The following is a 132,359-nucleotide window of genomic DNA, read 5'->3' as shown; positions in this document are numbered from 1 at the left end:
CCCGGGAAGAGGCAGGAGGGAGGAAGCACGCGATGCCCATACGGCTCCTTCCAGCGGTGCGGCGACCCGCTCCTCTCCCGCGGACCCGATCCCGAGCGCTGCTCCAGCGAGGCCAGGTCCTGTGTCGCTGCAGAAGCTCGGAGGGCAAGAGGCTGCGAGGTGCAGGCAGCCCCAGCTCCGTCAGGAGGGCTCTAGAGGCACAGAGATCTTTAAGAGACGCTGGATTTGCCCCCTTCCCTCTTTCCCAGTAGAGCAGCGCAAGTACCAAGGTGTCGGAGACCGCCTTGCTCCCTCGTCCATCAAGCACGGCGAGGTCCCAGGACCGTTCTGACCTTGTTTCGCTCCACCCTAAGCCAGGGGCAATGTGGTGGTGTGTTCACCGCTGGGGGACGGGACATCTGCACCGCCCCGGCCTCTTCCGTGCACCCTTGGGGCGAGTTGCCAGCCGCGGGGCAGTTCTGCTCCAGAACGAGCCCCCGGTTCTTTGCAGAGCAGGTAGCAAGGGGTAAGAAGCCGAGGGCAGGCAGCCAGGCCCCAATAAACCCAAAGCGGCCTCGGCTGGCATTAAAGGCGGGAGGGAGCGAGCCGCTCCGAGGCAACCTGCAGTGCCGCAGCAGAGCTGCTGGCTCCCTCCAGGGGCCACCGAGAAGCCGAGGACAGCTCCGGAGGAACGCAGGTAACGGGGGAGCTGCTGGGGCAGAGCGGGCCTGGTCCCCAAAACTGGGGGGCCAAGGGGACGGAGGAAAGCCTGATCGTGCTGAGCCGGTGCCAGCTGCCCCTCCCGGACCCGACGCCTCTCCGGGTTTGCAGAGGGGCTCCTCAGCAAGCAGGACTGCCCCCGTGCCCAAACGCTGCCATTCCCCCGGGCTTCCTGCGGGTCCCCTTCTCCTTACCCCGGAGGGGATTCAAGAGGCTAAATGTGGTAACCTTAAAATCCTCTTCTGCGCACACAAAGCCCCCTCCAATGCTGCCCAAGGCTCCGCAGGAGAAGTGCCCCCAGCGTGCTCTCCGCCGTGCCCCCATGGGCTGCCGCACGCCAAAGAGGGGCTGCTTCCCACACACACACCCCCCACAGCCACGGGCCCTGGGCTCGGAGGCCGCTGTGCTGCAGCGAGCCGCTCCCGACGGCCTGAAATGGCAGGAGACGGGAGCACAAAGGCAGCAAGTGCCAGCAGCCGCAGCTGGGGACGGAGCAGGCCACGGTCTCCCTTTGCTCGTCTCCTCCTCGTGTGCTGACCCCCCTCGTTCAGGCACGCCAGGGCTCGAATGCCCGGGAGCGGGGGGGTTATTTCACAGAAGCCCACGTGCGGCCGTAAGAATGCCCCTGCCCTGCCTCATCCGTCGTGTTTTGCGCTCAGAGCTGGGATCCCGCGGTCTCAGGGATGTGGTCCCGCTCCTGTGGCAAAGGCAGCTCGGGGGCCGGGGCTGCTGGTGATCCCGCGGTGATTCCCCTGCCGGCTCGGAGGCTTGGGGGCACCTCCCACGGGGGGGGTCCCACAGCCCGCAGGCCGCTGAGACGAGAAAGGTCCCCAGAGTGACGCGGTCGGCCACGCGGCCCTGACAGCGGGTCCCCGCGGGCACCGGGCCCTCACTCGGAGGTGGATTTACCGGGGACGTGCCCCCGCGCAGCCACGGCTTTAGCCCAGTCGAGTCCGGTTTCCTGACGGAAAAGCCCTGGGGCAGAGGAGCTGCTCTTTGCTCCGCGGGGCTGGGTCAGGCCAGTACACGACAGTCGCCACCGGGCACAAACCACCGTCTTATTTCCCCTGCACGGTTCCCCCACACCCAGGACAGCCACAGTTCCCTCCCGAGGGGGAAGCACAGTGGGATGCAAGCCGGGGGTGAGAAGGAAGATTTACCTCCACCCCCCGGGCACCCCTTCCTTGCGGACGTACACAAAGCACCCGGCTCCATCCTTACCCGCAGGCCAGCTGCTCAGGGAACAGCTTTACGAGTGCCCCATCCTACACGGGTCCTGCCATCGGTCCGTAAAGACAAATTAAAACACACGCGTCTGCTCTCGGGTCGCCGCGTGGCGGAGGGACCTATCCTGCCAGCCAGGAGGTTTGGGGTACACGGACTGGGTGCAAACAGGATAAAGAGAAACAACCGCAGGCAGAGGCCCCATCTCCAGGGGAAGGTTGATGATATGGGTGGGTAAGCCTAGGAAGAAGGAGGTTAAGGGAAATAAATGAACAGTCAAGTGCCCAAAAGGCTGCCGGAAGGGGAGAGAACAACCCATTTTCCATAGCTGTGCACGTAGGGGTGGGCTCAGCCCAGCAGAAATGATTCAGGTGTTGGGAAAAGAGAGGAAGGGTCGGGGAAGCATTGAATAGCCTGGGAAGGAGGAGAAATCCCTGCCTGGGGGCGGCACTGGGGAAGGACCTGGCAGGACTTCCACGGCAGCACTGGGCCCCAGCCTTATGCAGGTGTCCCAAGCGCAGGGTGAGCGCCTGGCGGGCGTCGTGCGTCTGCTGCCCCCCCGAAGAACTAAAACCCAGCCCTCACCACGTCCTAGGCCCAAGGGGGGTTTTCTGCGCCACCGCAGAGGCCTGGAGAGGCACCGCTGCTGGAGAGGCAGTGCCGGAAGGCGGTGCCCATAAAAGCCGGGCTCGCCGTCCTGCCCAGAGCGCAGGGCTGAGGCATCCCGGCAGAAGTGGTCAGGTTCAAGGGCGCGCGGGTTTTGCCAGAAAGATCCGAGCTTGCCAGAAAGATGGGGCAGCTCCAGAGTGCTGAGCTGGGCGTACCTTCAGATCGAGCCTATGGAAATGATCCCGCTTTGGGTTATTTCCTTACCGGTTTGTCCCAAGGCAGCCGAAAACCAACCGACAGCATTACTGAGGTCTGACACCCCCAGGTGACGTCCCGGAGGGACTGCTATTTCCTTTGACCTCCTAACAGGCCCCTTTCGACGAGCTGCACACCTTCCTGGGCCTGCTTTCCCAGTGCAGGCCGTCAGAGCTTTGGCACCGGAGGGCAAAGGAACCCGTACATGCCTCCGCTAGCAAGACAGCCTCCCGCGGCACAGCTCGGCTCTCCCCGTGCTGTTTGCCCTTGGCTGTAGGACTATCGCCCCGGGGGCATCAGAGCCGGGGCCGGGGGCTGAGGCAGGGAGCAGAGGGACGGACTGCCCGGGGTTTGCTTTAGGCTCCCAGTGCTGCCGCTTGAGTGCCGCTGAGCGATTCCCCATCCCGGATCTATCCAGGCACCGAGCTACAAATTTGGCGTCAAGGCTGGGGCTCGAGTTGAATTTCTCTGGGAACCGGGGAGGCAATTCTGCCCCCTTCCTCCAGTCCCCGGTTTCTCGGAGGTGAGATCCACCTCTCTGCCTTGTCATTTCCAGAGGCAAACAGCCGCGATGCTAACCCAGGCTCTTTTCCCCTCCATCCTCCCTGTTCCCAGCCACCTTTGCCAGCTCAGCCCAGCCGAAATCCTTCGGGCCTTGGGGCTGAGCACCCTGCCTGCTGCCCATCGCCTCTTGTACCCGTGCCTGCTGCCCACCTGGCGGTGCGCAAGGGGCTGCGAGGGGCGGGGGTGGGCAGCGGGCACGGCTGCTGCTGGGCACCAAGTGGCACCAGCTCCGCACCCCCGCGAGGGGCTGCAGGATCCGCAGGCAGCGAGCTGCTGCTGCAGGATGCGAAGCAGGCGGTGGCTGGCTCCTCCGTGTCAGCAGGTAGGAGCTCCCGTGCCTTTCCTGCCTGCCCTGACCCCTCTCTGGGTACTAAAACGCCGGACGACCTGCTCGTGTGCTGCCCCTGTGTCGTACAGGCTGGGTGCCACGGCCAGCGCTTGCACGGGTGCACTGGTGTTAGCCAAGAACTCGTGTCTGAGAGCCAAGAACTCGTGTCTGAGACCCAAAATCTTGTGTCTGAGACCCAAAAACTCATGTCTGAGACCCAAAAACCCGTGTCTGAGACCCAAAAACTCATGTCTGAGACCCAGAAACTCATGTCTGAGATCCAAAATCTCGTGTCTGAGACCCAAAATCTCATGTCTGAGACCCAAAATCTCGTGTCTGAGCCCCAAAAACTCATGTCTGAGACCCAAAAACTCGTGTCTGAGACCCAAAATCTCGTGTCTGAGACCCAAAAACTCGTGCCTGAGACAAGGCTGGAAGCACGTCAGGAGGATAACCTTTCCTGCCGCTCTGCAAGTTAGCGCCGCGCTAAAACAGACCTTCCGCAGCCCTTTCCCCCCTGTAAGGGTGGAAGGTTACAACCCGCCCGGCTTCACTGAGCTCATCCGCAGCTGAGCAAGTAGCTCTGCCTCCTAGCACTCATTTACTCCCCAGCCACACGGTGCCTGTGTACAGAGCTCCCTGGCCCCCCTCCACCCGCCAGCCCCAGAGGCCGCCCGAGCTGCCCCGTGCGCAGCCGTGCCCAGGCTAACTGCGGTACCCAGCGCCAGGCTGCTCTGTGACACCCTCCTGCACTGTGGCACCCCCCAAATCACCCCCACCGCCTCATTCCAGGAAAGCTTATACTCCTTCCCGTACGGAAACGCTAGCTGATAGAGAGATGTATGTGTTTTGTACAAAAAAAAAAAACCTGCAGGGTACGCACTTCGCCATGTGCTTTGCTGGGGAGCTCTCACAGGTCCTCGGCTCACAAACCCCTTCCAGCTGAAGCTCCCCCTGCTCCCAGTGCAGCCAGCAAGCAGTGGCTAGGCAAAGCCTGAACCATACGCTGCCAAAATCCCAGTGCAAACCTCTACCTCCTTGAAGACCGTCACTTCCCGGCAAAATTCAGGTGCGGACCCCAGAGACGGGCAAGCTTTCGGCACCGTTACAGGGAAAGATGTAGAAGTGCTGCAGGAAGTCACATTCTGATTAGCTTCACGTCAACGGAGGGGTAAGCATTACAAAGCATTTAAAAGATCAAATGCAAAAGCACAGCTTGAGTAATAGGGACCGAGGTGGTTTCAGCTAGGCACGTTTGTGGTTAGCCTGATGGAGCTCTTTGAGGCTGTAACTGCTACAGCAGTCAAAGTGGAGGGCGCGGGCAGAGCACAATTAGGCTTACGGCACGCACTGGGCAAGGCTTTGCAAAAGAAGCTAATGACTGAGATGGGGAGTCCCAGAATAAGTGGCTGTGCTGCGGCTTAATGCTCTGGAAATTGCCCAGAAACAAAGATGCGAGCGGGAAGGTATTAATGGGAACCTTCGGTGTCAGGAGGGAACGATTCCCGGGATGGATCAGGACGGCCAGCTCGGCTGGAGCACAACAAAAGGCAGCAAGGTAAGACGGAGAGCTCCCGAGGGCAAGGAGCTGTAATTTGGCTCTGCACATCACGTTCCTCGATGCCTCACCCCCCAAACAACTCTCTCCTTTTTCCTGACGGAGCTGCTGCAAGCCTGCTTTTTGTATTCTCTTCCTCATTTTCCTGCTCCAGTGTTGTTGTGGTTTTTCCTACTTGTTGTCGTCTTGTCATTTGGTTGTCGTTTTGACAAAAGCAGAAGCCCCTTTGAGAACGAGCAGCTCCAGCAGCGCGTGCAGAGCCCACGGACGTGGGGCCGGAGCAGTTGCAGGGCTGCGATCACGCCGTGGGAAGCTGGAGCAAGAGCTACACCAGCCGGTGCTGGCTGGGAGCTGCACTCCCCTCGCCAGGCCCTCCGGGCGCTCCGCACGCGAACGGCAGCGGTAGGCAAGGGCTGGAAGGACCTCGCTGTGCTCCTGTGATCTTTGGGGGAGTTTGGGAAATGATGCACACGGGAAAAAATTCCAGGTGAACAGCATCTTACCTCCCAGGGCTCTGTAACCGGAAAACAAAGGCAAATCTTTGCTCCGTGTCTGCCTGAAGGAGCAGGTCGCCGCCTTCACGTCCCGAGTCGGAGCTGTGGGACGCACCGGGCTGTGCTCAGGGGAGGGAGGAATGGGATATTCATTTCTTTACCACCGATTTGGTTTTGCCGGACTCGCAGTAACTGAATCGGTGCCCAAAGCACGGGTCTGCCTGCCACCCAACGCGTGCAGTCGGGCTACAGCACGAGGCAGGGGGGTGCTGGTAGGGCAGGACAGCTGCAGGCGAGCGCACGCAGCACCACGCACCACGGGTGCTGTAAGATCTTCAGCATGTTGTTCTGTTTGTTCTTATTTCTCTGCTTGTTTAGCTTTCTCACGACTAGTCTTAGTCGTGTCAGGCTAGAGCTGAGGGTTTTAGCCGTACCCCTCAAACTCAGTGTCTGGTCGTTACCCTCCCAAGCCTCTCTGCCCTAGGTACGTTGATTTTAACGCCCTAAAAGAGGGGTTCCAGGCTTTCTGAGAGCCACGTTGTACTGGAACAGCCAAGATTTAAGTTCATAAATCTGTGAGCTACTATTACCAAGCCTGGTACAGGGTGAACTTAAAAAAAAAGTACATTTTTTGTAAGCGTGCGTTCAGCACAAGGGAAAAAGAAACCCACAGCGACCCCAGGCAGCAGGGGGCACAGGCGCACACAGGTTAACGAACCTATTTGTCAGGGAAGGACGCAGAGCTCCGTGGGAGGTCACCAAAAGACTTTGTGATGCACTCAAAAAACGCGTGGACGGGACTGTAACGGGGATAGGAACAGAGCTCAGTGACAGCCGAAGTGTCTTCGGCCAGCTGTACTACTAGAGAAAAGATAGTATCGGATTAAATCCTTCCAACCTCATCAGTGCTTTCACATTGTAAAAAGATGCGGTTTTGCAAACCCAGGACAGAAAAGGCGCCTTGCAAAATCCCATTCTCACGGGCAGGCTGCAGTCACCCACCGCTGGATGTGCTGTTACCCCACAGATACCTGAGCACCACCCCGAGCCTCTTCACCGACGGAAGTTTTCTAAAAATGTGAAAAAGGGTCTGGTTTCCTGGCTTTGTACCTCCAAAAACCACACCGTGCCTCCCAGGCCTCCTCCCTCCTCTGCGACTTTGTTTCCTTTTTAATCATTCCACATTTCTCTCTATTACCACTGCTTCCTTAGGACCGACGGCGAGGGACCTGGCTGAAAAATGCACTGCTCGTAAGCAGCAGGGTGAGGCTGCCAGCTAGTGGAAACGAGCACAGTGTCTGCGGCATTCCGACCCTGCAGCTCACACACGGCCAGAGTTACTGCCCAGAAAGAAAACACCAATATTATTATTACTGTACCTCTTTTCGAAGGATACATACATGCATACGCATTTAATGTACACGCCAATGTGCATAGAAACCACTATATTGTGGGAGGAATCTCAGTATTTATTCCAGAGTCTGATTTATTTTTTTTTTAAGGAAAAAACCAGCTTCTTATGTACAGAATTTTCTTATTCTACTGAGGAAGCAAAAGCGCCTCGTAAGGAATAAGCCTGAGAAAGCTGCAAACTAACTGCACTGCAGATGACGAAACCAGCTCACCAAGAAGATCCGTTTCGGCACACCAGGACTGTAGGGTCCCCGTCCGTAGAGCATTTGTTGCTCCCTGGATGCCTCCAGGAGCTGCGGAGAGTGGAGGCAGAGGTAAGGGGAACTTACCTACCGCTTCCCCTTGCCCGTGATGCGATGGCTCCTGTAACTAACCCTTTGAACGGACCCAACGCTCGCTGCAGTTCCCGTGCCAGATGCTTGTTGCCTCTGGACGAACCTTACCGGGCTAAGGGCACAGCTGGGGCCCTGCGAGTAATTCCAACGGCTTCGTTATCCTTGTAGCGGCACCAGCCGAGGCAACGCGTTAAAGCCACGAGCCTCTCAGCAGAACGCGCGTGGGCTCCTCACCGCCGCCGCGCCGGTGAAGCCGATGACCTTACACACTGCACGGCGCCTCCTTTCCCTCCCCTCCTGCAATCTGCCCCTTCATCCCTAACATAACCGCTCCCACACTCTGTAACCAACTGAAAATGACTGAAGAACAGTGCTTCGGAGCTACTTTCTTTCTTGTTCCTTGCCCTCTTCAACACCTCCTGCCTTCTAGGGCCCCGGGAGGAGGTGCTGAGGAGGAGCTGGGTGCCCCCCCAGGTCACCCCCCAGGTGACATTCGCAGGAGATGACACCTGCGTGTGTTTCTGGGGGTGGCAGCGCCTCCCTGACCACTCTCGTTTCACTGCGAGGCTTTGAAACTTCTCCGGAGGAGCCCCTGTGCTGTTTGTGATCTTCTGCAGGTTCACACCCCGGCTGTATTTATTACTTAAAATTAATCCAGCTCAATTAATAGTAAGCGTAAAAGAACTGTCTAAAAATCCCCCTGCCGGCCTTTTATGAACACCCTCCTCCTAATACTCATCCTCCGCTATCACACGCTCTGAAATAACCGAATTAGCAACACCCGGTGTTTTGGTACCTGGCTCATAGAACCACTCTTCTTCCCCAGCTAGCACTTTACTCACCGTGGGCAAATCACATTTCCCATAGGAGCTCATTACTGCTGCTCTTTGCTCAGCATCAGGAAATCTTTTGGAGCTCTCTTCACTCCCAGCTGCTAAAAAGGGCTTTGTGCTTCTGCTGGTGACTCGGTGCTCCCCCCGTCCCCTAACTCCCTTTCACGCACCTTCCAGATCGGAAGGGGCATTTTTAGAAAGCGCCTTTCGGATCAAAGGCAAAGCCCACCTTGAACAAACCCACCACGCTTCTAACCTTGAACACGATCCCTTTGGTATCTCCGACTCTGACGATGTCCCATAAAGGGGGTCCCTAGGGGTAACCTGTGCCTTTCCAACACCTCCCCTCCTCTGCGAGTGCCCCCCAGGCCGCTTCCCCCTTCCCCACACACCTACAGGGAAGAACACGGTGCCTCGTTTAGGGGCTGCATTGTGCAACCTTTGAGCAAAGCAGCTCCAAAACCTCCGTGACGGCAGTGCTCCGCTGCCTGCCCCAACCTGCCCCTGCCCTCGGGGCTTTGTCCGGGCTCAGAGCTGAGCAGCAGGAATGGGAAATCGCAGCTTTCCTCCATCCCAGTGCACCGGAGAGACTTCGTAGGAGGGCAGCATCAGGGGTCTAGAAAGTTTACTGGACAGTTGCACTTACGGATTTCTAATTTTTCATACCAGCTGAAGGATAAATGCCACTGACTTATTTATCACAGGCCAAAACGTTGAAGTATCTTGCCCTCCCACAGAAGTGTTTTCGGGGCTGCTGTTATTCAGCTTATCTAAAGTTGCCGACAGCCTCTGCTGACAGTTTTCAAGGTTACAAAAGCAGCAGCTTGTTACAGAGCGGTGAAGAGTTCTTCCCCCTCAAAATTAGGCTCAGTGCAGCCACATAATTGTATTCTGCCAGTACGGTACAAACTTACACGGAACAGATTTATACGAGAAAAGGATTTCCATACACATCAAAGGGATAAGATTGCCAAACAGTCTCCGTAAATCCCCGGTTCTTCTTAAATTCGAAATGTGCTTTTTAACCAGAAATCTCACCCCAGCAGGGGTGAAGAGGAAGCTGCTCTGCCCAGAGAGCCGCCTTATCCCCAGCTGGAAGGCTGACTTCAGGCGTGGCAAGTGGCCGGCTACCCGGCATGGGATTGTATGCAGCCAAAAAAATGAGCCAGTCCCCTTACCCTGCACGTGGTCTTTAATTAGAAAGTGCATCTTCAGCACGGTGTAGGCATTGATCTGCTCTATTCCTCACTAGCCTAATGACCCCCACCTCCCACTTCTAATCAGAAGCAGGCTAAACACTTTTCCAGCGGTGCACAGTTGCAAGATCGTGCTCTGTGCCTCTGCCTTCACCATGTTTTCAGCTAACTGCGCCATGTTGCTACAGGCGAGCCAACAGCAGCAAGAACACTCCCTGCATCAGTGGTTTTTAACTTCTCAAGAGGGCTTGCAGACCCCTACGTTTCAGGGAGATGCAGAGACTGAGGCATTACCACCGGGAGAATTGCCGTGTTATGATCTGTAGATCCACGAGAGGCTCCTCGCCCTGCAAGGCACGGAAATCAAAGCTCCCGTGCTGCGGGATACAGCAGTGCTGTGAAACTGGGCACAGCGATGCAGAAATTCTTCAATGGGGGGACTGGACAGATGACACACACGATGCAAAAGCCCTCTAATAATGTACATATAGATCGGCAATGTCATTTACTGGTAACACTTGATTTCTATTCTCTCATCCCACAATATACTTAGGGAGGGGAAGAATCAAGGTTGCTCGCGCTATGTATTACCGCCCAACGCATTGCATTCGTATTCTAAAAATACCTGGAGAGCGCAGCTTTGACAAAAGAAGTATTTACACCTCTTTCACGTTACCTTCGGTACTGAAGGCGCAGCAAAACACCATACCCTGCTGATGTAGCAGCAGTTGGACATTAGAAACGCATTCGGTGAAGACTTTGCCAACCGTCTGTTGTCATGGAAACTTCGCAGGTAAAAATAATTTCTTGAATAACTTATAAACAGACAGATGGCATAAAACCTCCCACACTCTCCAAATTAAAGGAGTCACTAAAAGGCAGTTTACGTGCCAGCTCTGTGAAGTTCTGCTTGTTGAAGAAACCACGTCTCCAAGGTCATCTTCACAGTGCTGGTAGCTCACCTAAGGAACTTCACAAAAGGCCAATCGGGGGCGTTACAGGAAGCATTCAGATGATAGGGAAGCCAAGTCAGCACGCTTTCATGGAGGATTTCCCAAGGGATTACAAACGTGCCCTGAAATAATGATCCTACATAAAACGGGAAATTAATCCGGCAGCATACCCGGGAACTAAAGCCTTGCTTGTAATTCCTAAAGCCCTGCCCTGCTTATTCTTTTGCTAGGAAATGAGAACTATTACCCATCACAGGAACAATCCAAGTGCAATATACAAGTCAATTTTAAAGTTGTTTGTTGTTTTTTTTTTTCCCACAGAAGTTTTCTGAAGACAGGAAAGCTGTCAGTAATATTAATACACAGTTTCATTCACCCTAGTGCCAGCGGATGTGAACTGAAGCGGTACTGCGCCACCGACGGCAGCTGCCAAACAGTCCACGGGACTGAAGCACCTGACTCAGGAAATCCAGGATCTCTCTGGCAAGTTGCACACCAAGAAGTCAACGTTTTGACTCAATTCCCTCACTTCTAAAATAGGCAAGTAAGAGCTCAAAAGAATTGTGGACGAGGCAGGCTGCTGACCAAGTGGTTATCGCAGAAAAGCCACAGCTACACTCGCGTTATTCTCGGGCAGCATCGCAAATTCAAATGAACCCCCCCCGCCTTTTTCCCAAAATAGCAAACAGCTTTCTCCTTGAAGGAGCAGATGCTGAGCACTGCTATCAGCAAAATTCAAAGATTTTTCCAAGTGAAACAGATTGTTCAACATCCTGAGTTCAGAGTAGCTGAGAGACAAGGAAAAGGAGTATCAGACCAAAACACCCCCCGCCTCCCACCCCAACGTTATTTGTGCTCTGTTTTTGCATTTATCTGCTGCATTACGTGAGCTTCCCTCACTCCTCCCAACTACTATTCTCAACAGGTGTACAAGAAAAGGGCAGTAACATCACAAAGGTTAGTTTTCCTTTGATGTAAGTTTTTTTAATGCTCATATTTACTGGAATTTTCTCTCTTCCCTGGCTGACTTTTTATTATTAACGTGGAAAAAGCAAATACAGGTCCTTTGCACAACCTGTGTTCTGTGGTCAGTCTAATGCTCAGAAATAAATACAAATGTTTTTCTCTGAGATCGCACTGACATCTTTAAGTAAATCCATTAGTATCGTTGAGCAAGTTCCCCAAACAAAAATCAAGTATTTTGTGAAGAATTGCTCCCATTCTTTAACATCAACAGTTCCTTAAAGGGCGAAAGCAAAAATTGTAGGGTTTAAATTTTATATTCCTCTATTTCATCTCCCAAGAACGAGTGAAGTAAAAACCAAACTCTGCCCTTAATTCACAAGCACGTGGTGTTGTGGCAGAGCAATCTTGAAGCTGAGTTTGTTTACTTTTGTCTGCCTGTTTCCGTCCCTGCCTCTCAGCCTAACTTTAACGGGGTCATTTTCTCTACCAGCATAACTCAGAAGCACTTTGTAGGGATCCTCACAAAGACCAAGTACTCAGTACTCTCACTTTTGGCGCGACTACCTGTAAAAAATAACTTTTTCCTAGTGATGTAACGTTCACAGCTATAGAACAGGTCCACCTCAGGGCAGCGGGACGTCAGTAGGATGTGCTGCAGTCACTGACCAGTACCCGAAGGAAAGAACTATTTCACCTATCGGTACCTGGTTCTACCAGCCGCATTTGGCTTAAAAGCGGTAGGCAGCAGGGATACCATCGCACATACACTCTAAAAACATCAAAGAAAAGTACTCATTTAAGGAGAGAATTTAAGCACAAATTCCAAAAACACAAAGGCAAATTTTTGTAAAAAAAAACACTACTTGGATTAAAGAAAGAGTAAGTCAGAACTATGACATTATTTAGAACAGACACCAGAAGAATGATTTCCTCCCCTCTCAGCATAATTTGAACACTCAGACAAAAAGTCAGGTATCTCATTAAACTGCAAGGACAGTTGATTGAAAATGAGCGCGACTAGCAGTCTGTGGCTCAGATCTCCTAGCACTGAATTTTATCCACAGTGAAATATTTTCTCCCCACTTTAAGATATTGCTGTACAACCCAGCCACAACGCTGCAGTATCTGGAAGGGAAATCTCTGCGTGCTGAAGCCGATACAAATTTTTTCTGCTAACCACAAAGCCAGACAGCAGGTTGAGACACATCACAACTTTCCTTAACAATACCGCCAAACCAGTTTGAGCTCAAGGTTCTCTCTCTGGTACAAAATATTTACACCCTCTGTATTAAATCAGAGCAAAGACATTTTTTCATATCTAATTAAAGACATAAATGAAAGTTGTGTGACTAACTTTTCTCTTCAGTGCCTAGATGGAGCTGAATATTCCTTTTAGCTCTGGAATTACCACTTGTAAACATCCTGTCTTTCACAGCAGAAACTAAAATCATACCCTTTTATTAGGCGAAAACGTGTCTATAAAATGCAGAATTCCTTCAAAAAGGCAGCTCTTTAAAAAAAAAGTCAAATAACAGAAGTTAGAGTTGGGAAATACAGCCTACTGTTGTAAAAGGAACAGTTCGGAGAGCTTTAGCTCTATTTGGAAGGTTCTTTTCTCATCCCAGTGACCCGTGTCTGCAATAACACCTCCTGAAGGCTACAGGGCAACTTCCAGTTGTTGCTTCAGCTCCTCTACCATGCAGGGAGAAAGAAAAACACAAGTAGCAAACATCGTTTGTGCACGTACTTCCTCTGAGGAACAGTAACATTCAAAGCAGCTTAGGTGTCTTCTGCAGAGTCCCAGGAAACCCTTCTGCAAATATCACGCGTGCGAACATCCGAGTTATTACGAGCAAAACACTTCTCCAATTAGATTCAATTCATGAGCTTGCATAATGGGCTGTTTTAACATAGGAAAACAACTGAAAGTAGGGAAAAAACGAAAATGACATCAAGCTTGCTAAATATGTATTGTTTATTAAGGCTTGTATTCTCCTAGAGGAAAAAGTTAATCTGATGCTGTCCATTACCCCTTACAGGCAGTAACAGTCCAGAGACAGAGTTATATGTTCTAAATACAAGTCTAAATGATACAGATTAAACTTTATTTAAATTGGAGGTCCTTTTGGAGTAAATAGTATTCAGAAGATACTTGCTTTCTAATATAGTAAAAGATCCTCTACAATAAACACGTGCAGATTCAGTGTGCTAGAGCAGCGGACATGAGCACCATTTCCATGCTTAATTGGAACTCCAGTTGGTGACAGGTTCTCCGACGGTCCCCTCACTCCACAAAAACATGACAGCAAATTCAGTTTCTTAAAACAGGTTTTTTTACTCATCCAACAGAAAAAAGTTAGACATACACACTGTCAATTTTAAACATCTGAGGCATAATCCATCATATTATCCATACTATTAGTTCCTACGTTAAAGCTCAGCATTATTGGTATAAAAACTTTAAATGGCGTTAGGACTTGGGGGGTGGGAGGGAGTAATGAAGGGAAGGATTAAAAATGATCTGCAATTAACTAATAACACCTGAAGCTGAAACAGGTTTAAACACATTGTCCAAAACCCCTGCAATGTTGATAGCATCACATTATTAATTATTAAGCTACAAAAACCATAAAGCAGAATTATGGCTGAGAGAAAGCATCTCGCTCACCCTCGGCAGGATATGGTATAACAAATGCACACTGAAGCACTGGTTAACAGAATGTGAAAGGGAAATATTTTCCAGAGAAACAGCTTCACTGACAATTTGATCTTCTACTAGACAGAAAAAAACAACAATGGCGCATTAGCAATTTTAAAAGTGTAATTGTACAGATAAATAAAGAGGCATAGCAGCTGCACAAAGTGATCTGAAATTTAGATTTTTCATTTCAAAATTCCGAAGTGCAGTATCTTAGAAGTTTTGTTTTGTTGTTTTAAATGACAAAAATCAATGCATGGTTTCTTACATCTGCCATGAAGAAACATGGTTTGGGAAGAGGATAAAGGAAGATTTGTCATGTATTCTCCATAATCTCTATATCTGGCTAGGAACATAATTTGTGCCAAAATGAAGTCTTTGGGAAGCACTGACACTTTAGTATGCTCGTGTATAGGTCCACATTAGGTTAATATAACTGTTTACCAACTTAAAAAAATAAAAAGAGACACACCTTTATTAATGATTTCTACAGAATTTTACATAGAAAAAAGATACAAATTAATGCAGATCCACTTGGGCAAAAATAAACTACAAAGATGCAACAACTTAATTTCCCCTGCACGAGAAGATATATTGGAGCTGAAAGCTTTAGTTTATCCTGATGCCACGATAAAGCACCAGAATACATAAATTTTGTTTCTCAGTCGAATTTAATATCAGTTCTAGTATATATATCAAACTGTATACGTATATTCTTATTGTTTGTTTCGATTCTGACGTTCCTGTAAAGAGAAAAAAGTTGAAAATAGTTAAAGATTTTAGTGAAATGAACAAGGAAAAGCATTCTTAGTAGTATAACAACACTGATGTGATCCCCGACAATGACATGCTTAGTCAAAAAAATTGCCACTACATTTTATATATATATATTGTATATACCTGATAAACCCAAGGATTTGGTAAGAATTTGAAGTACAGCTTCAAGTGGAACAGCTGAATACCTGTACAGTCACTTCAAGCTGACAGCAGATGAAGGTCACAGCAAGGAAGGTATGGAATAGCAACGTTCCCAACTAGAAACAGGACCTACAACGTTCTGCTTTCTGGATTAATTTAGCTACTGCAATAACAGCATGGCCAATTCGAGAACAGAAAGGAGATGGCAGATTAACGAACTCCACAGAACCAGTATAATTTTGAACCACTTAAGAGTTAAGACTAAACTTAAGAGTTTAGTCATATTCAATATCACTAGGATGTGATCTCTATAGAAATTCTGTTCCTCAGTCTTTTTACCTGTTCAACTACTCAGGGAGGCACCGTAAAATACTCGACGAATTGGGGAAAAATTCATTTTGTGGAAGAAAAGTTACATGCTTTTTGCATGGTCTGATAAAAAAACAGCACAGCTAGACAGAACCACCCAAAAACTTATGAAAACATTGTAGTACAGAAGTCAGCAGCTGTCTGAAGTCTCAAAAGTTTCTGCCAACCACAAATACAGAAAACAGATAATCTAAGGGGTATGTGCAGGAATGCCTCAATTATTCTAAGTCTTCATCTAGCTAACTTGTGTTCTCCCAGCACTAAGTAGGGAGGACAGCTTCAATAATTTCTTCAGGAGCCCCTGAAGGTGCAGAACAGCAAAATGACTGCAAGAAAAAAACAGACAGAATAAGCTGCTGTATTTTGAAGCTAGTGCATTTTTTCCAGCTAAGACACCACACAGAATGAACAGAAAAGGTGCAGTCTTACTGCTTTCTGCTTCATCCTACTGGTGTTTAAAATAGACTGCAAACTTCCAAACAAGCATGTAAAGACACTGTGTACTGTACTTTAAGACACTGATATAGCACCAAATCCTAGGCCAAGACAAACAACTGTAAAACTGCCTAAGCATAAACAAGTGTCAACTCCCGAATTTCAGATTTTACTTGTTCTGTGGAATCTTTCTGTATAAAGTTTACCTCCAAATTGCTTGTTGCAGTGTAAACATTATTTACAAGTGTGCCAGTCCTTAAGGAAGTTTTCTGATTTTTTGCTGTGACCAGCTGAGGTAGCCAATGCAATTTCTGTTACGTTTATGAATGGAATATACTGGTTTCTGCATCCAGGCAGAATAATTTTTTTTTTGAAATTGAAGTAAGTAAACTAAAATCTTGAATAAGTTCTTAACCTAAGATTTAAGACCTTAGGAAAGTTGTTTTACCAAATCAGCAAAACTGTGTAGTATGTTCTTGATGAAAAGAACTGATTGCTGCCTGCCATTTCAAACAAAAGCTGGTTGGAAAGAGAATTTAAAGCTGAACCAAATCAATGCCATTTTCAGACTTCCACGAAAGCAGTTCTATCCCACTTCCACTCTTAAGGTGGCAAATAACTTTTACTATACCTCATTGCCCTACCATACCCTGTAAACCATTCCCATTGTCATCTCTGGCAACTTTTTTTGGGTATCTATCCAGCGACTCTTATAATTCCACTTGTAAAGAAATACATCTTTCACTCTCACAATCTACTCAGACACTCAGCTCAGGCTTTATAATTTAGCAAAGAGAACTATCTATTGAGCAAATTTATTAAGCAGTTCTTCCTACCTTGCTGCTCCCTTGCTGCTCTTTTTTTTCCCCCCCTCTCAGGGGCTACTCTGAGTCTTCCTTTTTAAAAAGGTCTGAATCCATATAGATTGACAGGGAGGAGCCTGACGTAACAATTCTTCATGCTCTTGAATATGGCTGCTTTTTGGAAGATCTCTGGAAGATCTAACTCAAGTTCTCTCCTGCATTGCTATTTGGCACTACTGCAAGCAAGTACAAGCAACTTGGTAAGGTAATAAAAAAGCTTTGTTCCTTTTGGCTCCTAAGATCCATTCAGAGCCTTCGTAATTTCTCTTCTCCAGGGGAGTTCTGATATCTCACAAGGGAGCTCCTGTTGCACGCTGCTTCTCATTGGTGACATTAATACATAACGGCATCAGGCACAGGGAAGACTGGTTTTCACCAAACTTGCAGTAACTTCCATTCTGGAGACACCCACCCCGTCAAATTTCTGTTCCCTGCGCCCCAGTATAAAGTAGCTGGTAATCTTCCTGCTAAGCTGTACTTGTTCAGGTCAGCTGGATGAAAGCATTCACGATTTTTGTGTCAGGAAATAATTTGTATCAACTGTAAAACAGCCATGTTTTTAACTAGTTTCAAAGGAAGGACAATATTCCATCCTTTAAAGTTCTATGTTCAACGAACGTGTTCACAGAAAGCATACTGAAAGGAAATCTTTACAGCGCTAGAAAACAAGGAGTATTTCTGTCAGCGTGCACCAGCGTACACTTTACAGTACGTACTCACACAAAAGAAGAAACGCTAAGTTGTTGATCCAAGAACTTTCTGAGATAAAGCAACTGAGCTCTTCCACACAACACGAAGGGACAGACCTTGGACTAGCTGACTGCCGTGACACAGATCAGAGGCGAGAGCACAGCAGCCCTAGCACAATATGTGGGACCACCTAGTGAAACACATAGCGGTGAGGCCGAACGGCTGCGTTTTACACTCCATCAATCCTGTCCTACCATAAGTTGCCAGTGACTGTACAAAAATCTGCAACAAGTTTATTTTCTTTACAAGCTTTTTTACTCTGCAAGACAGTTTTGTAAAGACTATGCAAGCTTGTTTCTAGGGAGTGTTACTTAAGACTACATCATACTGGATTTTCCTTTTAAAGATTTTCTCACGTGTTGCAACATTACATTTTAAAAACATGAGCTTTGACCAGGGAAGTTGCTCCCTGGGGACACAGTCATGTTGTAGTGGCCTAGGGAACTGACTGAGAAAACAAGCAGGGGCCAGAAGAAACTTCATACCACTAGTTCTTTGGCTTCCTGGTTTCTCAGGTTCCAGATCGGACTGGGAGAAAATAGCTTATTACTACTGCAAATCAGAAGCTGGACTTAGATCTACATGATACAGCCCTTGTTCGTCAGCACGACCAGTGTTGTTTCTTTGGCACTTTAGAGATTTTCATTCAGCATTACATTACACCCAACTAATCCTCATGTGATGATTTCAAGGAACACAGGTGTTCCTAGATGAGTTAAACTCGGAGAGCACACAGCGCAGCTTTACACTGCACCCCTTATTTACTTCAGGAAACAGTGGCTAGCAACAAGCCACAAACATCAAAAAACCCAAACCCTGCAAGGCTAGCGGCTCGCATTGAATACATTACATCAAGTTTGTCTTCCCTTCTAAACATTTGTGCATAAATGAAGTAAACGTTCAAGCTCTCCATTAACAGCTTTTTAAGAATTCTAGCCTTTTGTAATCATGACAGTGGTGAAACAGAAGCACAAATGTTTATCAATTTTACTGCTAAACAGAGTACGATGAATAAAAAACACGGCGACTTGTAAACCAATTAAGACGGTACATATGCAGACAACCATTTGAAAAAGCCATTTGAGCCATAAGGGTTACCTTAACTGGCAACAAGATTCTTCAAAAAATCTCATAGGAAGGATAATTTTGGCATACTAGGGAGGATTCAACTTCAATAGCAGGAACTTCACAACAATAAGTTTAATTGTGTGTGTATCCTGCAAAGAAACTCTTCTAGTAATCAACTGGACTTCTAAAATTCATTTATTCAAGGGGGTGGAGGGCGGGGATCAACTTTCCAAGACAGTTTTTATTGTCTGGAATAAGAGACCACGCTCCGTTGTGAGAAGACAAGGGGCAACGGCTCTAAACTGAACGAGATTTAGAGGACATACAGGTTAGAAATTCTTCCCTTTCAGGGTGGTGAGGCTGTGGCCCAGGCTGCCCAAAGGGGTCCCTGCCACAGGACATGGGGTTGAAACCAGGTATCTTTGAAGGCCCCTTCCAACTCCAGCCACTCTACGATCATTTAGGATTCTCCCCCACATATGGGAACAGCTCTTCGACATACACATTGCATTGAATATTGAATTGCTAATTGTCTATGGAACAAATGAAGCGTTGAGGTAACGGCTTTCAGGTTTCAGCTTGTGGAACCCCGTGGAGAGTACTGAAGAAAAACTTCAAATCTTAAGCTCTCCTCCCCTGCTGTGTTGAAATATGCTAGGCATGTTGTATCAGATGGCTAGGAAAGGTCGAGCTGAAAGTTCTTGATACACCGATCACCTTCTCTCTCAAAATTTAAGAGTACGTTCTAAGAATACAGTTTAAAGCAATTTTATCTCCGTTTTTAAATGCCAATAAAACCTTTAAAACAGCAACTTCGTTTTCAGGCCCAGAAATACATATTCTGTTGTCGGTTTTTGCTTCAAAAAGATGTTGAAGCAAGTGAGCTGCATTAAACCAGCCTGTCAAATCCATTCTTTATTTCAAATGCCATACAAAAGAGGTGTATGAAATGCTATCAAACAACTTTAAGCACTACAAAACTAGTAACTACACAAATATTTTGTCCCAACACCGATATTTTGTCAGTGCTTTACTTCCAGACTGCCTAACTGGAGAAACGCGTTCCTGGAACTGAGGTCATAGGACAGCTGACTCTTGGGGCCATAAAAGCATATATAAAAGGTTTACCACACTTTCCCAGGTACTGCCCCAGTTTCTCATACATCCTCACTCAAGATTTCTTTTCAAGAATTAGTAGACAGATTAGACCTGGGAACCAAAAGCCTTTAATTACCCAAATAATACATGTGACTTCAGCAGCAGAAGCAACCTTTCCAGCACTACTCCAACGATTTTATGGAACTCCTTTTCCAGAGATCAACTGAACAAACAACATGAGGCTAGACTCTTCTTGCTCTCAGAGGTAATATACAAACTTCAAATGCCACATTTATCGATTTTGATAGACTGGTTCCAGCCAAACAGTGCTAAAACACCTCATATTTATAAGGCAAAAAGCTTGCGTGGCCTCCTTTGACAGAACTGCACTCTGAAACAGAAACTAGTTTCTAATCTATTAACCATTTTAAGAGAAAAATAACTAAAAACATGGACATTGACGTCCTTTACCTGCATCACTGCTTGACCTTTTGTTCTGAAACGCATTTGCTATGAAATCATGTCACAGACAAATAAGCATCAGTTTGTTTTCGGTGTTGTTAAACACAAATAAAATCACCAAGTTGAGATGTATTAAAAACATTTTGAATTCCTACTTACATTTTTTCCACCAAAGCAGCCTTCACATTTCATTTTCCCCATATCTGTGTATAAAATAAATTTTTTAATAAGTTTACCTTCCGCACCACCTCCTCCTCTTCTTGGCGCTTCTCATAATGAGAAAAGTCATCAAAGATGGAGGTCGTGTGCTTGTAAGTAGCAATAATTTTAAGCACTTGTTTTGCTTTTTCTAAGGGCACCTCCTGTGTATCACGGGAGTTTGTAACAGGTTTGTTGTCATTGTTCTCCAGCCTGATGTGTCGGAGCTGGTTGTTGGGCACATCCTTCACAAAGATCCACTTGACATCAAACTTCCCCTTCCACTTGTCCTGAGACCAGACACCTGCACTGGTGCCATAGTCCACAGGTGATTTCATCTCCGCAACTCCACAGAAGTGTCCACTACCGTTGACACTGAATAGCAAGTAGACCGGGCCCTTACTATTCATGGACCGAAAAGCACTGTCCAGCCGTTTGTTGCCGTGCTCCGTACTACACCAAATAGAATATTTAATGGAACGATGAATATCATCCTCAGAATAACTCTTTATTATGAACACACGTCCATTTTTAAGGTTCCATTCAAAATCTTTAGGGTTATAGCTGTGAGCAGCTTTCAGTTTTTCGAGAACAGGATGGGACTCACCACTCGGAACAGGGTTAGGCTGGGTGCTGCCAGCTGAGCTGCTGTCGTTACCAGTTCCTCCACTTTGGCCAAAAGCTGCATTTCTGTTGCGAGGCGCTACCCAGCGATTTTGGGGCGGCTGCTGAGGGCTCTGATACTGTGGTTGAGTCAATGGAGGAGGTTGAGCTGGAACAGGCTGAACAATTTGTTGCTGTGGCTGTGGAACAGACTGAGGAGAAGGTATCTGTTGGGGGGCAGGAACTTTTGCCACAGGACCCTTATTGTCCCAAGTACCTATGTCCATATTATGCTTTATAGGCGGAGGAGGCAATGCTCCTCCAATCACAGGTCCAGTTTTTGTTTTCATTTTAGGCTGTGGTTTTGCAGGCTTGCTAGCTATAGCAGCCCACGAGGTTGGTTTAGATACTGGCAAGTTTACATTAGATCCACCGTTACCAGAGAGAGCGCCTGTCATCCCAGCACTGTTGACAACGGAACCCACTGTTTTCACAGCAGAAGTTGTAACATCTCCACCAATCTTAAGTCCAACCATTCCCTGCTCAATGCTGTTCATTCCAGGAGCTTTATTTAACGTGTCATTATGAAATCCTGTTTGTCCGTCCACGATGGTACCACCCAGTGAACTAGGCGGGTAGCTGTAACTGCTCCCATATGCTGAACTTTGAGTCTGCTGTCCTTGGGATCCACTTGTTCCCCAAGCTGAGAAGGCAGGATTTTCAGGGAAAAAGTTAAAACGGTGTTGATAGATATTATTTCCCAGACCCCCAGGCTGTCCAAAAACAGCATCATGCATAAAATGATGATCTCCGTTACTGAGCTGTCCATAGGTGGTAAGATATGGGATTGGAGGATCTCCTCCCGTAGACCATGGTGCTTCACTGAGAGAGTAGGGAAACCCAATCGATGGTGGATAATAACTGGACAGATAAGGATCAGTCATTGATGGATAGCTACTGTTCTGTTAAAGGAAAAAAAAGGTAGCTTCAGATATCTAAAACTTCGTTTATAAATAGCCACAACACTGTACATTACCAAACAGAAGAGAACAATAGGGACAAGGTAATTAACGTCTAATTAAAGATTTCAGTTCACATTCCAAGAGTCAGTATCTGGACATTCACAATATGCTCCAGTGCTATTTTCACAGTGACGGTAGTACCTGAAATTGTATAATCTTAGTTACATTATTATGGGGTCTTTTGTGGCCTCTTCTAGAATTACTTAATCTGCCAATACTCCAAAATATTTCAAGAAACTCATGTACCAATACATTTTGTGTCTCATACCATTAAGGATATTTAGTTTATCTTGATTACCAGAAAGAGCTGCATGGGAGAAGTTTTAGATTAAATTGCTTTAATATGGCAGCACACAGAAAATACAGTCACAGTCCTTATTATGGGATTGTTTTGAAGAGCCAACGGTTCCTAACAAGCAAACCACACCTGAAGTGGATAAACACGCAAAGGCTACTTCTGACACACACAGGATCAGTGAGAGCACATTCTAAAAAGCGTGCCAAGTTTGATTTAAGTAGACCTAATGGACCTAATGACTAGAAACTGAGATTAAGACGACGTGCTAGAGACAACTACATACAGATACAGCACGTGACATATTCCAGTAAACCATCCAAAGTGTTTGTGACAAACCCTATCAAACTGCTTCTGAAAGTCTCTTACTCCCTCGGTAGTAAAGTTACAAATGTGCAAGACTGCTTCAGACTGCTCTTCCGAACAGGCCACCTTTTCCACTCTACGAAATAAAAGACTGACTTGTTATAAATGAGCAAATCCTTCTCCAAAGTTCTAGCTTCTCCTTCCTTTCTCCCTCTCAACTTTTTTATTACTAGATTCAGAAGCCTCCTCCATTTTTCCAAACATACAATTATTTCTTAGCTTATTCAGAAAATGAAGTAAGAAGACTCCTTGCTATAGATGAGCGTAATACCCAAGTGATAAATTAAAGAGTCAGTTTTATTCCTCATTTTTCATTGACTCCCTTCCATGACACCCAAAGCAATATCCTTACTTTCCATATAAAGAATGATACCATAAAATGCCACCAAGACTTACATACGCTACTGCAATCACTACTGAGATTTCAACAGCCTGAATCCAATGTTACTGATTCAAAAGACATCATTTCTCCACTGCTCATGCTCCCATTATGTGCAAATTATATCCATCATTATCCAGAGGAACACTATCTGCCTCCCCATGACAAGATCCTCTAAAAACACATTACATTCTCTAAGATTCCCAAACCAGAAGAACCAATATTTGACATATGATTTTTTTTTTCCGGGAGACTTTACATTGTGATTGACATCAATGTATTATTTCTGAAGTTATTAATATAATAAAAAAGTAAGAACATGTTGTTGGAGGGAAGGGGAGACATAAGTTGTTCTTAGGAGATACTTACCTTTTCATATTCCACAGATAAAGAACTTCTTAAGACCAGTAAGAATAAGTCTAAAGAAGGCAGGTGTTTTATCCTAAAATATTTCTGCTAAAGATTCTAAACAATTCCTCAGACTGTCACCTCCTGTAAACAGTCTGCAAAGTTTCCACAAGGATTCTAACAAGATTAAGGGAAAGTTTCAGCAGACATCTTTACAAAGCATTCGATCTACTTTGCCTGGCTTTATGCCAGAGTGTGTAAGATTCACAGATTCACAGATTCACACAGATTCACAGATTTCTCTAGGTTGGAAGAGACCTCAAGATCATCGAGTCCAACCTCCGACCTAACACTAAGTACTCCACTAAACCATATCCCTAAGCTCTACATCTAAACTTCTTTTAAAGACCTCCAGGGATGGTGACTCCACCACCTCCCTGGGCAGCCCGTTCCAATGCTTAATAACCCTTTCGGTAAAGAAGTACTTCCTAACATCCAACCTAAAACTCCCCTGTCGCAACTTTAGCCCATTCCCCCTCGTCCTGTCACTAGGCACGTGGGAGAATAGACCAACCCCCACCTCTCTACAGCCTCCTTTCAGGTAACTGTAGAGAGCGATGAGGTCGCCCCTGAGCCTCCTCTTCTCCAGGCTGAACAAGCCCAGCTCCCTCAGCCGCTCCTCGTAAGACTTGTTCTCCAGACCCCTCACAAGCTTGGTCGCCCTTCTCTGGACTCGCTCGAGCACGTCCATGTCCTTCCTGTAGCGAGGGGCCCAAAACTGAACACAGTACTCGAGGTGCGGCCTCACCAGAGCCGAGTACAGGGGCACAATCACTTCCCTCGACCTGCTGGCCACACTGCTTCTTATACAGGCCAGGATGCTGTTGGCCTTCTTGGCCACCTGAGCACACTGCTGGCTCATATTCAGCCGACTATCCACCAATACTCCCAGGTCCTTCTCGGCCAGGCAGCTTTCCAGCCACTCATCTCCCAAATGAAAAAGATCAACCCTGACAGAAATCCTTCACTGCCACAGTGGTACATGCATTCAACATTCAACATGGTACATGCATTCAACAAATTTGTCCTGGAACTTTCTGCACCCTTCTTATTATTAAAAAAAACAACCACTGAATTAATTAGGAAAGGAATCCTTCCTCCTGAAGTACTCACACTGCTAGTAATACCCTGTCACTTACAAAAAATCTTTTGGTTCTGGCTGACAGTACATGGGGGATGCCTTCCTTGCTTTGAGCATAGCTTTGTATATGAATATCAGACACTCAGTTACCTTTTCACTTAAAAGGTACTTTTAGTGTAGTTAATAACAGTTATCACACCTGGAATTTGTTCTGCATTAACTACTGCTATTTGGATACTGGACCTTTTTGTGGAAAGAAAAAAGACATCGCTAACGAGGTGCAGTTTCCAACAGAAAGATGGAGGACAATTACATTTTATTTAATTATGTAACATGCTTAGTACTCATTTTAAAGACTAATTTGTAATTTTAAAGTATTGATTTTAACACAGTATTACCAACCTACATTTGAACTTTGATGTCAAATACACATTTGTGTCAGGAGAATGTTTAACTTCTAAAGTATTTTTAAAAAATAATTCAGTTTTGAGTCTTTTTGTACATTACCTGTATTTTACAGTAATTAAAAGGGCTGAATTAGTCTGACTAAATAACTAGGTAAGACTTTGTTCAGAAACATGGCTGTCCAGCACAAAAATCTCAGCCCTATTTAATGTTACTGTCGCTTTCCAGTTAGAGCTGTAAGACCACCTACACAATCGGTTCTTGCAGCATGCCAACTTCTTGTCACAGCATAAGTACCAGTCAATGTAGCTATGCTTTAATGTATCTAGACTTTATTAGAATTATGGAAGTTCTATGTCATAGTAATTTTTCCATTTTAAACCTAATAACTGGGCTTGTTAAGAGCTAGAATAATATAGATATATATTTCCTAGAAATTAACTGTAATAGTCTTTGATTTTTTTCTATGTGGAGTTAAACACTCAGTACAGTTCATGTTACAAGACATCCTGTTTTTAAGATGAGTAAAAACTACACGCAAATGTAATGAAGAGGGATTTCAAGAAATCAGAGGAAGGATACAACCTTGATCTCTTTCAAAACTAATTTTGCACAAGAAAGTTTTACTTAATTTTTTTCCACAAATTTCATGCTTTTATACCTGCCACAGCACGAGATAATGTGCTTCATTCATTCTTCAACACAGTTCCAAAGAGAACGTGCTCCCTCTTGAACGATTTTAACTTTGTGCATGTCTGGAGCACGTGACTACGTTGCATACCAAACCTGTGTACCAGGTAGTCCACACGGTGCAGTGCTAACACAGCCCATGTTGTCCTAAATGCATTTGTCCCAACTTCCACAGTGGAGTATCTAGATTGCTTCCTGGATGGAAATGTGCTCAGGAATACCTATACTGTGCTACAGTTAGCAGCTCTCAGAAAGCTGCAAGATCTAAAACTTGTAACACAGTTTCTTCTCTGGCTGCCCTACCACAAGGCTTAATGCACCTTGAAGGTACCTGGTATGCAGCACCAGAATTGAAGTTGTTTGCTCCACTGTTCAAGATTAAATCACAATTTCCTCAAATGAAACAGAACAGCACGTTACATGTTTTCTTTCATCCTCTTCCTTTTTTTTAAGCATGTACATGAATGTTCCTTTGCCAGCAAGTTCAGTGATGTCACCAGTATAAACAGTGGCATTTATCAGCTTCAGGCTGAATTACAGATTTACTTCGTAAAGCCTACCACTTCTCTTTTCTGCCAAGAAATAATAACGTACCTCTGTCATGCCTCCCTCTTACTGAAGCAGATTTGTGTGAAAAAAACTTTTTGCATCTCCAGCTTCTAAACATTTTCTTCACTTTAAAAAGTTTGTATTTTAAGTCCAAGATTACTTGTATTAGAAGATTTTCAATTGCAATGCTATTTAAGTCCTGGATGTTGATTTAATGTACATTATAATGAGCTAAATTATATTCAGAGTTTGCATTTTAGGGCCTCATTCTTGAAACAATACATTTCTAAGTCTTAAGATATTTCAGAGGACACAAAAGAGCAATATTTGCTAAGTGTATAAAGCAAGCAGGATCTCTCTGCAATCTTTTCTCAAAAGCAATATCCAAATTTCCACTAGGGCAATCTCCAGGATTATTTAAAAAGACAAAGCAGGAGACCCTAAAAGCAGAACCTCCAGACTCTCAGATGCAACTCATCTTTCAGATAACTGCACGACTAACTAGTTTGTCACAGTTCAGCTATGTCAGTAACCTGCAATCTGAGGAGCAATCAGCAGACACTAGTTGGAGCATTAACTTCATTTTCACTTGTGGCCATCTGGATATGCAGAGTAGCATTAGTTGGGTGAGCACAAGCACTTGTATTACGAAGTAACACTATATGCCAGTCACTTCTTTTTCCATTTCTATTTAAGGAATTTGCTCCCTTAACACATCCTATGAATGGAGTGCCAACAACATGCCCAAGAAAAAAAAAAGGTTAAAAATATACTAACCTGATTTGACTGCCCAGAAAGGTAAGGTTCAAAATCGTTGTCATGAACTGTATCCTTCTGATGTAATGAACCATTTTGTACTAGGAAAAAAAAAGTTACAACACATTATAATACTGCTTAGCAGCAAGTAAACAACGCAGTAAACTGCTTCATTTCATGTTATTTTATGAAGAGACATGCTAAACTTGAGTAAGTTTAGTAACCCAAACCTTCCTACATGTAAGGGAATAGACAGCCTCTGTGAACTACCTCTGAACCAAGAAATAATCGTTCTTCACAAAAAGTTTGCGAAAAACATAGGTAACAACATCAGGTGTTCTGGTACATAATTAGAACTCTCAAACTAATTTACAGCTTTCCCAGCATGTGTTGTTTACTTCTCATTTAAGTTGGCTAAATTGAAATCAGATGAGGTTACATTTAATTATAAAATAACGACTGCTAGTGCCCTGATATTCTGACATTTTCAGGCAAAATTTAAGTCTCATCTTTTAAAGGCATAAGTTACAGATACTTGCCTTATCAAACACCTACTTATAGCGACTATTTCACAGAACAGCTAAACTAAACTAAAACTACACAAACCACAGTGTTTAGCAAGCAAGTTTGAGAATTTATAAAAATATTTCTGTAAAGTTTGCCAGGGAGAGTGGAGGCAAAAGAGTGTATACAAACATAGGAAATAGTGTCAAATTTCTTGTGAGTAGAGGCAGCTGGATTTTTAAGGCAAGTTAAGATAAATTTAAAAGCACTTATGAAGTGGAAGACATTGCTAGCTTCAAAACCTAAACGTTTACACGCTTACTAGCAATCACAGCACAAATCAGTGTATTTTCTTGAACAACTTGTTTTTGAAATTAAAATTCAAATGAAGCATAGGTATTATTATAAAAGGCTTATAATTTCCAACAGTTATTTAAGAAATTTTAAATTTTTAAAATAGTTGTTTTTTGCCTTACTTATGACATCTAGTACATACACAGTCAACTGGAGTCCAGTAACAGGACTGTATTCATATGGAACACTAAGCAAAAGTATGTAAAGTATATATATATACACATACGATCTTGAACAGGCTTACCTTCATAATTTTGCATGGAATTGGGTCATTTTAAGAAAATTAGGATCATTATTATAAACATGCTTAGTACTAACGCATTTTTTTTTTGCGTGGTAAATTCTGTAGCGTTTACTGGGATGCAAGCAAACACATATGAATAGCCGTTATGTATTTTTACAGCAAGGCCCAGCTTCCTTTGTTATCCAGAGCCTAACTGCAACACCTTCCTGCTAACCTACAGGTATGCAAATAACCCAACTCTTGCAGTAACAATTCCAACGGCAAGATCTCCTCGCGATCCTCACCTTTGTTGTCCTGTCCTTTCGGTCTCTGGAAAGCCACGGCAAATGATCGGGTACAGAAAAAAAAAAAAAAAAAGAGAGAGAGAGGGAAAGAAAAAAGTTAATTTTAGACAAACGGTTACATCGTCACTGCAAAACCCACGGCTGACGGAGGAGGGCTGAGGTGAGGGGGGCGGGCTGAGGGCCTGCTCAGGCGCTGCTGGGGTTTATCTGAGCTGGGGCTGAGGCGCCTCAGGGCCTCCCCCCGACATGGCCACCGCTCCGGGGCGGCGGCGAGGCACCGTGCCCGGGGGCGGGGGGGGGGGAACGAGGCGGCTGGAGAGCCTCTCCCGAGCCGGGCCTGAGGCTCTTACCTGAGGGTCCACGCTGGTGGCAGACATAATTCATGCACGGGGCCGCCGTGGTGCAGCGGGAGCGGGCGGGAGGCGCGGGCAGGGCCCGGCGGGGCCTCTCCCCTCAGGCGGCGGCCGCGGGCCGAGGGGGAGGGACGGGGGCCGCTGGCCCGCGCTCGGCGGTTCCTCAGGGGACGGAGGGAGCGGACGAAGGGCCGGCGGGGAGGGAGCCGTGCCTCGCCGAGCCGTGCCGTGCCTCACCGAGCCCTGCCGCGGCGGCCCCGTCCCCTCACATCCCCCCGGGCCCTGCCCCCGCCGCCCCGCTGCAGCCACGGAGCCGGAGCCGCCGACTCCAATGGCGGCGGTGACGTCAGCGCCCACAGAGCGCGGGGCACGCCGGGAGCGCTCGGCCGGGTTGGGGGGGGGGGAAGGCGCGCAGAGCGCGGCGGCACCTGTCGCGCATGCGCGGTGCGCGCAGGCCCCCGGGCACCCGCGCCCACCGCTGGGGCCGTGAGGAAATGGCGGCGGGGCCCCTGAGCGCCTCTTGGGCTGCATGGGTGTAGGGCTCCAAAGGCAGCCCCTCGTAGCCCCTCACGACCTTGTATCCCCTTCACGTAGCCCCTCACGATCACCATAGCTGCTGGTGCGGCTGGTCCCGTTCCGTTTATTTTTATCAGGTTAATGCATTTGATTTCCCTTCCAGCTATTGCTGTGCCAAACCTGAGTGAAATGTTGCCCCCGTTAGCATCGCTGATGCTGGTTTCACAGGGTTCATAAGCACGCAACTGGTTTTTGAGGGGTGTCAGCAGGCACCACCCCTGTGGGGCTTGGTAGGGAAATGAAACGGTGGCAAATAAGGCTGCTGAGTTGCAATTGCTCAGTGCTGGCTGCTGCTGAAGCTGGATTTTAGCAGTTTTCAGGGTGGCCTGGTGTTTGCTTAACAAGAAATCAGGTGAAATAAAAGCAATGTCCTTCCAGTACTTGAGTTCTGGCTCATTATCAGCTGTACTTCAGCTGCTGCTTGTGCATAGTAGTTTTTTCAGTTGCTTGCTTACTTTTTGGTTTTTTTCTTAAATGGGTGGAACATGCAATGACAACTGTTGCAACTTCTTGTTAGTTTTTAGGATCCCACTCAGAACCCTCTGGTCAATATACAATTTTTTGGTGCTGCACAGAACAAAAAGGCATCCCATGCCCTCCCCAAGGCCCTGCAGTTTGTTAGATTACTTATTATAATACAGAAACTTATATGATAATCCACTTTATATCTATTCGAGTTCTGATGAACAAATCATAAATGTTTTGTGATGAGACAGAACTCAGCACTGTCTTGCTATCTTATTGTTTATAATTTTGTAATGACCAGGGGCCTTACTGCCCTATTGACTTACAAACTTAGTAAGAGAGAGTTCAATCATTGCTTGATTGGAGTCTGCTGGACTGGGAGCCCATTAAGCCACACACGCACACACAAAAAACAAACAGAAGTTTCATCTTAGCACTTCTGCAGAACAGTGGAAACATGTTATAAGGTATTAGAGATTTGTAGGCTATAATTCTGGCTTCTTTGGAAGTTGCTGCAGTAATAAGAGTTGTAACAGAATTTTCACTGATTAACAGTATTACTGAAACTGTCCTGTAACATGTTATATAGGTGCCTGATATCTGGAGAACGGAAATAAATGTCCAGAAACCTGACTTTTTCTTGAAAGTATCAAAATACCTGCAGAGATTTAGTTTGGTAAGTCTCTTTTGCCTTTGAACATACTTCTTGTGTAGGTTTCTTCATACAAACATGCACCATATACGGTTACCAGATACACACAACATTAACATATTTAAGAGAAAAATGAATCCGAATTAGGTCCTCAACATGTGTATAATATATAGTGTACTTGTCTGAGGTAATAACTAGACCCAAGCTGGGCCTAGTACCAACTTGTACAATGCCCAGAGATAAGACTGACATACCAAACAGTAGTTCCAGAGATTACAAACCTTTCTTGTAACCTTTTCATGCTTAATTTTGGGGGTAAAATTGATAAATTTTAGTCCTCATGAATGGTACTATACAATGATACAATGCAACCATCCCTTCTTTTAGATACAGTTAAAACCAAAGTTTTCTCTGTCTTTAGAAGTTCAGGAATCGTTAGTTTGAGTTTGTATTTATTCCAATAAAATATCTGAAATGTACAGTCCACTTTTTGTCCTTTTTCTGATCAGTCATCAGAGGTAAGAAAGGATACTGTGTTAATGCTCAGCACCTGGAGATGCTTTGAATTCTTTGTCTTAGCTTGAAAGTAATAATTGGCATGTTTCATTTTAATTGTTTGCCAAATGGTATATGTTATGGACACATTTAGTAAGTGTGTGCTCTTCAGAGTCCCTAGGTGAGCTGGAAAGGCTATCCAGGGAACATTGCTTCAGAAACAAATGTGAGAAAAATCAAACAGCAGGGCATGAGTGAGGAACATCTGTCAGAAAGAAGAAAGGTTTGTCCTGGATACTAGGGTGATGGGCACTGCTGCGAAGTCCATGTGATTGTATATGTTCACTAGTCTTGATATAGCAGCTATGTGACTATGAATCATCCTAGCCATGAGTGTATGTAGGCAGAATGTTAGAACTGTATTTGTTTCAGCACCCTAAGGTACAGGGAACTAAAGCTATTAGACTATACCTGTTATTTTAGATTCAAAGTCAGAGCATGTCAAGTATATACTTATGTGTTTGTCTAAATCCATCTTTATGGGATTTTTTTTTTCTTTTGTATTAGGAAAATGTGAGTTGCTGCTTCTTCTGGGTGACTTTAAGAATGATCGTGCCTGTCCATTGAGAAGTACACAATCTTTTAGAAACAAATCAGTAAGGAGTCTCAATTGAAGCACATGGGTAAGACGCAATATTCAGAATGGTTTCAGCTAAATTGAATTTTCTCCCTTCTCAGAATACTGTTGGAGAGTAACAGTGTAACCTGTGGGCTAGCACTTTTTTTTTTGTTGTTTTGGCTTTGTTGAGACAAACACAGTGGTATGTTCTTTTCATATAAGTCATATTTAACAATACCTTTTTCTTCCTTTGTTAACACTCTGAAATCTTGGAAGAGTTGGTGTATAAATTACAGATAATTTTTTCTTAAATTGGATTTTACAGGAATCTTATGCAGCCCTTTCTGCTATGAGCAGGGAGATAAAATCAAGCATTGTCATGCTGGAATCATCTCCTTCTCTGCTACACCTCCGTGGAATGTAACCAAAGCAAGGATCCAGCTTTAATTTCCATCACTTTAGGGTAAAATAAAGGCAGTCACACAGAGAAGTACTATCTGTTCTTTCCTATTTTTCATGTCACTGGCATGCTTTGTAAAAACATGAGAAGGAAAATGATATGCAAAGAGCATGTCCTGTGAACAGATATCATCTGAGATCTTCATCACATGCTGTTCACTGCAAGACAACTTCATTGGAAAGCTGTAGCAAGGTCCTCAACTGAGCAATGACTGATCACAAGTGTCCCTCTCATTCTTTGTCATCAGCAACTCTTTGTTGCTGTTATGTAGCTTCCGTTAACTTATAAGGTCAGTCTTTGTTTACTTCTTTGAATTGTCTCACCCATTTTTCACTTCATCTTTCTGCGGTGTCTTTCACGTTGGTCTGTCATCTTTCTTCCTTATCTTTCATTCTTGCTATTGATTATTGATACAGGGCAAAGCAAACCTATTCTGAGTCAATTTGCATGGGAGAAATAGGCGATTGTTAGTGTGAATAGCTCAAGAACATACCTTTCTGCCTGTTGCCCAAGTAATAGGCAGCTAGGCACATCTCTATGCAATAAAAACATGTTCAAAACTATAGCAGAGTTTAGTCAGAAAATTAGATGTTCCATATTCCTTAATGGCTGATTTTCCACCAATTAAAAAATGTGTTCTATTAAAGTCATAACAATGTCTGACAAATCCTTCTTTAAAGGTAATTAATGGCTGAATGGTGGAACATACATTAGTCACCAGCTGATAGCAATATCTTCTGAAATGTTTTGTTAGTTTTATTAGTTAGTTTGTTAGTTTTGTGAAGAATTTGGAGTAGCAATGCCATGCAGTTTAGATGAGGCTACACATCTTTTGTTCCTATACTTCTTGCCAGGGAATGCCAGGGAATACAGCACAAGTGTGAAGCTCCTCTGTGTAAGAGTCAGAAAGAAGCAGGAAACAATAGGAGGTAGGGAGAGGCAGAAGCGGAGAGGAAGGAGAAGCACAGCCTATCTTTGGGAAAAACAGCCATATCCTACTCAGAAAGGAAGGAAGAAAAGGATTATCATTCATGCTTTCCATGCTCATCATGGAATTGTTTTTAGCCAGACAGTTCTCTCTAGAAACTAAGTTGTATTTTTAATCCCTGTGCTACTGCTCAGCCCTCTAAGCACTCTGCTTGCTCTTTGGATATGGCATTGCTCTGCTGAAAACATAAAATTGCTCATGCAGTTTGAGGCAGTGTTGAATTCTTACAAATTTTTGTAAGACTTCAGAGTGTTGTGGGAATCAAACAGAAAAAAACCTAAATGATGATGAGTGAGTTCCGGTTTTGTCCTTTTTTTTTTTTTTTTTGACCATGTTTGTATTCATTGCCAAAGACAAGCAGGAGCAGAAAACCAATTAAAAAGGAAAAAAAAGAGGAAAAGAGGTCCCTGAGAAAGCAACTTTTTTTTTCATCTCCAAAAGCCATTTAGAAATGTAAGAAAGCAATTGTTTTCTACAAATAGCTTTTGAAAAAGTGTTAAACAGCGTTCAACCCACTCTATCTTCTATAACATATTTTTGTAATAGGCTGGACACTGAAATCATGAATTTAGGAAACAGTATAAAACATAATAATGACTTGTGGCAGAAACACTGTTAGTTTGCTTTTCTTTCAAGCCACAGTACTATCAGTTCCTCAATTGATTTTTTTTGACTATCTGCTGTGCTGTGCAGATTTTTCTTTTGATATGTACTGTGTTCTGTTCCTGTGGGCTGGTATATAAATAGCGTTTGATTCTAAGCACTTTTCATGAATAGTGTTGCAAGCTACATTTGAGCTGTTCCTAACTATTACCATACATAAAGTTTTGAAGCAATCAGATGCTGTGGTAGTTAGGGCTGAAAGAAAGTATTCAGGGAGGAGATTAAAAGGTTGGAATCTTTAGGAAATCACTTAAAACATGCATCTGTTACCTGTGCATTAGTTCTGGCAGTGTAAGTTTATTGTAAGTGTATTTATAGCAATATAGCAACGTTTTTCAGCTTTCCTGAATTAATGCTTGTTAACATGGAGAAGGATTAAGCTTTTATTATGTTATTAACGTGTTAAATTTGTTTTTGATTATTGTTGAAATATCCAGTGAGGAATTAAAAATGACCAGTCATCAGGTGGAAAGCACAGCAAGGGAGACAGTGATAAGCAGAGAAGATCCCTTCAGATATATGGCACTACTCGGTTTTTGGCAAAAGAAAGGACCTTGAGCTGAATGAAGAAGCAAAGGGAGACTTTTAAGCTTTGCCCTAGGGGAATGACTTGTGTTTGTCTGTGGTGTGACTAGCCACTTTTCACTGTGCCTTGCCGTTATTCACTGAATTGGATCATGCTGCCTGTCTGCAGTGGATTCATTTTATGGATGCCTTGGAGTTTGTGTCAACAGACAGCAAGCAACCTGCTGTGGTCCCTCAGTGCTGCACTGGAAAGCAGCTGGACAGACAGGCGTCCTGAAAGGTTTTACTGGTGCAGGAAATACATTGCCAGCAGCTCTCATGAGAGCAGCAGAGTGCAGGTGTTTTGCTGCAGGATGATTCCAGCTGGCCATTCAGTGTGAAGGGAGATCAAGGATAATAGATAAGGAAGAGGCAGAAGATGAAGAGCAAGACCCTAAATGGAGAAACAGAAGAAGCAGTCACCTACTTCTATGGCAACTAATTTAGTGCCTCAGCCCAGAAAGCAGCTATATCGCAAGGTCTGAACTGAGCCCTGTTTTGTTCTGAAAAATGGGTGCTTGTCTCCATGGAGCAGTTAAGGGTGGTTCTGAATAAATGAGAACAGGAATTATGTTATAAGTTTCCTTGATATCCTGCCCCTTTACAGATCAGCTGCAATGTCAAGCAATGGCATCTCAGTTCATGTTCCCAGCCTCCTTGCTTCTTTGATAATGCCAGCTGATACACTGTTTTTCCCCATTACAAAAGCCTCCTTCCTCAGGATTTTTTGATTCACTCTTAGCTGAGCAATGAAAGCACAATAGTCTTCCTTGAGCTAAACCGTGCAGAACAGCTTTATCCCGTTACATACGTGTAGAACCTTAAGATTAGAGATACTGAACTCAGCTGGAGTTTTTCCAAGGGTTCCTGTCACTTCAGCCCTTTTGAGCTCTTTCTCATACTGTCTTCAGCTATACTCTGGCCCTTGTATTTGATTGCTTTCCTTCCAAATTAGGCTGATATTAGCAAATATATTTTTGATTAATTATGTTTACATTTATTTCTTCCTAGAGTGCTTGAAATCACTGCCTGGCATGGGCTTCCAGTTACCCCTGAAACAAGCTCAGCAGCGTAGAATTTAATGCCTTCCTCGTACAGGGGCATGGTGGTGATGCTGTTGATCATTATCACTGGTCTGTCCTGGCCTGGTTGATGCTTACTGTTTTCCACATTTGTTTGTCTTTAGCTCGTTATGCTCTTCATTTTAAGACAAGCTCAAAAACTCAGTAGGACATCTTAATCCTCTGAAAAGGAACTAAAAATATATACAGATTGCTAAAAAAGATCAGTCTTAGTTTCATACAACACGTTACTGAAGATGTTATTTGCTTTCAAAATTTTGGTGTGCTAAAATAAAACCCCATCACTTGTCCTTGAGCATGCTGGCTTATTTTTCTCTCTGCATCATACTTCCTGTCACTTCATCTTCTGCTACAGTCAGTAGTCCTTATGAGCTTTCCTTTGTTGGTGAAATGTTCCCTCCAGGATCTGTTATGTGAGTGTCCCCCAAAGAAAACTAACCTTAAACCTGTCTTGAAGCTTGCATGATGTTAAAAGAACACTATATTAACAACTACAAAAAAAAAAAAAAGATAATCACTGCTAGAATCAGTCAAATTTTGTAAATTAACTTAGAAGCTGTCTTTCAGCTCCTCTGAACTCATATACAGCTTCTCCCCCTTTAACAGGCTTGGAGGATAGGGAAAGGCCAATATAGAAAAAAAGAAGAACTTGTTCCTGACACTGCCCAAGGCACCTCATAAATCTGACAAGTTACTCAGCTCCCCTGTGTTCGGTATCACCATCTTTAAAATAGAGGCAGAGGATATCTGTGATGTATTTTGAGATAGTTGCCCTTGATGTAGGCTAAACGTGGAACCATAGCCACAGCCACCCCAGGGGCTCCCCCTAGGAGAAGTGGAATTGAACAGACCTGGCAGTTCAGTACACCTCGACAACAACACGACAGTGCTGCCCTGTGCTGTGGTCAGACTTTTTAAGCATTCCACGAAAGCATCCCTGACTTGCAAACTGCTGCTGAGGGTGGGTGCGACTGCGAAGTCAGCAGATCCAGGAGCATGCCACGTTCCCGGTACCTCCTGAGATCACATTTTAGGAGCAAGGCAGTTACAAACAGTACAAAACCAGCTCATTGCTTGTAAAATGTGTCATAAGATGAGAACTGATCATTCTTATCTATCACCAGGTAATTTGCTGTAAGCCATTAATAGTCCCCAAACAGCCTCTGTAAGAGGGACATTTTTTAACTCCGTATCTTGCATTTTTAGGATACATTCTTCAAGAACAGGATATGTGGAGCAGAAGATAATGTGCAATTACATATAAATTCATTGTGGACAAATTAAATGAACCACCTTCACGTTAAAAGATTCTGTAAATTTCATATATAAGCACTGCCCCCTACTGCTCGAGGGATTTTCATAAACGTGTATTTAATTAAAAAAAAAGTTTCAACAACAGAATGTTTAATTAAAATATTTGTATAGGCTTGCCTGTAAGAAAAGGACATGGATCTTCTTAGAAGATTCTTAGAAGAAAATTCCCAATTTATCATTTTTATGAGCATAAAACACCTGTGTTCTTATGTTAACAGAAGCAATTTGTTTTCTCAAATACATAGTTTAGAATAAGATGCATGCATCTTCTCAGGCAGGAAGTTAGTAGAGACAAACACATTTTCAAGTAACTGCACCTTTCAAAACTGACCTTAAAACCCTTCCTTCTGAATTATGACCACAGGAAAGCAAAGGAATAGAAAGATTTCAAGTTGTAAAGATGTGATGGTAGCAAAAGAATTAGTGTTTATCCCCGAAGTAAGGGCAACATAATCTATTCAAGCACTCTTGAGTAAGTTCTTGTTGCTATTATCTCTCATTTTATAGTGCATTTTCTTGGAAATTGTAAGGTGCAAAACATGTGTGTGAGTGCAAGGTGAAGAAGATAGAGTAATGCTATTACAGTCACAGCATTACTGCAAGCGTTTTGTGAGGAGCTGCTGTCATGCCCTTGTGTGACATCGCGGTGTATTTGATGTATGTCGTAACTTATTTCTGGCAGTCTCATTTTAAAATATGATTATGTTTGTCTCTGTTATATGAAATCAAAATTAAAGAAGAAATCATAATTGCACAAAACATCAGCAATTGAGGAAAATCAGTAGTCCTACTGAGAACCCTTTTACTTCCAGCAGCGATCCATGTTCCCAAGGCTCCCACGCTTTTCTGGCATGGCACAGATCAGCGTCAGCTGCTGTGGTTTGAAAGCAGCTCCCCCAGAGGATCGCAATGCACGAGTGATGCTTGCACCTGATTCAGCTGATAATAAAATTCCTGTTTCAATGTGGCTTTGGAAAACTGTATTAACATGGCTAGACATTTGCTATGGAGGTAATTTGTGTCTACTTAGACTCCATTACATTGTCAGGGTCCGAAGATTTTCAGTGGACATCAGAATCAGACTAATTAATCCTTACACCATGTTTCTGAGGTAGGAGATGCAGTAGTCCTTATTTGAGGGACAGGGAAACCGGGGCACAGTCTTTGACAGCCTGACTCTTCCAAGTCTCTAAGCAACTACTTCACTTAATTGCCTATTGGAAGGCTGCTTTAATACCTGCGAAATCAGGAGCACGCTGAGTGCAGCTGTACTTGAAATGTATGATAGAGCCATCGCAGTGCAGAACCTTTTAACACCACAGTGCCATACCCACTGCAGTTATTACCGTGTGTGTACATTTCCGTGATTATCTGTACATCTCCAGGAGTGCTAAAACACATTCTGTTTCTTCATAAGCACAAAGATTGTCTAAGTTGTAGCTGCTAACTGAAAAAAAAAGTCATGTAAAAAGGACAAAAAAAATGATTTCCCTGGGAGATGACAGAGCAGAAGGGCTGGGTGTTCTTGGGAAGCCCTGCGCCAAGGAGAAGGAACCTCACACCCTGACTGCTCAGCCTCCAGATCTAGTGGCAAAGCCACTACAGCAAAACAGGACTGCAAGCATTACGTGAAGTTAAGATGCTACAACCACTGCTATGCTAGGTTTTTTATGCTAGGTTTTAACCAGGTCACAAGACTTACTCGTTTCTTAGGCTCAAGCAGTTATTTTCTGGAAGAACCTCAGAATCAACTTCACATCTTTGCCAGGTGACTTGCATTGAGGAAATTTGAGCTATTAGGCCGATAGAGAATTTCAATACAAACCCAACCAATCGGGGAAAAAGATGCTTTAGAAATGGCCGCTGTGCCAGGTGGCATCACTTGCCTTGTGCAAGGGCTTCTGCTTTCTTGGGGAAAGGTTTCTGTGGTGTAGAGGAGAGTGTTGCCTGAAACTTGGGTTGGGAGAGCTTTAGTTATCGGAAGTGGTTTGTAATTTACTTCAGGTAAGCAAGGTGTATGTTTTTTGTGTTTTTATTTCCCTAGTTGTAGAGAATTGTTGATAATAGCTGTAACGTGGCTTCAAAGGTATGTTGCTAAGTAGGTGTAAGCAGAGGATAATGAGAAAGAATTGTCTCTTATTTGTGCTATAGCTACTTAATATATTGAGTTGGTGTGGAGAGTTATTAGCTCTTTATATGCTTTGTAGAAGATTTAAAATAGGCAAACCATAGCATTTTTTCCCCTGTAAGCCAAAACTAAATATATATCTTTTTCTCTTCTATGTCACATCTTTCTTTTAAAAAAAAAAATGATTCAACAATCTGATTCAGCTGTTAAGTTTTTGGGTGGAGTAACTCTCTTTTTCTTTTGCTGTGAAGCTTATTCTGTGCTCTGTTCTGTTGGTCATCTTCTAGGTGTCAATCAGTTCAACTGATCCCGATTCTTAATTGTGTAACTGTATGACCCTTGAAAGTGTATTTACAATCAGTATAGAAAGTACTAGAAGCAGTAGCTGAGTTGCAGTCTAGCTTTTGCAGGGAAGGGCTTTTACCTTAGGTAGGATGGGGGCTTGGATAACAGGACGTTCACTAACTTTAACTTCCCCTTGTGTAGAACTAGCACAGGCAGAAAGTGTCTTATCCTTCCTAGATTTAAGGACACCTTTCCCTAGCAACTGAACTTAATTATTTTGGACTTCTTCCTGGAGAGTACTCTGTAAGAGGGATATTCCTCTGTTATGTTTAATTGGCATAATAAGGTTACGAATAGTCTGGTACTGTGAACTGGACGTGGTCTCAATGTTTGCTTGGGTGTGGCTGTTTTCTGCTCTGTTGTCTTTTTTTAGGGGCAAAAACGCAGTCTTTTGAATGATAGCTTGAAGGCTGAGCAAAATGACTGGGGATTTATCTCACAGATCTGAGGCTGAAAGCTGGATTGGCTCAGCAAGAGGTAGCATAGGTTTTGCCCTCCCCCTCCACTCTCTGTTCCTGCAAGCGTCTCTCTGATAAACTGGCAGAGGGGATCAGAAAGTGCAGGTCTCTTCCCTTCAGGCACACCAGCAAGGACTCAGCAAAACTCTAGCAGCAAAGTACACAAGCACCGGATCTGCGATTAGGCTGCAGTTCTGAAACAAGCTCAGCTTTGTCAAGAGCACGAGTTTTCCAGAATATGCGTGGGGTTGAGCGGTGGGGATGTAGGACAAATAACGCAGGGCGAGTGCTGCCTGACCCCGGGAATCCAGCTGACTGCTCTGGATTATCTCATTCTCTTTCAGAACAAGGGCATGGCGGACACGGTACCGGCAGAGGAGGTTTGTCTCGGGACTGCTCGCTTCCAGCTCTTCAATTCCAGCATGAGGGATGAAGCAAGAAGACTGAGGACTTTTTCCCAGTGGCCAGACAGCTCACCGGTGTCTGCCTGGGATTTGGCCAAGGCTGGGTTTTTCTTTGTGGGTCCAGGAGACCATGTACAGTGCTTCTGTTGTGGTGGTATCCTGAAGGATTGGAAACCTGGCGATTGCCCGATGGTGGAGCACCTGAAGTTCTTCCCTTTCTGTAAATTCATTTACCGTGAGGCTGTTCGGAACCAGCAACTGCTTCCTCTCCAGGGAATATTTGACTGTGTGGATGGGCAGATCCTCAGCCTCCTGCAGTGGATAGACGCCGAGGAGACAGCCCTGCCCAATCAAGCAGCATACCCAGAAATGGTAACAGAGGAGATGAGACTGTCAACATTTCGGAACTGGCCGCAACGTAATGAGATGCATCCTGAGCAACTGGCTAGAGCAGGATTTTTTTACACAGGTAGGAACGCCCAAGACAGTCTCTTTCTGTCTGTGTAGTGTTGTAAAAGCATGGCTGTGTATATTTCTTCCTGGGAACCCATAGCTAAATTTTAATTTACTGTACCAAATGCTGGAGGAAATGCAAAACTAGAAATCTTGGCTAGAGAGAGGGGTTGACCGTGTTTCATGCAAGTTTTGCCTACCTGAACCATTCAGAGGAGCAAACAACATAAAGCTCTGCAGGGGCTGTAGCTGAGTACTTGAGATTGCTTGGTAACAGCACAGTGTGAATGTTCTGTCCACACTGCACGTCAACCTAACATACGGAGGAAAGCGTGCTTCTCTGAGGGCTTTAGCAGAGTAAGCGTGGTCCCCTGTAAAGCAGAATCAGTTGCATTTCCATCTTGCTGTCACACAGTATCTTCACGAAGGTGCTGCTGATTTGGGATCCTGCAGCACTTTAAAACGCCTGCCTGGCTGCTGGTGTTGCTTCCTTAGATGTTGCTCATAGTTTTATGCTGAAGTATTCACCAGTGTTTTGGTGGTGAAAGTTTTCTGGCTCTGTTCTGGTGGTATGAATATGTATGTCAGCTGATATCTTTATACCAGCTTGTAGCTCCTAGACACCAAAGGAAACTTGATGAATTAGCACCTTTTTTTTTTAGCTGAAGCACTACTTTGGAATCTGCTGCGTTTTTAAAAACTCTTATTCAAGTTAGCTTTTGAAGATGTCACTGTTTTAATGTTATTGCTTGCCCAGATACTTGCAAGTACACTTGGTATAGTTAGAAACCACATCCTTCCTTCTGCACGTGCTGTTTTATGTACTGCTTGGGCAGAATACCCTAGTATGCTGGACTCTGGTTTTGGGTATTGATGAATCCACTAGTAAGGCTGTCTTTCCCCTTACTGGCAGGAATAGAAGAATGACATGTTTAAAGCATATGTTTTACTGGAATTAATGTGTGTTGAACCTATTTATTGCTTGCACTTTTAGAAGGATTTGAAGCACTTGGCATGCCATGTTTCATGTAAGCCCAGCCTTGCACTGCAGCCTTCTCTTCTCAAAAATGCAACTCAAGGAAACTTGTAGGTAGATAACCCATTTGTGGCTCATGTCCATAGGGACACTGGACTTGTATTACCAAACTAGAAAAGATGCTTTCTTGAGCAAAATATACAGTGTTTCTTGTTACCATGTGAATATATACATATCCTCAGTTGCTCCTCCTTGCAGGCTTTGCTGAATAGGTATCAAGTCTAAGTACTGCCTCCTGGAATGGGCAGTTGGAGGAAATCCTTCTAGTATATTCATGAATGACTGTAATTAAATACTGTGGGTGGGAATCCTTTTCTTTTTGCAATCTAATGTAGTGACATTTGTGTTAGAAATGTTCCTTCTTCCATGTGATGAAGGCATCTATGGGTTTTGTATCTGCACATCAGTAACTGAGATGTGGAGGGAAGTGGCAGTCTGCATCTACAGACTAAAGTTCCCTCTTCGATGGAAAAAATCCTGGTTATCATGAATGTCTCATGCTCTTATCATTGCAGTGAAACTGAATTGCCTCTCTCCATTTGAGTTCTATTTCTTAGCAAGGCTGCCCTTTCCTTTCATCTCTAAATGTTGTGATTGCTGTACCTCAAATCTGCACCTGCGGTGTACACATAGGAAGGTCTGTCTAAATAACTGACCTGTTCTGTTTAGCTTGAGTTAAACAAGTTTGTTTGCTAATGTATTTCTACTTCTGCAAGATTTTCACTGAAGCTTTGTAACCTCAATCTTGCTGTAAATGCAGTTAAATACTGAAAATCTGCACCTGCCTGCTCAAGGCGAAGCAGTGAGGGCTAAGCAGCATGCATGCCTGTAGCAAAAGAGCATTGCCTACTTCAGCTTACCTGCCGTTGCTTCTGTCTTTATTAAGTTTTAAGGAACAGAAGAGACCAGCTTGGCCAGGAGCACAGGATAAACTGTAAAGCACTGCCTGCAGCTAAAACCTGTCTTGTGCTGGACTTGATTTATCGCTTGCAGGTCTGCTGTTTAAGAGCCCCCCACAAAGGCTCACCTGGGGACTGTCAGTAAGCAGTCTGATAGCAGTCCTCTGCTGCCACTTGAGCTGGAGAGCTGTGGAACCAAATGCTCAAAATAAGCCAAATGGTGCCCTTGTGTTTGGAAGATCACGTCTCTGACCCAAACTTGCTGAAACTTTCATCATCCTTAGGGCAGCGCATTTGTAGGCAGTTCTCAACTGCACTTGGCTTTGGTTTCTCTTCTCAGATTATGAAGAGACCCGCAGTAGCAAGGTGGGGAGCTTGGGACCATATTGCCATAAAACTTTACGCCTATGGGATAGCAGCTGTGTATGTTGTCTGCTGGTTATGGCAGATCACGGTTAGAAATAGTGTGTTTATAGGTATAACTGGTTATAGCTGTGCTCTAAATGTAGGCAAGAGGGGACTGGGCAGCTGTGTGTGCATGTGCACTAGGTGATCACATGCAGGCTGTTAGCTTGTGACCCAGCTCTGGAATCGTCTCAACCAGCTGCAGCTCTGCGATTTCTGACTGTCTTTGGATTTCCTGCCTCTAAACAACTTGTACAGTGCTGGTAAACTGTCACGTGCTCACCTGGTCTGTCCTGGAGCCTGGGATTTTGTGCTGAATCTCTCCCCAGCTTCTCATCTAGGGCTAGGGGAGCATCAGGTGGCATGAGACCTCATACACTGTTTGGTGTCTCTTTCAGGACAAGGGGATGTGGTGAGGTGTTTTTACTGTAATGGAAGTATGAGGAACTGGGCCTTCGGAGATGACCCGTGGAGGGAACATGCCAAATGGCATCCAAGGTAATTTGGTCTTGGCTGGCAAATCTTCCTTGTAGCAAGGCCAAAAGACACATTGTGTGTTGTAGTGTGTTTTTTTGTCTTCCATAAGACAGAAGTACCACCAGCTGAGGGACAAGGCAGCCAGTCACAGGTGTATGAGTAATGGGTGCTGCTCCCAGGCCCTGTTATTAGCTTAGTTTCTAGGTTTTTCTACCTAGCTAGAGCCAGGTGAGAAGCTAGTTGAGTAAGCTCCGTCGTGTTTAACTGTATAAACTGTTGCTATAGTCTGTAACCATCTGGAAATCTCTGAAACATTGAGGAGGCTCCGAATCCTTAAGGCCAAAGTTCTGTGGTAAGGGACCATCTTCAGGCTTTAGTAGTGGGCCAAGATGGAAAACTTGTTTTGAGGTCTGCCACTTAGTCTGTGCTATGCTCCTCATGTGTGGGAGAACCAAAGGTTGGCCTGCCAACCTAATCATGTCGTCTTAATTGCTGACTCCTGTTTCTCCCCTTCTGCCCACCCTAAAATGTGGCTTGTGTGTTTGGAGCCTCTCTGCATGTCTTGTCTTAGAGCCAGCTCTTCAGATGTCCTGTACTAATGTATTCAAAACTTTCTGCTTATAGGTGTGAATTTTTGTTGCGGTCAAGGGGGAGAGAATTTGTTAACAGTGTTCAGGAGTCCTTTGCCAGCACTCGACCTCCAGTGAGTCACGAATATTTTGTGTGTAGTGAATGTGAGTTTGTTAGGTGAAGTCTGATACGTGTGCTTCTCTTCTGTGACCATCTTGTGACACTTTCAGGGATATTCCAGGGATCAGACTGAACAAGATTCCTCTGCTTCCCAAGGTCGGTGCTGTAATTACATGGTGTTTTGTCTTCTGTCAAAAGTGTTGCTCTTTTTTTCCACCTCACCCCAGTTCCCATGCACTCTGTAGACTTGGTGATTTTGAGATGTGTTTTAATGTTCTAGAAGCAGTTTCCCTTTATTCTTAGGAAATGGTCTCTAGCACAAGAAACACATGTACATGTTCTTGAGACCTTTTATCCTGCTTAAGACAAAATATTTAGCTAGTCTGGATGATCGTGTGACTTTTGGCTGCTTGCCTAACCTTACCTTGACTTGTCTGTGCTCTGATGGTTCTGTTGTTTCTGTCTGGGGTTGTTCAGACTGCAGCATTTGAAGTGTGCTCAGTAGACCAGAGAACAGCTGGAAGGTCCCAGCTTGGTTCTGGGGATCTACTACCATCTGTTATTTGCTGCTGAAGATTTAAGTAGGTGAAATTTGGCTCGTGTAGCTGTGGAAAACTGATTTCCTCATTCGCTTGAAGAGCCTGTCCACTAGGTGAGCTTAGGAAAGATTTATGCCTTTGAACAGGCTGCCAGCTGAATTTCCCACTTCAGTATTAGCTGATGAATGGTTGAGCTAGATTATGAGGGAAGAGAGGCTTCACTTGGAAGTTCTTCTTGATCTTCATGAAAGCAGTTCTGAGGCTTCTGTTCTGGGATATGAAAACAAGATTCTGGACTAGGGCCAGACATGGAGGCTTTATTCACTGACACTATTCAATAAAACATCTGAAGTTAGTCTCCTGGCTCTCATGGAATTGCTTTCAATGATTTTCTTGTGAGTTATGGTTGGAAGTAAAAGCTGTAAATCTTGATGTTGGTCTGTCTATATAGATAACTTGAGGAATGTTGTGAAATTAATGCCACTTTATGTATAATGACTTCAGAGAGTGGCATGCTCTTTGCTCAGTTATTCCCCCCCTCTTTTTTTGGTAAAGTATCTGCTCACTGCTTTACAGATCTTCTAAGGAACTGGAAATTGCTGTCTCTTCCTTCTCCGGATCAGTTTTCCGTAGCACATAATGTCCTGGAGATGGGCTTTGACCCCCTCTGGGTGGTTAGCCTGGTAGAGAACAAATACATGCTGACTGGGACTTACTACCTGTCTGAGTCTGAACTGATTTCTGATCTGCTCCAGCTAGAATGGGAAGAGAGCAATGCAAAGGAAAGCAGAGGTATGCCTGACTTGCCCACCCACGCTCTTGGTGGAAGTTTAACCTCCTGTTCACTTGATCTTGAGCACTGTTGGGACTGTCCTGAGGGTCTGCCTACTCTCTTCCTAGGCTGGAATTAAGAGCAGTCATGCACCTAAGCCTGAAGAGGCTGAAGAATAAGGGGCTGTGATTCCTGTAGTATCAGTAACTGCATCTCTCCAGTAGGCTGTGGCGTAGCAGAAAGTATTGAAGCTGTCTACCCGTAACTGCAGTGGCAGATGTACGTTGTAGGGTTTCTGCACAAATTCATATCAGTTGATGCAGATGGGTGGACAGGGGCAGTTGTGTGAAGCAAGGCTTTTAGGACGAATGTGTACTCAGTCTATTTATAAATGGAATCAAGGACTTCATCAAAAATACCCATACTTCTGTTTGGATAATACGTATTTTTCTCATCTGTCTGTCTTGTGTCACCTGTTTTATGGAGTCTCTGTGATAAGTTTATTTGAAGATGTAGTTTCCCACAGATTTTTCTGGTACAAGCCTGCTTTCCAAAGCTCCTGTCTCTATCAGTCTGCCATCCCTTTAGCTAAGGCAAAAAATAAAATGACTCAAAGGTGAGTGATTACATAGTAGTGAGTGAGCAGATGCTGACTCCTGCTGTCTGATAGATAAACCACCTCTGAGGAGATGTGGGCATGTGTTAACCTCCTTACAAAAATACAGTGGCGTAAGCACCAGAGAGCATTGGCTTGACCAGGATGAATGCATGAGGTTAACAGTTCTGTAGAGAACTGCTTGACTGAATGGTACTGACATCAAGGACGTTACATCTCTTTCAACAGTGCCCTCTGAAGAGGGCAGAAAGGGGTAGCATTTAATGTCATCTTCTCTCCTGGTTATACAGATGCTGTTGAGAGAGACGCTGAAACCTCACGTTCAAGAGGAGAAATGCAGTCTGTGCAACAAAAGGAATCAGGTGCACTGGGGTGACAGTGGTGGGTGAGGAAACTGTGCCTAGATACAATCAGGATGAGTTTTTATAGCAATGGCATCAGTGGTTGTTGTATTTGTTGGTTTTAATCCTGAGAAGGAATGTGTAGCAGCTTGAATGGTGGCAGGACATAGAGACCATGTTGAGGAATTAGGGTCCCTTTGTGAAGCAGGCTATTATTTTAAAATAGTTTTTTAATCAGGGATGTTACATATTGCAGCATAAAGATACTGACATCTGTCCCTACTCAGTCCAGCATGAATAGATATGCTGTCTTAAGTAGGTAAGATTGAGTAGCTTTTTTCAGCTGAAGTGAAATTTGCCTGAGAAAGGTACTTCTGACACTTTCACAGTCAGCCACTGAACAAAATGATGAGCAAATTGCTTTGTGACTTCCCAAGGTGACAGAACTGGCATTCCGGAGCTGTCATAATACTAACACTTTGGCTTTTCTCTTTTTCTGGTAAAGAAGAACCTCCACTGAGCACAGAAGAACAGCTCCGCCGCTTGCAAGAGGAAAGGATATGCAAAGTGTGCATGGACAGAGATGTGTCTGTTGTGTTTGTTCCATGTGGCCACCTGGTAGCTTGTGGAGAATGTGCCCTCAACTTGAGACTGTGCCCTATCTGCAGAGCAGTCATCCGGGAGAGTGTGAGGACTTTCATGTCCTGAGCTATGATGTGCTAAAGAGGAAACATTAATCTATACAATCCACTCATAAGAGAGAGGAAGAAAATAAGTAGTTTGATACTGTCTTATTTGCAGGGCAGCCTGGCCTAAAACTTATTAAATGTGCCTCCTGGCACTGGCTAAAGCGATGATTTTTATTTTAAATGTAATATTCTATCATGTAGCAAAAAAAGAAAGGTTTGCCAGTACTATACCTTGCTAACTGCAGGGGAAAGATGTTTTAAAATTAGCTGTTCTTTCACTGAATAAAAGGCTTATCTTATGGAGGTCTGAGTATCTGATTCTAGTACGTGCCCTGCTGGTGGCGGTCCTACAATGTCAGAGTGGAATCTAGTTGTAGATAACACTGAAGGATGGAAATTCAAGTTACAGAAGCATGAGTGGGAGAAACAGCTTCTTACCATCCACCAGTTTCCTTGGGAATTCACAGAAGATATTGCGTGGGATCTCCAGACTCCGAACTGCACAAGAAGGGAGGAGGATGAGGGAGGATAAGGACCAAGCATGTGAAGCTGTGTAAGTGGGAATAATTCTGCATCTGAACGTGGCTGAGATTTGATACCTGTTTGTTAAACATATCTGTGGAGGCTGGAGCACTGGCTCTGGAGTCACTCATTTAGGTCCAACCCTGGGTACTGAACAGGGTCAAAGGCTCATCTCCTTCATTTTAAGGTGTCAGGTAAATATTAGTGCAGCATTTGGCAAAGATGAGAAATTACCAGCTGAGCAGTTCAAACTCTTGAACTCTGAGGAGCTGGTGGGTCTCTTGCCAGCCAGCAGCTTTTGTATTGAGCAGAGCTGTACCACTGTGCTAAATTAAGCATTGCATCTGGGTTCAAGCTATTATTGGCTTTATTTTGCCACTAAAAATAGCAGCAAAAGCTGCATACGTTTTAAGTGGGCGTGCTAATCTGTGAAGGGAAAACAGCTCAGTGCTGGATTAGTGTTATTTCCTCTTAAACTTCAGCTCAGTGTGGCTGGAATCTAGCCTGAGCATCAACAGGATGAGAGGATGCTAAACCGGCCAGCTATTTCTGGGCCTTTTTTTAATTTGAATTTGAAAATTGTAGCGTTACCACCCCTTCCAGGTGTGGGGACATGCCCTATGAGGAAATGTACCTGTTCCTGAAGGGACAAGTTGGTTTGACTAGCAGTAGTCCCAAGCGATGCCTGTCACCAACAGAGGGCACTCCTAACCTCTGGTAAGAGAACCCACTTGAACAAAACTTTGAGTTGCTCCTTAATCTCACGGCATGCTGCAGATGCAAACAGGGAGTTTCTGCCCTAACAATGCAATTGTTGCATAGTCTTGCAGTTCCCAGAGTAGTAGGTCTAGCAAGCAGACCAGCAGGAAGGGCTGTGAGTATGAAGGCTGAACGTCTTTGCTAACAAAACCCAGAGGAGGTAATTAAGTGTGGAATATGACCTGTGGTGTCTTGTCTTGCTTTGTCTCTTCAGAGTGACTTTTTTTATAGCAGTTGCCAGTACTAAATATTGCAAGCTTACCTGAACCTTTGTTTTACTTCTAGTAAAAGGTACTTAATTACCTGTGTACATCATAGAATGGAAAGGGTAGTTGTTGTGAAGCTATTCAGTCATCACACTTGTATATAATTAATCTTTACTGCACTATTTTAAAGTCAAGAGGCACACCATTAAGTGCATAGGTCTGTGCTTAGTCTTGTTAAAGTATTTAGCGAGTGTTTTCAGTTTTTGTAGTGACTGTGGCGTTAAGTCTCGGTCAGATGAGAGTATTAAACATACAGATGACAAAATAACTTGAGGAATTCCTTCCTGACTTTGCACTACCATCTAGAATAACTCCTGTGTAATAATTCCTTCACTAAATGACTAGTGAAACACTTCAGTTCTTCAGAGCTGAAACATTGCGTTCTCCACCATTTGTGCTGAGTTTTGATTTCTCAAATAGGGCCAGTGAAGAATGCTGGCATCTGATGGACAATAATCTTCTCTGAGGAAAAGATTCTTATTAAACTAGGAAGTGTAAATTCAGTATTTTCTAATTGTTTATCTGGGGCCTCTAAAATTCATCTTCCATTTCTTTAAGTTTTAATGGAAAAATCTTGAGAGCTTTTTTTCTACCCCTTCAGGGAACATCAAGTGGGGCAAGTAGGGAAGCATGATACAGGAATGGGTTGAGTCAAAGGGGAGGTGGAGAAAGTGCGAAGCAACTGTGTACCCACGCTGCTATGCCACTTGTCTAAATGGCGTAGTAACTTGTGTTCTGCTTTTTTTTAACTTGGCAGTGGCACAGCACTGAAGGTGGAGGTAGTATGTTTTGTCAGGCAGAGCTTTCTCTTCCTCAAATGATTAAACTAGTGGCAAAGCAGCAACTGTCTGCTGTCTGTCAGTCAGAAGCTGTGGCTTGTACTGGCCAGAAGAAGGAAAAATACCCTTAGAAAGCTTCAGGAACATGTCGCTTGTATCTGCACCTGATCAGAACATGAAACGTGAGGTTGCGGTGGGCATCTGGAAAGCACGATGCATATAAATTGTGTGTATTCTATTAGCACTTCTAATTTTATAGAACAGCATTTTGTTTCCTGGATCCTTTCAGAATGGGACAAATAAAGGTGCATCATTTTGTCTTTGACTTTAGCACTTAATGTTTTTATTTCTTTTCATCCTCCCATCACACTTCCCTTCCCTAGCGTGGCTTCTGGCTTGACTCTTCTGTGAAGCATTGTTCAGAAATCCCAAGGAACCTTAGGCTAGGCAAGACAAAGAATTACAACAGCATGTGGAATGTACCAGCCAAAGAATGCCATGAATGGCTGGACAAGCACTCTCTCTGCTTGACGCTTAACATGCTGGGAGATTTAGTTAACAAAACCGGCATTTTTTTAATTGCTGCAACTCATTAATGCAACTTAATTACAGTTATATTGCCCCTTTCCTTGTCCCTGTTCCCTCCCCTCAAAATTACCCTATCACAGAAATGCCTTCCAGCAGGAAGCCGTTGGGCCTGTGCCCGAAGCGTGGCTGTGTGGTGAACAAAGCAGGAACAAAAATGTGATCCAGGAGGAATTAGGGGGTTTTCCAGGGTCCTGCAGCAGGTATCAGTTGTGCATACGGTTACACCAGTGTTAATTTAATGTGGGTGGGCAAACCCAGAGTAAGCTACAGCTGCTCTGAGAATGGCTTGGCACGTGGAAATGGGGCTAAGCTCTGTGCTGAGTAAAGATTTGGTGCTTGTACTAGTTTTTTAGCTGTTTAGCATTTATAGTATTTAAGTCATAGAACACTGAAATCAGGTCGAGTTCTTACTACTAAGGAGTGAATAACTGATAAAGAGCAGAGAAGGGGAAGAGTCCTGGGTGAGGGGAAGAAGGGGAAGAGCTCTCATCTATAACTTAAAAAAAAAAAAAGTGGAGGGTGTGCAAGGAGCCTAAACAACTCAAAAAAAATAGCCCTTACCTAGTTCTATACAGGCAGGGAGGACTTGAGGTTGTGTTAAGGGATTTAGGCTCTTTCCAGAACAAGGGAAAGGAGAAGGGAAGAAACTAACTACAAAACATGAGATGTCCCAGGGTGTTATGGTGTTTCCTTCTCTATGGATCCGTGGCAGAAGGAAGCAGCTCCAACTTCTACTGTATCTCTTGAGAGAGGCTCCTAGTGAACTTCTGCCTGAGGTCTTCAGGCCGGTGCCATCTGTTGGCAAGTACCACCAGGCTATGGTAGGAATGGTTCATCAGGGCACTTGTAGAGTTAAGAACAGACTGCGTGGTCATCCTTCGGTGTACATTCATTGCATATGAAAAGAAGACAAGGAACAAAAAATGGAATGGAGTTCTCCATCCTGTATTTCCTCTGCTGTAGATCCAGGCCACAGGGGATTGTTTCCTGCAGCACCTTTGGAGTGCGAGATTTATCCATACTCTGGCTCTTCTTTATTTACGCAGGCCTGTAGAGGAAAAAGTGAGGCAGGGCATCAACACGGAGTAAGTATTAAACTCGAGTTAAACTGCGAAGACGAGGACAAAATTGGCTTTGTTTTTTCCTGTTGTGGGATTGTAAATACGATGGGTTACAGATGAGGAATAGGACTGAGATCAGAGGTAATGGGGTTAATTAAGTCTTCAAGTCTAGAAAGAATGTTATGTAAATACCAGACCTGAATACAGTGCAGTTAGATGAAAGAATAGATATGAGCTGGAGTGTTAGATCCATAGATCTTCAGCCTTTGGAGCTGCGTAAAACTTGGTTAGGAATTTTAAAAGCTAAGGGCCATCTCTGGAATAAAGTAGCTTCTTAAAGCATCTCACTGTAATTTCAGTGCAGAAGCATCAGCATAAGCATATCTACTTTTGTAGCCAGCATTAAAGATGAGTGAAGGCTTTCAGCTGGAACATCACCTCTTAAATATGCAGCTTCAGGTTGATCAAAACAGTTTGCAAATTCAGGTTGATATTCAGCATTTTTTTTTGTTGGGGGGAAGGGGGGGGAAGTCTACCTAGAAAGAAAAGCAGAAGGATTTTGATGTGTGTAGTGTCTTTTTTTTTCAAAGTGGGCTTGGTATCTTGGTCATTTAAAAAAAAAAGTTTAGAGGAAAAAAATCAATCCTAAAGTAGTTCTAGTTTTTCCCACTCCCTCCCCCAGTGTTTCAGTTTGGATTTTGAAGAATACTATTTGCATACTTGTACAAGTTTATCTACTGAAAAACCCCCTTTCAATGTAGTTAAAGTGGGTGACTGTTGTATGGGGTCTAGTCCTCTAATTCAGCATGCTCACAGCTGCTTCGTGCCTGGGGCTAGCAGACAGGCTGCAATGCAGAAGAGCTGCTGAGGGAATATTAAAGGAAGCAATTACCACTGGGAGCCTTGGACCCCTCAATGAACCCATGCCTCCTGTTGCTACCCTGTCAATACCGGTGGCTCCATCTGATAAAAGTCACACCCTTGGTTACCCTCTGGCCCTTTCCAGTGGTAGATCTAAGGGAAGCAAAGTCAGTGAAATCTGGCTCCATAACTAAAGTTACATCGATGACTTATGAGCTCTAATAGAGTATTCAGTGTGCCAGGTTGTGCCCATGTTGTGGACAGGAGCTTTACAACTGTGCAATTCATTACTGGTCGTGTTAAGTGTGGTGTTGCATGGCAGGGAGCTCTATTAATTGCTTATCTCTCTCTAGATTTTAAGTAGGGGCTACTTCCCATCATCCAGTTAGTTCTTGGTTTTGCAATAAATTATGTGCAGAATCATATTATGAGACTATTCGGTATTGTAACTGAGATCACCCAGTACTGAAACACATTCAGAGAATGATGTCAAAAGCCTGAATGGATGCAGCAGGCAGGAAGTGCTGACAAGTTATCGGATGATCTGGACCTCCTACTGTCTTGGCAGGCATTGCAGGGTACTTGGAGATAACAGCTTTAGTCAAACTTCAAAGCTGGTTGTTAACCCTTGCATGGTTTCCATGTGAGAGCTCTCTTGCTTCAAATGGGAGCTCCGCTACTGCAAATGGATGAGAAAAGCAGCCCTGATGCCTTTTACCATGAAGCCTAAGAGGAGGTGGTAGTGGAAACAGGCAGGGCCTGAATTTGATCTTTAGCCGAGGAAAGGTGAGAGCTCGGTCTTTCCTTCCTGAAATCTCATTGGGAATGTTCTCTTTTGGTCTTGGGAATTACTTTGGCTTTAAATAACTGGTTTATTATCCTGTGGTTAAGTACTTTCACCCAGAAAGTCATACATTAAAGATTTAACTTCTATCAAGTAGTCTAATATTTTATTATTAATTAGTGCAGTGTGTTGGTGAGAGTATTCTACTACACAAAAGCTTTCAGAAGGCTTTCTTAAGCCTGTGACTTAAAACAGGAGACTTGAGATAGGAGTTATCACATTCAAACACCCCTAAATTCAATGGCATGCACAACAAAAACAGTTGTGGAACCTGAAATAACTGTATTAATAGAACAGTGGTGTTGTGTGAGTGGTGGAGGGGCTAATTAAGATAAAGAATACTTAAAATCATGTGGTTGTAAGCAACAGTACAAAACTGTTTATTTCAAAGAAAAATAACACCTGGCTTTGATCACTTGTGTGGTATTCAGTTAACTTCCTCGCAACTGAAGTGAAGGAGATCAGCTTGAGATAAAGCTGGGTGATAACTGGATTACAGTCTGGAAGTATCTGCTATCAGTAACAGTGTTGGGAGACGTTTTTTCAACCTAATTCAAGGTAAAGGTATGTGAAAGGTGTGTGAGAGCATCTTTCAGTGCAGGGGGTAGAAGCTGAAGGCCAGAAGTAAGTTGCACACTTTTCAATGCTGCGTTTAGCAGCTGATAACCACAGAAGTACATTACCAAGGAACATATTCTGCTTTGAACTTTGACAGTGTATTTAAAAGTTACTTAACTCAGAGGCTGGGTAGTCAATACAGGAGCAGGTCTGGTCCCAGACTTAAGCAATGTGTACCAGTCTAGGTCAATGTCACTGTTCTGGGGGGCCTTCAGAGTATGGAAATCCCTAATTTGTAGAGATAAAGTAGGGAAAAATGCAAGCCAAGACAAGGGAGAGGACACAGTAAGAAGAGAGGAAGGAGTGTGATTTCATTGGAAAAGGACAGGTAAAACTGGGATGTAGAGGATCTTTCTGTTAGAAAGCAAATGAATGAAAGCGATCCTGTTAGACAGTTGTGGCAACAGGACAAGACCATCATCAGGACAAACTGACTACTGACAAATGGGGTGATGCCATCCTAAAATTAAAAATGGAAGTTCATAGCTGCAGTTAGCTCTGAGTCAGTTGTAAAACGTATTTGGTTTCATTCAGGGCTTTCATCAACAAAAAGGAGGAAAAACAAAGCACGTGTTCCTGGCCCCCAGCTGCTCTAAAAATTTAACTTGAAACAAGTTGGATGTATTTGTTGTTTTGCATCTTCTTGGAAGGAGATAAAATGTTTTCAGCCACCATTAAATGACTTTCATAGCAGGACAAGGGCATCTGGCCCTCAGTGCCCCATACTGTAAAACTCCACAACATCGTTAGCTGAGAACCAAATATCCACTCCTACTCCCACTCCTGCGTGTGGAAGAGAGGCAAGTGCTAGTCTGGAATAAACAAAAATTAGTGTTTGGCTGCCGTGAAATTTATAGAGGGTCACCTTATCTACTTAGCAGCTGTTTTCACCTCTAGTTAGTCAGGAAAGAAATATTATATTGTGCTGGCAGAAGCTATCAGTGTGTGAGTGATGGGCTGAACAATGGAAATGAACGGAATTAGCTGTGCACTTTAGTAGCTTACCATCTTATTAAGACCCTTGTAAGGAAGTTTAACATTGCTAGCTTCTCAGTGGGGATTACAATCTCCCCACACAAAAACTTCATAATTACTAGCTTTTTTTCACAAACAGAATTGTCATTTTAAGGAGAAAAAAAAAAGCAGCCCAAGCCCTGTACTGTAAAAGCACACCGCTGTGTCAAGCTAATAAATCAGGGATCTGCCTACAGAAGTTCCATGGCTTCTGCAGACTGTAGGAAGTTCCATCCCAGTGTGACAAAATGAGAGGGAAATCAATATTTAATCTCCTGTAGCATCCCTTCTAATAATGCTATTGCACCCCCAAAGTTACAGGGAATTTAACTGCTTTGCAGCAATGACTTATTCTTCTGGTCTTGTGCTGTGGTCTGCAGTGACAGCACACAGTAAGTCCATGCCACGTTACAGGGCGACATCTACAGATTTATCTGGGGGTAGTTTTTCTTCTCTCAACCCCACTTTTCTCTCCCGTTTTCACATCACATTTTCTTTTTGGAGGAGCTCTCTACTAATATTATTCCCCCAAACAACCTTCCTGGGTGGCTGCTTTTACAAATTTCTGCAGATTGAACTGCCTTCTTGCAGCTCGATGCAAGAAGCACCAAAAATTCACTCCTATTGCTGCTTTAAACAGATAATGCTGGCCTTTGTTTGAGATTCTCAATAAGTACCAGCTTTAGACTGGACTGTGTAGAAGTGCACTCTTGTGCCGTCAGCAGTGGAAGGAGAGGAGCTGAGGGCAGAAGCTGGAATTCAACAATGTCTCTCTTACACTGGCATGAGGGGAGCTGCTGAGGATGAATCCCTTTCCTGCTCCCCCCTCTCAGCTGAGCTCTTGGGATGCCACACAAAAACTGCTGTTCTTGCAGGCAACAGAATTCCAACACAAATGAAACCTTAAGAGCAAACTTGCCCTGTCCTGCATACAAATTAACACTCGTTTTAATTTGTTGGTGTGTTAGCTTTGCCCCTTAGAGGCTCTCCAGAAGCACAGGCAGATACAGAGGGAGACTGTTACAAGAGAGTCAAAGGTCATGGTGCCATTACAGGAGGATGACAAAGACGTGGCCAGTGATCAAAACTGCATGGATGGGTAGGTGTAAATTCAGTCATGACTGCCCACAAAGCTGAGATATGGTTTAAATAACTAGAAGCTGCATATATTTTACCCCAGTGGAGATCTGTCATTGAGCCTGACATGCCATAATTTAACTTTAGGATCGAGAATCATATTCTGCTGTCCCTATGGCTTATTCTCAACATTCACTTATTCTCAGCTTCCTCGCAGCTCCTACCTGTACCTGCTCAGACAGCATTCACTGCTGAAAAGCCTCTCTTTGCTTTCTTCAAGGAAAAGGCATCCAGTGGCTTGTTTACAACAGCATCCTACAGCTGGCCCAAGTGCTTCCTATCAACCCTCACTGCCATCAGCCAAGCTTTGCCCTGGCAACCAGGGGCTGAGCAAAGGCAGTTTCACCCTTTCTGGTGTTCTGCAACTTGTTTGTTCCTTCCGTGCCTGAAAAACCTGCTGGAGAAATCAACCTGCGAGGAGGAAAAACCCCAAACCAATGGCAACCCTGAGCCGTCAAACTCAGAGGCATGCCCAGCCTCTTAGCATAGGAGACGATACTTACAGGTATGTCTGCTTGAACAAAAGGTTGGTGGGTTTTTCATTGACATGGTAGAGAGGAAATGGATCAAATCCACCAATGAAATCAACTGAAAAAAAAATCAGAACTCAAATAAACAAACAAACATGGCCAGAAAGTTGGAAGGAAATGAAAGGAAAAGTCGGTTCATGTCATGGCATAACACAAAAATCAGTGAGAACAGAAAAATGATTCTTCAGGTGTGAATTGCCAGGTGGGAAGTTCTCCCTGTGCAGACCTCTTTTCCAGGATGGATCCCCGAGGCTGGGCAAGCCTGCCAAGGAGGAGATTCAGCTAACGCGAAACTCGAAGCACAGAGCTAACAAAAGACCCGAACCAAACAAGGCTCCAGAAAAACGAGAGGACCTCCCTCAGCCTTCTCGGGTATTGCTGCCACGCCGTGACTTCACACGAGAAGGGGGCTGACAAAGCCTCGGCCGTTCAGCGATGTGCTGAGAGAAGGAAGCCGGGGGCTGGCTCGTGAGTAAATGCCAGCAGAGAACTTGGCAGCGCAGCGGTCCCCGTGAAGGTTATATACTGAAGTGGGAATTTTCTTGCCCCACTTGTCTTTCCTGCAAGACAGACAACAGCAGCTTTGGAGAACTGCAAATACCCCATTGTCTTCAGCTCTGCTATTTTTCAGGTCCCCTCTGCCAACTCTATTTCTTTCAATTGTATACAAGTAGGAACAATGCTTCCCTTCTCCAGTACTCACAGAGGGGCAATGTAACTAAACCAGGAATGTTTTAAGTGACAATTCCCCTTAGTAACCATGGAACAGTCTTCCAAGTCTCTTTTAGTTCCCCTGATATTAGGCCAAGCCTGCTTTACTGAGCTTGGCCAACATAGCGGGGTCAGTGGGGGGATGATGTGGTGTGGTTTGTGATCAACCTAGAAGGCCCCGCAAAAACCTTTAAAACATATCCAGCTTAGACCTCCTCTTGGTGCCAAGTTAGAGCATCTTGTTTGGAAGTACAAAAGCTATCCCATCCAAATGCCATTGAAATATAACTGGAATGTTATTAACTATATAAATGCCTGTTCGTTTTCCTTTCCTGAAGGTGGCACTATAATTTTAGATTTTAGCTAAATATTTTTTTTATGAACAAACAATAGAAAAAATGTTTCCTAAACATATAGGAAGTGGGGAAAAAAAAAAAAAACTCTAAAAATATATTTAGAAACCCAAGGACAACATACCCTCACAAATTCCATCTAGATGGATAGCCTCATGCTGACACTGTGGTTCCGGAACAACTGTGAGTTAACGGGTAAATCTGTAGAGATTCTAAGCAAATTGGGGGGATACTTCCCAGCACTTCCAGTGAGACTGAACTTTACTTAGCCACTTAAAAAAAAACTGAGTATTTTAAAATTGAAACAGTTGGCAGTTTTATAAAAAACAGATGCTAACTATATTACCTCAATTGTGCAGCGTTAAGAAGGAAACCTTCTTAACGACATGCAATTTACAGTAACTGTCTATTACCTTTAACAAACGAGTCATGTCATCTCAGCACCCAACTGTGGAAGCACCCAAAAGCCAAGTCTCTTAAAGAGAAAATCTGAACTGTGGTTGTTCATTGTTGCTACCACCAAGACATCTCAGCGCATCGGGACATCTAAAATATTCTTGCCCACAGTTCAGTGTTAGTAGATCCCTACTGCTGTGTTTTCTCATGAAAATCACGTTAGCATGAGCTTCCTGATTAATGTGCCTCAGCACTTATAATTACTTCATGCTGCATATCAAAGGAACCTTTAAAAGAAACCACAAATGGAAGAGAAAATTAAAATGCAGCTCAAATTTGTTCGGGTCACTAGAAGGATCTACCACTGTGAGTGTGAAATATTGATGGTTTGTCATTGTTAATTATTCAAGCTGGCATTTTAACTCCAAGATGGGAAACTGGGAGGAAAAAGGAATTTGTCAGTGGAAGGAAAAAAAGAAAAAGTATCCTGGAATTAACAGCTCTGTGATTCTTGACAGTGCTTCCTTCCATGTGATTGCCTCTCCTACCAGATCCCTCCCATAAAAATGAGCTCTGTCAAGTTACTACTTTGCAATATTCAAAAGAGGCTCAGAATTCAAGCTATGTAGCTAACAGAAGAGCTATAGGGTAATTTAAAAATATTACTTATAATACAGCACCTTCACTAAGTGCAATTCCAAGCTCTGAGCAAATAATCAATAAAGCCAGCAGAATGAGTTCAGCCGCACAGGAAACAACAGCAAAACGCGAGGACATGTCAGATAAGCAATGCATCTCATCTCACCCGTATGAAATCAACATTCTTCGCATACTTTCAAATAGTCAGCTCAAAGCTGTTATTTTTCAGCTAACATCCATGCCAGCTGCTCTTTAAAACAACAGAGCTACTTGCACAAACCTGACAAAAATCTTAAGGAATTGATATTTGGGTATAAAGCCTTTGAATCAGATCCTTACCTGGAGAAAACTGGCCTAGACCCACAGATTTCAGTAAGAATATTCCAATTTAAACATTCTGAACTCATTGCCAAGGAAAGCAGAATTCACATTTATTTGAACCTATGCACCCATTCTTCTGTTCGTGAAAGTATTGGTCTCAAGGGGAGTTTTAGAGGGGCAGTAATTCAGGAGCAGGCTACAGGTGTCTGGATAGATCCCACAGACCCAACCATCCTTGTGACTTCTCTGAATTTTTCCTTTTTTTTCTGACACATAACAGTGAATGTATGACACTTGAGGGAGTTGTCCACCAAACATGAGAGTCAGCTCCATCACCCTTCCCGTAACTCAGACGTAGTGCTTCCTCTGCTTTTAAATTAAGCGGTCAGGATGGTTCCTGGCAAGAAACCTCATGCTCTGCTTTATCCTCAGCTTGTGGCACGTGATACTCAGCAGGTAGGCCAGTTGAGTACCGGGCTGTATTTGCCGTAGGTTCTCCTGCTTACATTTCAGTGGCATTACTCTTCAGCTATAGAAGCCTGAGAACAGAAGAAGCTGCCCAGTTTCTCTAAAGCCTAGCCTGAGTGAGTAGCTAACACCAAGCTTTTTTGTGTTGGAAGAGTAGCCAGATTACAGCACGTAACACTTAGTGACTTGAGGGGAAATATCACACAGTAAAAACAGCCGATCCTTGCAAGGTAGGCAGTACCACATCACATAGATGGAGAGATGGAAAGTAGTCTGATGACAACTCGTTCTTGATAGATGAACATCTGAGATGGAAAGCAAATTTAATAAACCCTTTCCAGGGGATCTGTTGATAAATACTTACAGCTGTCTTCTTCTTCTGTAAAAACACTAACAACATAACAGGCGTAGACAAAGCCCACCAGCTGGAAAACAGAGAGAATAAATCATTTCAGCATCAATCTTACACGGCTGGTCAAAACTCACTTGGCATGACGTTAGCAGCCAATATTTATTCTCCACTTGGCAGCACTACCGTAACGGTGGAGCCAAGTCATATTTGCTGTGAGGTGGGGAGTACAGGTGTAGGCTTAGAGGAAGGCACTGCTGGGAGCAGACTCAAAGCTCAAAACTTGAAAGACCCATCCTCACCTTCAGATTGCAACCTGCTGTCACTAGGATGGTTGGCAAGAACATGGGCTGGCTTTGTTGATATTGAAACTACTGTGCTAAGCTTACGCTCTGTAAGAAGTGATGGGGATGCAGGACAGTGCCCGATGGAACATTTTAGACAGACCTTTACATACAGGACGTGCAGGGATAGGTTTTATTAACAGAGGTTCAGCGATAAGAGCTCATCAGCTCTGTATTCCTGTGATAAGGGGAATGCAAGGGAAGAGAAATTACACTGGTGTAGGAGCAATCAAAAAGATGTGAGCAGATTTTATGCAGATGAGATAGAAACTTAGCTAACCATAAAAACAGCGCTGTACTGCAGCAATGTTCAGTGCCATGGAGATATTTTGTAACGTAGGCTTGGAGATCTGAAGTTCATTGGAAGGAAATCCCAGTCTTACTCTAGGTCCTCATTTTCTAAAGGTCTTTCTGTGGAGAATAAACACTGCTGCATGGAGTAATCAAGCATAGGGCCTGCAAAGTAAACGGGCTGGGGCATGGTGAAAAACAAGCAAGAGGGTAGCGATGGCCTCACTTCACAAACTGCAGAGGCTAGCAGGAAACTGCCACCTCCCGGGAGGTGGATGGATGCAAGGAAGGAGCAGTAACACAACGGGGTGCCTCTCAAATAGCAGCCGTCCTGGCGTGGCACAGCCCTCATGTCAACCCATTGCTCGGAGCAGTGTTTGGAGCAGAAAACTAGAGCGAACGTTAAAAAAGCAATTTATGGTAGCCCAGTGGGTCTGTGCTTAGTTGATAGAGCTTTGTAGGAGCTCTGAAGTATCAGAACTGCCGTGTTCAATTTCAGTAGCAAGTTGTTACCCAGCCTAAAAAGAGAAATAAGCTTTTGGTACTATGGGAATTAAGCATTCTAGATTCAGCAAGGTTTTATTTTGCTCTGCCTTCTTCCTGGTAATCAAATATCCTCTCCATCCTTCATTTTACATCTTCACATAGCACCCCACTTAGCGAGATCTTGGTTGACAGTAACCGTATTAGTAAAGTTATTGTGAGACATAATTGTTTTCCACTGTGAACTCAATTTTCCCGAACAAGAGTTAGAATGTAACATACAGTGACTCACTCCAAGGGAAGACAGAATGATGCATGGTGAAGCTCGAAAAGTAGAGTCCATTCATTTTTAATATGACAGAAAAATACATCACACCAGAAAACAAAAGGCAAGATAATGAGATTTCTACTGGGGAGTTATAAGGCATTCTTGATTTCTCCAGCTCTCCCAGACAAAAGAGCCCTTGTTGGAAGGCAATGGAATATTTTTGTAGCATCATCAAACCCTGTGTTTCCTTTACATCTCCTGTAATCATCCTAGAGACGAGCCAGCTCCCTCCTTTGCTCTGGGTGGGCCCTATGGAAACATGTCCCCGCACCTCAGGAGAGGTAGTTCCGTGGCTCACTCTTTCCCCCACTGGGCATTCCCAAAACCAGCAGTATTCACGCAAAGTTTCTACAAGCACTTGGCTCAGAAGAAAACCCTTCCGAGCATGATGGAAGCTGCGAGGCCACGTGCAGCAGCCGATTAGTTTTACCTGCCCGCTTTGGGACTTGCCCACGGGCAGACCCGCTTCCTCACTGTAGGATCGCAGTAGGAGTGTGCTTACACACGTCCTTCGCTGCGTGGAAATGCTCTGGCATTTTTTTTGAGTTTGAAGGTCCAGCCATTTGTATTTCACAAGAGATAAGGCCAAATCGCAGGGCTGACACACAAATACCCAAGCAGGGAAGATGCATCTTGAATGCATGCTCTGATTCCACAGGAGCTCGAGGAAGGCTTCCTCCTTCCCCAGATTTTCTGTCATGCCCCAGAGTAGGAACTTTGGGTTAACAGCCATGCAAAATGGCATGAATCATCCACTGTTATTATATGCTATAACATATGCACACAACTTATCTGAGTTTGCCATTCCTGATATCTGGGTCAGGGAACTCCTAATTCCAGCTCCATTGGAGCAGAGAGTTTTGTTTTTAATCTCCTGATAAAGCTTTCAAAGTGACCTGACTGATGTTTAAAATTTTCTTTGCATTTACCTTATAACCCGTTCCTTCTTGACAAGAGTTTCATCAATAATAGATTGCTTATTCAATTGAACATTTTTTTTTATTATTATTCAAATAAGTTCTGCAAGTCTTGCAGCCTGCCTAGAACAGATTTTCTGTGGCAAAGGAGGGAAGAGACCTACAAGATAAATGTGAGCACATTTTTATGCTGGCTGACCTAGACTGTAATTAACCATATCACCTCAGGGATGATGTGAACTCTCCTGGGACTCCCTGCGTCTTGCTTCCTGCATGAATTGTGAATGAAGCAGTTAGAGAGAAATGCCGTTCCTATCGGCCAGTCGTTCTCAGTGGAAGAGGCTGCTGGAGCACGCGTGAGTAGGCTCCAAGAGACACCAGTGGTTCCCTTCTGACTGCATTCTTGATGAAGATGTGTCAAGCCCCCAGACACCACCATGGTTAGCGGTAATTAACACAGAACAGAAAGCTTCAAAGACCAAGAATTCAGAAGTAATTTCACTCTTGCTCAAAACATGGTCTTTATTGCTGATTTCAGTAAGAGGGCTTTAAGCTCTTCTATCCGAGGGAAACAGCAGTAATTCTTGGATCTTTGTGAACCACACAGGAAAGGTGGAAGAGGAGGGGAGAAGTCAGTGATGTAAAATGACACTAAGCTATTGCTCTAATTCCCCAAAGAATGTTCTCGGGCTTTAGCCTCTGCTGCTGTTTCTCCACTTGTTCTGCATGTTCAGTACCAGCTTCCTCCAGGCTGCACAAGTATCCGATTAAGCTTTTTATTAGGAACACATGTTGCAGGCAGGTGTGTTCAGTCAGCCTGTCAGACAGCCTGGGAACGCACACGCTGCCGAACAAGGGAGAGGATGGAGCGAGAGGATGGAGCTGGGGTGTCCCAAGCATTGTGCCGGCCGAGCAGCAGAGCAGGAAAGGCAGTATGTGTTCCTAAAGAACAAGGAAACAAACCAGTCCCTCGGTCACCTGGAGTTAACTTTTAAGTACTGAGTTGAAGAGTGTTCATGGAAGAGCAGCACTGAGGCAAAGCTCTGGAGGCACAAAGACCGAATTACAGGAAGATCTAATGAAAGGGACCAGCTGGCTGCAAGTGTACAAAATACTTGAAGGATGGGAAGGCAAATTTTAGAAGGTGTTACTGCTGCTTGTATAAAATCTTAGCTTTGATCTGCATCTGTTCTGGTGAAGATTCTGGGCTCTTCAGCTCTTCTCTCCAGGGAAAAGAGAAACTTGCCATTGCTTTTTTTCCACCACACAGAATATGTGCACAATCTCCTTCTCCAGGGCAGATGTACTCCAGGTTTCACTTCTAATCAGAGCTAATGAAGCATGTGCGCTCTCACTGAGAGACGGGGGGGAATAAAAAGACTTCTGACCAATTCCCAAGCTACAAGAAAGCAAAAGCCAGCCTGTGAAAAAGCTATTGTGACCAGATAGTCAAAATGGAGCAAAATCCTTTGATTCCCTGACCTTCTTTACTCTTTGGATGCAATTACAACCACTGAAAATCTAGCTTCTGCCAACAGCAAAGCATCTCTTGCGCCTTGCTTCTCACATAACATCTGCTGTCAAAGCCTGCACTGCTGCCTTCCTGGGAGCCTTCCAACCTGTCAGTCTGAGCGAAAGCAGCAGACAGGCAGCTCTCTCGGTTGGGAAGATATTTCCAATTTCCACCCCATTCAACGGAGCCTCAGGAAAAGCCTAGACCTCCCCACTCCCAGAACTACCATATGGATGGCCCAGAGCTATGCCAGGTATTTCAGACCCAGAAATCACTCCTCTCCCTGCTGGCTGGCAAGCTGGGGAGATGCAGGATGAATCCTTGGTAAGATAAAAACAAAGCAGATTTTTTGACACTGACTGCTGTTGCATTTCCTGATTAGGTTGGTAGGTTTAGTTTTACAGTTACATTTCCACACCAGTACAGACTTCAAGAGGTTTTGTTCTAATTGGAGCTTTTCCTCCGCTGTCTTCGGTGCTAAAGCATTGAGCAAGATTTTCATTCTGGGCCCTACAGCTACTCGTCTCTTGTGTGGTGACTGATGTACCCAAGTTTGATCCCGCTCCAGATTAAAGGAGCTGCTTTTGCCTTCAAGGGGTACAGACGAGCTCTGAACAAAAGCAGACTGAGACCTTATGCATCTTCCTCAAATGTATGCCCAGGAGTGGAATAACATAGCCAGCAGGAGTCAAGATGACAGCCAGCGCTGCGGTTGCCATATGGGCTAAGGTTTGCTTTCCCTCTGCTTTGGCATGCACAACGAAATCCAGTGAGGTGAGCTCTGCCTTCCCCAAGCACAAGGCACGGTGCACTACAGGTCCTCAGGAGTCTCGAGGAATTGGGACCTCCAGAAAACAAGTCTCCTCAGCTGGGTACCGCATAAAGAACGTGGATATCACACTACTCTATCTGGGTTTTTTTTTTAAAAAAGAAAAAAAAAATCTACCTGACAACTTCTAAAAACAATCGAACAAAGCAAAACCAGCAGAATGGGACAGTTTTGCTTGTCCCTCCCCCTTAAAACGGTGCTGACTACTGAGGTCTCGAATGCGTGGGAGACAGGGAGGGAACTAGGTCATGTCCCTGGCTGCATCCCCCGAGCCCTCAGCTCCTCCTCGTGGTTTTTGTACAATCAATCTGGCCTCCCTGCCAGTCTGCTGCTCGGTACCTGCCTGGCGCTCTGGGAAGGACAGCAGCCCGTAATAGAATCTGCCTTCAAATGAGATAAAGAGCACGGAAAAAGATCCTGGCAGGGATCAAAGAGTTTGACCCTCAGAGACTAAGAAGGGAGAGAACTGGCTGACTGGTTTCAGGCGAGGTCTGAGTGCGAATACGAAAAGGCTTCTTTCTGCCTTACCTCAGCAAAGCAGAGAGGAAAAGCTCTATTTTTCCCACTACATGACAAAATTACAACAGCATTTCAGAGCTGGCAGGAGCTACAGGCCTGGGGCTTCAATATTCTACTTTTATTACAGGACAAGTAGAAATTTACTCCGCTCTGCACAGCTCAGCCCATATGGCTTCCTTGCATACAAATATTTTAGCCTCATTTCCAGGGTTTGGGATGCAAAAACCCACTGTGAGTTAAGTCTCGGGGAAAAGGATAGAGAAAATATTTACCTAAATCATATTTTATCGCATAGTTCCCTCCCGCCTCCCCATCTGGCCCCTTGTGGTGTTTTACAGATGCAGAGGGAGCACTGTCCTGTGCCCCGGGGAAGCAGAAAACACTCCTGGACACAGACTGCCAAGAAGCAGCGTGAGCACTGAGCTCAGGACCAGCTGCCTAGGTCAGTAAGACGCCCTGAAACAAAGCTCTGTCCCACTCCAAGTCAGGACTAGTTGTTGGCTGGACCTCGAGCCTGGGACCTGGTGCTTGTGGCAGCTCAGACGTGTAGAAGGATGCTAACAGTGACACACTTCTGCACTTCAGGTCCACCTGTTCTGACTGCAGAGTGTGTCAGTTGTCTCACCAAAGTCAGGAGCAGCACCAGATCAGCGTCAATCCCGCTCCAGCTAACGGCTCTTTACAAAAGAAAACAGGCTCTGATCTTTTGGATACGTTGGTCTTCCTTCCTCGTACACGTGCATTGAAGCAACTCACAGACACTTTAGTTCAGACCCTTTTCCCTGAAGGAAAACTCAAACACTAACAGGCCACGGAGCCCTTCCAGCTCGGGAAGCAGGAGCCCCTCTGCCTGCCTGGCTTTGTGACACGGCAAGAGCAGAGCCTGAGTCTCGCTGCTCCCTGCGCTCTGTGACATGGATCATCTCCGTTAACAGGAAACGCAGGATCAAGACGGTGGAAAGTTGTACCAAAAATGTGCAGGGAAGTACTTGGCACTCCAGAAGCTTGGAATTTCTCTGTATTTGTAACCCTTTAACGTTTATTCAAAGCAAGTCACCCTTCTTTTTAAAGCCATTTAGTGCACGTCCTAGGTGTCAGCAGAAATAAAACCTGCTGCTTTCTCCTTCCTTAAAATTTATTTCATTTTCTGGAGGTGCGGATTTTTTCCATTTTGTTTCTTCACAACAAATGCGCACATACGTGCTCCCCCACCCAGCACGAAGTCCCATGGAACAGAAAAAATCCTCAGAATCGTCTCTGTCCCTATCAAAACAAGAACTTCCTCACCCCAGCAGGGGTGCAGGATGATTTGTTGCTGGCTGGTTGTGTGATGCATTACCTCACGTGTTGGGCTGCTGCTATGCATTTCCAGTTCTCTCTAGCAATATCATTCATAAGAACCCGTGAACAAGCAAAAAAACAAGAACATTTTCAGAGGCCTTTGCAATCAGATGATACAAACTGGGGTGGAAAGTGTAGGCCAGCCTCTGCGCCTGGAAAAGACAAAGAGCATCTCCTCCGCAGTCGCTGCCCCGTGGGCTCAGCAGCGTACTCACCGCGATCAGGATCTGGAAGGAGCTGTGCATGACCTCGATGTACCGGTACTCCAGGGCACAGCCTATCACCGAGACGTACGAATGGCTATCCAGTCCTTTGATGCCGGACATTGAAGCCTCCTTCCTCACGCAGCCGGGACCATTTTCACTCCACCACGACTGGTGCCGGGAGATGTTAAATGTCAAGAGTTCGCTGTCCTAAAGAGAAGAGTCGCAAAGAGATCTCTGCTTACTCTAAGAGCATCTGACATGCTGCCAGATGGGGGTCATATTAAAATCAATGGAAAACCTAAAGTTTCTGAGATCCCCACCCTCAAGAAACGCTAGCACTGATCAAAATACATCGATGTTACCTTTTTTATTAAAAAGTATTTTGCATAGAGGCTCCCATGGTGGGAACCGTTTCTGAGGCAGTCCTACAACACCCAAAAAAGCTATGCCACCACAGCAGAGCACATTTTGGAAGCAGGTTTGAGCAGCTTCTAAGCAGAAAGATGGTTCTAGGCTGCAGATCAACATTTTGCTAGTGGTTCCTGTGCCCACAAAAGCACCCTCTAGCTTTAGGTTGGGGAGATTAATCTTGCAAATCTAGAAGAAAAAGGCAAACGAGAGCACAGAGCACCCCGCCACAGAATCTTGTGCTATGGGCATGGGAGCAACGCAGAGAAATGAAGGAGATGAACTTCATAACCCCAAAGTGAATTACAAAACCCAGCAGATTTTCCTGTGTTCCTAGCTTTTAACCCACCCAACGAGTTCCCCTACTGTTTCTAACTGTCCCATTTCCTTCCACTCCTGACATACGGTGTTTCTGCTTCTTATGTTGACCTTAGTGCTGACAGCCTCAGGTCAAGTTACCCAGCTGAGCTGACCTCAGGGATGGCTGCAGCTTCTTATAAACTTTTGCTGCAATTCCTTATGAACTCTACCTCAAGAGAGGCTTTTTTTTGTTTTGGTCTTAGCTTTGCTAGTTCAAAAATAATGCCATTGTGGGGGTTACACGGTGAAACATCACACAAGTAGTGCAGGGATTGTGTGCAACTGGCATCTAATTTTAAAATCACACACTTGAGAAAAGCATGGGACCTGCTGGAGCGTCCAGAGTGATTTGGGATTTTGAGTTTATGGGACACGGCAAAGCCCTTCCTGGAGATGGCAAAATACAAACTGAGAGCTGGCAGGGTGGGTCAGGGAGGATCAGCCACATCACTCCGCAGAGGAGTGCTAAATGCCGGGTGCCCCCAGCAGGCCTCCCGGGTCACTCTGATGCAGAATCAACCGCAAGGGACTGGAAGTTTTATTCCGAAGGTTAGATTACAAAGTGGATCAGGCAGAGCGTCTATGTGTCTCTACAGGGTAGAAATACATATTGGATACACACATCCAGCCAACTGGTTCTAAAGCTTTTAGCACCTATCCATGTGCTACTTGGCACTGGTCACGCCAGGGTCGTGCAGACTGCCTGCAGGAAAGAAGGAGCTCCCAGAATAGCAGCAGTCAGAGCTTGGGGTATTCACACTTCCCAACACAGGAATCCAAACGTGGCAGCTCCTCTGCCTTAGGTCCCCGCAGTCCAGAGGGAACAACAGGACGAGAGCAGCACAGGATGAGAGCAGCTACGCCAGGCTCCTGCTCTGCATTTCCCTCAGCACAGAGGACTTGTCTCTGCTGCCAGTACAGGGAGCGTAGCCAGGTAAGCCTGCAGATACACTTCTGTGCACCCACGTTTGTATCCAGGGGCAAACTTGAGTTACAAGAGCAGAAAATCTGAACGCCAGCCAGATAACTCGTGAACAGAAACCGGCCGCCCCAGCGCACGCATCGTGTAGGTACCCTCCGCTGCACCACGGATACTCAGAAACAGTTTGCAAAGCTGTTATTAAAATATGCTGCAGGAAGCACATGTTAAGAAATGTGGACAATTAAGTGAGGAGGCAGCTGCCAAGTTCCCGACATAATCGCTACAACAGATGGGATGTGTTTTACAGTAGATGGAGGAGGGCACGGAGATGAAGGATGGCACCAGCGCGAGAGCAGCCTGAATAGCAAAGGAAAGACAATAGAGAAAACTATTAACAGTTGGGAATTTAAAGGGAGCTGTCTGCATTTTTAAGGCCAAGGGAAATAATTAGGTTGGCAGCTCCAGGGTAACACCCTGCAAAGTGCTGTGCCATCTACATTGCCGGAGTTTTCTCATGCAGCTTCTTGCAGTTTTGCCAGAAGAGTCTCTAGCTTGCTCCCTCTGCTGGGCATTGCTCTTCGGTGGCCCACAGAGATCCCATATATCAACCAAATTGCATCTTTTCTGCAAAGCTTGCTCTTTCTCTCCCCGCTCTGCATGTTCTGACACATGGATTTTCCCCAGGAAAAGCTCTTCCTCCCGCAGCCAGCCGGCCCTCCAAGCTGCTGGGCTCTTCTCACAGACCACTGGAGTTAGGGAAGGAAAGAATCATTTCAAAAAAAAAAAAAAAAACACACCTCAATTCCTTTTTCTTTGCCTGGGGCTTTCCCTAATTAGCACAGTAACAAAGCCATTCCACGGGGCACCACAGGATCTACTCTTTACCCCGGTCCCCAGGGCTTCCCTTTCCCAGCTCACAGATGGTGCTTTCCCAAACCTTCTGCCTCGCTGATGCAAAGAGCCCCTCCAGTGCTCTTCTCTGCTCCTTCCAGAGGCATCTGTGTGTGTTTGGCAAAATAAGGAGCAGGCTGCAATTCCTACAGAATTGGTTCTGACTTAGCTTTGCCGCAGAAGCTGAACTTGTTTGTGAATGAAGCCTGAAAAAGCAGAATGAGTGCTGGGCTGGAGGTGGGCAGGTGGAAGGACAGTAGGTCCTGAGCAGCACTCACTGCTGCTCGCCCGTTGTCACACTCCAGCTCTGCGCAAAAGTGTTATACTCGGCTAGGAGCAGAGGGGAGAAAAGGAGCACGTTTGAATTCGGAAGGTACCCCCACAACTCGCGCACACGAGCCAGCCACCGCAGATGGAGCACGAATACTGACGGCACAGCGGGGCCGCGGATGCCCTCGGGTTCACCGTGCAGAGGCACCTCTCTGAACACACATCTGGCCGCAGCCCTGCGGGGCACGAGGGCAGCACAAACGAAAGGCTCTCGACATGCAAAGCGATGCCGTCCCTCTGCTCGTCTCCCTGGCTGGGCTCCTCCGAGGATACCTGCGTGGATGAGGCATAACGAAAGAGCATCCAGGAAAATCAGCTAATTGACCTCCAGTTGTTCGGTGCTTGCTGGGAGATCAGAAAAACAATCCCAGGATGTCTCCTGTGGTTTGCCAGCATCATTTGCGAGGAGGTGGTTGGAGATAAATGTAGCTGTGAAATAGGAACACTGCTCTAAAACTACCAGAAAAGGATCAGCCACGAGAAAATTTTGGAAACAGCTGTTTCCCAAGACCTTTCTGTAAAACATTTGAAGTCTAAACACACCGAAACACCCTCAGAAGTGGTATGCAGGTTGAAGGATACTAATGAGTCCCAGAAGTGAGCAAGCCCTGCTGTCGGGAGAGCGAGCGAGCTGTGTAACTACACTCCCCCTTGTTCCTTGACAGGCTGCTAGCTGAAGGGCTATCGTTTCCTCCTTAACCTTCAGCCCCCGGAGAAATACGAGCAAAGAGCGATACGAGCTCCTCCTCAGGAGGATGTTGAAGGCCAGCCAGAAATCACACTTCGCTCGGAACCGCTGTAGCACCTTGTTGCTATCTATTTGCCAGCAGCGTGAGAAGGAAGACGACAGCACTAAAACCGTCGTACCTACAGCTTAGGGTCCATTTTCTGCTCCCAGCCTCGCCCCTCCGTTTCCCATGGGGAAACTCACACCTAGCTCTGACCCCCAGGGAGGCAGCTGTGCTTAGAAAGCCTCATTTTTCTAAGAGATTTTTTTCTGAAAGCTTTTCTGACATTATTTTTAAGGGACTAATCAGAGGTGGCGTGATTTCTTCTTGTGAACATCCTTCTGAATTATCCCCCCCATTATTTCCTTAATTATCAAGCAAGGCAGCATTATAACAGCTTGGGGAACGAATTGAAAACTCTATGAGAGCTCCCAGAGCTTGACAGCAGAATTTTATATCTTCTAAGTTGGAAACACTTCTTATCAAAATGGGAAATATAATGTTTATCTCCCAGTCATGTGTGCCGAATAGCTGTATCACCCTGAGACCACAGCGAAGCACTTCCATCGTTTCTCAGCACACTTGTTGACAATGCCACCACATTTAAAGGGCAAATCCCAGGCTTTCAGCTTCTAAATTCAGGTGGAGTTGAGGGACAGTTGTGATTAGGCATGCATTTAACCAGCCTCCTAACTATTTGTTCAGGTACAAAGTTGTCCCAAAGATGCCACCCAGAGTCTCTGGAATACAAATGACACACGTACCCCATCTGACTGGTAAGGACTTTCTTTTTCCTCGTGTTTCTTGAGGAAATTTAGACCACCGTGGCTCTGACTTCAGATCAAAGCACTGGGTAGAGGTGAGAGTGGGGAAAAAAAAGGGAGTGGGGGGTGAAAAATCACCCTTACAAGACGAATAATTCCAGGGGGAAGAGACAAAGGAATAATGTGAATAGACAACAATTCCTCAGACGTCTCCGAACGCTTCTCAAGTACGTGATGAAGAGTCAATCAGCATGGCAGCTGGACAGACAGATGCTCATATGTCTTACCAGCAGGATTTTAATTATTAACTCCGAGTGACAATTCATACTGTGGTGCTGCAGGAGAGTGTGCTTTGCTCTGAGAAGGGGAGAAGCTTAACACACGACTTCAAGCACAGCCTGGACGTTCAGGAGGTAGCTTCCAGCAGCTCACCTTACTAAATGGCCAGATGGACAAAAAAAAAAAAAAAAAGAGAGATAAAAGAGGAACAAACCAGAAAAGGAGGACCAGCGGTCTGGAGAGCGGGCTAGCCACACGTCCCACCAAGCACAGCGATACAGAGCAGTACGGAGCTCTCAGACAGAATTTCTCCCAGGCGCTGGCGTGCTCAGAACCGAGCAGGGACAGCCAGCAAGGCAGCGCTGCCAGAAGCCTCTCCTAGCATGTCCCCATCTCGCTGCCGGCGCTGAGATGCAACCTTTCAAATCCAGATTGCTGTATCTCTTGCCTGCTCGCTGGCAAAGCACTTAAAGCCGAGCTAGCATATGCTAACGCCCGGGGAGGCCTTTCCAGCAGCAAGGGAAGTGCTTTCTTAGCCACTTGTGCAGATCTATTTGTGTCTGTCCACCTAATGAAATTCTGCTGTGCCATCTTTCACACTCCTTTATTCCTGCTAAGAAGAGATGGCAGAATAAAAAATGACAGGGTAGAAAAATAGAAATCAGGACAGTTTAGCTCTTCAAGAAGTAGAGAATAGATTCACAGAGCAGGAAAGAACATTTTCCCTTTGGATTACAAAAATTCAGAGTAGCTATAACCACCCTGAGCACAGCTGGCCAGGACAGCCTTCCTCAGGGTTTCCTTGGCCAGGAAAGAGCGAGCGCTGCAGGAGGAACCTGGAGGACAAAGGAGCACTTCAGGAGTTGTAAAAGACAGGAGAACGTAGAGGGTGGGAAGAGACAGACAGATGACCCAAAGAAGGAAAGGGGCGGTGGAGGAGCAGTTGCTTGATAAAGGAAGGCAAACAGCAAGCCCCACAAAGTGCTGTTCAACAACTGGGCACCTACAGCCCATGTTCCATGGATGACACGGTTTGTGACAGTCTCTTAACCCCTGTGCTGACTTGTTTATGGGCTGAGAAAGGACCTTATCTCCCAGACTCCACAGCTGCTTTCTGTTTATTCCATCAGCCAGGCACAAAAACAAGCGTCCGCACCCACCCCAGCCCTACACTGCCCGGCGTTCCCCTGCCTGCACCCTGTACTCTCTCACCGGGGAACTCAGGTAGAGGCATCACAGCAGAGAGGATTACTTGCAATAAGTGCACCTAACCATCATAATAATTTCCTCATTCTCTCATTCTCCAGGCGCATCCTAAACGTGTTGCGGCAGAAACCCTCGGGTCCTTTCTCCCTTTTCTCACCCCGCCTGCGTTATCCCCTGTCTCAGTCGCGCTGGGCTGTCACTGCCAGCCGCCGAGTTAACAAACTCCATTCTTTCCATCTGGGTGCCCTCTCTGCATTTTGTCATTATAAATCAGCCAGCTGCTGACAGGTCTCCCCGGCAGGCTGCCCTTGCCAGGAGCACCGCGGGGCGAGCCCGGTGCAGGCAGGAAAGCTGCTCTCCCTCTCCCTCTGCTCCCTCCCACAGCCCCACCAGGAATCCCGGGGCAAACAGCACCCTAAAGCCTCCCTCAGAACTACCAGCCCCTTGAGGGACTTGCACAGGAACACAGCAAGCGTGAAAACGCTTGCCTGAAACACTCCCTAGCCTGTTCATGCTTAGCCTGGTAGGTAAGGAGTTAGCATTTACCTGACCAGCTCCATCAGCATCGCTCCAAAGCTCTTCTAATATCCCGAATCTACCTGCTTACTGCCAGCCTCGTTACAAACCTTCATTTCCCAAGAAGCCAAGGCCCCGAGGGCACCAAGGCGCCTGCTGCTCCGAGTGCCCCCCCCCGGCTGATACTCGCCCCCCTCCCGGAGCCTGCTCTACGCATTCCCAGCCGAGCCCCGGTGTCCTCCTGGGGCCTGATCCCGGGACTGATGAGATCAATGAGACCCACTGATGTCAGCTGGTGTCGGATCAGGTTTCCCGAGATGCGGCAGGAGAACAATGCTGCCCACGTCTAGCCAGCCTGTGAAACATCACGCCGTCCTACGGAAACTTCAATTCCTGCTCCAAGTGCGTCTTTTCTTCTTGTGTGGAAATGAGGTCTTGTTTTGTCATTGCAAAGACCCAAGTACCTTCAGATACAGGGAAGGGGGAGGAGAAGCAGCACCATGAGTTTTCCTTACAAGACAGCCTTTTTAAATGAACGTAACACATGAAGAATAGAGGAAAGGCTGTAAAGGATTTTACCACCAAACCAGCACAAGCAATCTTTGGTTTTGTTCCCACCCCCCAGGTGCCACTAAAGCAGCAGTGTGACATTTTCATTGCAGCTCTAAGAGAGAAGTCCAGAGTCGGTAACAGCACCTCCTGAAACCCAGCCCTACCAAAAGTCCCCTATCGCAGGAGGCATCCCGCAGGCTAAGTAAAGCTTCCTTTCGTGCTGGCTTTGCTGAAACAAACCCCAGCACAGAGCAAGGTTACGAGATGAAGCTCCTCTGCGGTGGAGAAAACAAAGTTTGTGACGCCGTTTGAATTGCAGAACAGCAATCACCCGACACAGGGCAGGTCGGGATTAGTAAACGCAAATATCAGCTGGATGGGAGCAAACACTGGCTGTCAGGGAAGCTCCCAGAGCAGTTTTTCAAGCCAATGTTTTCTCTCAGAAGGGAGCTTTAAAATGGTTAGATAAGCTTCTTTTTTTTTTTCAGTTGGTCACAGCCAAGACCAAGAGCATCTCAGGCTGAGCTTCCAGCCCGTGAGTAATCGCTGTTTTGGGCAAGAGCTCCCTCAAAGTTCCTAAAGATAGTTGTGAGGGGAAACGGAGATTAATTGAGGAATTAAGAAATTACATTTTCTTATCTGCAAAGGATTTATAACGTCACTCACAACTCGCTGCAGGCCTAATAAAAAAACATAGTGCGGTTCCAATTATGACTGCAACTTAGATGTATGACCTGGGAATTTAGGCCAGATGTGGAGTGCTCTGAAGTGAGCCCACAGCCCATAATCGCTCTTAGTCCGCTAAGCTACAGCAACACTTCGTACTTCATTGCTTGCAGCCCAGGCTCAGCTTAGGCCTTGCCTCCCATTTTTATTATTTCTGACTCAGTCCTCAATAAGCAGGCAGCAATACTTAGCTTATTTCAGCCTCAAAAAACTTCACAGATATTAACTCACAACACCCCTGGACAAGGACTTATCCCAGCCACTTATAGCTGGCCAGCAAAGGACTCCAGAAATCACATTAGCCCTCCGCACCACAAGCACTGCTTCTCCCTCTGCAAGAAAAGCAGCCCCACGGTATGCAGGAGGCCAAGGCCAGCTCCCAGCACCTTAACCCCACACCAACCTGCCACCCCTCCTGCCTCCCTCCTGGCTAAGCACCATGCGCCTTGCTGCAAAAGCCCGGGCACTTACCCCCAGAGCCCCTACTCACCTTTGAGAGCCCTCCCACTTCTAAGTAAAAACAGATGATGAAGATGTTCCAGGTGACCCAAATTGCAGTCCAGATGGCATACTAGAAGGGAACGGGATGGGGAGAGAGAAGCAATAAACATGAGGAAGTCACTGGAATTACTTTATATATATGTGATCCAGCTGGGGACAGTGAAATGCACTGAGTCAGCACCGTAACAATTTTCTCTCCCTCTGTTTCTCGTATGCAGAAGGTCCCTTGCCTAATTAGAGACACAGGGACAGAGCCTTGGAACGAGTGGGAGAGCTTCTGCTATGTCCAACATCTCTTTCTCCCTCTCTGTTGTGCAGTGGCCTGGTGTTACTTTGGTGCTAGTAATAAACATCTGAAGTCTTCCAAGTCTGGAGTAAGCACAAAAGTGCGGCACACCAAACGTGTTCCTACACGCAGCCAGGCACCTCCTGCTAAAATTGTTTGCAGTGCTCGTGCCTGATTTCCCAAGGGCTTCACTCAGTTCCTCATCACTTGCTGCATACCACCAGAGCAAAGGCTATGAAGGGCTTTGAAAGGCTCTGAACAAAGAGGATATGACTTACCACCACTATGTAGCGAGGTCTGTATTGAATAGTGCCAAACAGGCCAAGGATAACGATGATGATGTGGAGGAAGTTGGCTAGGATGGGGGCCCACTGGTATCCCAGGAAATCAAACACTTGCCTCTCTAACGCAGCAAGCTGGAAAGGAGAAGAAAAAGGAGAGTTACAGCCTCTGCACTCACGAAGTTCACTGTCAAGGTTTTGACACGCTCCCTGAGCAAATCACTGCAGCAGCTGAAGTGGTGACTCCCACCCCAAAGCAATTTACTGCCCGTGAACCAGGTCAGTAGGACAGGACGTGCACCCACAACCACCCTTCTTTGCGCCTCTCCTTTCCCCTCCGATGGCTGAGCTGATGTGGACCAGCGAGCTCGAGTGCCTACGTGGGGCACAGCCTCTCCTCTGTGCGCTTTGCCACGGGGAGGCTGCCCGGGCAGAGGTGACAGCAAGACAGTAGCACCTTAAACGGCTGCAGCAGGACGTCCAAGAACTCATTTATCAGAGCCGTCAGCATCGCTCCATCATTCCTGACACCTCTCACATTTCTGCTCTCCAGCGCACATCCATCAAGGTGAGAGGGAGGAGGGAATTCTCTCCTCTGCCTTCCCCCAGCAGAAAATGCTGCCACCCAGCAAAGAAATTCTGCAAACACATCAGCTTTTGGGAGGACACAGCGTTCCTCTCCAGCACTAATAGCCCGGTTCAAGGCTAGTACTATGTTCTGGAAATAAAACTCCACTACTGTTGAGGTGCTTGGTCTGATTCTCAAATCATATTTGCTTAAAGACGTGCTTTTCTTCTGTAACCATTGTATCAGGCAAGCAAATGTTCATCTGGATCCGAACAGTGGTGTTAGGCATGCAGCTGCAAGAGCAAAATAAACACACAACTGCACGCTAGCCTTTACACCCCCACAGCCTTTAAATATTATAAGGGAAACAGTGAGTGGAGGGGGCAAAATGGTTCCTGCAGGTTTTTCCAGCAGATTTCAAAGAGCATCTTTTCCTGTGAATTTCAAACGTGTGGTTCATTAGCGTAGTATGCTGCAATTACGTTATGACATTTCATATTTATTTTCACTTAAATAAATCATTACAATTTACCATTGATAGTCAATTTAACTACTAATTAGACGTTAAGCTTGGATGATCTTAGTCTACTATGTGTAACCAGCTATGAAACGTGAACCAATCTTTTCCTGGTTTGGCTTTTAGATGGCAGGTGGGGGCCAAGCACTGGGGCTTTTGTAAAGGTTTAAAGCATTTAGGGATGTGAGCGGCTGCAGGACCCAGCCAAGGCATGTGATGGGGGAAGCCACATCTACCGAATGACCATCGTTCCTCCTTCTTCCCAAATCAGTGGGCAAACCACCTTCGTGTCTCTCCTGGGCTGTGAAGGTATTGCAATTCTCAACACTACCTTGGAACTTCAACACAAATCTCTTTTTCAAAGAACTCGGCGTGAGGGGGATCAGTCCTGGGTAAGGGGGATGAGTCGTGAGCAGCTTTCCCCCACTGACATCTCTCTTCACCGGCAAAGGGGTGCAGGAGACTGGGGAGGGAACGGAGGCAGTCTCCTGAGCCTTCTGCAAAACAACTTTCTTCCCTCTGAAGCAAGAGGCCCATTCTGATCAGTTTGAATCCCCTGGAGGATGCTGTGGGATGGCCGCGGGCGGACCAGGGCAGGCGCTGCCCAGGGCGCTCTCAGCCCCGTCTCCCCCAGCACAGATTGTCTGCAGCTCGGTCACAGGTTAACAGCTTAACCTCTGAGGAGGGGATTACTGCACATACCTTAACGATATTGGGGGAGCTGGAGGTGGCTGGCAGCGGGTCGCTTGTCTGTGAGCACCTCATCTAATCAGGCATTTAATTGGCTTGGTGCGGCGCGGTGGTGCAGCAGCGTGTGCTGCCCGGAGCTGGCACGGCGCTGCCTGGGTTGGCTGCGGGGACACGCGGGGCTGTGCCCTGCAGAGATAACATCCCCCTGCTGCCGGGGGCACCAGCACTCAGCTTCGCCTCCTGCCTTCAGGCAGGAAAAGGGGATAAAGATAGATCCTTCCTACCCGTGCTGTCTGCCTGGGGTTCTCGCGCTCACAAATCAAGGCATCCACATCTAGAGAAGTGTGTTCTTCTTTCCGTTAGGGCTGTATGAAAGGGGACAGCCTGCCCTTCGACATCTTCTTGATGTTTCCTGGCTTGTTTGGACCAGGGGAAACACTGCTCCGTGGCCTGAGAGGTACCCAACTGCCCTGGAGATGATTTAGCTGGGTCCCTGCAACCAGTGTGAGCGGAGCTCTCGCAGGACGTGCCAAGCTCAGCTGACCTGGTGCTGTGGTGCAGCTCCTGGAGAGGTTGCTGGCCCACCGGCTTCACGTCACACTTCCTTTCTCATTACTGCCCTCATCTCCTGGCTGTTTCTGTCCCAAATTACCTTCCTTTGCTCCTTACCCTGCATTTTTGAATGTTTTTGTGTGCCTGGGAGCTGCGGAGGGGATTCAGCCGGTGCAGAGAGCTGCTGTGCCCGTCAGTTCAGCTGAGGGGAGCAGGAGCTGGGTCGGTACGCTTCTGGGGGATGTGAGCGCTCAGGCAAGCTGCTTCCTCATTTACACAAAGCAAAGCAATTTTCTGGAAGATGTGTACTGATGACAACCCCAAATGTTACTGATGAAACTCAGCTCTGTATCACTGACATAGTGAGCCTGGGCTGCAACCCAGCTGTCAGAAACGCAGCCCAAAGTTACCCTGGGCTTGTCCCTGTCCCCCTAGGAATCTAGGATAATTAAGAAAACATTTGCTAAAAGCCAGCAGACAAACAAGCATTTCACTCGTTACACTACAGTTCTGTGTGCAGAGCACACCCATTAAATGCTGCTGAGGTTTGCAGGTAAACGGGGCTGATGTCTGTGCGAGACTGGCCTCGGTCTGGGGCTGGTAACAAAGCAGCAGATGCAGGGAACGCGGCCGTACCCTTCGCGCCTGCTTCCTTCAGTCTGGGCAGAAACAGCAGGGCCAGGGTCTGCCCCTGCCGACGTGGACAGATGCACCTGCACCCCTCCACTGAGCCCCTCTTGGATCCTCTTGCTGAGCAGGGGAAATGCCGGCTCTCGCTGCCGCTGCCAAGGTTCTGCGGAGTAATATCCTTGCTGTAGCGTGCTTTATGATGATTCACACTATTCTATTGAGAAACCCCGTTATATTCTGGAGATATTGGTTGTAAAGAGAAATTTCACAGATTGCGGAACAGGTTTCAACCCATTCAAAGCTGACAGGACCTTTCCATCAGGGAGAACAATTTTTTCTTCTTTATGACTGTTCTTATTAAAAATAGTATTCCTTCTGCTCTTCTTGCTTTTCTAGACCACAAGACATTTTTACCTTTCACTCCTTGAATTAAATTACGTGTTGCGGTACTAAAATCAGGATAGCGGCAGACTTTCTTCTGCAGAAATAAACCACATTTCTGCTGATCCGAGTGAAACTGGAACAGCAAATAAGCATGTGAAGCAACTGTTAGCCGTTCAAACAAAACGAGCTCAAGCTCTCCGTCAGGCTATCATTCATTTATACAGCTGGGAAAGATAAGAAAGGCAGAGAAGACGTTCTGCAGCTTACGGAGAGTCCTATCGCGTGGCTCACACACAGAGAGGGGCTTTGTGAGCCAGCAGGATGGGACGTGCTCAAGGGCTTCACGCCATTAAAGCCTCACCAGAGAGGAGATGCCGTACCCGAGCTGGAGGGGAGCATCACCTGATGGACCCTCCTGCAGAATAGGAAAACGGCCTCAGGAAACATCTCTGAACGTGGAACCGTTTCTTGTCGGAGGGCTCCGACTGTTCCAGCTGTGTTTGCGATGGCTCCGGCAGCACGGTCTCACTGGCGGATGCTGCTGCCAGCAGGACGCTCTGGGGTGATTTAACGTGGGCTGGGGGGTGCTTGTTTAAATTCTGGTCCTCCCAATCTTTCTGATTGCCTCATCTTTGCTTCAGCTGTTGTTTCTGTCATGCTGGTTAGCTGGGGAGTCCAACCTGTTCCCTTTGTGCCTCCACAGTGCTAAGGAAAAAGAGGTGCTGGTGAACAAATCAGTTACCCGTAATGCCTTAACTCCCTGTCCTTTACACTCTTCTATCAAGACAATGCCATCAGCTAGATTTGCTCTTCTCAGTTTACTTAGACAGGGACAAGGCAAGTTTTTATGTACTGTCTTAATAAGGGAAAGATTTCTTCCATAAATTCATCAGATCGTCTCAGTTTCAGTTTTTTGTACTGTAAATGCATGACTGGAGACAAACCTTCCCAAAATCCAGTGCTGTGCAGCCTTGGGAGTTCGTTTGAGGTTTGCCTTTGTATTGGGCCCATAGCTGTGGTTTGAGCTGGTCAGAAAATCTCCTCTTCTTCCAGAAAAGGTTTAGACTTTTCAGGAGCTGACTTTTAGGAGTGATACCTGGTAGCTTCAGGTTTTGACGAGGCAGAATTTTCCCTAAAATCGGGAGACATTCCCTGTACAAAATGTGAAAGAATGTTTTACCCAGAAACCCAGCCAATTTTCCATGTGGACAATAAAAAAAGCCGCTTTTAAACTCTTGTGCTTCCCATGACTTTCACCACAAGAAGGACACAGCCTCACGGACCGCTCCGACTCTGCACTGCCTCGTTCAGAGATGTACACAGCCGCCCTGGATCTCTGTGTGTGGACCTACAGCTTTGGCACAGACAAAATTGCGATATAAACCCCCGATATTTGCTCTCTTGCCAAGCCCAACTGCAAAAGTGCCTGAGCTGCACCCCTCGGTCAGCAACGCGCTCCTCGGATTTTCAGGCCCGCCTGGCTGAGTCCCGACTCGTTGACTCGGCTTTTGGTCCCCTGCCAACCGGCCTTGCTTTTTAAGAAGATGCTCTTTGTTTGTCTACTGTGCAAACACCAGCAGGGCGGCCAAGACTTTCACTGAGAAAGGTCACGGGCCTTTTCTTGAGGAGGAAACTTGCGCTGATTTCCTGCGGTATTTTGGCCACGCAGTGGTTGATGGCTTGGGTTCAGGGCGAAGTCACAGCACTGCTGTCCCTATGAGACATCATGTAACGATGAGTGCTCGAGTCCAGCTAGCTGAGACAGCAGGAAGAAATTAAGAAAGTCTCAAATGTCTCATTTTAAAATGTATCTATTTGGGGTTTGAACACTTTTTTTTTTTCCTGGTTCTTCCAGAACAGTTGAAGTTTGGCAATGCCAGACACTTGCCCTGCTTATTGTTGTTGCTCTTATTATTGTTGCTGGCATTATTATTCTTATTACACTATTGTCTTTCTGTACAATTGCTTTGTTTTTGTAAATGGTGAAACAAGACGAGATCTAAAGAACCCTAAACCCACGCTGCAGTACAATGAAAATAGCAGCAGTGAGCAGAAACTTCTCCGCTGTACGCCAGGGCTTATTCAAGGTGAAGATTTTGTGGGTAGAAAAATTATTGAGTTAAACAATAAGCTTGCTTTTACCAGAGTGGTTGCATCTCTAAATAAATATTAATGGTCTTAATAGCTGTTTAATTGAGTTTGTCTGAAAAAGAGCAATTCACTGAGCCAGTGCTTCGCATCCCCCTGACCGAGGGGCTCGTTTGCTAGGTGCCACGTCCTTGTCTCTTCCGAAGTCGGCATCTCACGTGCTGATCCACGCCGCCTTCACGAAATCTCATTTTTCTTCACTAAGTGTTGTCAAGGAAACCTTCCTCGGGGCCTTGTGATCCCCAGCTCCCTTCCCGGCATCCCGCGCCGAACCGCAGAGGTCAGGGGACTAATTGCACGGGAGGTCTCCGTTTGTCACCCTGTCCCCCCGACGCGGTCGGTCCCGCTGGCCACAGGAGACAATAAGCCCCATTCTCTGCCCGCTTGGGTCCGTTTCCTCCCCAGGAGCTGCTTGAACCCCTTCTATTCACACAGACCTTAGGGAGGCCCCCCGGTAGCGGACCTTATATCTTTAAATCACTTATGTTTCCGAGGCGAACCGGTCACTCTGAGGGCCTGGGAGACAAATGCCTGCCGGAGGCAAGGTGGCTGGAGAAGGCACCGTCGCTGTGAGTGGGGTCACCATCCTGCCCAGGGCCCTCAAACCTCGGCGGGGCTCAGCACAGCTGCCCTGCTGTCGGGTCCTGCTGCTACACAGCCCGGCCGTGGGCCCTCCCCGCCTCCCCCCGGCCTGGCACCTTTCTGCTCCCTTTTGTCCCCTCCCAGCATCGTTCTCGATGCTCAGGGGTGCCGCTGCTCTGGCCTCCATCCCTGTGGCTTTCTGGCACCGACGCCTTTCACAAACATCCTGGCTGTGAAGATCTGTGATTATGCAGCCCGAATGCTGCTTAGCATTCCAGGAGAGGCACGATCCTCGCTCCTCGGTGAGCACAAGGGATGAGACTGGCACCGAGGCGGTGCAGAAGCCTCTTGGTTTCACCTAGAGCCTAGGTTTGTGCGCAGCAGCAGCATCACAAACCAGAGCGGCACTGTTCCCTGTGCTCCTGACTCCCGATAGCATCTGCACGCTGCTCTGATTGCTGATTGCCAAGATTAGCAATCAGCCTAAATTAATAAGCAGGTGCCTTTGTGAGCCGGGCAAAAAAAGCACTCTGACAAGAATGACAAACTCGTTCGGTTTGTAACCTACGTCAACACTCAAACCTAAGTTTTCCAAACATAATTAGATTAATCTGTTGTGCCCACAAGACCCCCTGCCCCCAGCTTTTTCTCCTCGCGCGGTTTCAGAGCTCTGCTTCGGCTCTCCAGCTTCGCAACAGAGAGGGGGCACCGGAACAAAGGGGATGTGACTGCTTCCAACAGACGCAAAAATAATGAGTTTCTTCAACAAGTGCCTGACATTTTCATCAGCCGGCTGCTCCGCAAGGCACAGCCTTACCCCGGGCTCTGTGCTTGTGGCAGCCTTGTTCCCCTCTCCAGCTGCAGGACTTGCAGTCCCACCCTAGCCCACCTCACACCAACAACCCCGGGCAGGGACCTGGGGGGAGCCTTCTCCCACCAGTAGCACGAATTTCACTGTTGAGCGAAGTATATTAAAGACGTGCCATTAACTCCCCAGCCATTTCCCTCAGGAGATCTGCTACCATTTACGAAGCCATCTAAACCCTATAAAGGCTGTGAGGCAGAGCAGTGTTGGAGATCAGCAGGAATTTAATTTTCTAATAGGGAGATTTATTTCCTACCAACAGGGCATTACGGTGTGTGATCTCTGCCTCTGCTCAGCCAGGAAGGCTACCCAAAGTTTGGGTTTGTTTGCCTGGCAGGGATGGGGGGAAAAAATACAAATACTTGAAAATTAGCAAAGGGGCTGTTAGCTATAGGGACTGACCCTATATCCTCTGACTTGCTATCTTAAGCATCGTCTGCTCAGCTAAAAGAGACAGATATCAACTTGCTGTGGCATCTTGCTGCCGGAGGGAGGGAGCAGTCCCATAGCCAGGACCTGCCCAGCACACAAGGCTGTTCGGATGCGCAGCTTGGGCCAGGACTGCCCAGCCTGGCTGCTAACGGTGCAGCTCTCTGGAGTCTCCTGGATGTGGGAGCAGCGGTTTGGGAACAGCTTGCAGAGCCCCAGGTGCACTAGAAAGGTTTCAAAGCCATTCAGGGGTTGGACCAAGACTCCCAGGGTGTATAAAGCTCATGAGATACCAGTTGGACTCACACAGTTTAGACAAAATTATTGCTATCCTTGCTATTTTATAGGCATTTATTGCAAACTGCAATTTTATTTTCCCTCTGGTTACCCCAGAGTTGATTTATAGCCTTAAATATGCTACGGGCAGTTTCCCAGAGGAGGAAGAAACTCTTGCTTCAGGCTCGAAAAGCCAAGCTCAGTTCTTCCCCATCCTGCCTGCATGCAGCCCGAAGAAGGCTCGCTGTGTCCGAATTACTCAGAGAACATCTCCCACCTTTAGCTAAAGGGACAAAATTGTTCACATTTGGCGTCCCCTGCGCAAATCTCACTCACGCCTGGCACCTGCAGCACTTTCCCTTCAATAAAACTTAGTGTGGGCTGTGAGCAAGAAAAAATGCCTCTCTGGGAGCACCTGAAGCTGCTTTCCCCAGCCAGGGGAACATGAGGATGTTTCCTGGTGTGCGCATGGGGCAGCAAAGCACCAGCAGGGCCTCGGCGGTGCTGCACGGAGCTCCCTGCGCTCCCCGTCCCGCTCCGGCCGCGCCAGCAGCCGCTGTCCCCCTGCACGCAGCTCGGGGGCTGGAGCAGCTCAGCCCCTTAATTAGGTCACGAAGGGATCACGAACAAAACACAGCCAGGGCCTCGGAAGGGAAAACACATGCTAGCTCTGCAGCCGGGCCAAAACTCGGGAGGGGAAGGATGCCAGAGCAGGAATAGCTCTTCCCAACTTTGTCCGCAGGAAAGCGCAGCACCCTGTCTCAGTTTCTGCTCAACAGCTGGGTCCCCCCCTCCCCGACACTGTAGCTAAGTGGTAGTGTTGCTTTAATTTCCCCTTGCTCCTGCTGCAATGCCAGATTGCTTGGATATTCGTAAACAGAAGGAGTTTAATGAAAATTATAATTAGAGCCCTGCAGTGCTCTTGCAGGTCGCCTTTACGCTGGGCTGCCTATTTACATTACAAATCAGGCTGGTGTCACTGCCGAGTCTGCAGCCAGGGAAGGGAATTCATTAAAAGGGAAGTGCAGGGTGGCTGAGAAATAGGGGAGAAAGCAAATGATATTGTTATTATTAATAATCTAGGAAATTGGGAGCTGCCATGGTCTTGCTGCGACTCCGCTCCGAGAAGAAAAGCCCATTTGCAGTCATCCCGCAGCGGGAGGGGAGACAGCACGGCCACCCAGAAATTTCCACTGGTAATTACAGCACAAGCGGACCCTTTCTCATGGAGCATCTGTTTCTCATGGAAAGCAGAGAGGCAATGAAGATTTTATCTCCCCCACCAGGACACAGAGAAGTCCTCTTAGCACTTCTGCTTCCTAACGCCTAGCTGTGAAGTTGTGGGGTCAGGGAAAGACATGTGAAGCCAAAGGGCTGGGTTTCCCAGGATTTCACAGCTTTCCCATTCCACCTGCCAGCAGCTACACGTGATGCTTGTTGCCTCTCTGTAATGCCACGAGCAGCAGCTCCTTGAGAAAGACAGAAGCCCTCGCTCAGTTCAGCACTGGAGCATCGGCTAACGCGAGGCGTGGTGTCCGTCCAGCTGGAGCCACGTGCGGCAGCGCCCCGTGAGATCTGGGCCCAAGGAACAGGAGGGAAAAGCCCATGGGAACAACGCAGAGGTCGGGTACGGGTGCACTGACACCCAGCCTGGCTCCTACAGAGAACAGGACAAACCAGGATCCATCTCCTGCGTTTCGTTCTGCTCCCCCAAAGTGCTGCAGCAGAGGTGTTAACCTTCTGTTTTCCTGCCTATGGAGTGCAATTAGAAATAATGCCCTCATTTTGCACAAAATCTTTAATATTTCATATTAACGCATCAGCAGGAACCGTAACAACATCGTAACAGGGTTTTCCTTGGATGCCAGCGTGCCCTTAGGGGTTACAAGAGGTGTCATTTTAGGCTGGGAACCTCCCGGTGCTGGTCGCAGCACCAGACCCTCACCCTGCCCCTCACCATCAAGTTCACAAAGCGGAGCGCTCACCCCGCTTCCAGGCCTGCGTCCCCCCAGACTCAGCCCTGTCGCAGGGTCCTGATGCTCAGCAAGTCCCAGCAAAGGATGCTGAGGCAGTTCAGGCTCCGCACTGCTGCCTGCTCCAGCTATTACTCTTACCTTGCCCTCCGCGGTCGGAGGATATAACTTCAGTCTAATAAACAGCTGGGAAGTCAGGACAGAGCAGATGAGCTAATGCTGCAGAAGTGATTGGATTTATATATCAAAACTGACCCTGGAGACTTTTCCCTCTGCACGTCATGACAATATGCAGAAAGTTTTCAGACAGATTAGAAGCTGGAGGTGTTTTAGGAGTATGGCCACGAGCGTGCCAAGTGATTCGCTTGCACTTCAGGCACGCTATCGTCAGTATAAAATCACCCGTACTGAGACAGCCGAGTTTTAATCATCTCTAGTAACACTCTGTTGTTTATGCTCTGCCAACAAAAAAAAAAAAAAGCTAACATGAAAATGTGCTTATTTCAGTTAAAAAGCAGACACAAGGAAAATTCCCCTTGAAAAATTGTATTGTGAAAAGACGTAGCCATTTTCCAGTTCCAAAATCCATCTCAGCGCATACTGACCAACTCTCCCCTAAAGAATGTGCTAGTAAACTTCCAGGCCAGTCATCGAAGCACGCAATGAGAAAGCACCGGGAAGAAAAGAATATTTTGGAAATGAAAACCATTTAACAGTCCAGCTTCTGGTTTCAGTAAAACGCTTTTGATAGGAAGGGTTTTAAATTGGAACAAACAGGCAAACGACCATTTTCCTACAAATAGGGACTGGCAGAGGCTTTTGGGGTATTGCAGGAATTTTCCAATAACCACAGTCCCCACAAACAACTTCACTTCTACAGAGTACCTAGAAAATGAATCGATCACTATTGACTTTCATCTTCCGATTGCTTCGCTGGGAGGAAATCAATCCTGCTTAAATCACAGATTAATTACTTTTGTAATCGCAGGTAACAAACCCAGCTTCCCTCGCTTCCCTCAAGACCTGTATGCTAGGGATGCTTCGCTTTGCCAGCCCATCCAGGAGGCAAAGCCCAAGGGCTGGGGACTCAGGTCTCACTGACGTCTCAGCGCTGCTGAAACCCATGCACGGCCCCGGCAGCATGGTCCTGGAGTTTCCTGGGGTGCCGGGTCCCCTGGGTGCCAGGTCCCCTGGGTTTCCTCCCCAGCTGCAACCTCCCCGTGGGCATTATGAATTGGGAAGCAGAGATCCAGCTCTCTTTCCCCTAAGCTAATAAGAGCAGGAGAACAGAGTCCCATAAACTGCTGGAATAGATTAAACGAGTAAGGGTGAAGCACAGTGGAGATGGTGGAAGGTTTAGGCAGTTTGGGCGAAGAGATGCTGATGGGCAGCCCCCCTCTCTCACGGTTTGTGAGCACCTTGGGAAGCACAGTCTGTGCCGGGGAGTCAAAATAGGGCCCGAGTGCTTCTCTGCTGCCGACCGGATCGAGTGCTGGGAGTGAGTGCTTGGGTGGAGGGCGCTGGGTCCAAAACGTGAGAAGGAGCCGTGGTGGAAGTCAGTCAGCTCGTGGTTTTCGTGCCCACCCTTCCCCGTGCCGTGTGTTCCTGTAGGTGTCAGCTACGCTGTACTTGAGAGGAGTTCGATGAGACAAAAGATCCTGATCGGGGATTTATTGGCAATACAGCATTGTGCTAAAAAAAAACCCCACAAGATTTAACAAGTTCTCTGACGTGTAGTAATGGCATTGACCATACTACTTTTTGTGCAGCATTCCCTTTGTTTTGGCGTTTCAGTCCAAGCAGATGATGAAATGAGACCCGTGACACTCCCTTTGATGGAGGCGAGCTGCTGCTGCCTTTCCAACGGTGTAAATAAGGACTCGGTGCCTTTTAAAAAGCATTATTTTAAAAGGAAAACCCTTTTGAGCGAGGCCTGGAATGGGGTTATTTTCCACATGACCAAGCGTCAAAAGGAAAGCAGCAACCCCGTCCGTCCTCTTATCACCCTTCCCGAGTCCCCCACTGGATGGATTCGTCACAAGGTGAAACGGGAGCGAGTCCTCAATTTATTATCATTTTCTACTCGTCCTCCTTAATGCAGCTCCTGCCAGGATGAGTTTGCTGGGGGAAAGCGGACTGAAACCAGGCCTTTCAGCCCGCTGCTAAATAGGACTGGGGGGAATTTTGCTCTTGGGGGAGGGGGCGGATGGTCCTCATTAGGAAGGGAAAATGTGCAACGCGGGGTTTTCGCCGCCCGCTGCCCGGCCCCCCAATTAGGGCGGCTGAGACAAGAGCGGCGTTCTTCTGCGGGGCCGTTTGTGCAGCGTCACTCGGCCATGGTTTATCTTACGAGCATAATTTCTCTCGTCTGTTGTGCTACCCAATTTGTTTGGATTTTTTTGCAGTCCGGCCAAGTGTCTCCGTGTTATTGGGGGCATCTTTTGGCCCCCCCACCAGCCCGCTCCCCAATTAAGTGTCCAGGAGCATCCCACAACCGCCAGGCCCCTCCTCGGCCGCGCTCCTCGCGCGACGTTCGCGTTCCCCTCATCGCTGCCCTGCTCTCCCGGCGCGGCTCCTACCCTCCCCTGCTGACTTGAGCTCATGGTTTATTCAACAGCGGAGCTGAATTTCTCTTTTCCCTCTGTCTTTTTTTTTTTTCTCTCCCTCTCCTTTTAAACGAGCCCGCTCAATAGATGCCACTTTGGCAGCTCGGTTCTTCTGCAGCAAGTCTCGGCCGTGCCGCGGCCGCGCAGGTTTGGTGACCTTGCCGGGGCTGAGCCCCGCGCCGTGGGGCGGCAGCTCTGAAGCAGGGCACCAGTGAGCACTTCTGGAGCACTTCTGCCTCCTCCAGCCCTGAAAGGGGACAAAGACTTGCCCTCTATTAACATCTCTTACAAAAGCTCTGTCCACACTTGGCCCTGCCTCCCTGCTGCCGGTATTGCTCCCCTTGGGGGTGCGAGCTGGTTCCTCATCCCAGGATCCTGGCTTGCCTCCACTGCAAACTTTCTGATCGCCTCGCTCACGTGCTTTCACCTTCTTGTTTGCAGGTCTGTCTGCAAGGATTAGCTAAAATAGAAAAGTGCTAATCCACATTATGGAAATTCAAATCCTTGTTGCTGCATTAGGTTGTTTCAGGGAAGTTTAATCTGGCAGGGCTCTGAGGCGAAATCCGCTGCTTTAAGAGGTAACAGCGTCCATGCATCACCTCCCCTACCAGCGTGCAAACACCACAGGGGTAAGAAGCAGCTTAACATAGCACCTCTAGACTATCACTCTTTCTGATGTGGCCCAACAAAATCCCGTTGAGCGCTCAGCCCTGGGTTACAGCTGAATGAGGGACTTGCTGCTGCGTTCCCATTCCCACTTGGTCTGCCAGCCCTGGGTTTCCAGAATTTCTGCTAGAAAATCCACGTAGCGTGTCACCGCCAAACACCGGGGCTCCATCTGAAACACCCTTTGTAGTTTGGTGCCCAAAACGAGTGAGGAACTTCACACGGCCGTGGGAGCCACCACGAGGGAGAAACTTGGCAGACGTGAAACCTGGGTTACGTCTCACGCTAGGAAAGCATCCTCTGGCAGGGCGATCTGCAAACGAGTTTACTGCCCCTCCGCCTCCTGTCACTATGAGCTGCTTCAGAAATTCATCGTACTTTAAATGATTCACTCAAGTAGCCATTCAGCCGCAGTTCATAGATTGCAGAGCCTTTATTACACAGCCATATATTTAGCGCTGGAATAGTTCTCAGCAGTTGTAACGGCCCTGTCATCTGAGGAATAAAACAAAGAGCCATTATTCATCAGAAGAGAGACACAGGCTTTGTTGTCTGAAGCCACGGCAGAGTTTTTCTGTCCCCCTATCTGTTCTTTCAGGCTGTCGCACAACCCAGTTTTAAGCTAGTTCAGTGGCAGCCCTGGAAGTTCAAGCACTCCTGTAACTTCTCTTAGCCAACTTCGCAGCTGATGTTGTTTTAATCTGGCAGCACGACTGACCCTGAGCACCCAAAGTATATGGCCGGTGACTTAGGAGCAGCAAAGTTAACCTTCCCTGAAAAGCGTGAGGTAGATGGTAGTCTCTGGCTAGGTAGGGAATAAAAGCCACATGGGTTTATTTAAAGACATGAGCATGCGTGGGTCACAAGGATGGATGAGCCTGTAGTTTGTGCACTGGTTATATCCAGGAGATCTGGGTTTGGGCTCTGACGGCAGAGATTTGTGTGGCCTGGAGGACCCAGGAGCAGAGCGAGGTGTGTGTGTCGGGTCCTGCGGGACCCTGCAGCCACCAGCCCTCCCGTGCAGCGTCGTGGTGTCCCTGGGTGTAAGTCCAGCATGGAGGTGGAGGAACCAGCCCGGTTCTCTGGATCTAGACACCTTAGCGATGGATATACTCAGCAAGAGCCTCCCACTGCCCTGCCTAGCACCTCTGGGAAGAGACGTCACATTTGGGGCCAGAAGACCTCTTCTAATGTGTGCTCCTGTGGTGCAAATGAGCCCATGAAAGGCAAACGAAGCAGCACCATCCCCAGAACCAACTGCCAGCACTTTCTCCTCAGGCTTCTGAGAGCGCTTGTGAATCTGCACAAGTGCAGAGAGAAGAGCACACAGAAAGGATCCATCTGAGAAGGTGCTGTGCACAGGCTCTCCCCAGCTGTGTGCACAGCGAGGCAGCCCCATCCTTCCTTTGAATCTTTCCTCTCCAAATAATGAGATGGAAAACTCAAAGACCCAGAATCCTAAAAAGTGTCACACATTTAAAAAAATAAAATAAAATAAAATTGTCCTTTCCCAGCTTTGCAATTTGTTTTAAGACTGGCAACGCCATCTCCAAACCCCCATGCTCACTTCTTTTCTCCACGTGCTCAGAAAGCAGAGGGCACAAAACGGACCCACCGTGAACTCCTGCTACACTCCCCCAACACCCGGACAGCCAGCAGTCTCCTAGCCTAATTAGCCAAACTGTATTCTGCACATATTTAGCATTTCTGAGTAATTAGGATAATCAGATTTCTCCCCTAATTCTCTACGTATACGATATAAGCAGGTGTGTGGCTGTTCCCACCATGATCCCACAAAAAGCGCGTTGTCTGCTGGAGGTGCGGATGCCAGCCGCCTGTCAGAGCCCGTTCTCGTCTCGCACACGGGAATCTGCTGCCGATGGGTTACCAGGAGCCGTGGGAAATTAGGAACCGGGTTTGATTTGGGTGAGTAGCCAGTAGTTTGGATATTTGTGCTATCGAAACGCTCAGAGCCTCCAAATCCGGCTAGAGATCTCGCCATTCTTCTTGCCATCCCCCAGGGAAGCGCCGTGAGAGCTGCTCCCCTGCCCTGCAGTTGAACCAGGGGTGTTTGGGGTTTCCCAGAACCCACGTTTTGGGTTCTGGGAAGTGCCACAGCCCACCCAAGGCCGAGGGCTCATGTGTCAGTCCTTCTTCACAGGGTTAATCAGCTGAAAGACCATGAACTTGCCTCTCTGGACCTGGTAGCTGGTAAACACGTACGTATGCTCTCTGCGGCTTTCCAGGACTGTAAGTAAAGCTCACACAGGCAGGCCAGGCCAGCCCTGTCTTGCCCTGCTGAGGGTCACGGGGTCTTTGGTTCAGGGGGAGTTTTTCTCCAGCCAGCTTCACTCAATAACTCCCTTTGGCGAAGCAGACAAAGGCTTGTTTGTTTTGGTTTGTTTTGGTTTGAGTGTCCACGACCGCGTCCTTCTCCTTGGAGCGTTTGGACTTCACGCCTTAACAAAAATGGGGCGATTTCCCTCTTGATGTTGTGTCAAGGGCACAGAATCTTTGAAGAGGAGCAAGGATGCTCACAAGCCCCGTGGCATGGAGCAAGGCGCTGCTGAGTATCTGGCCCATCGCAGCAATAACGAGAGGCCCTGCCACGTATCCTCCGCAGGAAAACCATCTCGCTGCTGAGCTTGTAGTGCTGTAGAAATAACGTCCAAACCTCGCAAGCATGAACAAAACCAAGTGCGACCAGGGTTTGGGTTCCTCCTGATCCCCAGGTGGGTGAACCTTCCTGGTACTGGGAGCAAGCGCTGGTTACCACAGAGATAACTTTCAGGTGGAGCTGAGGACAGACAGTGACAAACTGTTAATTGTGGTGAGGCTGTTTATCCGAGATGGATGAACACACCACACAGAGCTCCATGCAAGGTTACACTCAATATTTTATAAGTTCTGTGTGGGTAATAAAATACTCCGTCCCCTCCTTTTAGTGTCCTCTGTCTCACCTTCCCTGTTCAGCTGAAACGGTGCTTACAGATGAACTGTCTCCAGAGAACAGCACTTGGAAAATATAATTCAGCACCAGGCACTGTAATGGGCCCAAGGCTGTTGTCAGGGCCACCAGGGACAAGGGACAGGTCCCTGGTCCCCAAAAAGGGGTCGCAGCAGGCAACGTCCCAGGCTTCCTATATGCACTGTAATGCTGTATTCATCTGAGCACTGTGATTCATTTTTTATCAGGTATACTTAGCTTCTGAGGAGAACTTTAACCAAACTTTCCTTAGTAGCATTCAATTCCCCTGCAAACCAGCATCTGTGTGCCTGCCTCACCGGGGCAGAAAAAAATATGATGATGCTCCTGGTTTTCTAGAGCTCGGAGCATTGCGTGAAAGGACCGGAGAAGAAAATATCCAGAAGAAAGCGGATGTTTTGCTGGCCTGGGAGAGCAGGGAGCAGGCGGGCAGCTGCCCGCCGGGCTGGCCAGGCGCTGGGAGGTGTCAAAGGAGGCTGGCACAGCGACTCCTGACGCCTGCCTCCTCCAAGCAGGTGACGAAGGCAAGCTGCTGTCTTGATTCCCACCGTATATTTTCATTAAGCTGTGGCAGATGGCGGCGGAGGTCACTGCTTCCACACCGTCAGCCTTTCAGCCGAAAGGTGTCAGGGAATCTGACACCTCAATTACTAAAGCGAGATTCATCCGAACAGCATCCGGGAGGAAGGAGGAAGGGGGATTAGAGAAGCTTCTCTCCTCGTTTCCGCAAATCCTCACCTTTGAGAGAAAATCTGGGATGCGAGCTTCCCCGATAAACAACATATTTGTGTCGAACGTCCTGCCACAGGAGCAGCTGTGCTGAGAACCAGCCGCAGACAGTAGGAAAAAGGCTATTAAATCCGTGCGGAAATGAGACCAGAAAGCATCCCTTGGAAAAGACCGCGATGTTAATGAGCTGCAGGGAAGTCAGGAGACAATCTACAGACCTTCCCCCAGCAGAGAACTGCCGCTCGCTCCTCTCCAGGCTGTGAAACTTGGAACACGAAGCGAAATAAAACTTCTGTTCCTCGCTTCACGAGGACTTCCAGAAGTCAGCTAGCCCAGCGAGAAGCCAGAGAACATCACCATCGGCTTCAACGCGTTCAACGTGGGAATCGGTTCTGGTACGCTGCAAGAAACAGCAGCAGCCTTGCTGAAACCCCAGCTCAACGGGGCTTCAGTGATTTCAGTTTTTCTCATCCCTACTGCTAATACCCACTTTCCTGTTATTACTTCACTAGTGCTGCTTCCCTACTTTGTACTGCTGTTAATCCTTGCTTTTGTAACCGTTACTGTTATCCCTGAGAAGAAGAAGATGAAATAAGATTGCGACCCTTATCAGAGCTCCATAAACAAGCCAAGCAGGAGCCATTTATTCTTATTCTGAGATCTCGTGAACTTTAAGAGCCATAATATGATTTTTGAATGACTGTGAAATATCTCAGATTGGCAGTTCTGCCGGGTGTTATTCACCGAGTTTCCTTCAACAACAAATACACCAAAAAGCATTGTCCTGTAAAGAGGTAACAAATCAACTCAGCAAGCCAGTGCACTGCAGCAACCCCAAAGCCTGTGCTTTCTTTTTGAGAAGTTCTCCCCTTAAGCCCCAGTACTTAGGAAGTGCATCGGAGCTCCCAACGTGATGACATCAGAGATACTTGGAAGACAAAAAAGTTCAGACCTCAAAATTCCGAAAAAACACCAAAACCAAAACTTCTTTTTGGTGAGACTTTTCATTTTTTTTGACAGAAGCTTGAAAACACTTCTGAAAAGTTCAAAAGAGCTGGGGTTTGGCACAATAAAACTCCCACCATCTTCAGCAAACATTGCTAAATGCCAGAGTATTTGCAGGCCAGAAATGTACTTTTTTTTTTTGTTTTTTTCTTTAACCCTCGTGTTTTAGATATGGGGAATGGAAAAAGAATGCACTGCCTTTGAGACAAAAAAAAAGTTCCCACTTTGTTGAAAATGTTCTTCCTACCAAGCCTCAATGTAGACACAACCAATGCAGCCAGGTCTGCTCATCACATTTACTCCAGCCCAGGAGGAATGGGGACAAAGGGAACCCCACAACCACAAGGACATTAAATCACAAATTATCTCTGCTTTTTAATAAAAAGGAAAGGTCCGATTCTACTGACCTCAAACCCAACGCTTTGTTAATGGGAGAAGGGAAAGCTCCAGCTGGGGCACTTAGACCTCGCGAAATCATACGCGTTTTCTTAAGTGCTCAGAAAGCGATAGGCTATTCCAGGGTTTTCCTGGAGGAAAAGCGATCACAATCTGGCCTTTGTTATCCAGCTTATTCTCCAAGAGTTCCTACTGGAGGGCCCCTGCAGCAGATTCTTGGAAGGGCTCCATTCTGCACCCCGGCCAAAACGACCCGCGTTTCCGTATATTATTAGCACACAATGGAGCAACGTCAGCTCCGCGCTGGGAAGGGCCCCTGGCAGGCTCAGCGCTCCCGGCCCCTCAGCCCCACACCAGGCAGGGGAGAGGCTCCCTTTTGGGGGAAAACCAGCTCCTTTGCTTCTTGCGTGGCCCTGGGGCTTGGGGAGAGAAAAAAGGGGAGGCAAAGCCGCAGAGCGTGGTCGGGCAAACACAGCGCGCCAGCCGAAATAAAGCCCCGCAACTCCAAGAAGAGTTGACTTCGGCACCAGCCCTGCCCTCAGCTGCTTTTTGGCTCGGTCTTTGCCAAATGTCAGTCCTGGTCTGAAAGTGTTAGATGGGTTTGGTTGGAGGGCATAGAGCAACTTGGTTCCCGTGAGTCATGCGCAGGCTGTGCCACCACGATGGGGAACACGGACGTGGGCTGCCTCTGACACCCTGCGTGTACCCCAAACCCCTCTCGCCTTGTGCTGCTCAGCAGATTTTCGGCTCAGACTGCTGTGCTGCAGCGTTACTGACTCCAGTTGTTCATGAAGAAGAAAAAAAGAAAGATCTCCGCATGCAAAAATTCAACTTTTTGTAAGAAAAGCCCCACAACTCCGAAATTAAAAATGTTCGCCAGCACAGCAAGCCTTTGCCAGCACATTTTTGATTTTTCGCCAAAATATTCTGGCCAAAACTTTGGAGAAAAACTCAGAATTGTCTATGGAAAGCAGATACTTCTCATGAAAATATTCATTTAGTCAAATCCCCAGGTTTCTACTGAAAGTCAGCATCAGTGGAAAATGCTGACGAGCTCTATTATTGGCACAGCTTTAATTTTCCTTTGTCTGGAACAGACACGGAGAAGACAGCATCTGTCAAATATAGCCTTAGACTTATGTTATTATTTAGCCCGGAGTATTGTTCAAGGACTTCGGGAAAGGATCAAGCCATCACGGTGTTGGGTGCTGTGCGTATGCACAAAAGACAGTCCCTTCTCCAGAGGGATTACAATCTAAGCACAAAACCTGGAGAAGATAAACAGCTGGGGAGAGCGCGAGGCAATTTTGGAGTGGGCCTGATCGGCATGATGAGCAAAGGGACACCGTGCTTCCCCCTGCACCTGCTCTCGCCTTCAGCGCTTTGTGCTCAGCCGTGCCACAGCTGCCCGGGCTCAGGGCTCCCCCAGGAGATGCATCCAACTGCCCCGGCTCCGGAGGCAGCTGACGGAGGGGGAGAGACGGGCCTGGCTTTCCCCACCCTGCCTCCTGTTCAAAATCTCCCTGGGATGGAGAGAAAACCACCTCCGCAGCCCCAAAATGCCAACACCGCCATCCCGCTTGCCTCTTGGAGAGGAAGACGCTCTGCCAACCTCTCTCCTGCAGACCCAGGGGCACTGACCAGCTTGAATCTGCCCATCTTAACTCAGATTTTTTTTTTCCCCAAATCCTGCCTTCCCCGATGTTCTGTGCATCCCCACGTGCCCGTCTGCTCCCCTTCTGCCCCGACCCCTCGCGTGCTCTCCATCGCCTCGCGTCTCACCCGAGCCGCCACGACCGCTCCAGCTACGAGGGAGCAGCTAGGGAAGGATCTGTGCTGGTTTCAAATACTTTCCAGCATTGGTCACCCCCTTCTGTAAGAGATTAAAAAGGCATTGCCGAGAGGGGAGTGAGGGAAAAGGAGCACAAGAAAATAAATAAATAAAGGTATATAGTTACTTTTGGTTAGTCTCAATCTGCAGGCCCGTCCCAGGGCGCCGTGTTCTGCGCTCATTTGAAGTGTTAGTCACTTTTTCCATTAGAAGCTCTTATTCTAGGGGGATTTATAATGTATCTGTAAAATTGTCTCCAGGCTTTGCTTGGCATCTGAGCTCTCAATCCATGGACAGAATGTAAAGAAACTGCAGTTGTTTGATTTATTGGGACAGGGCATGGGGAGGGAGGGAATTTTTCCATGCTCAGCTTGGTGGAAATAAATTCACGTAGTGCCTTCAGCGCACGATCACTTATTACTCTAGAAAACACTCTGTTTGGGTGCAATCTCAGACTGTCGGGGAGGAAAGAAGCAAATCAAGGATTTTTTTAAATATTTCATTGCCTGAGCCCCAGCTGTGGTTCCTCGCTGTGACCCAGGCTGCAGCCCCGTGGCCCTGCTGGCTGCGAACCACACGAAGCCTGCCCTTGACAAGCCTCTTCCAACCCTAATTTCTACGAGGGACGTTCCTGAACCCCCTGCAGGGGCTCCCTTGCAGGATCCGGGTGCTGCTCTGTTCATGAGGGGGCCTGCGGTCTCTTTTCAGCCTTGCCTGGGGCCCCGGCTGGTCAGGATTAGCGAGGGCGCGAAGGTGCTGAAGGCGCCGTTAGCACCTGGAGGAGAGGTGCTAGAACCGAGCGGTGACAAAACCCTTGGGAATTTCAACGCTGGAGGAAATTAATAGGACAGAGCACCCCCCTGCAGGCCCGGCCAGCACGGCGATGGGGTCAGACATGTGTTCCTCGTTACCCTTTTGCCGCTGGGACTGGGGTGGGAGGCTGCAGCAGCTATTAACCTACTCCTCAAGCTCCGGGCTACCACAGCCCCGCACCGTGCTCGTGGCCCTCCTCTGTGCTGGGGCTGAGGACAAGCCCCTCTGCAGGGTGGCCCCAGCCTGGCCGCTCACCCCAACTCCTGCTGAAGACAGGGATGGACAGGGAAGAAGGGTGGGATCTGGGACAGCAACGCACGGCGGGACCAGCGGGAAGGAGAGCCCCAACCTCCTCGTGGCCTCCCTCCAGCACAGACCAGCCAGGAGCGAGAGCCTAAGGTGGACGTTGCGAGGAAACAATAACCTAAAATTGGAACACGGCGGATTATTTATTCAAACTGCAGCCTCGCCTCTCCCCCTCTTGATTAGCAAACCGCTGGGGAGCCAGCCCTGATTTTCTGCAGCCGGCCGCGTTCGGCTCCGCTCGCCTCTCTGCCGCGAGCGCGCAGCCCGTGGGGGGCTGAGGATCTCGTTGGTATTCGCGCTGTGTAGCAGGTCCTTGAATTCACATGTTGTTCTGCTCTGCCACTGGATCACAAACTTTTTGTTTGGGAGCGCACGCAGCAGCGATTTATAAGTTTTCTGCTTTTTGCTTTTTTTTTCTTTTTCCCCAGGGAAACATTGAAACTGCAGTTTGCAAACACTTCCCCCCACACTAACTCGGCTACTTGCACCTAATAATAAAGCAAACTGCCAAAAAAAAAAAAAAACAACACATTGCAAGCCAATTCTATTTCATTTTTGAGGCGGGGGGTGTTATTTCATGTTTCCATTCATTGTTTATAAAAAGCCCCGGTGAAGCCTGGAGGAACTGACATGAGAATATGTAAAGAAACCGAAGGCTGTGCTGCAAAACTGAAGTGGGAAATGCCACAGCTGCAATGCTCTGCCCGTTTAAGTTAGAAGCAAAAACATCTACTGCCCAGAGAGGAGCCAGGATTTCACCCCGGGACTTCAGCACTGGGAGGCACAGAGCTTGGCAACGTGCAGGAAAGACTATGAAGGGTTCAAAGTATCAAATGAAGCAGAGCAGAGACACGAGAGGAACAAAGGAAGTTCACGTCATTATAATTTATTGATGATCTTGGCCTGATTGCTTCAGTGTTTTGTCTCAGCAGAGCCCACTCGGAGCAGCAGTGAGTCCTGCAGGTCACTTGGCCGTAGCGATGTGGAAATGATGCGAAGACTTAGGGACAAGCATCACTTAAAATAAAATGAATAAATAAAAAGCACCAGGCTGGATCTCCCCCTCGCCCAAGCACTTGCTGGGAACCAGCCAGGATCTCCTGACCTCACCCCCATCGGAGCAGAGCTCCAGGAATTCCCTCCCCATAGTTCACATTTTTCCAGCTCTACCAGCTCACCCCGCGAGTGCCATGGGAAATCGCCACGGCTGAGGCATCCAAACTTGCTTAAGAATGAGCCAAACTGATTCTTTTCTTCCAGGAGGAGGGTCTTAAGGAAAATAAAATGCTGGGGGTTCTTTGTCCCCGTATCTTGGATACGAAAAAACTCCCACGCTTGTCAGGAATAAGAACAGCACCAGCAGCCCGTGGCTTTTTCTTTTTCATTTTTTTTCCTCCGGTGTATGCGAGTGTGTGCCTCAAAGCGGGATGGCATAGTGATGGGTTTAAGAGACAGTCGGGGTTGAGATGCCAATTTCTAATATAATACAGGGCACGGCTTCTTTCTTCTGTGATCATGGGTGAGAAATCAAAAGAAATAATCCAGGAGACTAAATACACTCCCCGGCCATTCAACTCGCTCATAAATATGCCTAGCGAGGCGCTTTGTGCGAAAAACTTCTATTCTGCGTTTTGTTTAACTCTGAGTCAAATCTTCCATCCACATCTTGTGATTGTGCTGCTCACAGTTCACGGGGATATTCCCACTCTGCTCCCCTGATTTAAGGCAGAAAACTAGCAGGTTCCCATTTTTCTCACGAGAGGCTCTCCCACCTTCAGCCAAGTGCCTGCTCGCTGCCTCTTGGCAGAGAACAAGCTGCTGTCACAGCAAGCAACCCCAACACAGAGTTTTAACTGGATTCGCTCCTTGGCTCTAGCTTACTCTTCAACAACTTAGAAGAAAGATTGCCATTCCCTGCACACCCCTAGCGCTCCAAAATCAAGCAAATTCGGGAGATCTAAATGAAATTAAGTACACGAACGCTGCCGTTTGCTTTTTAAGGCTGGAGGAGCCCTGGAACCCCTCAGCTATGGACAAGAAGGGGACCCTCGGGTCCAGGCGGGGTGCGCAGGGCTCGGCACAGCCAGACCTTTGTTTGCCACCGGCATGTGCGCAGGGACGGGGATGGGGACCCCACAAGGAACACAGCGGACAGCTTATTCCTAAATAAATAGATGTTGAAGCACATCGTAGATGAGCACACCACCCCGAGGCTGGCTGAAATAACTCCCTCGCAGCCTGCACAGCCCCATCCCGTGCAGGGTGCGACCCGGGCACCTCAACGGTAGCTGAGGGTCCCGGTGGGTCTGGGCACGGCTGAAGTTTGCGTTGCCTTTGAGCATCGCCACCGAGTCCACCGGGACGCCTGAGTTTTGTAGTTGGAGTCGATAAGCACAAACTTACACACGGAGGAGTTAAAAAGCAAGCAAGCAAACAAACAAGCAACCAAACCTAACGCAATCAAATCCAAAACAACCAAACCCAAAGCAATCAAACCCAAAGCAACCGAAAACCCAAAGCAACCGAAAACCCAAAGCAACCGAAAACCCAAAGCAACCGAAAACCCAAAGCAACCAAAAACCCAAAGCAACCGAAAACCCAAAGCAACCAAGCCCAAAACAACCAAACCTAAAACAACCAAACCCAAAGCAACCAACAAGAAACCGAACAACCCCGCGTTTCCCCGAGGTTTAAGCACCACCAAGCTCCGCAGCGAGCCCCGGGCTGCCCCCGCCGCCCCTTCCCCTGCCGACCCCGGGTACCGGGGGGCTTAGTCCCGGCCCGGCTGCCCCCTCCCCGGCCCGGGCAGCCCTCGGGCATCCCCCAAGTTGGGTCCCGGCACGAGGTGGGGGCTCGGCTGGGGCAGCCCCCGGAGCTCCGGCACTTACCAGCTGCAGAGCGCAGAGGAAAATCAGGGTGCAGCGCCCGGTGCAGCATCCCATGGTCCCGGAGCGCGGCCCCGGGGCAGGGACAGGGACAGAGGGAGAGGGACAGACGCACGGACAGGGACACGGGGACACGGGGACGGAGGGACGGGGAGAGCCCCACCGCCGCCCTGCGGCTCCCCGCGCCCCCGCCCGCAGCACGGAGCGCAGCCGCCGCTGGCAGCCGGGCGGGGAGGAGGAGGAGGGACGGACGGACGGGCGGACAGACGGACGGAGGGCTCAGAGGCTGCCGGAGCCCCTCCAGGAGCCGGGGAGGGGGGGGGGGGAGGCAACGGGACCACCGCTTAAAAGGGCGATGCCCCGCCGGAGGCTCCCGTCCCGCCGGGTGCCGGGGCTGGGACGCGCCCCCCGAGCCCCCCCCCGGCTTCGGCTGCTGCCGCCCCCCCCCCAGAGCCCTCCCCGGGGCTGAGCCCGGCAGCGCCGCGGCCCGGCAGCTCCCCGACCCCTTGCGAGTGCCCCCTGGGTTTATTTGCATTTATAATTATCGTTGTCAGGGGCGCCCCGGTGGGGCAGCCCGCTGCACGGGGGGGCGCGGTGGGTGCGGGGGCAGGGGGCGTGCTGCGTATAGGGCACAGAGCCTGCAGGGCGTCCTAGGAGACGCAAATCAGGACTTTTTTCCCCCATCCCTACATGTTCTCCTCATCTTCCGCCCCGTGCAGATGCTGGCTCACTCGCCCCAGCATCATTAAGCCCCGAATTAAGCTAAAATACAAAGGTTCTTACCATAAACTTTGTCAGCTAAAGTGCACGGGGAAGACAAACTCAGGCCGGGGGATAAAGCAAGGGATTCCTTAAAATGCACCTTTATGGGTATTTAAAGTCAGGTTTGTGCATGGATCCCACCTGGCTGGCTGCAGAAGTGCGCAGGGGAGCACCTCCCGCGTGGAGAGCTTCCCCGGCGACATCTCAGCCCCATGTGCGGAAAAGCGGGGCTGTCTGCTTCACCTGCAAACGGCACGGCAAAGCCACAGGCACCCGGCCACCTCCTTCACCCCCTGAGCCTCCTGCCCAGAAGGAGGAGTGGGGCCAGGAGGCACGGGCTCGTGGCACCTCCTGGGCTCGTGGCACCTCCTGGGCTCGTGGCACCTCCTGCCACGGGCTCCTGGCCAGCCCCAGGAGCAGGGCGCCCACACGTGTGCTGCGAGCGGGCCCTAAGCTAAGAGCACTAAGCTCTGCCACAGCAGGATAAGAAGCTTTGGGGGGGGACTCATCTGATGGCGACGCGCTCTCTTTGCAGCCTCCAGCGACTTCAGCGGCCGTGTGATGAAGTTTGTTCTGCCACTGCTCCTTCTTCCTCGGACACGAGACCGGGGTTTGCTCCTGCCTCCCAAGCAGAGCGTGACTTTGGTACCAGGAGGGATCGGCTCCACGTCCCTCTGGACAAACACCACGCTGCTTATTGCAGTGGTGGGAGAAGGAGACGGCAGCTGAGATGACAAAGGCTCTATCATCTGGCACAAGGCAAGCTCTGCTTGATTATAACAGAAGGACGCAGGGTTAGTCCTGAGGCGCTGTGAATGCCAGAAAGCTGGTATTAACAACATTATTGTGATTCAAATCAGCCACAAGGAGAAAAACAAACAAACAAGCAAACTGCGAATACCTAAGCTTAGGAGACAGACTCTGAAATGATCACAAGTCCTACTGGTTTTAAATGGTGAAGTGAATTGATTATCTGACCTGTGCACCGAGCATAACGAGGGCAGCAATTAGTGCAGTCAGATACAATAAAACACACTTTATTATAGGGGAAAGGAGTACACCCGGAGAAGAAACCAATTTTCTTCCCCCAGAAAACCGTGCACTGAAGGAGCTGTGGCAGCATTTGTCCTCCCGGGAAGGTGGATTTGGGATGGCAGAGGCGGTAGGAACAAAGACCAGCTTATTTTTTAATGAATGTAGGTGCACCATTCCTTACGAACTGCATAGGGATGTCCCCCTGCACCGTAGGGTCAGGCAGCCTGACATCCGAGCAGGAGCTCAAGGCCTCCAGGAGTGGCGTGATGTGCTCTGGAGACTGCTGGGAGCAGCACGGAGAAGGCTGGGCTGCAGCTGTGCACGTTACTACCTGGGCTTTGGGGCATTTGTCAAGGTTTTCTGCATCTTTTATTGTCTCCTGCTTCTAAAAACCTCCCCTAAGCATAGCTCTTTTCCAGCACAGCCGTACTACAAAGGAGACATTGTGAGAAACAGCCAAAGGTATCGCTGCTGAAATAATAAGTTTGACACAAACAAGCAGGATTTCCCCACCCCCTGCATTTTCATCTCGATAAGCCAAGGAAAAGGCAAGTACGTGTGGGCTGGGACTCCACATGCATCTGAAGGCGAACACTAAATCGTCTTAGCCTCTTAAGCAGGGCAAAACTGCAGTGACAACGTAATGGTATCTCAAAGAGAGAGCCGGAGCTCCCAGCGCCTGGTGGTGCAACCTGCATTTGTGATTTCTCGGCATTGGTACAGCAGGAGGCTCTCGCGTAGAGGGGATCTGCCCTGAAACATCCAGGTACCCCAGTGGTTGGGGTTAGCGGGGCTGCCCCCACCTCGGAGGCTGCTCTTCAGCCTCGGCTGATGATGGACACCGGTGGAGGTGAGTGAGCTTTGAGCCTCCTGACAACAGGGCTGGTTTTTTGGTCATTCTTTGCAAGCCAATTAAAAACCCTCCTGCAGAGCTCCAGAAAACCCCTTACCTCAGTGATGAAACATTAACTTGGCTGAATTTGGACCTAAGTGAGTAAAACACACAGAATTTAGATCTCAATTGGGTATATTTAATTAGCGGGTGGATTAACAAGGCGCCGTTGGAGGGGTACGTAACACAGTGCCACCCCTGATGTGCGCTGTGCCACCGGTGATGTGCCGTGGGCCACGGCACGGGGACACCTGGCTGGGCACGGCCCCAGCAGCTGCCAGCACCTGCTAAAAGCTGTGAGCACCCTGGAGCCATCCGAGGTCCTGCACGAGTGCTCTCCAAATGTGGTGCCACAAGCACGTGTAAGGGATCCTGGTTGTTCCTTCTGTCTTCCTCCAGCCTCCTCCTGGGATGAAGTCCAGCTGGGAATTATCCCCAGCTACACGTGAGGCTCCAGAGACTGAATGTCCCCGTCCTCAGCCAGTGCTTGAATCAGGAACCCCGTCCCATCCCTTCAGAGAGGGAAATTTGTTGTGCCAAGTGGGGGGGATTAATCTGAGACAAGAGGATTGGTGACTGCTTGTTCCCGGCTGGTGACATTTAATTTATTTCACGGTCACAGTTCTGCTTTGGAAGAACCCAAGAAGCAAAGTTAGCACGCTTGAAAGAAAGCAGCAGTGCCTCCCTGCAGCTCGATATCCCTCACATCCGCAGCCTCCTCGCTCTGACAACAAGATGCACACCAGGGGCTGGACGTATCAGCCTGGGACACGTCTTTTCGCAGCCCAAGCCCTGTAGCAGTCAGAGTTGGAAGCTGTAGATGGTCCCACATCCCGCAACGCGCGTGGGGCACGTTATTCCTCTCACTTCATTTGCATTCACCTCCTCTCCTTTTCAATAACCCCAGCTGGGTCACGGCGACTTTACGGACGCCCGATCAAACGCGGCGGTGTCAGAGTCCTCCAGCCCTACCAGCGCCACGTCCAAAAGGCAAAATGTGCCTGTCCCCGGGCTTTGTGCCCTTACTGTGCTCAGCCCGCTCCCTCCCTCGGGGCAGACAGCAGCGTTTCCAAGGTGGCACATCACGTCCCCTTCTTCTGTCCCAAATCAGAAGTAAAACTTGCTGCCAGCCGTCTGATCGATGGCTCCTTTCCTCTTTGCAAGGGCCATGTTTGACACGATCGGTTGGAGATTGCTTACGTGGGAGCTGGGTGAGCTGCAAAAGCTCCTGCCCCAGGACACTGGGGGTGCCCCAAAGGAACGGATGAGGATAAATCAGGAGTTGGATGCTGTGACAGGACCTGACCCGTGGCGACAGAGGTGTCACCGCTCACCTCGGGCAGCAAGGGCTGACTGCAGAAAGAGGACTTTGTGATACTCCCCCGTGTCCTACCAAAGACGTTTTTATATAGGAAAGGATTACTGAGCCAGCTAGGCAAAAAAAAATCTCTTTCCTGAGAAAGAGATTATGGAAAGGGCGAGCACTTTTGATCTTCTCAGTTTTAATTTGTGATGTTTTTAAGCTCCCATTACCCTGGGGTAATAACAAGGGAGTCGTTTAGAGCTGCTGAAGCCAAGAGTACCCGAGGAGAAGACCTGAGTGGTGGCAGCAGCACGCACGCGTCCTTCCTCCACCAGAGGGACCAGAGGCAGAGGAGCACAAAGCGAGCGTCACCGCACATCACTGCAGTGCTGCACGCTCAGCCTGTGGTGCCCAGAGGAACCACGCTGCTCTCCCCTCCTTTTGCAGCCGAGCAAAACCACTGAGGAAACCAGGACAGCGCTGTGGGAGCGAAGCAAGAGTTTTAAAAATCAGTCTCATCACTACACAAGCGAGGAGACAATCTCGGTGACTTTCATGTTTGGAAATAGTTCCCCAGCAGCCCAGGGCAGCCTGTAAAATTGATCCGAACCGGTGCGTGGAATCTGTCATTTTCCTTCTGGTTCCTGTGAAGTCTTGGGTGCTGCCGGGGACGGCTCCTGATGGGGCTCTTTGGCATTTCTACCCCGCCGTCATCCGCATTCTGCGTTTGTATTTCCCTACTGCTGGCTCGCTGAGCCGCACGGATCCTCATCACTCTTTGACGAGGAGGTGGAGGGTGGCAGAGGTGGGAGACAGATTCGGAGCTCTCCACTATGCCAGAGCAACAGCGAGGCGCAAGATTCGCCCACATTTAGGTGGTACAGCCGCCTTGCTCATATGATCAAAGGTTTGCACAAAGGAAATGTGACCGGTGTCACACCGTGATGCAGTTTTCCTCTTAGGGATCACACACCCACGTTCCCAAAGGACACAGGTGCCTTCTCAGGCCCAGCCTGGGGCGGAGAGGAGGGAGTGCCCCAAGGGTTAATTCCCGCAGGGAAAGCAAGCTGTCACAGCTGACAGCCCAGCGTCCCAGCCCCTGCAATCCGAGTCCTTGGCACGACTGCAGCCACATTTCCAGCTGCAGCTTCTCTAGGCAGTGTGACCAAGAAGTAATTCGGTGCAGCTGCCAAGGTCCCTGGGTATCGATACCAAGTGATTATTCAAGGCTTCCATGCAACAGTTGCATTTCTCAAATGGTAGGACAAAACGGGCCAAAAGGCTGAGAGCAGCCTCCGATTTTGGGCGGCCGTTTAGGGGGCTTTTTTTTAGACAAGCCGCTTCCCTGTGTGCTTAGGAATCGTGTTTTTCTCCCGGAGAATTCCCCCAACCAATTTAAAAAGTCCTCGTGGGCTACAACGGAGAAGAAATCAATAGTGGGGTTCTTTTAGGGTGCCTGCTGAAGGGCAGGGGGTCAGGAGGCAGCTGAACTGCCCGTGGTGGGGAGCGCACAGCAGGAGCACAGCCAGTCCAGCATTCACAGACACTGAATACAGCCCTTTTCTGCCCTGTTTAAAACAATTTATTTTTTTTTTCCAGTCCCAGCCCTTCTCTGCCCTGTTCCAGACATACTCTTTCCAGTCCCAGCCAGTAAGACCTCGTACGCATTAAGAAGTCAGCAGTGTCAGGTGCCACCAGGCTGAAGGAGCGTTTTTTATACACGGTTAACTTTAGAAAGAATTAATTACCCTGGAAATAAGCCTCCAAAAGTCCCTTCTGAATCCCCCCAGAGGCGGCAGCCCTCCAGCAGGACCACCAGGCTGCTGCCCCCTGCCCTGGCCGTGCCGACCCGGCGCGATGCCACGCGTGCCGTGGCTCAGCACCGCGGTGCTGGCTGCTGCACGGCGCTACGGGATGGTAACACAAAGCTGCAGCCGCACACATTGGTGCCTGCTTGTTAAATCAGAGCTTTTCTGGTAAGAATCCCCGCTGTCTCACACGAAGACTTTCCGAATTTTGCCTCGCTCCCGGAATGACAAGGCGTGCGTGGGCAGAAGGGCCGGTGGAGGTCTCCGAACACAAGTGGCTGCTGAGGCTTTTCTCCAGCTCTACGAAATGTCACTGCAGCAGCACAAAGGAAGTCTTAGTGCCCTGACTGAGCACTGAGCTCAAACTAGACGTGAATTTCCTATAACAGGGCCCTCCTGTTATAACTCCTCATTTTGGATGCAGGACTCGCCTGAACTTCTCCTGCCCCAGCACCGGCAGGGCCAGCGGGTAACTGGAGGTGGTTACGGCTTTGGCAACCTCTACTTAACCAAGGAAATGTGGCAGAAAAACCCTTATACACATGATTCTTGGCTGAAAAGGAAGGACAAAGCCGTGTTCCCCTGCGCAGCGAGAGGGAAGTGATTATTTCATCAAGTGCGGGTGCCATTTCCACAGCCTAGCGGCAATATTCATTGGAGCTGGGTAAGGGTGCTGCGTCGTGGCTGCCAAGTGCATGAATATCAATGGCCCTGAATGCTGTAATTAATAATGAACAAATATTATTTATTCAGCGCAGTAAATAATAATAAAAAATAAATGTTTAATAAGAACGGGATTGATGTTTCACCCCATGGCAGGAAATATTTCCTGTACTACTTTTCTTATATTTTTTCTGTGTCATAACGATAGTAGGAATGAGCTTCTGTCAAGATTTACAAAAATAAGACATCCCCCCGAAGTCATGCTGAGCCCTCAAACCCATTCATTTAAAAATGTGACTGGGTCTTTGGTGACAACCTGCTCAAGTTCACTGGGTGCTCTTCAGAGCCTGCAACAAATGAAAATGCCGAAAGATCATCCAAAAAAGGGTGTTACAACGTTCCAATCAACTAACGAGACTACTCATAGAGCTAAAAGTTCAATGTTTTATTATTCTTCACACAGTTACAGTTACATAAATCAGAAATAATGACAACGCAGAACTCGAATGGGGGCATTTATCATGCAAACAGGTTTATTCCTCTCCGCTCACTCTTCAGATTTATTAAATAGATTTATCTATCATGGGTATCTCTGCTCCTTTTTGCTCCCCTCCAGTTTAATCGTTGTGACACCCTGCACATTACCCTGATGTAGCGGCTAATCTCAGGTGCGCTGGGAGGAAAAGGGGCAGTAAAAACCTACATCTGCTTAGTCCACGACAAGCGCCACCGGTACTATCATATTCATCCCACATAGGTGTTACTAAACAAGTCAAAGTAGAGGTTTTTTTTTTTTTTTCTTTTTTTCTTTTTTTTTTTTCCCTTTAATCTTTGATGGGCTGTGAGAAATCTCTCCCAACCCCATGCTCATGTTGACAGCTATTTTAGAAGAGATTTTTTCAGGTGTTTTTATGGAATTTAAATTGAGTGGTAATACTACTTCACTTATGTCAGGGACTGCAATATTAATTAGCCAAAATCAAGTCTTATTAATAGATTAGAAAGGGTGCAGGAAAGCTGTAAAAGAAGAAAATGTGAAAATGAGCATTCTTTGCTTTAAATCCTCTTCCAGAGACTTTTTTTTTTCACCTAAGAAATTTCATAGCCATCATTCAAAATCATTAACTTACAAGCAAAACTACATGCTATGTAGGTTATAGCAATAAGCTTTCACTTGTGATTATTCTTCACTGCAATTATGATGCATGTATTTATGATTCTTTTTGTGGAATTGGACTTCAGTTTTCTGTGCTCTCAAATCAGACTATGCTTCACGTTTGAATGTTATCTTTTTGTAGCCAAGTAAAATCACTTTTACTTGCAAAATCTCAGCATGGAATATAGCTCAAAGAGACTGTGCCTGCCTATTGCTTTATTATTTTATCCTATAATTTGTTTGTTATCATCGCATTTCATATGTGGTTGACTCTGGGCATAACAATTACAACAATGGCAATTGTGCTAAAAATATTTATAATTTCTTTTCAAGCTAGAACCAATTCATAACTAGTGAAAGGGAAGAACTGGGAATACAATGCGGGATGTCTCTGCAAATGTTTCTTGCTGGCATTATCTATTATCTTATAATAGATATTTGTCACACATTGCAGGGCTGGGAAGACAGCTATGCACCCAGCCCCAAATTCCGGGAACAGAGCAAACTGGAATGGCCAGCGAAAGGCGTGCATTTATTTGCTTGCTAAGAAAGGCAAGTGCCTGTGGCTTCCCTTCATTCCTGCTGAAAACCAGCCGGTCCCATCCTGCAGCCTTCATGCGTGTAGGTAAGTTCTTCTGGCTCACTGTACGTCGAGTGCTTAAAGGTGTCCAGGGCAAACTGCAATTTTGCTGCTGTTGTGAAAACAGAAGCGTAATTTGTGCTCCGTTGGTAGTAGCAGTTTTGGTCCCAGGAAGACAAGGCTGCCACTGCAAGGGTTTGCTGCCCCGAGTGCGAACATGCACATTTGGTAAATTCGGCAAGAACACAGAAGACATTGGTGGCTTAGCATCACGACAGATGAAAAATGTTGCACAACACTGCTCCCCTGAGGCTGTGAGCACAAGTACTGAATGCAGGATGCGGGCCCACCATTGTCATCACTGGACTCTCGACCAATTATACAGAAAAACTAAGATTAATATTCTCATTAGATCTTATAATTCAGTGTGCGCATAATGGGAACCTCATTGCCCATTAGTTCATGTTTACCAGAAAATAATGGTGCTTATCAGAAGAGACCACTTTGTCCTTAACTGGAAGAGCAAATTATTTCAGCAGAGTTTGCTTTATGTTTCGTACCCCTCCCTCTCTCCTTCGAATGCACACACATTTACGGGCCCATTATCTTCTTGTTGATGCAAGGGGGTTATGTGTGTAGCTACCATTAACGGTAATGAAAATGGCTCTTGTTAATCTCCCATGCGCTGATAGTAAGATAATAGCCTACTTATTAAGTATGAAGGCCAGAATAGGAGTTGCACTGAAAATGAGCAGCGTATAGTCTCCGTGGGATTCATATGTAAATGTTAAAGCCTTGCTCCGGACTGTCTACAGTTGATGATTAAAATGAAATTAGTGATTATTATCTATGTGCTCTCTGGGCACAGGCCTGCAACCATCACAAAGCACTTCCACGTTCTCTTCTCATATCCTCCGATTCCCCACCACCTTTGGAGCATCGCTGGATGGCAACGAAAGGAAATCTTCCTCCGGGCAGTGAGGTCTGCAGGCCAGGAGCGCTCAGCCTCAGGTGCAAGCCCCCAAAGCCCCTGACCTCGACAGAATTCACTTGCGTGGCACCCGCCGCCCAGAGGCCTGCAGCCCCAATATCCATTGGGAACCTGAAAATTCCAGGTTTTCAGTTTGGAAGTGAACCAAACACCCAGGAAAAACAGATGCCCATGGACAAGGCCGAGCTTGGTTTTGGTTGGTTGACACAAACCTGTTCCCCCTTAGGAAAAAAAATAAAAATGATAATTTAACATTTTTAAATACCTCCTTTACCAAAAGCAGGATTTGGAAATAAAAAGTCTTGAAGTCTAATTTCGATGAGCGTTTTTTATTTGAAACCCGCACATAAAACCTTCACATTAACACAGAAGGCCTGAAGCCAGCCCTCTGAAAAAATAATTTCCCAGTATTTTCTCTAACGTTTCCTTCTTCCCATTTTTTCCATCCAGTTTTCACGTCACGATTTTTTACCCCAAGCCCAGCGGCGACTGTTTTTTGGTTTGTTTTTTGCTCTAAAACCCCACAACGACGGCAGTAAGCCTCTCGCGGCTCCTTAAAACTCAACTCCAGCTCGCCCTCCCCGCTCCGGCCCCCCCGAGGCAGCCAGAACCGGCCGCTGCCCCCTCGCACCGGGGCCCCTCGGGGCTACCGGACCTCAGCCGAGCTCGGCCCCGGCTTCCCCCCGGCTGGGTCCGGGTCCCGGTGCCGGTGCCGGCCCGGCGCGGGTTAAGGCCGGCGCCCACAATTCCTCGCGGCCCTGCAACGTCGCCGGTCGCGGCGGGGGCAGCGGCTGCGCCGTGAGGCGCCGGGCGGGACCGGGCGTACCGGGGGTGCCGGGGCCGGCTTCCCGGTGCGTTCCCCGGGCCTTGCCGGGGCCCCTTCCACAGCTCCGGGGCCGCCCGGGTCCGGCCTCGGGGCTCCGCTCCCCCGGCAGCGAGAGGCGGGGGGCGGGGAGGCGCCGGGAGCCCGCTGGCGTGGCAGGGGGAGGCGTTGTGCTGCTGCGAGCGGCGTCCGGTTTTCATCTCTTTTATCTCTTTTATTTATTTTTTTTTATTCCTAGAAAGAAGAAGCCGCGCTGTGCTCGCGGGGAACCTGGCCATGTACTGAGGCAGCTCTCCGGGACTCGCCGCGGCTCCGGCTTGCTCGGTTCACGGTTAGCCTGAAAATAGCCTGAAAATATCGCCAGCCCCTCGTCCTCTGGGAAGCTTATGGTAAGGTGGTGGTGGGACTGAGAACACAGGGCTGCAGGCCTTTGGTAACGGATTTATTGCCACGTCAATATATATATATGTATATGTGAATATCTATGTAATATATATAAAAAGCGAACTGTTAATATATAGACATATATGTACGAGTGAATCGTGCCTGCACCATGGAATTTGGTTAAAAACTTCCTTCAGCCAGCAAAGCCCCTGTGGTCTTTTCCCCCGGTGGGACCCGCTGGGGTCCCTGAGGCACACAAAGTCACACAGGCGGCATCGCACGCTTGGTGAATCACGGAGCTCCTTGCAGGCCAGCTGTGTGAATTTGCTGCTGCATCGGAGGAGCAAAGTCCCTTTACAGCTCCCTTCGACTTAGGTGTATGGTGCCGCTCCTGCCTTTATGCGTGCTTTTAGGGAGCTAGACGTTCCTCAGATAGAAGCCCCTGTGGTGCATGCCTAGTTTTGCTCTGGAATTACAGAATCGTTAAGGTTGGGAAACACCTCCAAGATCATCTGGTCCAACCGTAATCAGGTTGTTTGATGGGGAAGTCCCAGCATGAGACCAATAGGTCTGAAGCTGGATGTTTCCACCTTGCAATCCTTAGTCCAAGATACTGATATTTTCAGTGAAAACTTATTCCTAAATTAAACGTTTTCTTTACTGCTCATGAGCATTTACATCAGATGAAAATGCTCAGTACTTATTTAGGCTGTCCACCAAGTTGTTACTTGGACGTTTACTGCCTGAAAGTTAAGCTGCTGTTAAGGGACGATGGGCCTGGTCATCTCTGTGGCTCAGGTCAACTGTGATAATTTGATTGCTTTCAGTTTTGTGGTAAAATAAAATTGAAAGTAGGCTAGGCTCTAAAACAGTTACGTGCTCTTACAAAACTTAGAACTTGAGTGTGTTTTTTTTCTCCCCACATCCTTGTCCACTTCCTTTCATTTCCAAATGATGGGGTAGAAGAAAGGCAAGAAGCTGATGGCCGTAGTTACCCTCTCCTATTCATGGGTGAAGCTCTGCCATCCCACCAGAGACACCTGGGGGCTTGATTAGGGAAGCTGCTGTTTTAGGGATGGGCATGTGTTCAGTTTGAAGTTGGCCAAAGGTCTTTTGATAAAAGGATTTCGTTCAAAAAAGCAAAAAAAGCAGTTGTTTCCTCTGTCAGCTTGGAGGGTAATTTTACTCATTCATCATTAATTACAGTAACCATTTCGGTCTAAAACAATTCTTTCACAATTTATCTGTTTTTGTTTAATAGAAGTTAATTGAAATAGAAAGGTAGCATTATCTAAACTTCAGTGAAAGCACTGTCCCTTAAGTTATACAGAATTAACGGCTTGTCAACAAAATGTTTACAAAGGAATAAGTTCTTTAGATGAAGGAGGTGAGTTCTGCCGCAGATAACTTCCGCTTTTAATTGTAGTAATGCGTAGATAAGATTTTGAGGATATTTCTTTCCAAACCGTGTTGTCTTAGCTGGTGATGTGTATAATTGTATTTACGCTGTTCTATTGCACTGCTGTGGCTGGGATTCACAGGAAATCTGTTTTGCTTTACAGATGTCTAATAAATTGACACTGTCACATTCTACAAATTTAATGGTAGTTTTCTTACTCGTAGGGTTTTACTCTTTTTTTAAAGTCTTCCTTTTCTAAATAAAGATATATTCTCCCTCCCTCCTCTGCTGGGTTGCAGTAATTGTTTGTAACACTTAATCATTTATGTTTTAAAATTACTGCACGGTTATCAATCCTTTTTATAATTTGAGAACTAAGGACTTTAGTTAAATTGCACAGTGAACAAATGGCAAACACTTGCGTAGAAATGAAGATGCTTCTGCCTCTCAGACCAGGATTTGGTAGAAACGCTGACCTGTTATTTTTTGCATTGTGTCTTGACTGACCAGTACGCTTGGCGTTCAGTAGTTGGTGCTGTTTCTAGTCAGCCTGGTGACTTCTGTGTGTTTTATTACATCTTAGAGGTTCCTTTTATGGAGTAGAAATGAAAAAAGCAACTGGAAGTAAAAAGGAAGAAGAGACGTTATTTAAAATTCATTTAAATATTGTACTACTGAATAGCTGGAAATGTGAATTCATTTTTTATCGTAACTTGCAGTTTGTGCTGCATCCTGCACTGCATTTCTTTCAGTCATGGGTGTTTTGTGTCCTTTGTTTTTTCCAGGCTATATACTGTGAGTCGCATCTCTTTCTTAATGTGAATTTTATCTGTAGCTTGCCATTGCTCCCTGCTGCTGCATTTCACGCTTTGTAACAAATTGAGTAAGATGATGTGGTCTGCCAGCTAGAGATGACTTGCTGGAATTAAAATTCTGTTTTGTGTAAGAGACCCCAGTAGTTGCCTTATTTTGTTAGAATTTCCTTGATAAGGAAACTCAATCCTTCTGGTAAATTAAGATATTTTTTTTGCGTGTCTTCTAATAGAGTGTTCTTTTAGCAATGTGTTCAGCACTATTAAGTGCAAGAGTCCCTGTTATTCTTTGCTTAGGTCAGTTTATTTGTATGCATATGATTCCATGTAATCATGAATGATAAAAAAGTGCTTTCAGAAAGGGTGCCGGATGGCTCTGGAAGCAGCGTCAGTGTCTGTTTTGGTGGGACGTACGCCACAGAAGGAAGAGTTTCCACGTTTATCCTCCCCCTGCCTTTTCAGCTATGGCTGAATTATAGCTTTCCAGCAAGTGAGGTAGGATGACTAAAATTCCCAAAACCGTATGAAGTAAATGGAGAAGTAAGATTGTGGGTTTTTCTTTTTTTTCTTCTTTTTTTTTTTCCTGTAATTGATTATGATTCAGTGGTTTTGTTTGTGAGCTCTTTTTCGTAGAGATCATGCTTGTGTAGTGCTGAACATCTTACCAGTATCGTACCCTTTAACATGACTCACATTTTGTTTTTTCCTTTGTAGAATCATGGCAAGTCCAAGAACAAGGAAAGTTCTTAAGGAAGTCAGAGCACAAGATGAGAATAATGTGAGAAAATTATGATCTTTAGTTTCCTAGAATTAATTTTTCTTTTTATCTACTCCAGGTGTATGTTGCTGTCCATAAGAGTTAACCCATTTATAGCACTTGTATATCTAACTAATGGTAACGTATAGAAATGTGGATATCTCACATTTGTTGGCTCTAGCAACTTTTATTCATATGTATTGTAACGCGTGGCTGTACATTTGGCGCAAGTCTTTCAGAGATTCTAGGAATGCTGTAACCCGTAGTTTCTGAGCAAGTGATGTCTTGGGCATAACTTAATTAAACTGCCTATTTCAAGTGGCTTGATAATCCCTGCCCACAGACAGGTTCATTTTTGTTTACGTATTCAATTTTGTCTGGTGATTGCATTCATAAGAACTGAAGTTATTGTGGTGTATGAGCAAAAAAACTATTACAAAAAAAACAAACTCCAGTCTGATCTACTGTCATCTTGCAATTTACTGCCACGCTGTAGTACGTCTGAATGAATGTTTCAAACTTTAAATGTTTTATTTGTATTTTGCCAAGTAAACTTCAAGAATTCAGTTTGGTTAATTTCTTCTCCTTCAGAACAATCTGAGTATGATATCAAGATGACTTTTTTGTGCGTTAATTTCAACTCTCTTATTTGTATTTCCTTACTGGCGTTTGGTACTTGGTAGAGTAATTTTACAGTCCAGTTCAGGTTAAGTTAATGAGTATTTCTTTCCATTCAGCATAAATAAATATTCAAAGAAAGCTTATACTCCAAGGAGAGGTGTTTCCAAACAAGGAACTCTCCCTTCTGAATTTATTTCCGGCGTGTGATGTTTTCATGACTTGACTTTTTGAGCTGTACCTTGAAAACTTTACGTGGGCATGGGTCGATTACAAGGTAGAGATGACTTTATTTCCTCTTACAGGTCTGTTTTGAGTGTGGTGCGTTTAACCCCCAGTGGGTGAGTGTGACCTATGGAATTTGGATCTGTCTCGAGTGCTCAGGAAAACACCGAGGCTTGGGAGTTCACCTCAGGTCAGCCCTTCAGGCTAAGCTGGGTTACCTTGGGGTGCGCTATGGCTGTGAACAGAACGTGTGGTTTGGGAGGGGTGCACAATGTCTCAGTTTCAGTGTTCCACAGACAGTTTTGCCTCGTGCTCCTCTCCAAAGTGAGCTTTAGTCTCTGGGTCTTCTCTGTAATTAGTTGGAGCACATGCTGCATTGATGCAGCTGTGTTGTGCCCAGTTCTAGAAAGTAACATCTCCAACTACATCTTGAGGTTGTGCTGGGGTGTTTGACAACATTGTGCTAGTCCTCCTTTTATTTTTTTTTTAATCTTGTATAATCTTCATCAATTAAAACTGAAGTAGTACTAGAGCAGCTTGAGAGTTGTGCAAAAAAAAAAGTCACAGTATGGTTGCAGAATGCTTCTGTAGTGTATACAAGTGTATAAAATAATTTTATTCCATTCAAGAGATTTTTTGTTAATATAAATTATTTTTTTTCCAAGAAACATACTTTACTGAGCCTGGAAACTGTGGAATAAGAACTGTTAAGTGTTGTAGGGACTCACACTATATAATAGGGGCAGAACATGGCATAGCTTCCCAAACAAGAGAGAGAAAGTCCAATAAGGAGACCACCAAAGCAAGGAGGCCATTCAGAATTATGTGATTTGCTTTTCAGGGGGAAGATTTGAAGCTCATTAGTGAGTACAAATAGTGTAAGAAATGAGAGCGTGGACATATTTCATGTGTTATATGAAAGAAAATACAAATTACTGACATGAAGATATGATGAAGGGTACTTATTTTGGGACAAAAAGAAAGAAATTGGTCAACTTTCAAGTTTTAAAGAGCCTTGTTGAGGAGGATGATTCAATTTTTTTTTTCTCTGTGACTTGTATTTAACAGTAGGGCTTTTTTTTTTTTTAATATAATTTAATGAGCAGTAAGTAGCAAGAATTTATGCCCCAAAGCAGAGTTGGGATGTTAACTGCAGTCATAAATGCCTGGGATGAGGTCATGGTAAATGTTAGTGTAGGCTGTTCGAGGCGGTTGAGTTGTCAGTACCTGATGGTTATTATGAGCAGAAGCATGAAATGGGGCAGGAGGTGTTCTTGCAGATTACCTGAGTGTAATTGTGGAAACATGAAAACAGACAGGAAAAGGAAATTTAAGAATAAAGAAGTATGGGACAAGTTTTCTTTTATATAGTGCGCTAGGTTTCCAAGCTTGTTGGAGAAAGTGTTTTTTTGTTGTTGCTTGCCTTCTACTGACAGTCTCCTTTAAGTGCCAGAAGTTTATTTTTGCTTATTTCAGTGAGGATTTGACCGCCTTTTTAAGATGCTCTTTCTTTCTTTACTTTGCGAGTGTTTTATTTAACACTTCTGTACACCTAACCTTTGAGATAGGTTGCAATAAACTTTTTTTTTCTTTTTTTTTTTTTTTGTCCTGGACAACATAGCAGTAAATTATAACAATTTGTGATTTTTTTTTTTAAATCAATTTGCAGTTTTGTACGCTCTGTAACTATGGACAAATGGAAGGATATTGAGCTGGAGAAAATGAAGGCTGGAGGTAACAGCAAATTTCGAGAGTTCTTGGAGTCTCAAGATGACTATGATCCCTGCTGGACAATGCAAGAGAAGTACAACAGCAAAGCTGCAGCTCTTTTTAGAGATCAGGTAAGTTCAGAGGTGTGTGTCCTCATCCCCTGCTATCTGAAAACCTCCAAGTATTTTGTCAGCACTTGGTCTTTAAAGGTTGCTGGTAAGTCTTCTTATGTGTGTGGTTTATAAAAAAAAAAAAAAAAAAACAACCAAAAATACAAGTTGAACTCATGAGCTTAGAGACTTACGAGGATACTGCATTTTTATGCTGACCCTGCCAGTGAGGTGGTAGGAAGGTACATTCTGTGCTCATGGGACTACTTGTGCAGCTTTGAGGTTTGTTATGTGCATTGTCTCTCTGCTTCTGTAGAAGTTGCAAGGGATAAGAGACAGCTGTCTGAAAGTGGAGTATCTTGGTGAAGGCAAATAATTCTGAAGTCCTGTGCTGCAGCTTTTTTAAGCATGCAAAGTGGGGGTCTGTGGAATTTTTGTGGCAAGACCATTATTTGACAGCTATGACTCGCGTTGGGGGAGCAGTATAGGGGAAAGAAGTGAAGTCTGATTTCTTTCTTTGAAGTAGGCATAGAGAACATTTAAATTCTGCATATGTGTTCTAGCCACCCTAAAGAAGAGTGTAAATCCAACTGTGTCTCCATTGTTAGGAGATTGGAGATGGGTGTCTGTGAATTAACTTAATCTTTGCTTTTCAGACCAAACAGGCTAGTTTGGAAGAAGGTGCTTGAAGTTACTTGAAATAAAACCAGTGTTCAATTTAACATTGCTAGCCTAACATTCAAAAGAAAAAAAAAATAGAGTTTCTATTGAAAACAAATTAATTGATCTCTGTAACTGGCAGTGAATTGACTTATTCTTGCTTTATAGGACCAGTGTACATCTCTCATGAAAATTTGTACCCAGGATTTTGATTGTTTTCCTGCCCCTTTTAGGTTGCTACAGTAGCTGAAGGCAAGGAATGGTCCATTGAAACTTCTCCTGCCAGGAACTGGACACCACCTCAGCCTAAAACATCTCTCTCTTCCACTCATCGGTATATATTCTTGTTATTTAATGTTGGTATAGCAACATCAGGATCAAAACCTGATGCTTGAATGTCTGCTGGTTTTATTCTGTTGATAGTGTTGGCTGAGCAAGCATTTCTTTGCTTCCTCATATTCCTAAACTTTAGCAAGAGTCCTAATTTCTGTAATTCACACTCCTTCCACCTTAACCTTAAAAAAAAACGTGGCAGAGACAATTGAGTAAGAGAGGAGGACAAGACATACTGTTTTTCCCTTGCCTTGTAGCACACCTGAGATTCATCATTGTGTCAGTCATGCACGGTGTGTCACAGCCCTACCTTAACTACAGTTCTGCTCCAGTTCGTGATTGAGTGCTGGTGACAAAGAAGCACAGGCTTTTCCTTAAGGTGCTAATTACAAATAAGAGCATCAAAGCTGGACTGCAGTTTTGTGTTTCTGCTTCTGCATGTATGTTTGTTATTCCTTGCAGAAGGAATCAAGTTAACTGAAAAAGCAATTATAAATCAGATGGACGGGTGCTTTGTGCCTGGCCGTCATCCAGCAGGTTCAGTGGGCTACAGTGGTCTGAGAAGCGTAGTCTGTGTTGCTTTATTCATTCAATACTCCAGTGGCTTTTAGTGGTTATGTTACAGTTCCCTACTTGATAGACTAAAGAAGTAATCAATTTTGTGCCTGTTTTATGATGATATATGACAAGATGCAGTGCTGAGCTAGTGGTTTTTGCTTTACACAGTTTGATTCTTTTAAATCTTTCATTTCAGTAGTTCTGCTGGACAACCTCAGAATGTAACTGCCTCTTCCGACAAGGCTTTTGAAGACTGGTTAAATGATGATGTCAACTCCTATCAAGGGTAATGCAATATTTATTAACTTTTTGTGTGCCTGGTCCTGTAGTATTACAAAGAGTGGGACCTTACACTGCAGCTGGGCAACTGTGATGCTGATTCACTGGGCCATACTAGTTAACAGTTGCATCTTGGTGACTATTAAAAACATTTTGATAGTTTATAATGAGGGAAAAGAGGAAGGAAGAAGCCTTTTAATGTATTTTTTGTAACAAAAATATTTGGATAGCATTCAAGAAAGAGCTAGTAAATCCAAATATTACTGTGGTAGGCTCCAAACTAGGGCATTCTTAGTGTGTATAGCATCTTACAGTGTTTTGGGTTAAATGGGGATATTGATAAAGCTGACACTTTTCCTCCTCTTCTTGTCCCATTTTCATATATCTTCATTAAGATTTACTCAGATTTCTGATCTGAGTGATGTGTTGGAGAAACATTAAGAAGACATTAGCTTGCATAGGAGACACCTTAATTTGCAAGGGTTCACCAGTGGACCTTTTTGGGTATTATGTCTCTATGAAGTGGGTGGTTTTGTGTTTTTGGGTGCTAGGTGACGTAGGAATTAAGTGCTCATGCAAATGTCAACACTACAAGGGTTTTTTTCTTCCAAGTATATTTTAAAGTCTGTTAAACAATTATTCCGTTATACTTTTGTTTAATGATTTTAATGAGTGTATGCTAATATGGATCCTATTTATTCATTTTCTTATTGTAGTGGGCAAGAGAATCGCTACGTGGGGTTTGGAAACACAGTAACCCCTCCAAAAAAAGGAGGATGACTTCCTGAATAATGCTATGTCTTCGCTGTACTCTGTAAGGACGTGTTTGAAGATTTCTGTGACCTGAAGTAGTATTTTATTCTGTAGCATTTTATTTATTTAGTAGTATATTATTCTGTTTCATCCTCTCTTACTAGAATATAAATGGAGAAAAAATAAAGACTGCAAGTAGATAAAGATGTAGAGGACTAGGACTATTCTCATTGTGAGGAAAATACTGGAGGACTTTAAAAGATGAAAAGAAGGGGACACTTTGAACAAAAGTTAAGCATCATGTCTGAGATCAGTTCTTTGAAATGAGGATATAGCAATGAAGTAGGAACTAATACTTAACAGCCTTTGGAGCACAGAAAACAAATGAATAAAAGTTTAACTTGAGAGGATAATAGTAGTTGGGGTGGTAATGCTCCAAACAGATGAACTATATTATGTTCAGTGGAAAACAATTGAAACGTTCATGTATATGGTGCTAGAAGCCCTGAACAGTGATGAGAACATTTGAAACACTTTTGGCAGGGCATGAAGACCTAACAGCATATGGTTGAGCAGTTGTCATGATTAAGTAGAGACGGTGAGAGATGTATTGTTGAAAGAACATGGGGAATAAAGTCAGGTGCTTTGATATGCTGGAAAGTAACAGTGCAGGACAAAATCTGGCATTTGCAATCTCTTTGAAATGTAGTAAGGTTTTCTGCCAGGGTTAGTGGTCGGTAGTCTTCTGTAGAGCATCTTCATATGATTTGGATATAGAAGGTCTCGTGTTAATGTGCTTGGAAGTTGTTATGGGTGGTTACTTATCTTAAAATTTGAGCAATTAGGCTTTGGAACAGACTTCTGGTTGTCGTTAACAGTGAGGGAAAAAAACAAGATTTTTAAAGATGTATCTGATAAAATGTAAGGGTTTAGATGCTTGTGATAGGGGACTGAATTACCCATTGAGTGCACTACAGTTCTGTCTTCCTCTACAGCTGGGAGGCATGTGAGAAAAACTACTAAATTCTTGTAACTGACACAAAACTTTCAAATAATTTCCTCAGAAGTCTTGACTAGTGTAGTGGAGCACAGTCTGAATATCCAGACCAGGCTCCGCTAGAACATAACAGAAAAAGGTAATACCTGAGCCTTTGAACAGTATTGCAGGTGATCCTATAGGATACTTACATGTCTGCTGAATGTCTTCTACTTATGTCATAAACTGGAGGCCAGAGAGTTAAAATTAGAAACCCCATCTATAATAGATTGCAGATGTGCTAAGACAGCAAGAGTTGGTACTGTGTTGTCTGAGTTACTGTCAGCTATTACTTGAATACATGATCTTTTTGAAACTTACGATTAAAATGCCCTCTTGTGACCACAGATGCATACTACAGTGTAATTTTAAGACATATTATACATCCTAGTGATGTGTATAATTATTTTTCCTCATGCATGCTACATTTACATATATACATTTATTTTCTACTGCTGTTGTACTGGAGCATTTCTGTTTTCTGTGTTTCTAATTCATACTCACTACGCTGTTCAACTCATTCTGTAACTAACAGACAAAATTGCAATTTAGATTTCGTTTGTGGCCCATGTGATTGTGCTTAGGGTAAAAACTACAAGACATCGCCTTGCCTGCAAAGAAAAAATCCTGTTATGTGTTTCTGCATTATTATAAACAAAGAGAACCACAGACGTATTAAATGTTTGTTTCTGGGTTTTGCCCATGAAATATGATTTATTTTCACTTGCTTTGCTGGATGGTTTCTGGATGAATGTTGCTAACAAAACATGAAATCTAAACAGTTGAGAAATGATTTTTAATGATGATAAAAAAACAGAATCGCTTTCCTGCTTCGTTTTCTGTTAGCTGGCTTCTTAGCGTCTGACAATCAATAGTTAGAAGAAAACTTTTCTGGTTCATTATGTAAAAGTCTGCTAAGAAATGGCCAAATCTTGACTGTGGTGGTAGTTTTCGGATCTTCGAAGAACCAAAGAGGCATAAAGAAGTTTTGCTTATTTTTAAAGGTGAAGTTTGCAAGAAACAAGCAGCTTGAAGCTTTATTTGCTGCTTCGTATTTTTATTGGAAGTTTGGATGGAAGTGTGTTGGTCTGTTACAGACAAGTGTGAGACTATAATTTTTGTTCTTGTTAGCAAGTAATTCTTATGACCGTGAGACAGACTGTATTGGAGCACATTTTGGCTTAATTTAGTATGTAATAGGTAATAATCAAGTGTTCACTATATTAGTATTCACATACAACTTACCACGTTCTTACTTTCTTTTAAAGGGATGGAGCAGTTTTACAACTGGAGCAAGCAAGATTGCCTCAGCTGCTAAAGAGGGTGTAAGTAAATACAAAACATTTCAGTATAATTCTTGTAAGCTAAAAGAGGTTCCATTATTGTGATCTGACTTCTCAAAGGGATGTATCTTTAAAAGTATTACCAAGATAGATTAATAATTAATAGATTCTGCTCTATTTTGCCTATGCCATATGAAATAGATGCACAGTGAATGTTCATCTCTGTCTTAAGTATTTCTCATGTTTCTGTATAATCATTTTTCTAAATTGTAAATTTTCCATTCATCTTGGAAAGGATCACAAAGCATTTCAAATGTGTGCGTTTACTAAGAATAAAACCTTTTATTTTAAAATTTGAATGTATTTACTTCTTTTCACAGGCTACCAGATTTGGATCTCAAGCAAGTCAAAAGGTGATTATAAATTTAACTCGGTCTTCTTGACAATAATTGGCTTTAAATGTCACGCATTTGCCTGTACCGATTTATTCAAATTTTTGTGTTTAGCCTTCATGGTGCACAGCAATTTTTAGGTTCTTGCTTTTATTTCCATGGGAATTGTAATCAACTACTGTGATCAAATTAAGCAGCAAACAAACACTGATAGTCTGCTGTATTTGTAGCTGTCAGGTGTATTCAGTAGGCAGTAGAATGAAATGCTTCAGTTCATGTTTGTGGATGTGAAATACCCATATTTTTGTGAAGCTTAAATGCTGTCTGTCTTAAAGTAGTTTTCTTCTCTAGGTAAACTAATGTAAAGCAAGCCATTCCTAAATCCTAATAAGATATTACGAATGTGAACTGCTTAATATTATTAAGGTAACTTGCTTGGGTGCATTTTAAAAAATTCCTAAAAGCATTTCCTCTTTCAAACCAAAGTTAAAGCAGAGGCAGCTAGACTTGAATTATGCAGAGCTGTGACATAAGCAAGATCTGTTTGCACAGAAAAGATTTAAATTCAAATGTGAAAATCTGGAAAATAATAGGATTCTTAAAGTTCCAGTGTTCTGAGGGAGAGGACTGGTATGTATGAATATATTTTATAGGGTAGTACTTTGAACTGTGACTCCGCTTACATGTGCAGCCCTAGCCTGGCAAGCTTTCTGATATGGCTAGGATGCTGTTGTGCAACACGAATGTGAACCTGCAGGTGTTGGTGTTCAAACAGGAGATGTGTGCAGTAGGATATCGTTACTCTGCCAAACCCGTGCATGTTTTTCAAGATTAACAAAAATGTCTCATGAATGCACCCAAACTTGATACTTAGAAGCTTCTAAAATATTTGCTGCTTGGCTTACCGAAGAAAAACTGTATAATAAGTCTGCCTTTTTCACTCCATCCAGCAGTTTCCCCTTTAGAAAACTGTTATTCTTTTGGTTTTATTAACACATGTAAATAAAAAGTTAAGTGTAAAAGCTCCTCACATCTACTGACAAGAACCACAGCATTATGGTGCCCTGGAGCCTAAGCCGTGTTATTGAAGCTTAAATTTTGTTCCTGAAACATCTGTTCTGTCGCTCTGTAAAACAGATGTAACATCTTTTTGATATAATCAGTTGACTACAAGTGTATTTAGTGTGCAGTGACCACACACACGCACTGTTTGTATTGTCAGTAGATGTTAAGTTGAAGAAGATTCATGCTACTTAACTTGCCTAAAAAAGTGCTTCCAATTTTTTGCTAAAAGCTGCTTCTTCTACCTTCCTTGCTCTTTCTCTTTTGCTGTCTGGGTAAAGTTTTGGGGCTACAAGCAGCAGCCAGAGCCGGTAACGCCCTCACATATGTTCTTGTGCATGGACTCCTTGTCACTGTTCGTGCTGAATATGCTCATTTGCTCTTGAGCTGTCTTTTTTTTTTTTTTTTTTGCCTTGAGTCAAGTCTGTTTAGAATAATTTTGTGTGTTTCATATGGTAATGTTTCTTCAAACCTACTTAATATAGGTTAAAATGGGTAGAGATGTCCGGGCTCTGCACTCTCAGAAAGCATTCTGTACTTCTTTCCATGCTCCTCATAAACAGTGATTTCAGGATTTCCTTTTGCATGTCTGATCCAGGAATGCAGTATACACAGAACTCCTCTGGGGTGTTGTTCGAAGGCAAATTCTTTAATAAATGCACCATTATGTAGTGTTTGTAATGGTGTGTAAGGTGCCATCCTATATTCAAAACCAGTAAAGATAAAGAAGTGATTCAGAAGGAAACTTAACTACCTAAACCTCCCTTTGCTGTATTTATGAAATTAAGTGGTTGAGTAAATGGATTTATACGAGAATTCTTCTTGATACTAGCAATAATTTTAGCTAGCACAGCTCAACCACTGGTATGTTATACTTTTTATTCTGTAATATAAACAGTCAGTTTGGCAGGTTCAATAGGCTCCAAGGGATTTATCATCTTTGAAAAATCCTATTCAATCCCCTTTCTTGTTTTTCTTGAACGCTTCCTTAGCCTCGCTTCCAATGTGGACAAGCCTTATGTGATCTACATTCATTTTTCTTACTAGATAAAATTGGGGTTACCTTTTTTCCTTTGTCTTCTGAAATAATTTTTGAGCTGGTAAGAGCCAGAAGTATTGGAGGTAATATAACGGTGGTTGGGTGGTGGGAGGTCCTAGCAGTGATGGGGCTAAGGGAAGGGCTTTTTAGACACCTGGGAATCGGTGGAAGAAGGATGTTCATAGCTGTTCTATCCTCAGAGAGAATATGGATGAATACTCACGCCCTAACCAATGTTTTTCAGGCATAGGATGTAAACCCGTAAGAAATTAAACATTATTAGTCTTTGCTAATGGTTGGGAATGATGTTTGTCTGGCAAGCAAGTTGGCCCTTTTGGACTAATTACATGAATTGAGAAATTAATCTGTATAACGTGGCAATTCTGAAGAAAAGTTTAAATCAATCAAAGGCTTATTACGGTAGTAGGGAAAGAAGTGGTTTCAAATGAAACATTTGCAAGCCTTGCCGTCTTTGTCGATATCATCATTTTGTGACCTGCTCTGTGGGCACACATTTTGTAAGATGCCTCTAAAGTGCAACATGCTTGTGCGTCTTCTTCGGGATTGGAATAGATTTCTGAAGTTCACGATTTTCTCCCTCTGCATACCTGGAGCCTTAAAAGAGATTTTAAGTCTTTGTCACAACCTTGCCTCTTGTGTATTGCTTAGAAACAGTTGGGTTGTTATTAATAGATGACAACAGGCGCACTATGAGACAGAAGAATTGGTGAAAAATGGTCTGAAAAGATCTAATTCTACAAGTAGTGTCACGGAGGGGAGTGGGGAAAAAGGCAGCCGAGGCCAGTGCTTCCAAATTCTCAGCAGCAGGCAGAGAAGGGGCCCTTCTTCTGGGCTCTTGCTGGTTGAACCATTGCTTCTGCTTCCAGTGCAAGGTCAGATTTTGCTTGGGCTCTGGGCATCTCCAGCAACCTACTGCCGTGTGCATCTGTGTCTGTTCTCTGCAGCAGCGTGCTGTGTGTGCTTTCAGCTCATTCTGCTTGTACAAATCAAAGCTTTAAGGCTTCGTGTTCTTTTTGGAGACACTGCTGAGAAACTACTCTGCAGAAAACGTCGGCTGTGTTTTTTTTGTTTTTGTTTTAAGGAAAATATAACTGACTGACTTTTTGTTTTTGCTTTTAAATAGGCATCAGAGTTAGGTCAGACATTAAATGAAAATGTTCTCAAACCTGCACAGGAAAAGGTAACTTTGGATCTAGTAAATTACTTACAGAACATGATTACAATGATTTAGGCAGTGATTGTTTCCTACTGACACAACTGCCCGAGCTGCCAGTGTCTTTTTTTTTTTCCGTACACTAGCACAGCAGTGAAGAGGAAGCATCAAATAACTCACAGCTAGTATGTCAGCAAAGAAAAGTTAATGGATGTATTTTCCCTTGGCAATATTTTCCATGTCCACAAGATTGTTGAATTCTTTACTATTAGATGTTCTTTTTTAGATTTCATGGTTTCAGTAACGGAAGATGGGCTAAGATGAAAATACACCCTAAATGGGTAGAGAAATCAGTTACTTTTTTATTATTAATATCTTTGAGTGTTAAGTTTATAGTATTTTCCCCATCTTCCCATCAACATTTCTTTAAATTCAACTAAGCATCTTTGAGCATCTATAGTTCATCTGCTGCCTCATCAGAGGCAGTAGAGTTCAGAGCGAAGTATGTGTTTAGGATGAATGGGGACTGTTTATCAATAGAAATTAAAAATGTTTTTGCAACCTTTATTTAGTATTCGTTCAGAACGTTCTGGTAGCTAATACCAAGTTTTGCCTGTGTTCATAAGGAAAGCGTGGTCTGAAATAAAACCCTGTCTAGTTCTAGTTGTGCTGTTTCTAGGAAACTGAGATAGTCTGAAGGTTTTTTGTTTTTTTTTTTAATCTTCCCCTTAGAGTTGTTAGTGACCACGAACATGTAGCTAATAGCACTTCCAACAGCAGTTATGTGGAAAGCACACATACCTGGGGAAATAAAGACAGTCAGTAGTGGGCATATTTTTAAAAAAAAAAACCAAACAGGAAGGTCAGTTTTCATAAGTGATTAGTGATAGCTGATCCTGCCATTTTTAATCAAAGTTTCACCCTAGTGTCAAATGTTGCCTTCCTGTTTCATATGTTCAAAGAAAAGAAAAAAAAAGATAGTGCATCTTTCCCATTTGTCATGCGTTTGTCCTGTGCTTCTAGAATTTTGGATCAGCTCCAAAATTTTGATGAAGGCTCTTCTGAGAATGTTGTGATCTACTTACCTACATACCTTTTCCCAAAATGTATCGTTTGATAAAAACAGATTCATGTTGCGTTCATAAGAGAAGTGATGCCACCACTTCAAGATGTGGATTAACTTTGAATTTGAAAAGTATGATTTAATCACATAACAAAATACTATTGCATTACCTTTATTAATTTAATATTCTTTACATAGCATTTCAAATCACAGGAGAACACACTACTTGGTTTTGTATTCCCTAGAATTATCCACAATTTATTTCAGAATGCTTAGAAATGTTATTTTTAGGGTGCATTTTCTTGAGCTGACTTATTTTATAGGACAATTTAATGAGGAACATTGGCCTCTACATTAAAAAAAAAAAAAAAAAAGGAGTTATTTCCCTTAGGAGGTTGTGCTGCTAGTTCTCAGTGTTACTGTCTGAAGTATGTATACAGTAGTTTCTGCCTGACGCACATAGGATTATGTGAAGTCACCTGCTTTGGAACAGCTGCCATTTATTAATTGGTGACAGACACCAGTTGTATTCTGGTTAACCAAAATTCAAAGCCCTTTTAGTATTTACGTAAGCATGTATAAAAGATTTTGAATAAAATGGATCTAATAGGTTTTTAATCTCTCCAAAGTGGGTCGTCTTCTGTAGTAAAATATACTTATAAAATGTCAAGTTGGCAGGTTTTTTGGTGTCTTTTTTTTATGCTCAGCGTTAGTGTAATGGTACCTTCCTCAGGTTCAATGTATGTCAGTAATACATTCCCCCAAACTTCAAAGGACTGAGCTTTGCTCCATTGGAGATCAGTGGATTTATGTCACTTTTTTAACCTTGATAGCTTTGACATAAGTATATTTTGATTCACTTCAGTTTTTATTTTTTTTAAGCTTGGTTTTAGCTGTTACCACAAGTAAATTTGTCTTAAGGCTTCAACAGTACTTTGTTTTATGACTAATGACCGATACTTTGATTCGCGTAGGTGAAAGAGGGGAAAATTTTTGAGGAGGTCACCGTGGGGGTGTCACAGTTGGCCAGCAAGGTATGAAGAGGCCTTCTTCCCTTTAAGGAGGCCAGACAGCAAGCCAGTCTCCATATTCTTTCAAAGTGTTTTTAGTGAAACAAAACCGCAACACAACTGTAGTCTGTACTTGTGTTGAATATAGATAAATTTGGAAGATGCAACTTTCAACGTGTAGTTCAGTATTTTAACAAGTTCTCCACAGGTATGATGCAGTCCTCTCCTCGTAATGGTTTCACTGAGGACGTGATGTAGAGCTATAAGACAACCAGCATCCTAAACACAAGAAATGCCTGCTATAGAATATGGAGACAGCTTGTGTTATATTTGTATGGTTAAACTTACTAATGCTCTATACCTTTTTCTTTGTCTTCTTTTGCAATCATTGCTTGGTAATTTGGTAAGTGCTCTGTACAACTGCTAGGTACAGAAGTCCTGCACAATCTAATGCATATTTTGATAATTTGTACAGTATTACCTAGGAAGGTTTGTCTTTCAAGCACTAGCAGCTGTATCATATAACAGTTTAGTGTCTTGAATGTTGGGAATATGTTAATAAGATACGTTACCTGATCTGCTTAGAGCCTGGCAACTTTGAATTCTAGGGTTCTTCCTTCATATCTTTTGACTTAGAATAGTGACTTCCATGGATGTCACTTCAGAATTTGTGTTCCTAATCCAAAGCCACTCCAAAATAACAACCCTGGAATGATTCTCCTAGCATATTCGTTCTAGAACTCAACTTTTGGCCTGTTCACATGAGCATTAAAATATTGTATGAAGGAAGTTTATAAAACATTAAAAATATAAATAATAGTTACATGAAACATCCAAACACCACTGCTGTCATTAAATTTAATTTTATGTAAGATGTAATTTCAGCGTTTTTGTCAAGAAATTGTAGGAGAGAATTGAAAAGCTGTTACTGACAAAAGTGGGTGAAAATGCTGAATTTTAGCTACTTCTCACACGTTCTAGCAGCATGGTTCTGTCAAATGTGTTCTTTTTACATCAACCATGTAATTATCCATCAAAAATATTAGTAGGTTGAGGGAAATTTATCATGAAATATGTTATTTTCATCTCAACAAGTGATAGAGTGTGTTGTGGCTTTTGCTGTTGGACTTGGATGTTGGCTTGGTCCAGATGAATAGTGTGTTCTTCCTCTCTAGGTTCAGGGAGTTGGGAGTAAGGGATGGCGAGATGTCACCACTTTCTTTTCTGGCAAGCCAGATGATCATTCTGAAAGGTATTTCCTTTGTTGTTATTTTCTGCATCTCTTCAAACACGCAATTTTATATTCTCTGCAACATAATAGCAGTAGGTATTTTTTTAAATATGAAGAAATTGTTCTGTCTTTTGGGAAAGCTTTGAACGTAGTCCTTCCGTAATGTCATTCAGGGGCACATGAAGCTCTTTTCAGTCTGAGAGCAAAATAGTGCGCTGCACTTTGATTTTTAAACGTATGCCAAATGCACCACTGTCTTTGTATTTTAGGCTTTTACCAAAATCTGTGAACTAGAATATAAGCTTACGCCATTCTGAACAGTACATCTAGTTCTTCTGCCTTTGTCTGTAGTTTTTGTTTGAGCAAAGGGCAGTAGCATTATCATTTTCCTTGTGGTCATCTCTGTTTACTGTCATGTTTGTCGTAACTAATTTATTTCTCCCTTCCTTTTTGTCTCCACCCCTGCCAATAAAAGACCAGCTGAGGGAGACAGCTACCAGAACAGTGGAGGGGAGGGCTACCAGAACAATGCTGTAGATCAAAGCTTCTGGGAGACCTTTGGCAACTCAGACCCACCGAAAGCTCATAAATCTCCAAGCAGTGAGAGCTGGACCTATGTGGACAATTCCACAGAGAAGAAGAGCTCCGATAGCTGGGACGTGTGGGGCTCAGGAACAGTCTCCAACAACAAGAACAGTAACAGCGACAGTTGGGAAAATTGGGAGACCAACTGGGAAAACACAGGAGGGGAGAGCAAGACCAAAAAACCTCCTAAGGCAACAAAAAAGGCATCTTCAGCTGATGATGGGTGGGATAACCAGAACTGGTAGAACTGTTAACCCTGTTTTGCACAGCTAGGAAAGGGAAACTGTGCTGGCTGATTGAGGGGAGAAAGTTTTACACACAACTGGAGTATCTTGGTTGACCTTAATGATTTGTTACTTTTTGTGCTTTCCATTCATTCTCCTCTCCTTCTATCCCAGTTTAGGGGGGGAAAAAAAAGTGTCTGAATCTTTTATTACATGAAGATGGTTCTTCCAGTTTTAAGGGTAGTGATTAAATGTATATTCTCCTTGCACTATTGAAGCTGGGTACACTGACTTTAACAGCAACGTTCAAAAGAAAAAAAAAAATCAGTGCAAGCACGCTTTCATGCCACAACCTTGCATGTGTAAGCTCACAGGTACCCATCCAGTCTTCATATAATTTGAGATGACCTGAGGTGTTTAATGCAAATAAAGGACAGGCTGTATCTTGAGAAGATAGCCTTTAAAAAAGCAGTCTGCAGTGGAATAGATCTAGTTCAAATGCCTTATGGATTGCTGTGACAGTGTTAGGTCTGGCAATTCGAAACGGTCTTTAAGATACTTTTTATTGAAGCTTTTTTTTTTAAAAAAACTTTTTGAGATTTTTAGACTTCAGAAGTTATTTTCTCCCCTTAGAATTAGTAAGGAGTCTAGAGCTAGATGATTATTTGTGTAAACTCATCGTTCTGACAGCCTATCAATGGATATTCAGAATGGCTGCTCCTTGCACTGCGTAAACTCTTAACCCTTAAGCAAGAAGAGCAGCTCTCCTACACAGATATAATGCAACGGTGTGTGTTCTCCGTCCTTGCCTACACCCTTCCCACAGTTTGAGTATTTTGTAGGGTCTGTCTTTTCTCTTTCTTCCTTCTACCCATCTATTTTATCTATTGTGATAAAAATGAAATCTTTCTGCTGCTCATGGCCTTTTAGACATCTGTTTGGCAACTTGGCAGTGAAACAACTTTATTTTAAAAAAATCTAGTAAGGAAAAAATGCATGGAAAATATGAGACGGTTGAGGAGAGAGGCTGGCAGCAAGCCCCTTTCAAGATGAGTAGATGTCTGGATTTAATAGTAAAACTTAATTTAAACAGATGTTTTCCAAATTGATCTTTAATATGTCAAACTGTGTCTCTCTCTGTCATGTACTTCTCCACGTTTTCTTCCTGGACCTTGTTATAGAAATACTATTTTGGAAACTTCAGAAACTCCTTGTCAGCATTAAGGGATGGAATAGAAGATTCAGTTGTGTCTCAGTTTTGACCCAGCAAACTGCTTTGCATGATACAAGTCATAACATTTACAGAAGATCTGTGACTCCTTTTAACAATAATGGTGTCCTGTGTATTCCCTTTTATTTTTGGGAGTGGATTGTAAACGTGCACTGCCTGAAAATAATTAACTCACTCAAACTTTAAATCATGATATCATTACATAGTCTGTATTGGTAGCAGCATGGAGTTCTTTACTGTGGACCTTGTAAATCTTTGTACCTATCCAAAAAGCCTTTCATTTTGTAAATTAGTTTATTGCTCAAGCAATTGATTTACCCAAGTTGTTGAAATTACCTCAAATGATGTTCCATTTTTTTCCTTGTTACAGAGGTTTTCAATCATATGATAATATCAGATGCCAAAAAGTAATCATAATCAGCAGATAAAAAAGCAAAAAGGTGAAAGAGAAGGGGAATCATGAATCGCCCCCAAAAGCAGCAGCTATTAAAGGCTTGCAGTCTAAGTGTCTGTAGCCTGATTCTGTATTCTTTTAGTATGATCTCTCAGATGGTCAACAAAATATTTTTCTGGTCTTCTCTAGCCCTGTCCTGTTAGGATTATTTTTCTTTCCCCCCTTGCTTCTATTGATACAGCGGTCTCCGAAGCTCGTGCTACAGGACATGGTGCTGCTCGTGACCCAGGCACTAGTTTAGGCTGAGCCATGCGAGTTTCCTGAGGCATCCTTGCTGACATGCCGACCCTTTGGGAGCAGAAGAGGCGTGAGAGATCTCGGTTTACAATGCTGCTTGCGGTGCCATTGCAGAAGTTTACAGCCTTGACTATAACACAAGGATTTTGTTCAGCTTTTTCTCCCGTTATACCTTTGTTACAGCTGAATTGCATGTCAAACATAACTCAGTATTTTTATGCATATACCTCTGTTGCCTGCTTGTCGTTTGTCTGCTGCACAGCACGGATCTGTAATGCACGTCTGTGAGGCGGTGCTGCAGGTCCTGGCTAACAGTCCAGCTCTGTTAAATGACAGCAAAATGCATCTGATGGGTTGCGTTGTCTGACTGCTGCTGTCTGTCTGGAGTGACGCGAAGCTGATTCAGCTTCCTGCGTACAAATTCGGTGCAGTTTCTCTTTCATAAACCTCCTGAAATAGCTCATAGCAGGGCAGGCTTTATTTCAGCCCAGCGGTGTTTATTTCAGTCGACAGTGGTGTGACGAGTTTGCGTATGTCGCAGCTGTGTGGTTTGCCTAGGAGAAAACTGGTTTATTTATACATCACTTGTAGCCATGATTGGTATGAGCCTTTGGTTTGTTCTTTTGGATTTATTTCTGCGTTTTTGAGACTTTATCTTCTACGTTAAAGTAAATAGCCAGAGCCCTACTAAGGTATTGCTTTGGGCAGTGATTTTTCTTTCAGTTCCGGGGGCAGTGGCCAACCAGTTGCCTTCTCTCTTTGCAGTCCTGTGGAGACACAACAATATGGTGCAGCTCCCAGAAAGGTGTTAGTGGAAGAGGCTAAAAACCAATATAATGGCAGAAAGTGTAACTGCAGCCACAATGCTTATGTACCAAGTGGTTTCAGTTTGATGGGCAAATCAGTGTTTTTTTTATGACTTGTCTGAATCTGAATGTTTTATGATGTCTCCCAAAGAAGGGGGTGGAATGAGAGCATTTTCTGTTACAGAGCCCCCGTTTTACTGGACTTTTTTTTTCTTCTTCTTGTTTAAGATTAGATAGTTAGAAGCTTCTGCAGTTTGAAATTATGTATGGAGGGAGCATTTTTAATTGGACTTTTTAATCCCCCCTCCTCTCCCCAATTGCTTTTTTTCTTCTTTTTTCCTGATTGTGAGCATTGTAAACAGAGGCACTGGTTACAGCTTGCTGAGGCTGCCTGTCTAACTGAAGATACAGCTGTTGAATCTGAGTACATGGATTGGAAAAGCTTTGGTGTCGCTGTGTGCACTTCACCTTTTTGGTGGGTGACCAGCTTTGCTTTCCTTTCAATGCCACACCATTTAGTAAGAATTCTAAATCGTACAAGCAAATTGCCATGGAGAGAGTGCAGTAGGTGAAATTGATACCGGAACAATTGGACATTGCAAGGTTGGATTTAAATTTCCTAATGTTTCAAATTGTTTTATTCCTTTGTATGGCTTCAGCTTTGGAAAATATAGAGCAGCTGGATTCCTGCAGGTAGACTGAAATCAGGGAAACACCAAGACATTCATACTACATGCTGCTTGTAAAGGAGTGAAAGACTTTGTGAGTGTTCCCAACCAGGAACTGGGGCTAATCCTGGGGGTTAGAGATTATGTTAAAACGTTTCACTGGTGTCTTGGTGCCTCTTAATAATCACTATGTTTTCAAGAAGTGCTTGGCCAACTCTCCTGGCGGTTTAGGCCTCAAGGGTAATGCTGCTGCTTTTATTTTCCCAGCCAGACTATGTAACATTCCATGGGTTCATAATGTATTTATGAGTGTAATGATCTGTGCAATAATATAACAAATGTAGGTATAACATTTGTTGTTTAATCCAGGATACGCTTAAAGATACAGTGGTCCTCTTTGAAAATTGCAGTCAACCAAGGTATTTCAGTTCTCACCTTGTTTTGGCGATTTTAAATTCCGCTAATGCTGTCAAGGAAGGCTTGAGCCATCAGTGATTTAAAGAGAAGTCAAGAAACATTATGATGCCCCTTATCAGAGTTTGATTGTCATGGTTCACAGTGATCTCTAGTCGTCGAGCCCTTTTTCGTTTTCATGCCAGCAGAAACCTGGTCAGTATGGAGTGCTGTATCTTTAATTTTCCTGATGTGTTTTATGTGAAGTTCACAGGAATGGCAATTTCAGTGAACACTATTCATTGTTCTGTAGAGTGGTACCAGGCTTGTACTGCAGTGTCATCTTTTAAAGAGCATTATAATAAAGCAAAAAGATACGGAGCAGAGTGGCGTTTAGCCCTTTTTCAGGAGACTTCAATTACTTTTTTAAAACCTTGGAACACTTATCAAGTTGCATTAATGTAGCTTATGTGGCCTTTTGAATGAAGCAGTTCTTAGTGTAGTTAGCATCACAAAGTCATCTCAAAATAGGGTGCTTCACAACTAAGAAATCAGCAAAGTATTGTGCCAGTATCAGTAGGGAATTTCATGTTGGAGAGAATCATGGCTGTCGTTCCACAGACACGCTGCGTCCGTTCCTGCCCTACCATCCTGCGTTGGGGCTGCTCTGAGCGCTGCATGCACAGCGTCCAGCTGGGACTAAATCAAACAACAGGATGTGCTGGTTCTGGAGGGGGGGCTGTTTGGCCCTTTGTTCTGCAAGCGTACGGAGGCCAATTACCTGGGAACGGACAAAATACCATGAAAAATAATGCCTATTCTAAGCACTACCAGTAAAAGCTGATAGAAAAAGTGGCATCTGTGGACCACAAAAATGCCGTGGTCATTGACCAGAGGGAAAACAGACTGCTACTGCCATTCCAACGTCCAGCTCGCTTCCACTGGGTGAACTTTTCTGTATCCTGTCCCGGCTGTCATTTGTGCTGCGATCCCAGCAAGGAGCAAATTCAGCTTCAAGCTGTTTCACTGGTACGTAGCTGTTTCTGTATGCTTCCACAGCAGATGCAGGCTCAGAAAGCAGCTGCCTGGGTTTCCCTGGGTCCCTACCTCACTGATGAATCAAACGTTTTGCCCTCTGAGGTGTCCGAGAGCCCACAGCAGGGATGAGGCCTGAGCACGTTGCATCACCCATGGGTGGCATGGGGGGACGTGGCTGTGTCCAAAGCCCCCAGCCCTGGTTAACAGCATTGTGGTCTGGGTTTCCCTTCTCCTGTGCCGCAGCTATTCCAGTAGTTTCATCAGCAGGATCTATTTTGAGACGTGCTTTTGGCTCTTCCAGGAGCTGGCTGGGCACCTTTGCCTTCCCCAGGATGCGGCCATAGGGTGAGAGCTGGAAGTCCTGTCAGGAACGTGAAGGGCAGCTGGGCTGTCCCGTTTGGAAGCAGCAAAACCCCAAGCTCCAAAAAGTGCAGCACGATCGTTCTTCATCTGCTAAGTCGCTAACTTGCAAGTGGGCCAAGACACGTTGCGGGGCTGTTGTGGCTCCAGCTGCTCGTGCTGTGTCAGCAAGAAGCTGC

At 45.7% G+C, this 132,359-nt stretch overlaps 4 protein-coding genes and 1 long non-coding RNA gene across 12 annotated transcripts; 3 read left to right on the top strand and 2 right to left on the bottom strand.

Annotated features, from left to right (window-relative positions):
- Nucleotides 1–13,384: 13,384 nt before the first annotated feature.
- Nucleotides 13,385–28,936, bottom strand: YTHDF1 (YTH N6-methyladenosine RNA binding protein F1). 2 transcript variants are annotated; one of them, XM_066978560.1, is made up of 5 exons: nucleotides 28,577–28,935; nucleotides 28,227–28,251; nucleotides 26,862–26,941; nucleotides 20,325–21,851; nucleotides 13,385–14,868 (listed from the first exon to the last, which is right to left on the bottom strand). In XM_066978560.1, the coding sequence occupies exons 1-5, from the start codon at nucleotides 28,601–28,603 to the stop codon at nucleotides 14,842–14,844; spliced, it is 1,686 nt and encodes a 561-aa protein (XP_066834661.1). In that variant the 5' UTR covers nucleotides 28,604–28,935; the 3' UTR covers nucleotides 13,385–14,841. The 2 variants fall into 2 exon arrangements, with proteins under 2 accessions (XP_066834661.1, XP_066834660.1); XM_066978559.1 differs by lacking the exon at nucleotides 13,385–14,868 and having other exon boundaries at nucleotides 16,715–21,851; nucleotides 28,577–28,936.
- Nucleotides 28,937–29,159: 223 nt separating this feature from the next.
- Nucleotides 29,160–31,846, top strand: LOC106040805 (uncharacterized). The gene is made up of 4 exons (XR_007167389.2): nucleotides 29,160–30,087; nucleotides 30,210–30,296; nucleotides 31,335–31,450; nucleotides 31,712–31,846. It is a non-coding gene; the product is annotated as an uncharacterized lncRNA (long non-coding RNA).
- A 6,490-nt stretch (nucleotides 31,847–38,336) lies between these two features.
- Nucleotides 38,337–47,012, top strand: BIRC7 (baculoviral IAP repeat containing 7). Of its 3 annotated transcripts, none has more exons than XM_013188910.3 (8): nucleotides 38,337–38,461; nucleotides 39,733–40,261; nucleotides 42,984–43,083; nucleotides 43,687–43,765; nucleotides 43,863–43,908; nucleotides 44,868–45,083; nucleotides 45,970–46,041; nucleotides 46,529–47,012. In XM_013188910.3, exons 2-8 carry the CDS (start codon nucleotides 39,742–39,744, stop codon nucleotides 46,726–46,728), a joined length of 1,233 nt encoding a protein of 410 aa, XP_013044364.2. In that variant the 5' UTR covers nucleotides 38,337–38,461; nucleotides 39,733–39,741; the 3' UTR covers nucleotides 46,729–47,012. The 3 variants fall into 3 exon arrangements, with proteins under 3 accessions (XP_013044364.2, XP_013044363.2, XP_047930719.2); XM_013188909.3 differs by having other exon boundaries at nucleotides 46,526–47,012; XM_048074762.2 differs by lacking the exon at nucleotides 44,868–45,083 and having other exon boundaries at nucleotides 46,526–47,012.
- Nucleotides 47,013–49,348: 2,336 nt separating this feature from the next.
- Nucleotides 49,349–98,700, bottom strand: NKAIN4 (sodium/potassium transporting ATPase interacting 4). Of its 5 annotated transcripts, XR_007167382.2 has the most exons (8): nucleotides 98,287–98,690; nucleotides 74,444–74,581; nucleotides 73,869–73,949; nucleotides 65,706–65,903; nucleotides 58,941–59,001; nucleotides 55,662–55,746; nucleotides 51,123–51,220; nucleotides 49,349–50,671 (listed from the first exon to the last, which is right to left on the bottom strand). XR_007167382.2 is itself a non-coding variant. In XM_048074767.2 (7 exons), the coding sequence occupies exons 1-6, from the start codon at nucleotides 98,338–98,340 to the stop codon at nucleotides 51,126–51,128; spliced, it is 651 nt and encodes a 216-aa protein (XP_047930724.2). In that variant the 5' UTR covers nucleotides 98,341–98,700; the 3' UTR covers nucleotides 49,349–50,671; nucleotides 51,123–51,125. The 5 variants fall into 5 exon arrangements, 4 of the variants coding, with proteins under 4 accessions (XP_047930724.2, XP_047930725.2, XP_047930726.2 ...); XM_048074767.2 differs by lacking the exon at nucleotides 58,941–59,001 and having other exon boundaries at nucleotides 98,287–98,700; XM_048074768.2 differs by lacking the exon at nucleotides 51,123–51,220 and having other exon boundaries at nucleotides 98,287–98,687.
- A 9,834-nt stretch (nucleotides 98,701–108,534) lies between these two features.
- On the top strand, nucleotides 108,535–131,164 carry ARFGAP1 (ADP ribosylation factor GTPase activating protein 1). The gene is given in 15 exon segments (XM_048074755.2): nucleotides 108,535–108,685; nucleotides 111,606–111,669; nucleotides 112,572–112,681; nucleotides 114,161–114,332; nucleotides 115,205–115,305; nucleotides 116,062–116,148; nucleotides 116,858–116,903; nucleotides 116,905–116,955; nucleotides 119,199–119,255; nucleotides 119,594–119,626; nucleotides 120,949–120,978; nucleotides 122,851–122,907; nucleotides 124,918–124,977; nucleotides 126,129–126,205; nucleotides 126,660–131,164. Coding segments are annotated over 14 exon segments (1,296 nt in total). The 5' UTR covers nucleotides 108,535–108,685; nucleotides 111,606–111,609; the 3' UTR covers nucleotides 127,015–131,164.
- Nucleotides 131,165–132,359: the final 1,195 nt, after the last annotated feature.

This window comes from Anser cygnoides, chromosome 16 (assembly GCF_040182565.1).
Source record: "Anser cygnoides isolate HZ-2024a breed goose chromosome 16, Taihu_goose_T2T_genome, whole genome shotgun sequence".
In the NCBI taxonomy this organism is placed as follows: domain Eukaryota; kingdom Metazoa; phylum Chordata; class Aves; order Anseriformes; family Anatidae; genus Anser; species Anser cygnoides.
Note: the sequence above shows the minus strand (reverse complement) of the source record. Positions and strands in the feature narration are given on the sequence as shown.

Coding starts and splice junctions, on each gene's coding strand:
- NKAIN4 (XM_048074767.2), bottom strand. CDS start 98,340: ATGGGATGCTGCACCGGGCGCTGCACCCTGATTTTCCTCTGCGCTCTG. Junction 55,747..65,705: donor CCTTCCAGATCCTGATCGCG/GTGAGTACGCTG, acceptor TTTTTTTTTCAG/TTGATTTCATTGGTGGATTT. Junction 51,221..55,661: donor TTGTTCAAGCAGACATACCT/GTAAGTATCGTC, acceptor TTTTCTTTCTAG/GTAGACTTCCCCCCCCTTCC.
- YTHDF1 (XM_066978559.1), bottom strand. CDS start 28,603: ATGTCTGCCACCAGCGTGGACCCTCAG. Junction 28,252..28,576: donor CCACCAGCGTGGACCCTCAG/GTAAGAGCCTCA, acceptor GTGGCTTTCCAG/AGACCGAAAGGACAGGACAA. Junction 26,942..28,226: donor GAAAGGACAGGACAACAAAG/GTGAGGATCGCG, acceptor TTTTTTTCCTAG/TACAAAATGGTTCATTACAT.
- BIRC7 (XM_013188909.3), top strand. CDS start 39,742: ATGGCGGACACGGTACCGGCAGAGGAGGTTTGTCTCGGGACTGCTCGC. Junction 40,262..42,983: donor AGCAGGATTTTTTTACACAG/GTAGGAACGCCC, acceptor TGTCTCTTTCAG/GACAAGGGGATGTGGTGAGG. Junction 45,084..45,969: donor CAATGCAAAGGAAAGCAGAG/GTATGCCTGACT, acceptor CTGGTTATACAG/ATGCTGTTGAGAGAGACGCT.